The 140,635-nt window shown below is 45.9% G+C and overlaps 2 protein-coding genes across 2 annotated transcripts in view; both read left to right on the top strand.

Annotated features, from left to right (window-relative positions):
• Window positions 1-486: 486 nt before the first annotated feature.
• Window positions 487-86,191, top strand: LOC142777132 (synaptic vesicular amine transporter-like). The gene is made up of 5 exons (XM_075881466.1): window positions 487-553; window positions 604-699; window positions 13,516-13,594; window positions 54,942-54,993; window positions 86,078-86,191. Exons 1-5 carry the CDS (start codon window positions 487-489, stop codon window positions 86,189-86,191), a joined length of 408 nt encoding a protein of 135 aa, XP_075737581.1.
• An 18,382-nt stretch (window positions 86,192-104,573) lies between these two features.
• The window catches only part of LOC142776781 (synaptic vesicular amine transporter-like), a 159,184-nt gene continuing 123,122 nt past the window's right edge, over window positions 104,574-140,635 (top strand). Inside the window, exon 1 of the mRNA XM_075881140.1 lies at window positions 104,574-104,688. Within this exon, the coding sequence (XP_075737255.1) occupies window positions 104,589-104,688 (100 nt within the window). The 5' untranslated portion in view covers window positions 104,574-104,588. The remainder of the gene's footprint in view (window positions 104,689-140,635) is intronic.

The raw sequence follows: 140,635 nt of genomic DNA on the forward strand, positions 1-140,635 counted from the left end.
AGCGTTTCAAGTGAAGGGCTGTTTGTGAATAGGAAAACGCCACTTAAGGAGCGTTTCGAGTGAAGGGTCGAGTGGAGGAGCGTTTGTGAATACGGGGGTAAAGCGCGCATTCATATATTACATAAAGAAGATAAGATGACTTGTTTAAAAGAAAACACACAAAACCAAAAGTCAAAAGAGACTGCAATAAATCACGCCCTCACCTCGGACTCCCACTTGTCGAATTTAAATATGCAAGTTCTTTTTCAGATAAAACTGTTACAGATAATTTGCTGATGGAGCTTCCTCGAGTGATTGCTGCTTCGATTATAGGTCTTGTGCATTCGTTAGGATGGGACGCGAGAACTTATTGCGCTGAGAAGTTTAATAATGCATTACCGTCTAGCCCAGTCGCACACTTTACTTGAGTATTCTTCTGTATCTGAATAAATGTTTGATAATTTGGTCTATTGGAGTGAGATGAAATGAGGTCTTTCTGCTGCTCAGATGGCGTCCGGTCAGCCAAGCCTGCTGCTTGCCCTCCTGAGGGACCCATACGTGCTGCTGGCATCGGGTAGGCAAGCGCAGGCTGCGCGGTCGAATTCTCGGGACTTTACGATGCAGGCGTCGTTGGCTTGTGTGCGGCCACCATTGCTGTGCTCGAGGCCTGTCTGCCTGCCTGGCTCCTGAAGGCACTGCGGCCATCGCGCTCGCAACTTGGTAAGCTCGTCGGCGGGTAAGCATACATATCACACAGAATCCATGGTATGCGAAGCATGGAAGGTGACTATGACGTTTTTTCTGCGATAGCATTTATATAGACACTCTAGGCTAGACTTTGCCGCCAGAATCGGCGTCATTCACCGTATATGTATACGTATATATATATATATATGTATATGGAAACACGAGAAGCCCCGCCGTGGTGGTCTATAGTGGCTAAGGTACTCGGCTGCTGACCCGCAGGTCGCGGGATCAAATCCCGGCTGCGGCGGCTGCATTTCCGATGGAGGCGGAAATGTAGGCCCGTGTGCTCAGATTTGGGTGCATGTTAAAGAACCCCAGGTAGTCAAAATTTCCGGATCCCTCCACTATGGCGTCTCTCATAATCATATGGTGGTTTTGGGACGTTAAACCCCACATATCAATCATGGAAACGCAAGAAAGTAATATAATCCAGAAAAAGACTGCGGCACGCGAAATTGAAGCTCCAACCTCTGAAGTGTGAGGCGTTAGCTGCTGAGCTGTGAAGGAGCACCTTCTTTAATGTTCAAACGACAAGCTATTTATATCTACTACTTCCCGCTGGTGATGGGCATCTCGGAGGAACTACTATCATCTTTGCAGCATTACCAGTGAGACAGCGCAATGAGCCCGCGTTGCCAGATTGTCAAGACGTGGCGGCACACGCTCTCATTTCCCACGCGTACTTTGCCTCACGGAGAGGGGACGCTCTCGCTTATCTCGCGCTAGGGACAATCGTATGCTTGAGGCTTTCACCGGTACGGTTCCGTTGTAGTTACCGGTCGCACAATGGTCCCTGCACTCGTTCCACAGCCTCCGTTGGCGAGAACGGCGCGCTTTTCAGACAAAACGAAGTAACAACTGAGACCCTGATTCACGTTCATCTGTTCTTGTGAGGACGTTTCGTGCGTCACTAGTGCGTGAAAAACGCAGGTCACGTCTCGATCTGCTTGCCATTTTTCACTTCGCGTGACCTTCCAATTTGTTGCCATCGCGTTCACTGCGTCACCTTTGCGGCCAATCTGTGACTCTTTTAATTGAGCGAAACGTTACAAATGCACGCACAGACATGCGTTAAACAACCGGGCATGTTTTATATCAGAAACACCAGAAGCGGTAAGGTTATATAAAGCGCTGGTGCTCGCGAGGATGGTATGGCAGGCCTGGACACTGCTACATCAATCAACTTGAATGGATGGGACCTCATAGAAGAATAATGTTAGGCCGACGTGAGGGCAGTATCATAGAAGTACATATATAATGATTATCAAACTAGATATTAAGTACTCAAACCACGTTGTTTCGCCTAAAAAAATGGTCCTAAAATCTTGCATGCCTCTCAATTCTATTATAGACGTGCTTCCGCCACTTTCACTCACGAATGGCAAGCATGTTATCTGCCCAAGGCAAAAATTTTTTTTTGTTTGATAGAAGAGTGACGAGCGCCGAGAATTGAAGAAACGGAACGGAACGCAAGCCAGCAACAAAGAAGCCGATGGAAGATATCTCTGTCGTTGCTATGGCAACTACATGCAGCCACACTTTGTCGCGTTTCCGCGTCCGCTTGCCTACCGTTTCACTGTCTGTTTCGCGCACATTGGTCCGCGCTACCGTCGCGGTTGACTTCCGCCAGTCAGTGAGGGAAAAGGGGGGGGGGGGGGGTATTTGTACGTATGGTATTTATGCTCGTGCGTTCATTTGTATATGTGCTTCTGTACGCATACAAAGCTTTCAAATTTCGAAAGAAGTGTGAACACCGCCTCCTCCGCCTACGCCAATGCCAGCTAATGAGGAATACATCACAGCAACGCGCCTTCTCTGGCGCCTCAAAGCGGCAAATCTACGTGTATGTACACCATGGCTGCCACCGTTTTCTAGCAGTCGAAGTCACCGTAGGTCGTCCGTTTTGGCCATTAATGTTATCATGTGTTTTCTGTCTTACGTGCGCATACGCGACTGCCTTTTTTGGTACCCTTGCTGAGTACAGCAAAGGTGGAAGCGAAGTAAGCCTGTTCGCCGAGGCAGCTGGTATTGCAGTGAACCTAAACACCCCTGCTTCACATCCATTATTCTAATGAATTTTCCCTAACTAAGCTCTACTTCGTATAAATGCTGCTTTTATACCTGCAAGTAAGCAATTTTCTCAATTCCGTCATGAGCGTGGATACATGGAAATAAAAGTATTAGAGTAAGTTCTTCCAGACTGACCGCAAGGGCAAGAAATTTTTGGCCATACATCAGTGGCGCCCGCTTTTCATCCCTCTTCTGTCCTGATGTGATTGAATGTGTTGACACTGTCGTGACACCATATCCAATCACAGAACGGAGAAGCACGGCGCAGACATTTATAAATATAATATGTGACTTTTTTTTGACGATGCGCACTGCGGCTGGAATACCGAAGACAACAGCGTTCGTCCTCAATGTGTCCTATGTTATAATTAGAATTTCGTGCCTTCGTATAAATAAACAAATGAATAAACTCACGCCTGTAAATTGTTTCACCATGCTGTTGCATCCATCAACTCACATTTTAAAGCAATAGCGTTAAGGAACCCGTTTCGCAGAAATTACGGCAGGCTCCGCGCCCTGGGGTGTGAGCAAAAAAATCGTCATATGCGTCACCAAAATATCGATAAAGATGCAAATAGAATAAATAACAAAAACTTTTGGGTCAGAGTAGGGATTGAACACTAGTTGTTTGGCTCCAAGTGGAAATAGAAACCGCGTCATTTCAGTCTCAAGTGGATGTTTTACCAAACAGCCAAGCCCTGCTTGATAATAGATTGAAAATAACTTTTTCTGCTTGGAAATGCTTTACAAACACACGCGTCCTGTATACATTCTTCACAATGCAACATAAAATATATCAGTAATAATGCGTGGTACAAGCGCCCATGGGAATCAGGCGTCAGAAAATGGGATTATCACATTGACTTTGTGGTTTAAAGCCGGTAACCCACTACAAAACGCGCCCACGCTACTGCGCCTATTTCGCTCAGACTATGTAAATGATGCATAGCTGGTTCGAAAAGGTTTCATGCATTGAGCTTCAAGCCCGCACCAGGAACAGAAGATCGCTATCGCTTTGAACTCCTAAAACTGAAGCTTTAGGGTCACCTAATATTTAACGACTATCAAAACCTTGTTCCACTTTGATCAAATGAGCATGATCTAAGCCGCTATTGACGTGTCGACGGCAAAGGCATAGGCAGATTTTTTTTTGGAAGGGGGGGGGGGGAGTGGGCACCCTTTTGATATGGGTCTTTTGCGTCGTGTATACCATAGCGAAAAAAAAAATTCTGGAAGGCGAGGGGGGTGGGGGCACGGACCTGGCATGTTGCCGCACGCGACATGGCTACGCCATGGGTAGACCCGTTTGGCTAATATAAACTCCACCTTAGTTTTGCTGTGATTTTACGGCATGTGGCTGATGGATCTCTTAGAATCTTTCCAATGAAGTGTCCAGTGGTAAACGATGCCAAGTGACTGAATAACTATACCAGAAATATAAAAAAAAACTATAGAAACGGCAAGATTGAAGTTTGCGATGAACAATCCGCAAACAGGTATTGTGTCTTCCTCAAGGCTATAACAGAACTGATTCTTTTAGCACTAGCATGTCTACGCTTCGTACCCTCATCTTAATACGTAAATAACATTAAGATATTGCAAAAGACATACCCTTCTATAGAAGGGTCGGCAGATCCTTCTATCAAAAGCTGCGCCATTTTAATCACCATCGACGAGTCGCCGGAGCTTCGCGGATGACAGGCAGTGACAGTTTTACAGCAAAAGCTGCTATGAGATCGCTACTCGGGTCACGCACCACCTTAGTTGTCCGCCGCCGGCGCTGCTGCCGCCGCCACCGGTGTCCGTAACCACATCACGCGAAATTAGAAAATAAAAATTGCGCCAATGACACAGTGGGGCTCGAACCCGTGTCCGCTAGGTGCCAGACCCGCATTCTACCAGAGAGCTTTGCCGGTGCTTCGGACTTGATGGCAAACTGGCCTTAGGTAGGCTTGATATCGGGAAATCAATCCTGTTAATACGACGTTTAAAGCGTTTTAAAACAGCAAAAGAAAAACATGTCTTCGCACAGTTCGAATAGCGTAACGACTGTGTAGTCCAATGCCCAAACCCATTACAAAGGCTTGTTCTCACTGTTCAGCTATTAACTGTGGCGCATACCCACTTCAGGCATAATTCCTCGTCGTCATCTGCCACTGCATGAAACATTGGCACAAAATTACTTGAAAGTGTTTAGCGGATACCACAATGCAGACTTTGTGCCTATTTTTTGAAGCAGAATTTTTAGGAATAAGTTTAGCGCTCCGTTAAATAATGGCAGCAGTAATTTCGGCAATAATTTTGACGGATTCACTGTCAATACGTACCTCCCTTACCGCAAATGATAACTCCCAGGCTCAGAGTGCTTTCAAAGCATTAGTTCTCTCGTGTCCCAATTTCATCAAATCGGTCTAAGTTCCAGGGCATAAGGGCCTATTTATGAACAAAATGGCAGATTCGCTGGCAAAGTCATTTTTAGATGGCCCTGTTATTGAGGTATTCCTGGCATCCAATTCTCGATAAGTGCTAGATGAGGAAGTAAATTGCTGTTAAAGGAATTTTTTGCTCCTTCACCGATGGGCACATCAGAATTCAAGGACGTCATGCACCATAGGAATAGTAAAATATGTCAAACAAGAGGAATGGAAGTCGCAATCGCTAGACTGCGTTATGAAATTCCGCAGCAAAATTTATATTTACGTGGATCTGTTCCGGCCCCCTCCCCTCATTGTTTTTTTTTGTGTGGTGTAGATGAGTCAACGGAACATTAGCTGATTTCGTGTAATAGATACTCTTCCTTGCGCAAAACACTTTGGGTGCCGTTTGCCGCCTCCTCAGAATAGACTTAAATGCGCAAAATTTGCTTTCTTTTGGGGCTTTGTCTTTTGGTCACCGCGACGGGAAGGTTGTTGATGCAGTGCAGGAGTTCATCAAATGTTCAAAGAGATTTAATTGTTGAAATCATTCTCCGGTAGATATAAGTAGTTTTCCAAATTCATTTTTGTTTCCATTGCACCGCTTGTTTGCATTACACTACAGTTTATTTACTATTGTACTCTATAACTCGTCCTGTTTTATATTTATTTACTGGATCGCAAGTATATCTATCGTAACCTGTAATTAACAAGTCTTGGCCAATCCCCCGGCGTGAGTACGCGCCACATCTTAAAGGAATTTGACTGACTCTGAATGCCGGCCTTATACCAAAAAAAAAAAGTAAGAAATAATGCCGTAGTGGGTATCAAGCAAGTGTGCGCGCAGCAGTTACCCAATGAGTGTTTAGAAAAGGCTCTGAAAGGACGCTTTTCTAGCTTTTGCTGTGACTGTGCTGCGCCTTACGTTCAGGCCTGTCATTTTTTGCAATGCAACCATATGTGACGAGGAGCTCCATAGGCGCAAGACACCATGATATACTAACGAATGGTTCAGCAGAACAGCAAAATATCACTTATTATGTTGATACACCCCCTTCTTAAGAGGCCGGGAATCACCTCTCGAAAGGAGTGATTTTCCATCACTGACAACAACCTTGTAAAATATCTGTGCATTGATTAGAAATATCTGCGTATATTACCACAAGCTTCAGGACAGTTATACAGACAAAGTTTTGTATTCAACTATTTCAACTTAATTGTGATTGTGTTTGCGTGCCTTCCTGACAGTTATACTTCATGTGTCTGATATTCTCGTCTTTATATAGCACTGAATCTGATTTTGAAGCAATATGGGTTAACTGAGAAAGCAGACGCCACTTTTTCACGTAATTGGGGAATAATAATATATAAACTGCGATAAGGTGCATATTTTTCCTAAAAAGTAATAATAAACTCCGAAAACCACCATGCGAGTTTATGAAATGAGCAACTTAAAGAACATATATTATGAAAAGATGCACCCAAAATGGCGATATTTCGTAGCCCTCATAAGAACTTTTCTCGTTCATAAAAAGCTATTAGTCTGTTAAGGGGGTGCCTCAATGCCTGGTAGCTCAGAGTTGGAGCCGCTCTCATCAGTTTAACCTTCACCCAGTTGTAATATTGTAATTTTTTCCTTTGACAGACGTTGATTACGTGATTTGTGGAGCTTGTTGCAAAGACATAGTCGCTATACTGTCAGTGGTCACAAAAGATATGTGCAATGGTTTCTTCTTTGTCACAGTAGTCACAGGCTGCGGTATCAGCCATCTCAATGTGGAAAACGTAGGACAGCCGGCTATACTTTCGAGCATAGATATATGAATATGCGCTTTTAAGCAAGAAAGAAAAGAAGAAATGGAGCAAATAAAACATACAAAAATTGTAGAAAGAATCATACAAGTCCACAAATTTTAAAGCGTGATAAAAGTGCATCAGCACAGGTTCCCTTGCTCTTTCGAGCAACGAAGTACGTTCTGTCAATGGCGGTTTGTTGCTTTCTGTGACAGCACTAGTCTCTGGAACTTTCTGAAAGCTTTGATCTACATACGACTTATCACACAGACCTATACAATTCAGCGCACAGAGCTTTATGATGGTCAAGAAAGAAGGCATGCGGGTCATTTTCTGTTCACGCAGCACTTGAGGTATGACAACCCATAAAAAGATATTCTAGTTTCACCGCCAGGTTGATGTAATGAGTGTGGTAGCGACAAATCAGGTAAGGCTAAAATTTTGCATCCAGTGTTACATAAGTCTAAAAAACGCTGCTGCAACAGAAAACAGCCGCTCGCGCTAGGAAAGGGCAATCCGCACAGTCCCTTCTCGTTGTGAGCGAAGAACGTAGAAGGCTATACAAGCCGTCCGCAGATGTCTGTCAATATAGCACTCGCCACCACGTCCTCATAGTGAACGTTCACAGTTGCTGCTCGAACGCTCCTCCACCATCCCCACCTTCACCTACGCGTCTTTTCATGCGCCTTCAAAGCAAGCAGGGTGTTTGAGCTTTGCTTAAGCATCATTTGATGGCATGTTCACCCGCGGGTTAATCTTATCGCATGCGCCATCTGATCGATGGAGATTTTATTTATTCAATACTGCAGACTCGAGGTCCAAGCAGGGTGGTAATAAATATACAATTATAAATAAAATAATTGCGAAACGAAACAATAAAGGGCGAAGAAGGTTGTTTGGTAGGTTAGTTCATTCATCACATGTATTAGTAGGACATTTACATTCACATATGGTTCTTGGAAAGTACGAATACTTCAGTAGGTCTGTGCGAGCAAAATATGGGATCAAGGCTTTTGGGTGGTGGTGTCGGGTGGGCCGGCTATACTAAGGGGTGTCAAATACGGGGATGGGTCTAGAGCTATTTTTTGTTCAAAAGTTGATCAAGGAATTCTAATCTAGCTTTTTGTCTTCGCATCTGCAGTAAGGGAATGTTGTTGGCTAGCATTAAATCTCAGGGTGAGTCTAACTTGGAGTACTTTTTGAATATAAATCTAACAGCTTTTCTTTGAATACGCTCAAGAGTGTATATATTACGTTTTGTATAAGGGTCTCCTATTATGCTCGCGTACTCTAGTTTTGGTCGCACAAGAGCTGTGTAACAAAGTAGTTTGATATTCATGGGAGAACTTTGAAGATTATGTTTAAGAAGACATAGTTTGCGAAAGGCAGATGAACAAACATTATCAATTTGGAGATTCCCAAACAAGTTAGAAGTGAGTGTCACACCAAGGTATTTGTAGGAGTTTACTTGTTGCAGCAGCGAAGACCCTAATAGGTATGTATACGATTGTGGATTCTTTTGGCGAGCCACTGGAAGGCACATACGTTTGTTCACGTTGAGACATATACCCCATTTGTAGCACCATTAATATATATTGCAAAGACTAGTGCTCAGGTCGTTGAAATCGTTAGCGGAACGCATTTCTTTGAACAAAACACAATCATCTGCAAACAATCTTATTTCCACACTAGGGTGAATAACATCAACAATATAATTGATATACAATAGAAAAAGCAAAGGGCCGAACACACTGCCCTGTGGTACGCCCGATGTGACCGGAAGACAGTCCGAATATTGGCCCCCTACATCAACGTACTGTTCGCGATTATTTAGATACGCAGAAATCCAACAAACGAATATTTTGGGTATACCTATTGTTCTAAATTTGGAAATGAGTTTACTATGGGGAATTTTATCGAATGCTTTGCAGAAATCTAAGAATAGCATATCTGTCCTACCGTGTCTATCGATGTTTAATGCAAGAGAGTGACACAGTGTGACGAGTTGAGTTACGGTAGATAATCCTTTCTGAAAACCATGTTGATACATGGTTAATATAGAGCGTTCTTCAATAAGCTTGTTTATACTAGTAGCTATGATGTGTTCAATAATTTTACAACATTGTGAGGTTAGTGAAATTGGACGGTATTTTCCTAGTTCTAAGCGGTCCCCCTTTTTAAAGAAGGGTACAACGCGGGCTGTCCTCCCAGTCACTGGGCACCTGGGAAGACAACAGAAAACAGTGAAAAATAATTAGCAAAAACTTTGCTAGAGATAAAGCATACCGTCGTAGAAATACGTTCGGTATGTTATCAGGACCACAGGATGCCTTAGTTTTTAAATTTATCAACATACACATCATGCCTGGATAAGAAATAAACAGTGCTTCAGCATAAGGAATAGCTGTAGCATTAGATATACAGTTCAAATCAGAAGTGTTGAACACACTCTGGAAATATTGATTAAAATGCCGGGCAATGTCTCTCTGATTGGGGACGCTGGTTCCATCAATTGATATTTGTGATACAGGTTTTTTCTTTTCACTGATAAAATTCCAGAATTTACTGGGGTCATTTGCAATTAAGTTGGGTAATGAGGTTTTAAAGTAATACTCTCTAGAGCTGCGCACAGTTTGAGCAAGACTGTTGTGCGCATCGTGTATTAAATCAGCTGCTGCCCGCCTTTTTTTTTCAGTCGCTTAAGTTTGCGCTTCATATGAATGATGCTGCGATTTATCCATGGTGTTTGTTTGTTAACTTTTTGTGGTTGGAAGGCACAAAATTATCTAAAGAAAAATGCCACATTTGTTTTAATCGTGTCCAAAGTGCGCTAACATTTACGTTATAAAAATTTGTAAGACATGTTTCTAGGTGTTCAATTATATCTGCATCATTAGCCCTGGAAAAGTCTTTAAAGCAGCGATAGATATACCGGGTTTTTATGGCCAGTTAGTGGATCAAGAGGAAAGGAAGTGAAGGCATAGCTATGATCAGAAAGATCCTGCCCTACCTCTACTGTATATTCGGAGAAATTGCGGTTCAGAAACACAAGATCTAATATTGAGGTGGAATCCCTCCGTACGCGCAGGTACCTGAACTACCGGCAGTAGATCATGTATAAGCATGATGTCAAACACTATGTCAACATGTTTAGAAGTGTTAATGCCGGTGTTAAGGCGCTCCCTGTCTACTCCTGGTAGGTTCAGGTCACCAATCAGTGAGAGCTTTTTATTTTCAAATTTGGCCATATGATTTTTCAGTGTGCTAAGGTATTTTGGAGTAACGTCTGGGGGTCTGTACAACCAAATTACAATGAGACTATGACCCCAGCATGTAACCCTAATACATAAGCATTCTATGTCAGCAAGATCATCCAACAAAACAGCATCGATACAATGTTTGACCAATATAGCCATCTCTACTCCCCTAGTGCGCCTGCCTTTACGAAAAACTGTGTAGGATGGGGGGAAGACGTCGTACTTAGGCAAATGCTCGTATAGCCAAGTCTCGGTAACAACCGTAATATGTGGATCATGTTGCAGCAGAAGCACTTTGAACGCTTCATTTTTATTCACAATGCTTCGGGTAATAATATTTAGTAGCCTTATCTGTTTGTTACATAGTGCTGGAATAGGTCATGAGTGCGGCTTGTAAGATTGATGGTCTCCTGCTTTTACTCGCCTGTTTTGCAATTCATCCCAATAAAATGTATCTTTATCTACTATAAGCCTGTCGTGTACTAAGAATACTTTTTTTCCTTGTCGCTTTTCGTTCTTAGCACTGTCCCACAGCAATTTTCATTTCTTAAGTGTCAACTGCGAATAATCATTCTGAATAGATACCGTTGATCCTTTCAGTTTTTTGGAATTTTCTAATATTACTTTCTTTTCATTAAAATTTTGAACGTGGAGGATGATAGGTCTTTTACCAGTTTGTTTTCCTAGTCGGTGTATGCGTCCGGTGGAATCACTATTCACACCATGCTTTTCTGTGAATAATTCCTTAACCACTTTTTCCCTCAGGGTTGCATCATTTTCATTAGGGTACTCGGGAATACCGTGAATAATCAAATTCGACCGTCTAGAACGGTCTTCAAGGTCGGTAAGCTTTTTGTTTTGAAAGTTTACAATGTGTTCCAGTGATTGTAGCGTATTTACGACCTTTTCACTGAGAATGGTGCGTTCTTGGGAATCCTTTTGTGCCGTATTGAAATCATGTACCATATTTTTCAAATCAATAAACTGTTTCTTTAGTTCAAGCACTTCATCGTGAATTTTCGCTTGACCGTTGAGCACTTCTTCATATAGTTCTTTCTGGGTGGGGCCAGGGTTTGTTTCCACGTCACCGCATAAAATCAACCGACAATCATGAAAACACTCATATGCTATATTCCGACAACGCCGAGGGCACGGCAATACCAAGATACAGCGATAATCACTACGAAACGAGCCCACGTTGGAACTAACCTGCATAAGGCAGAACATAAACGTAAGTGCCATGGTCGCGCCTGGTCCGCCGTGCCCACGAGGGTCGAAGGCTTGCGGTGATCCTTTTATAGCGATGTCCAGTGACGAAGTTGGATCAATACATTTAATCAGTTGTGTTCGTCTCGCCGTTCACGCGCTTTTATCTGCGCGTAGATCATACAATACAAAGGGGAATGACGTCCATGGGGACTTTTTACGAAACATTATGACGATGGTGACGTCGACGGCAAGAACCTATTGATGGTGCTCATATAGTTAATATTGCAATAACACGGTGGAGATAAAACACGAAATTATGTTTACTGGTATGCAACTTTTTTTGCTTCTCCGAGGAAGCCCTACAGATTGACATACGTTCCAACCCCATGGACAGGAGGAACTTTTCGTTATATTTTAAGTGGCAGATGCCATGTAACTTGGGTACCAATGTAATGCGAAGCATGCAGAAATATTGTGGATGTGGACTTTTTTAATTAAGTCATACCTTACGAAATCATGCTCAATACATGTACAAATCTCGTCGCTCAGACATATGTTGAACAGTCGCGTATACTTTATATAACCACACGCTTACAGTTGTGCAACGATCCTAACAGCAACATGGATTACCAACACAGAGGAAGAAAGCGGATATGTAGCGATTGTGCTTGCGATGATGGTAACCCTGGTTAGTGGTGCGTAGAACAACTTCAGTGGATGTCGATGAAGTGTATATCTGACGCTAAGCCGACGTGATTCCTGTCTCATATGAGCACATATGTGATGTTTACAAATTTGAATGGTCCGCAATGAAACCACAATCATCGTTTGGTCAGCAATAGGGTGTTTTTTCAAAGCAGTCTCGAGACCTAACGCGATGCTGTGGTCAGCATTCCGCGTGGCAATACTCTATTGCCACACAGAACGCTTGGTTTCAATTCCTCCTGAAACCCTATATTCAACTTTTCATTCATCGGGTCAATGCTGCCGGTGTAAGTTTTCCTTGGCGCTCTCGCACTTAAATTACGAATGTTTGTTCCCGCCGCTCCAGGGTCAACGAACTGTCAATCACCTATATCCTATGCCCGCATACCACCACATAATGTATGTGGGTATGTGCTATATATGTGTGGATGGAAATGTTTGACGACGTAATTACACAACGGCATTTGCAAGTTAATCGTGTCATGACACGTGAAACTTATTGGAAAAGCTTTCTTACCCTTAATACTAATTTTGGTTTACCCCAAGATAACGAGGTGATATACGTAGTATATAATGCGGTATATGATATACGGCAATATGTACTACGTATATAGCCTCTTTACCTAGTAGACAAAAATTAGTAGAGAATACACGGCCATATACACTACGTATATCACCTCTTTACCTAGTAGACAAAAATTAGTATGGGATATATGGCGATATATACACACGTGGGCCGTAAGATAGATAGATAGATAGATAGATAGATAGATAGATAGATAGATAGATAGATAGATAGATAGATAGATAGATAGATAGATAGATAGATAGATAGATAGATAGATAGATAGATAGATAGATAGATAGATAGATAGATAGATAGATAGATAGATAGATAGATAGATAGATAGATACTACGCAAAGAAACGCTTCGCGTTCAAAAAGCAACGGAAAAACGTATAATTTCGCCATATACTTTGCCTTGCTTGTCTACTCTTAGTTCCTGTTGTTTAGATCGGGGAACTCAAGGACCTGAGAAGAGCATAACAAAATCATGAAAACGGGAAGTAAGTTTACACCACAATACGCATACGACAAAACGAAAGAGCTTTGTTCACCTAACTTGATCAAGCATTTTTTCTTTGGGTTGTTCAAAAGAATAAATTAAGAATCACAAGTGTACATCTTAAGACTGTGATAATCATGCAGTATTGTAAAATGCACTTCTTTATCTACTTCGCCTTTGTGTCCTGATGCACTTTGAATTCCATCGTAAATCTTGGACATATGTTTATAGACATGTTTCTTATACGCCTTGGTATTATGATCATTCTTTGTAGGAACTGTTTTCTTGCCAGACAGTGTGGGCTACCTTTTGGGCACCACGGTGTTCGGACGCTTTGCTGAAGAAGCCACGAGGTAAGAGACGACCCCCATGCTCTTTGTGTAAAGAAAAAAAGTGCAGTTACGAGTTGCCAAAAATTAGACTGTTCTGTAACTCAAACATTATAAGGAAACGCATGCATTTAGTCAAACTACAGGATAAAGGAGACTAGTTTCGTGCTACAGTCATTCTTTTTCGCACAATTAGTAGTTCTGCCGACTCACTAATTTGTAGGATAAGATATATTAACCCATGATATAGTTAGGAGAGACTGGAGGGCTTTGCAAATTTTGACCATCTGCCATTCTTTAACGTGCGATGACGGGCCTCGAGCCTCAATCGACCAGAGGAAGCTAGTACCTTCGGGTCAGCAGCCGAGCACCATTGCACTACCGCTGCAGACTGCTAAGTGTCCTTGTTGCATTAGGCTTCCTGAAGGCCCCCGTGCGTTTGACACTTGATTGTAAGGCTGTGGTTATCTTTTTTATGTCCGTCCACCGTGGAAGCGTAGGAGGCGAACTGTTAAGCTCCGGCTATGGTGGCAACAAATCACTGCGGGCGAAATATACCCGCGTACACAAATTTAGACATGCATGTAAAAAAACTCAATGATTTATGTATTTATTTATGTTTTACTGGAATGGTCGCAATTAAATAATATATGAGGGATAGGCTTTAGAAATCATCAACAAGAACAAAAAGAGGGCAATCATCAAGAATTCACGAAAAAGGTAACAAAGATTTGTTGAAAGTACAGCAGCCAAAAAATTGGTCTAGATCAAATGTACCTGAACAGATAATGGAGCAAATAAAGAATGTCATTCATGCTTTTTTTTTACTGAAGAAGCCATATTTACTGGAATTCAGAAAAAGTGGAACACACGCGTACCGTTTCGCTGTGTAACGAGTTGTGCCGCCTCATCGCACCAATCGACTTTTCACGTAGAGCACTGTCACTTCGAAAGCCCGAATAGCAAACTATCTGCTTCTTGTGTGAGTGGTTTGTGCCGACCACAAAGCAACACCAAGTACCATCCGTCGCACGCTGATCTGCAGGGGACAGAAAATCACGTGCCAAAGCGCCGGCCAAGCACCACGGAGGAAGGCAAGAAGCTTCCACGTACCAAACACCACCGCCGTCACAATTTAGCCGGCATCGTAAGCGCTGTAGCGGCCAAAGTTAGCAATACGACCAGCTGCGTGACTTCCATTGACTTGCCAAGCATGACGTTACCGGGACATGAAGCGTAGAAACTTGGGAACGTTGGTAGAACAAAACTGAATGTATGAACAGCGCAACCTAGCAGTTGCAGCGTAACTACGGAAGCGACAAAACAAGGATAGAAAAAAGCGCTGACTTGCAACAGTGTTTTATAGTGGAGTGGTTTAAGTAAGTGAAAAAAGAGTATGGGCATGCGTAGAAGACTGCAGTTAAAAACCACCGTGATACAATGTCAGCAAAGTAAGGTCTCTCGTTGATTGAGCTGGAAACAAATACACTGCTTCCGTAGTTACGCTGTAACAACTTATAAGTTGCACTATTCGTACATCCAGTCGAGTCCTACCAGCTTGCGCAAGTTTCCGTGCTTCAAATCTCATTTTCTAGTACAACGGGTTCTTTTACTTGTTATTTTGCCTCGCCCAGTGTTTTATTAAGTCGTATTGCTCTCGCTGTTTGAAAAGCTGGGTCATTTGCCCACTGTATAAAAGTCAAGATCTTGCTTGCGGAGGTGGCATTCCTTTGTGCTGGCTTCACTCCCTTGGTTGAACACGGTGCTCGCATTCGCAAGGTTTTACCGGAGTCCTTCGATACTTTTGAAAACGATAGTCCTTCTTGGGATACTTCAACGCAAAATTTTTGGTCTGTCTGTCTGTCTGTCTGTCTGTCTGTCTGTCTGTCTGTCTGTCTGTCTGTCTGTCTGTCTGTCTGTCTGTCTGTCTGTCTGTTATAGTTCGCTGAAACGATACTCAAAATGGCCTAAATCTAACCCCATCCGCCGTGCCCACTAATATTACTGAAGCTTCAGTGTGGATACTTGTACAATAGGATATTAAAAAGCCGTTATGACGCAAATATGAGGCACAAAAAAACACGTCAATATTCTGTGTCTGGTGGGTCTCTTTATACAAGATAAGGCATACATCCGTAATTATAAGGACCGTAGCGTTTATTACGCTGAGCTGACAATGAAACGCCAGGCAAAAAAAAAAAGGCAAGTGCGTCCAACGCTTTGCTAAGACGACACGGTGGTGGCACCTACCTGTCGCTTTGCGTTCTACAACTTATCGCCTCCGAGATGGGTGCCCAAGCCGCGCGCTGTTGATATCCGAGCCCATCCTTTGTTTTCAAAGATAACAGCCACATAGCGCTCATGTCTGACGTGTCTCGATGCGCTCGCTCGCCTCCACTGCACGCACCGAGGCACTCTAACGCATCGCCTCCAGAACACCATTCACCAATTTTTTTCGCGCAGAAGATCGCATAAACGTTTTTCCCCCTCTTTAGACGCAAGACTATCGTCTTTCGACGACATTTACAGTGAAACATAGAGACACGGGGCCAATTTTTATTGGTCATGAAGCTTCGGCGAAAGTTTGGTATAGAGACAGGAGCAACCGCTAGGGGCGCCTTCGCCCATGGCGGGGCATCGGAGCTGCCGCGGCGCAGCAATTGTGCAGCATGGGCCGGAGCTGCGAAACGTTATTAAGTGTAGCTGGGAAGGCTGAATACATCTCAGAGTGATGTTAGCTCCAATAAAACTCGGGAAAACTCCAATACAGAAAAATATAGCGTTCGATGACGCCTTCAAGCTAGAGATTTGATTGCATGCTGATTCCACTGTAATATGTGATACCACTGTAAAAGCATACTTATTTTTTTCCTGAAGCACCTAGTGAAAATTTGTTGAAAATGCACAGTTATTCGACGACTCTCGTGGTTTTTAACGCGTCGGGGAACTTCAATGGTTGCAACTTTTAACAGCGGATGTCCAAACTTTCAGGCTATACAGGGTATTCCAGGTAACTTGAGCCAGTTTCAAAATATGCCGGCACACGGAATTTCGACGCGACTAAACGCATGTTGCTCACCGTTTACTGGGGTTAGTCAGACTATTTTTGGGGTTCTCAATTATTGTTTAATTAGATATGTTTAACTAACCAACGAACTTTTCAAGAAACGAAGATAGATAAAAATTTTGATGAGAAAATTTTACATCGGTTTGCAAAACGTCTCATTAGACAGTTTTGAACATTATCTTTGTTGGGTATTGGTGTTTTCTGCTAATTACAAGTGCCCACGAAATACAAAAAGTACCACGTGACAAACCCGCTCGTGTGCCAATGCGCACAATGATTATAGTGCTCCCTAGCGTTTCGTGTACGAACGACCAAAGTATTTGCCCTATTGTGCTGTCTTGGCAGGGCTGCAGCGATGGTGTTGGCTTTACAATGAACACGTTTTGCTACCGGCCAAAAAAACATTACCGCTGTGACGGCTTATCGCTGGAGGGAAGCGTGTATCGTTCGTACGCGGAACGTTAGGGAGCACTAAAATCATCGTGCGCATTGGCACACGAGCGGGTTTGTCATGTGGCATTTTTTGTATTTCGCGGGCATTTTTAATTAGCAGAAAAACACTAATACTTCAAAGATTTAAAGTTCAAAACTATCTATTTGGACGCTTTGCAAACCGATCTATAACTTTTTCATTGAAGTTTTTGATCCGTCTTCGTTCCTTCAAAAGGTAGGTAAGTAAACAGATATAATTAAACAATATTTGAGAACACAAAAATAATCTGACTAACTCCAGGCAACGGTGAGCAACATGCATTGGGTCGCGTCGTAATTACGTGTTCTGGCATATTTTTAAACTCTGGCTAAAGTTACGTGGGCGCCTTGTATATACATTCGGTGTTGCTATGCAAATATATATATATCTCAATATTTAGCAAGTATTTATTAAATCAAGAGCCACTCTGAAAGAATCAGTGGTTGCAATTTAGAAAGTGATAAGTATCAAGCAATACTTAATACGACTTTTGCCTTAAGCGTGTTTTGCTTTTCACTGATTTATGACTACGCTGCTGTAGCGCGTTCCAAGCTCGGTTGGCCAAGCAATGTACTTTCCCAGCCCTTTACTCTGCTTTTAAGCTTACTCATGGTATGCTTTCCCAGTTTTTATAGTTTTTTTTCTGTGAAGTTGAAAGCGTTACATGCCTCGTCAAGCGTGAGACTATACCGACTGCTTCCCGGGCCGGCAGCGTCAACGTGTAGCGCAAAAAGCTATCTTCTCGCGCTTATGACGCATTCATATCGAAAATTAACTTTTTCCGCTTTTGTAGCTTGTGCAATATCTGTACAGCGTTTCGGTGTCACCGCTCGCGCCCTCACCATAGCAAATATCTATTGGTAGCGTTGAAGTGTCTCATATAAGCAACGGACGTGGGCTCAGAGGTTTCCCACCTGTGAGCAGCTGCATGTAGCTCCGCCTGTTTGGCATATCACCGCTACATTTTGGTCATCTCAGGGCCTGTAAAAAAATGAAACGGGAAACATTTCACTCAATGAGCATCTGTATTACCTACTGGCATGAAACGAAGAAGGGCCCCCTAGTATGCTCCCCTTCAATTGTCAAAAAGGCTCATGCACAGTGTCGATGCAGCCTCAGAAGCCCCCAGCTCAGCTGATGGTTCCCGGCTACGCTTCGTAGGTGGGAGTTGAAAATAAAATAAACGCTTTCCAGCCAGTGAAGGCAAAGAAGAAGAAGAAGATCACGTTCTATCATGGTATCAAGAAGAAGATATCACTAGAAATACCGTTACGAATCCTTGGATTAGCTTTGACAACGTCAAACTTGCTATCCCTAGGTCAGCGCCTCCTCTATTTTTAAGTGCTCGGGTGAAGCAGCAGATTTCAAGGGGAAGCGGCCGTTGGTGCTAGTGCGGCGTTTCACCGCCAGGCGCCGCAGCTGGAGTAGAGATGCCGCCACGTCGTATCTCGCGCAAACGAATACCACGGCTGCATTCTCAGCTGCTTTTCTGCTCTATTTAGCATTGTTTAGGGAGTAGTGAAAACTTGGAAGCAAGAATTGTGAAGAACTTGTTGTTCTGAACACCCAGATCATTTCAAAGGCATATGCCGTTCGCGACTACTAGATTGAGGTGCTCGCGCGTCGTTTGCTAGGCCGATACGAAATAGCTCATGCGAGTAATCCGTGGAAGATCGTTTTGTCACCGTAGCGTTCGCTTGACTGAGAGTTGCTTTTTTGACTAACATAAAGTATATTTTTGAGAGAAGCCTTTGCCAGGAGCTAATAACAAAAGCTTGGCTTCCTAATGTTTCCCGATGCTTGCTACTCTCTAGTGGCGTAGCAAATTATGCGGAAGCGTAAAGTTCATGCACTAAAGAGCACAAAATGCCACTACACTGCCTCCAGGGATACAGGTCATCATCCATTTCTTTCGGAAAGCAATACATGTGTTGCCACCGAGAAAAATACAGTGTCAGAAAATGAGGAACTATGTAGGTGATTTCACCATTTGAGAGCTTAAACAATGAAATCATTGTGAAATAAACAAGAACAGCTCCATATGTGTTGCGATCATTGCCTATGTTTTGAACCGGCACCGTTAAAATCTGATGTCTAATGCCGACTCTCAACTTCAGCCAAGGTGACGGGCATGAAAAATGTGGCCTGTGGTCAGTTGCTTGGACTTGTCTGTGTATTCTTAGACGGATTGATGTAGCCTTAATATCCGCCTGCTCATCTCTGCTTGTTTAGTCTTGCTTCTGGCCACTTAAAACGGCAGTGAGCAGAGTAGAGACCGAATGGCTGTATGGTGCCCATGGGCTCCCATTCAGCTTCCGGGTGTAATGTAAGTGTTTCACACGGCAGTGATCGCGAGGCAGCGTTGTTACTGATAGACTCATTTGTTGACTGTTCCGATGCAGCCCACTTCCGTTTATTGATACCAATAGCCATGTTACCAAGCGTGAAGGGGGGGTCATCAGCCGCCACTACTTATAATCTATGAAGTAATCCGGTTGTAAATGACGGCTACATGTATAAAGCATCAAAATTTATTAGGAGACCAATTGTTCTGCCTGATTACTGCAAACAAGCTCCCCCGAACACCAGCGGAAGCCGTGATTTCATGGAGCTGCATCCATACAATGCATTAAAGCGATAGCTTTAAATGCCTCATGAAAAGCGAAGAGGATCACCGGTGGCATTTGGCGTCTTTTCGCGTCGGCGGCGTGAGCACGAGTGATAAAAGAAATCATCGATATCTGAAAACGTCATCGTAAGACGTCCCATATCATAAATATTTGTGACGTATCGGAAAGTGACATAACTTGACGGCATGACATAACATCTTCGCTTTGTTTAAATGGGCCAATCATGAGGGCAGGGTATAACCAGCTGAGGGGCAGAAAGCTAGTTTTGTCTCCAATCCTTGAGGCAGCAAGAAAGCCATGTTGGGTGCAATAATGTCCCGGAGGGAAGTAGAAAAAACTCAGTGCATTGAATCGGAAAAAAAGATACTTAAAAAAAATAAAAATTGCTGTAATTCTTTTTTACTAATAATGAAATACATAACTTGTTTTATTGTTAATCTACCCGATGGTTGGCCAATCCCTCAGAATGAGTGTGAGCCAAAAAATTACGATCTACACCCACATCTCAATCTTCTGGCTCAGCTATTCCCCACTGGTTATCGTTGTAGCGTCCACACATTATTCATAACAACGTAAATGCAGCGCGAAAAAATACTTGCCCATCTTTTTTCGTGCTGCATGTACATTGTTATGAATCAGTACCAACCCGCTCGCCTCTCCGCTTTGCTTCACATAATTTTGGTGCTGAAAACCCACGTGCGTAGAAGCCTTCCTTCTACGCACGACACACTGGGCCTCTATTTTCGCTTCACACCGCGGATGGTGAGAACTCGACTGGTGGTTACGAGGATCGGCGTTGGGCGGCGTCATCCAACAGCAGTGATCTCAGAATGAATCAACTCAAAGGCAAGTGATCCGCGCCACGCGCGCAGAACACAAAGATTATTCAGGAAGCGCCAATTTTACTTGACTCCGCGAGCATCGACATCGCGAAGCTCAAAGCCGTAAAGCAACGACTCTCCGCTAGCAATGGTGAGCTGTCGCAGGCTAACGAGAATATGATCAGTATATCCCAACCAAACAGATCGAAGAGTAGTCCACCGCTATCGCGGAATACCAAGATGAAGCGGTGAGCATGCTCGCCGAGATAGGGTGCAGACTTTCACGAATCAAACGAGCACAGGGCATTCAACTTCTAAGTCTTAGACAGCTGCCTATCCCAGTTGATTGCTAGTTTCTGTTTTTGAGAAGCCGCTCATACAGTCAAGGGTAGGTAACGATGCGGGTGCTTCCTAAGAAACAAGTCTCAAGAGGGTGGCAGTGATACCATTTCTGATTGCTATTTCACATAAATTACAAAAATAGGCAAAAAAGCGGGCGTGTTAATGATTCTTTCCGCAGCAAATAGATTGTCTCAGTTATGTGTCCAAACAAGCCCCGCAGGAAATACCGCGAGGAATTGCAAGAATAAGCACCGTAAACAATTGGCCCCGTATCTTCAAGTTGCACTGCAAATATCGTCGAACAACGATACTCTTGCGTCTGGAGAGAGTGCAGAAAACGTTTATTTGATGTTCTGCGCAAGAAAATCAGTGAATGGTATTCTGGAGGTGCTGCATTAGAGTGCCTCGAGCATGCAGCGGAGGCGAACGTGTGCATCAAGCCATGTCACGCGTGAGACTTGAGCCCTATCTTGCAGTTCACCTGGGAAACGAAGCGCTCGGCCTGCGTGCTTGTCTCTGAGGTGATTAGGTGTAGAACGCAAAACGATGGGTAGGTGTCACCACCATGTGGTTTTAAAAAAAGCGTTGAAACAGTTGCCTTTTCGTGCAAGCGTCGCATAGTCAGCACAGCGTCATAAACGCTACGGTCCTTATAATTACTTATGTTTGCCTTTTCTAGTAAAAAGACACACATACAGAATATTGACTTGTTGCTATGGTGCCTCAGATATGCGCAATAATTGTTTTTTAATTGACAATCGCACAAGTATGAACGCAGAATCTTGAGCTATATTGGTGGGCGCTGCGGATGGACTCTGCCGTTTGGAGTACCATTTGGTCAGTTTGGTGCCGCTTAGGGTATCGTTAAGGGTGGACAAGCAGGCAAGTCAGGCTTTTTATCACTGGTTTCCACACCGCCAGAACCTAAGGTTCCTCAAGCAAGTGCCAGCGCAAGGGCGGCACGCGGGTAGTCGCCACCCAAGGAACATTTTTTAATGTTCACAATCCGCCGGGGACGCCGGTGGATGAGGTAATCGATGCAATGAAAGCGCTGGTCGGCATCCATGAAATCTACAGTGTTAAGTGCCACAGAGGATTTGACTTCCAGGTCGGCGTCAGCTCGACGCGAGCAGTTGAAGTCTTTTAAGAAACTGGTGGTCTCCGCCTTGGAACCAGAACAGCCCCACTTGTCCCGGAGGCACGACAGGTAGCCAGCATCACGTGCCTGTACCTGCTTTGTTGTGGGCCCGACAACGAGGTCGCAATCTGCTTGAAGTCCCTACGGAACCACGTTAAGAATTCAAGAGGCGCGGTATAAAAACCGCCCGGTTTTTATACGGGAACCAGGTATCTCAAAATGAACATGCGTCTGGAGAACCTGCTCCCAACTTTTGTGCGAGTGGGAGGCCATAAAGTGAACTTCGAGTACCGCGGCGTGAAACGTCTTTTACACCGTTGCGACCAAGAAGGCCACATCAAGGCCTAATGTGACACCCCACATTCCGCCAGCTGCGGAGTCTTCGGGCACCGCACAGACACTTGCACCGAGCCGTGCTGACGCTGTGGTGGAGCTCACGCCAGCGTCGACTGCACCGCGAAAAAATGGTATAGTTTGGCAGCAGCGATAGACGAGTTCCCGATACTTGGCACGGCACCTGCCACAGGCCAAACGCAAAGGCGAATGACAACCTTGCGCCCGGCAAAGTGTCTGAAGCCGAGTGACGCCAAAGAATGGCCCTAACCGACTGTTATCCCAGAGAGAACGCCGGCGCAGGCCATTACGGCACCGCAGGCGCAACAAGCAGGCAGTCAAGCAGACGTACAGAGGCCAGTGAGCATGTGCTGCGGCAAGAGGATGAAGGAGGAAGGCAGTCATGCAGAACCTAGCCAAGCTACCGTCACCGAGTTATGGTGCGTTCACACTTGTGAGTTGAAGAAAAGCAAAATGCCAGAGCAGCCGCGAAACCCCGACCACAGCAGATGTTCACATTCGTTCTGCCCCATCGCACCGCCGCTGCCGTCGATACCTTGAGAAATAATTCGATTTCCCCTGCTTTCTGAGAACTGAACTTCATACTGAATTCTAGATATTCACGCAAAGTAGTGAAAAGAAACAGCTCGCAACTTTTGAAACATTGTTTTGGGAGATAAGACAGCAGAAACGACACGAGCGAACGCTCCAGCAGCGGCGGTGGCGCATTCAGCTGGCTGCACACAAACGCGAGACAAGTTGGGGCATGCCGACTCGTGCCAGCTACACCGTCTATTTCCAGAGTTCTCGGCGATCGTAATCCAAGGCAGGCTCTCGATGAGCGCGTCCTCGTTGAGGCCATCAAGCTTCGTCGTGCTGCACGGGTAGTTGTCGATTTGAGCTGATACGAGCCACCGCCGACGCCTGTGCCGCTATGTTGAATCTGCAGCCGGCTGGTTAGGCCACGTGGTTTGATCTAGAGCAGCCAAGGTTGTGAAGCGGAAACCGGATCTGTTTTCGCATGGCGGGAAAATTGCGCTCGGGCCGATTTTTGCGCGCCAGCCGTGCGCGTGGTTTTCCGGCCGTTTGGGCGGTGAAACAAGCCTGTTTCCAGAGAGTTTCGCCGGTTTCGCGCTCTTCAAGGCCAAGTGTGAACGCACCTTTAGAGAGCGGTGAGGGAGGTGAACACGGTGAAAACGGCGCAAGAAGGCCGAGCGGTGATGACGAAGAGGAGGACGACACCCCTAGAGCAGTGAGTTGGGCGACGCGGTCGGTGTGGAGAGTGGCCCCGAGGAAATATCAGGTGACGAAAAGGATGACCCCCCGCCCCACCCCGCGGCGTTCAAATGGTCGCAAGTAGACCACACGGGCAAATCAGCGCCTGGAAAAAGCACCTGCGGGTGAAGAACGTAGTGGGAGAAGAAAGGAGACGACGGGCCGCACGGCCGCGAAGTCCTGCAGACTGCGTACGCAAGCACCTCAGCAGCTCAGCCAAGCAAGAATAGTCAGCGAAGGCGCTAGAAGAAGACACGCCGAAACACGCCGAACCGTTCACTCCCAACAGACAGCAATCGCTGCCTGAGCTAGTGCAGCAACATGGCGGCGCCTCGCAGCAGCGCGCCGGGGAGGGAGCTCAACATGGCGACCAACATGGCCAAGCGGGAGGAAAGCCGAGCCGGGAAGACAAGATGGCGACAGTTGCTGTGGAAACCCAGAAATCAACAACACCGTCGTCAGACGAGCATGAGCCCGGCGAGTTTGTTATTGACGAGCCTGTACCGACATCACCAGACATCACCAGCACACCCAGCAGCAAAAGTTCACGATGCGAGCAGGCGTCGGTTAAGGGCGGAACAGCCGAAGCCGCAACACCGACGCTGACCACGATGGAATGCTCTCCAAGTCACCCAGGCTCTCGGGCCCGGGCGTGCACAAGGCTGCCTGGGTGTGCCCAAGAGGCCGCACGTCGGGCAGCGAACACGAAGGGGCGCCGTCAAAACATCCGGCCCGGAAGCCAGTAGCAGATGACATAGACACAGACAGCGACTTTGTTTAATAGGCGCATGCTTTCCTTGCTCTAACGCCGTCATGTGTTTCCACGGCCAGCCACCCATATCAGCGAGGCGCCGAGGGCTAAACATTTCGAGACTGACGGTAGCACTCAAGCCCCAGTGACTCTACAATAATTGTCACGTGGTTATTTGGGAGGCTCAGAGCGCTCAGTCGTGTGAAAGTTATGTGTGAATAATTTGAGGAAATAGTCCAAAACTGAGCCCCTATATCTTAGTGCTCTGAAAGAGTCAAGCATACATGGCTGTGTGTGAACATGCTGAACCCCCGCCCCCTTTTTTTATTTTTCTTCGGTTTTTTTAGTGTTTTTAAGAAGTGTTCCTAGCGGTAAACACGACGTATAGATGTACTTTGATTTTCGCGCCATGAGTGTGTTGTTGCTTCGTGTGTTTCATACCAGCAAAGAGTTGGTGTGCGTGATGTTTTTTAAACTTGTCTCAAAGTGTGGAACGTATTTATTGCATTATGGTGCTTATTTTAATTGCAAATGCTTATATCTAATTATCTGGGAGCATGAAGAGCTTCATGCACCCAACCTTCTGTAAAGTGTGTGCTGTGAATGCACAGCTGAGCAATGCCGCCACTAAGTTATCTGTCAGAATTGGCACGACTATTCTGCCACAATACCAAGTTACTAGGAGCTTGTGTCATACGAAGGTTTTTGTTACTTATTTTTAAATGATATATATGTCCCAGACAGGTCCTTGCTCAGCCTCGCACCAAGAACAATTTAATGAGCCAATTCCTGTGCCATGGGAAAGCGCTAATGCCATGTGTATCCGAAGTCCTATGTGCCGGAGCGGTCACCTGCTCTTTAGGTGGTGCCGTGAGGCAGTTGGCCGAGTCTGTTCGCACAAGTTCAGTGTTCATTTGCCTGAAAAAGCTTCATTTTGATTATTCCACTGCCCCATCATATGATTAGCGTCGTGGCAGCAGTGGTAGAGTGGATGAGTTTGCAACACTTAGCATGTGATGCAGGTGTTTTTATGTGCTCGACAACGAGGTCGCAATCGGCCTGAAATCCTACGGAACTATGCTAAGAATTGAAGAGGTGCAGTATAAAGTTTTTCTTCTTTTTCTTGCCTCGAGGGAGGCAAGCGATGGTGATGTGGGAGCGCACTTATGTCTTTATGTTCATAGTCCTCGTAGTGCAGCGGCACACATGCCCATACACACGAGTGCCCTATGTGTTATGTCTTCCTATTTTTTTTTGTTCCTGAGAATAGGATGTTCTCGCCTGTATATAAGTACGCTACATGACGGGCCCACAAGGGTCATGTCGGGACCCGCCCTCTCAAGTGTTGACGAGGGCCTATTGTAAACCGTGAACATGCCAATTGCCGTTTCCGGCATTTCGCTTCTCTGTGTTCGACACACATTTCAGCCGTTTCAATTGTTCCTTTATAGGTTAGCGCAGACTATGAAAATCGGCGACGTGGTTGTGTTTACTTGGTTTCTAGAATAGAATGGTCATGTAAACCAGGGGCTGCAAAGGAAAAAAAACGCCATGCTCTTCCCTGTTGTTTAGTAAATGTCTCCTAAAATAATTACATAGAATGTCTGGGGCCTAAGTACCCCACAGATACAAAAGCTAGTCTCTAGAACAGCAAGAAAACTGCAGTGCGACATTTTATGCCTGTAGGAAACAAACATAAATTCGTTGCACAAAGCTAGGGGACCGGTAAAGCAGTCCTCTGCCTATAGATTTTTCTCATTCACCACACACCATGCGTGTGGCAGCCATAATTGTGTTTAACTGGTATCTTCTCAACGGAGGCAACTTCACGTCCCACTCAGATGGTCGAATGGTAGTGTTTGACTTTGAGTTTCAAGAGTAGCAATTTAGGCTAATCTTTGTATATGTGACGGTTCACGGGTGAATGGGGGCAAAGAAGATTAGGAAGAGGAAGAGTTGGAATAAAGTGGTGTTCTGACTGACGCCATGTCTCATTCGTTAAAGTAAATCGACAGGATCTACCACAGCAATATCAAGAGCCCACCAAAGAAGATGATCAGCCTGCCGGAATACACCGGAGCTGAAGACGGCGTCCCTGTGGACAAGTGGTTGCACCTCTTTGAAACGAATGCGAGCAACGTTAGCTGGTCCGAACGAGATCGCATCGACTGCATCAGCGAGTACTCGGAAGGTGAGGCATTCCGCTGTTACCTCACCGAGATTTTCTACGCAGAAGATACGTGGGTAGGCATCAAAACAAGCATGATAGCACGATTTTCTGCACCTGTCAGCGACCCTTTCCGCCAATTCATACACTGCAGGCTCATAAGACAACAGCGCATCAGGCACTACTACGAATAGAAGACGCGCCTTGGTCGCCTCGCAGACTTGAAGGACGTTCACATAGTATCAGGATTGACTGATGGTGTACCTGGGGAGATCGAAAGGCGCCCCGCTGGATTGATGCTCACCACACCGGCCAAGTGGCTTGCGGCTGCGCTTCAAGCGGAAGACGCTGTCTACAGAGATGCTTCCAAGCACTCGTCAAAGTGGCAGCTCACGCATCGAGAGCCTCATTCCACGTGACGATGGCTCCCTGCAGGATCGATGCGCACCCCTCACAGTGAGGGCCGACATTACGCATCTGCTGGTTAACCGAATCAGTTTCCTTGGCACAATGAGTGCCCTCGTCGTGAAAGTCGTGAAATGGTGTCTGCTCTAACTGACGACCAGAGAAACGAAGAGGGCGGCCCAAAGCTTTATTAATACTCAGAAGTGTGGCAGCTTGGGCTAGTTGGTATGGCATGAAGATAGTTATAGCGCGAGAGCAGAACGACGACACATAGACGTGTGGTTCGTGTCCTTGCCTCTGTGTCATCATTCTGTTCTCGCGCTATGCCTATCGTGACTTCATTATTACGTTTTGGTGCACTTGTGAACGAACACATAATGAACGCAACTCTGGATACTGGAGTGACCATTACCTGTATCAATGAAGTTGGGTTCAAAAAACTCAAACTGCAGTTGCTCAAGCATCCGGGCATTAGTGTCCAACAAGTCACCTCCACCACAAAAACTTTGGGTTGCGTACAAGTACAGTTAAAAATCTGAAAGATAAAGCGCGCAGTCCACGCACACGTTCTGCCAGGCATGAATACTGAATTCTTGCTTGGCCTGGACAACGCCTTCTTTTTCAACCTTTCACTGGACTTTAACACTATGACTTTGCTTGAAGACTACAAAGCTCTGCAGAATTCCTTTGAAACTTATAAGTGTGTCTTCAGCACCGATACAAACCCACTTCAAGGCATTCATTTCACGTGCCTTCCAACATCGCAAGAAGCTACTTTGAGAGATGTGCTTAACAGTTACGAGGACATTTTCTCAAAGTCTCATACCAGTGTCATAGCGGCACTTTTAATCGCGCTCAGGGCGTGCCGGATCAGTTTTCTTGATCTCGATTAACTTTATGAGCACTGCCACATGGCCCAAGCTAATCCGGTTCAAGCTTGGGTCAAATTAAATGCCCAAGGTGGAGTTTGCGTGCCGTAAAACAAGCAACTGACAAAACTCGACGCATGGTATATCTATAGAGGCCTTTATCAGCAATGTTATTCGTACAAGAACCGCTCGAACGTCAAAAACTTTGCATGCCACTATACGATAGTAATTTTATAAATCCATCCCTTGATAAAGTTTTCCTAGCACTTACCTGTATTGCTGCGTGAGATTCTTTACCTTCACTTTTATTTCTAATGGCCCCCACTCGTAGCCGTGCAGTCGCAGTGAAGCGTCTTCCTCGTTTTACGCGCCATAGCGCCTCAAGCGTGTTCCAGTCGCTCCTGCTAGCGGTCAATTACAGTAAAGATCTCTTGATTCGACCAAGAAGTGCGCGTACGTTGCAACGTAGTCGAAAGGCTTGCGATACTCATAATCAGTTTGCTTTCAGGAGCTCCAACATCTCCGACGAAGTGAGAGTTGAACTAAGCGCTGAGGGCAACATTCGACTGATAGTCATCTGCTTGGCGTCTGCTTCTCCCGTCTCTCCATGCGGTCAATGCCAATCTTAAAATATGCAATAATTTAGATATTGTTTCAACTGAACCAATTTAGAATTAGTTTTTCATGAAACTCTAGCTGTTTTAAAGCGTTTTTTATTGAAGTATGCTCAAATTCTTGTTTATTGTGTTTTCAACAAGTTCAGCAAGGGGGTGCAGACGACTGCAAAATCGCAATCTCTCAGGCAGATCGCGATGCGCGGATCACGATAGTCTTGATCCCGATCACGCCTGATCGTGATTAAAAGTGACCATGTAGCAGCACCTAATCTGAATCGTGGTTAATTCGGATCGATGCTGATCATGACAAAAAGTGCCCGTGTGACACAGGTATCAGATAAACTTAGGATGTATCGCGGATGAACGACATTGCATTGCCCTCAGCAACAACTTCCCTATCCACAGACCATTTTATCGACGCTCCCCGGCAGACAAAGAGGAAATTGTCAGGCAAGTGGACTTACTTCTCAAGCAAGGTGTAGTGCGTCCATCTTTTTCACCATACGCGGCTATCGTCATTCTTGCAGAGAAAAAAATTACGGCATATTCACGGGGTGAATGATGATGAATGGGCGAAGCTCCGGAGGGATTCATCGGTAAACTGTGAATCTTCCGTGTAATTCACCCAGTCGATCATCATGTAAAGACGTGAGAAACGCTGTGTGTGTATATACACAAATCAACTTTTATTTGTTCTTAGACGATGGATGGCTTGCGATGTCCCTTGCCTCGCGCGCTCGCACATCGAGATTCTGTCTGCGAGCGCGCGCTGCTGCCGCCTTGCGCTCTCTCCGCTGTGCAGCCTTATCCATCCGGCGACTCCGAGCGCGCGCCAACAGCGAACGGATTTTATTACAACGCTCCCCCTAGCGTACGTCGCCGCACTAAATCGAACGACTGCCTTCAACCCATGACACGCGCCTTATGTGACATCATTCCTATTTTATAAGATCTCGCGTCTTTCATCAACTACAAGTACCGCTTTCTAGTTTATAACATCTTGCATCTTTTCATCATCAGCTACAAGTACCACCATCTAGTAAACACTACAAAAACTAAACGAGAGGTGGCTACATGGATGGATGGATGGATGGATGTGACTGTACCCTTTAGATCGGGTGGCGGCTAACGCCACCTAGCCGTAATACTTAGTGAACTAACCATTACATTTATCTTTTTTTAATGAAGTTGAGGATTCGTACTTCGCAGTGAAGGGTTTAATTTTCACTCGTGCCTTGACTTTAGCCACCAATCAGATAACCTCCTTCTAGTTAAGTCCACCCGCTTAAAGTCTATCTTGCCCTCGCTGTCCCTAAATCCCAGTGCTTTGAAAAACTCTGCGCCATCATCCGGAACTATAGGGTGAAGCCCTTTACAGAACATTATCAAGTGTTCGGCAGTTTCTTCTTCCTCTCCACAAGCACTGCATACTGTGTCGACCCCTTCGTATTTGGCCCGGTATGTCTTGGTTCGCAGTACTCCCGTCCTGGCCTCAAACAGTAGAGAACTACCCCGAGTATTATCATAGATCCTTTCCTTGGCAATTTCCTGCTTAAAAGTTCGATAGATCTCTAGTGCGGACTTCTTAATCATGCCTATTCTCCACACGTCAGTCTCCGTTTCCTTCACTTTTTTCTTAACCAATAGTTCTTTTTGGTTTGGCCACCTTCTGTTTTCTAAGTATTTACCAGTCAACTTCCTGGTTCGCTTCCTCCATTTTGTATCGACATTCTTCATGTACAAGTAGCTGAAAACCTTCCTAGCCCAACGCTCTTCCCCCATTTCTCTCAATCGCTTCTCAAATTTTATCTTGCTGCTAGCTTCCCGGCCCTCAAATGATGTCCATCCCATATCACCTTGTACTCCCTGATTTGGTGTATTCCCGTGAGCTCCTAAAGCAAGCCTACCTATTCCACGTTGCTTAATTTCTAATCTTGCTTGAACTTCTGATCTCATGCACAAGACCGCATTGCTGAACGTCAGCCCAGGAACCTTTCCTTTATAGATCATGCTCATCCTGCTAAGTTTCCATCCATCGGGAACTTCACCATCGATTATTATTGTACTCACTGCCTCTCTCAAAGCCTGCTTAGACTTCGGACCTAATGTTTTTATCAGCCTAATTGGAATGCCACCTGGGCCCGTTGATGTACTACTAGGAATCCTTTTCTCAGCCCTTTCCCACTCTTGTTGTGAAAATGGAGCCATTGCACCACTTGATTCGTCTTTGTCTATTGTGGTGCATAAAGTACTTCTTTGTTGAAATTTTTTTGTCACCCTTGTTCTTATATATTCAATAGCTTCGTCCCCTTCTAGCCTAGCACCTTGGGCTGTAGTTATAAAGTTCTGCTCTAGGCTCGTCTCATTTCTTAGGGAGTTTAGATGGTTCCAAAATTTCGCAGCTGCCTTTCTATCTTTTTTATGTACTTCTGCCAGCCACTGAGCTCCCTTCCTTCTAATCTTTTCATTGATCAGAAGCGATGCATCCCTTCTACAGCTTAGAAAGGTTGCCCATTTTCTTTCCACATCATCTGTCGGTTCACCCCGCTGCTTAGCATGTCTGTGTTCCCTAGAGGCTTCCTGACGTTTTGCTATGGCTCTCTTAACTTCCTCATCCCACCAACTTTTGGGTTTGTGTCCTCTTTTCCGGGGTGACTTGTCACGCGTCTTAGCAAGCTCTAGCTGAAAGAGTCTAATTAGATTCGTGTATGTCCACACTGTCTTATTATCCTCCATGATTACTTTCTCAATTTGTTTAGTGGCTATTTCAATTTGCCTTTCTGGATAAAAATTTTCCTGTAGTTGCTCATCTTGTCTCCTTCCCACTTTCACTGCTCTTCCAAAACTTAGCTTGATACGTTTGTGATCGCTACCCAGACTTCTGGAGCCACCTTCATCTATGTGCATTTCCCTGAGCATATCATACATCCTATGTGACATCAGTGCATAATCTATCGTCGACTGAAGCCTTCCTACCTCCCATGTTATTTGCCCTTCACACTTCTCGGTACTGTTGCAAATGATCAAATCAAGCCTTTCACACATATCCATGATCATTTTGCCTGTCGGGTCGGTATACCCATCTATATCTTCTATGTGCGCATTCATGTCTCCTAGTATAATTATCTCGCACTCTCTTCCTAACTCCTGAATGTCCTTTGATATACACTCTACCATTGCCTGGTTTGCATCTCTGGCCTTTGCTCCCGTCCACAAGTACACGAAACCAAGGAGTGTCATTTGACCTGCCACTTTCCCTTTTAGCCCATACAGGAGACGGTACCGCCATCTAGTGAACACTGCAAGAACTAAACTAGAGGTGGCTACATACAGGGGACGGTACCGCCATCTAGTGAACACTGCAAGAACTAAACTAGAGGTGGCTACATACAGGCTACAGGGGACGCAAAGCCCACGCCCTAAGGAGCTTCGCTCCTAAAAAGGCGAAGGATGTACGCGTTTATGCATTGGTTATCGAAAGCTTAACTCTGTCACTGTGCCTGACTACCAACTTATTCTGCGTATATGCGATGTTCCAGACTACCTGGGAAAATTGAAATATTTTTCGGTATAGGATATCACATCAGGCCACTGGCGTGTCAAAATGAATCGAGGAGACATTCTGAAAACAGCTTTCGTCACGCCGAATGGCCATTATGAGCGGCTTGTTATGCCTTTCGGTTCGAGAAATGCTCCTGCTACGTTCAAAAGAGCTGTGAAATCTATAACCAGAAAACATAACTTGAAGAATGTGGTTAATAATTTTGATGATATTGTAGTCTTCTCCGACACATTTACTGAGCACCTACAGCACGTACAAGCTCTACTGGATGCCCCAAAATGAAGAATATAAAACCTAAACTGAAGAAGTGCCATTTTGCCAAAAATTCTATTGAATATCTGGGTCACAGAGTGTCGCACAGTACAGTATCGCCTATACAAAGCAGTATAGAAGCTGTGTTGCGATTCCCAAGACCGAAATCCCCGAAAGAGCTTCAGCGTCTTTTAGGCACCATCAACGTTTACCGCCAGTTGATACCGCACTTCAGTGACATAGTTTTTCCACTTACAGTGCTGCTGAAGAAGGACACACCATGGCGATGGGATTCCTCATGTGAACAAGCTTTTGAGAAAATGAAACACTGTCTGACCAAAGAACCAATTTTATCAATTTTTCTTGCGAGAAACCATGAATTCTTTATTGTGCCGCATCTAACGTAGGCATAGGTGCACTTCTGAAGCACCGAGATTATGATGGTAAAGAACACCCCGTTGCCTATCATTCGCACAAGCTATTCACGTACGAATTAAATTATGTCATTACAGAGCTCGAATGCCTCGCTATATTTGACGCTGTTGACAAGTGGCACTGCTATCTCCATGGACGAATATTCACTGTTGTTACCAATCATGCTGCTTTACATAAACATAAAAAACATAAAAAATCCCCACGGCTAGCTCTTTCTATGGCCTCTGAAGCTGTCGATGTATGACGTTAACATTCGACATCAACAAGGAAGCGAGAACATCGAGGCGGACGCATTTTTGCAAAGCCCTATGGGTAAACGCCTTTCGTTATTGGAAATTCAAACTTACCAGGATGACCACCCTCGCTGCAAGTACTAAACCAAAAATGGGGTCACTATCGTGACACGTAAAGGAATTCGCAAAGCGCACGTTCCCCTCATGCTTCGACTGGGCCTCCTGCAGAAAGCACACTGTCAGTGCGCTTTCTGCAGAAAACACACTGTCAAACTCGGGGCTTGTTGTCATCATCCTATCATTCGCCGGAAATCGTCGCAGACGTTTCATCCTGCGTCCACCACTGTGACATATGTCAGCGTCGCAAGAAGCCGAAAACAAAGAGACTGGGAACTCTCGAGTCACTACCCCCTGCAGAACAACCCTTTCATCTTTTAGAATTGAAGACTATAGGTGGCTTTTCTGGATACAGCTCGACAAAAAAGTTTATTCACTTGGCGATCGACCTCGCTACGCGGTATGTATAGGCGTTTCCCCACAATAATGAAACTTGTGACGCGTAGATTTTGTGCATCACCACTATCTTTGCTACAGGAAAGCCCGAGAAATTCTATCTGGTCGTGGGCCAGCTTTCACAGCTAGAAAATTCAAGCAGTTCCTAATACGCAACGATGTCCACCAATGGTTCACGTCCTCCAAACACCCTCAATGTAATGGCATGGACGAACGTACGAATCAGACTATTGTAACCCGTCTAAAGTGCAAAATGAATGAGCAGCCGCAGAAGTCTTGGGGTAAACATCCTTCGGATGTCGTTGATGAATACAACAAAACCCCACATGGAGTAACGCGATATCCACCGTCGTACCTCATGTATGGAATCCCTTCATACGACACAATTTTAGACGCACCAATGGTGAGTGTGCAAGAAGAAAGGAAAAGTGCAGTCAAGAACACGCTTGCCTATCATGAGAACAGCAAGATCATCTATGACAAAAATTTCTGCCACAAGATCCCCAACCAGGCGAATTGGTCCTCTACGAAGTACCTTGGCACCCGAACAAAGGAAAGCTCAGTTCGGTCATGGAAGGACCTTACACAATTCTTCGCAGAATCTCTCCTTTCAACTATGAGATCGACTGATGCGTGGCACCGTTAACTAGAGCTACTGACATTGTGCACCTCAGCAAACTGCACCGCTACTATTGTCCCAATAAGTCGATGCTCTCTTGGGGGGAGGGGAAAATGTGTGACGATTCACGGGTGAATGGAGGAACGGAAGATGAGGAAGAGGAAGAGTTAGAATAAACTGGCATTCTGACTGACGCCGTGTCTCATTCGTTACATATACGTGCCGGTAAAAAGTTAAACAATGGCAAGCTTTTGCTGGCAATTAAACCCAATGCTGTTAAAAAAAGCACCTGGCAGGCTTTTACTGGCAATTAAACCCGATGCTGTTAGAAAAGAAGCACCTAATTTTAACAGATGACTTTCATTGTGTTTTGAATAATTTAAACAATAGAATAAGCCCAGGCTGGGAGAAAAGAGACATTTACAATTCAGAATTTAAAAAAAAATGTAGAACAATTCAACCTATTAGACCCGTACACACTTTGTGATGTAAAAATTTTCAACACACCTGGTCGCGTAACAACTTGCAGGCTCGCTTAGACCGAGTGTATGTGACTCCATCTCTGCAGTCAAAGGTAGTAGACTGTCGGACAGTTTACCCTCCCTCGAACGCTTTGGGTATTTCCGGCCACAGGCCCGTGGTAGTGTCCTTTGAGGTTAACGACAGGTTGTCTTACCGCCACCGTGGCGAGTAGACAATACTGTATTGAATGATCAGAGGGCAAGGGTCAGTTTGCGCAACCGTTTGACAGCCTCTATAGGCAACCATAGTTGGGACGTTCTCAAGCAGGCGTGGCAAAAAAGCTGTAGCGACGAGAGTAAAAAGTTAAAACACCGGTATTCTGGTCTGGTGAGAGCAACGCTCAAGCGCATCCGGATAGTGGAAAGAGAGAGAACCAGCTCTCTTCTTATGAAGACCTATCCTAATGACTTGAAATCAAGATTAGCATGGCTAAGAACGCTGACGTCCACCTCGGATAGCTCCTACTAAGCCATATTCGCTTCTAGTTTCTATCCGTAGGTCCTGAATCACATCAACAGCACTGGACTCGGGCAGATGGAAAACCGCGGAAGCTAGAGCCGACGGGACATCGTTATGTTTTGCGCGCATTTTGGAAACATAGGCACACATGTACTACAGCTTGACTTGTAATCGCTTCTTAATCATTCATTTTAAGCAATCTCCCACAACTCTGCGACAAGTTATATTGCAGTTTAGTCGTTCCCACAACCCTATAAGAACTCACAATGGCAATGCGTCACCTCCATAGAGGTTCTGCACCGGGAAGCGATGGCTTATTTATTTATTTATTTAAGACATACTGCAGTCCGAAGACCAAGCAGGTGGGCAGGGATTAGAAAACACAATTCTGAAAACAGTCCAACAAGTGTGAAGAAACAAAAAAAGAAAAAAAAAAGATAGCAGTACACAAAAAAACATAGCGGTACAGTAAATGTTCAAAATATTGCAGAAAGTACACGCTTTTCAAAATACGACACATCACGCGCCGAAAACACATCAACCGGCAATCTATTCCACTGCTCGATTGTGCGGGGAAAGAAGGAGTGCTTAAAAAGATTAGTGCGTGCAAAAATTGGAGTTAGATTGTGCTCATGGGTGCTTCGAGTTGAACGAGATAAGCGGGGCTGAATATAAAGTCCTGGATTAATATTGAATTGTTGGGAATTAAGCAAAAACAGAAATCTTAGACGCGCAACCTGCCTCCTGTGTTCCAGGGTCATTATATTGTTGTTTTCCATGAGAAGCGATGGAGAAGCTCGGCTATGATAGCTGTTAAAGATGAACCGGACTGCCTTCCTTTGCACCATTTCTAATTTGTGAATGTCTTTTTTAAGGAATGGGTCCCATGCTGCGCTTGCGTACTCAAGTTGCGGCCTAACAACGGAATTATAAGCTAGCAATTTAACATGTGGAGGAGCAGCTTTTAGTTTGTGTCTGAGGAACCCGAGTTTTCTGGAGGCCGATGTGCAAATTTTGTTAATGTGACTGGACCAAGTTAGTTGGCTTGTTATAGTAACTCCTAAATATTTATATTCGTCTACTTGTTTCAGCGTGTGGTTATTGAGCCTGTAGGAGTACGTGAATGCATTTTTTTTGTTAGTTACCTGGAGCAATACAGATTTGTCACAGTTCAGTTCCATGGACCATTTTTCACACCATTCAGAGACAGCATCAAGGTTACATTGCAGGTTACTTTGGTCACTTGAGGATGAAATTCGTTTAAAGAGTACACAGTCGTCCGCAAACAACTTTAAACCAATCGACGATGCGTCGATAACGTCAGACATATCATTGATATAAATTAAAAAGAGTACGGGTCCCAGCACGCTGCCCTGAGGAACACCAGAAGTTACAGGGAGAGTATCGGAAAAACAGCTACTGATTTTAACAAACTGCTTGCGGTTAGACAGATAGCACTGGATCCATTTTATGAGTGTTATTGGTAAGCCAATTTTTTGAAGCTTTAGGATTAGTTTACTGTGAGGAACGCGGTCGAATGCTTTGCTGAAATCTAAAAAAATGACGTCGATTTGTTCAGCCTTATCGAGTGAAGACGCAAGTTCATGAATTGTGGTTACTAACTTGGTAAGCGTAGATAAGCGTCTTCTGAACCCGTGCTGAGAAGGCGTTAGAATATTGTTGGCATCTAAAAACGAGACAATAAAATCTGATACTACATGTTTGAAGAGTTTACAGATGCTAGAAGTCAGGGAGATAGGGCGGTAATTGTTTGCAAAGAGGCGGTCCCATTTTTTGAAGATTGGTACGACACAGGCCATGCGCCAGTCGTCAGGAATTTCGGTACAGTCAAATGATAACCTAAAAAGGTGAGTAAGAATATGCCCTAGCGGCTCAGCGTATCGGTGCAAGAAGGCATTGGGTATGTTGTCGGGGCCAACGGAAGATCTAATGTTTAGGTTGAGTAACATGTTAATAACACCCTCAACGATTATAAATTCTGAGGACAGATTTGGGAGAGGCATGTTGTACGGTGTACTATCTTGGATTGGAGTGAAAACGGAGTGAAAATATTGGTTAAAATGGTTAGCAATAGCAACCGAGTCACCGGTAACAGAACCGCTAATTGATATCTGTTGGACGTCTTTAGGACGATCACCTAAGTAACGCCAGAACTTTTCTGGACAGCTTTTTATAAAACTTGGAAGGGTTTGCGAGAAATATTTAGCCTTTGCATCAGAAAGCTTGGAGGCAAGAAGAGTTTTCAATGCGGTTAACTTGCTGGGAGGGGAGTGGCGCCGTTTGGCACGCTTAAGCCTGCGATGAAGGTGAATGATTTCTCTTGATATCCATGGGTTGTTTTGGTTAGTACGGACACTCCTGGTAGGAATATATCTGTCAATGCAAAAGTGAACGGTAGACTTCAGGGTATTCCACAATGTTTCAACGGAACTAGGCAGGCTGTCACAAAGATTCCAAAGTGTGTCTGAGATTGATTGATCATCGGCATTAGAATAATTTTTCACTACCTTATTGACTTGTTTTCGGTGTTTCTTAACGCCCCCTAAACAAAAAGACAACAAGACACTCATGTGGTCAGAGATACCACTATTGATAGAGACACTATATTCAGGTGTGCTTGAATTAACAAAAACAAGGTCTAATATTGAACGGGCATTTCCGGCAACTCTTGTGTACTCGAGAACTGTCTGAACTAAGTCACACATGAGCATAACATCAAGAAGAGGGTTAGTAACAGCATCAAACACTGATTTCGTGTTAAGCCAATTAATTTGGGGAAGATTAAAGTCACCAGATAGAATGAGCCGGTTGTCTTTATACATATATAATTCATCGTGAAGTACTTGCAAATAGCTGGACGGAGCATTTGGAGGCCTATACACCGCACATATTGTGAATTTATAACCCCAACAGTTTACATTCAAAAATAGGCTCTCGTGGTCTGGTATCTCCGGTAAGATCACATGCGGAATGGAATTTTTTAAGACAATAGCTACACCGCCCCCACGAGAAGGGCGGTCGCGGCGTATGATTTGATAGGATGCAGGAACTACAATAGAATCGGGGATGTCATTATGCAACCATGTTTCTGTTATAACTGTTATGTGTGGGTTATGTTCTAAAAGCAAATATTCAAGTTTATCAGTTTTGTTGACAAGGCTTTGAGCGTTGAGGTTTAATATTCGTAGTTCTTTGTCGGCGCTCCTTAATTCCCGTCAATCTGCCGTGGTGCTGTTTGATGCATTTTGTGCCGCTGCTGCAGTTGCCACTGCTGCAGTTTCTGGTGAACGCTGGCTTTTCTGTGCTGATGAGGCAGGCTGTGAGGGCAGCAGAACTCTACGATTCTTTTCGTTGTCCCAGATGTACACTTCTCCATCGATTTTAAGCTTATCGTGAACTAGCAGGACGCGTTTTTTACTATCACGCTCGGGTTTCGCGCTTTCCCAGAGAAGCTTGCGTTTGTGCAAAGTGCTTTGGCTGTAATCGTTCTGTACAAAAATATTCGTTCCCTTCAGTTTATGCGCATTTTTCAACACAGCCTGTTTTTCTACAAAATCCTGAAAGTAGGCAATAACTGGTCTCTGACCTTCTTTTCGCCCAAGGCGGTGGATGCGAGCAATAGATTTGCACTCAACGCCGAGTTTTTTCTTAAAAACATTGCTTATAACCTTTGTTTTCAGCGACTCTTCCTCTTCACAAGCTGATTCCGCGATGTCATGTACAACAAGGTTGGACCGTCGGCTGCGGTCCTCCAAGTCTACTAGCTTGCTGTTCTGCCACGCCATCATGGTCTGTAGAGAAGCAGTCGAAGTTTCGAGAGATGTAACGGCAGGTACCTTCAAGTTAAGTTCCTGTAAGATCTTGTTTATAGACTGAATTTGCGAGCCGTAATCCCGCAATACTCGTTCAGTGTCGTTGAGACGCGTTTTCATTTCCGAGAGTTCATCCCGTATCGTAGCCTGACCACACAAGAGTTTTTCACACATTTCCTCAACAGTTGGACCAGGATTTTCCTCGATGTCGCCGCAAAGCAACAATTTGCATACAGCATAACAATCATAACATATACAAGCAAGTGTGCGTGGGCAGGGCACAACCAAAAGGAAAATTTCACTTTTCGTTCTGATATTACAGTTGTAATAACTAACCTGTGCAGTGAAGAAGAATTCCGTGGTAAGCGACATGGTCCAAGCCGTTTCGCCGTGCCCACTGCCGATATAAGTGGTTATATCAGAAGAAAAGAAAAGAAAGGTGCCGACCCGTAACTGTCTCTCCTTACGAGGACACCTCAACAGGTCAGCAGAGGAATGGGATATGGGGAATAAAAGATATAGGGAAAAAGAAGGAGGGATAAAAAGAATAGAAGGAAAAGACGGAGAAGAAGCCATCCAGCCAACGAGAGGAAAAAAGAAGGAGATAGGAAAGTGGGGATCCGGTCGAAGCAGTCCAAGGGCGGGGTGCGACAATGCGAGAGCTGCACGGCTTCAGGAGACCGCGGAGGGCGAACCAGTCGGCGGGAGCTACGCTGAAGTCGGAGATCGCGAGCGCACAACCGTCCAGCTTGAAATCCTGCGAGCGAATCGTGCCCACTGCCGAAGCTGCCGAAGAAGCACTGGAGCGAGTCCTTTATAGGGTTGACGATTGGTGACGTCACTAACATGCGCAGACCATGCAGAGGGGTGGTGGTGAACTTGTCGGGGAACGATAGCGGTGCAGACGGACACGTGTCGAAGGAGGCGTTGATAGCTGCTGGTCCTCGGCACGCATCGCTTACGGTTGATGATCCGGCGATCACTGTCAGGAGGACCTGTGCAGTGAAGAAGAATTTCGTGGTAAGCGACATGGTCCAAGCCGTTTCGCCGTGCCCACTGCCGAAGAAGCACTGGAGCGAGTCCTTTATAGGGTTGACGATTGGTGACGTCACTAACATGCGCAGACCATGCAGAGGGGTGGTGGTGAACTTGTCGGGGAACGATAGCGGTGCAGACGGACACGTGTCGAAGGAGGCGTTGATAGCTGCTGGTCCTCGGCACGCATCGCTTACGGTTGATGATCCGGCGATCACTGTCAGGAGGACCTGTGCAGTGAAGAAGAATTTCGTGGTAAGCGACATGGTCCAAGCCGTTTCGCCGTGCCCACTCGGCTTAACTGTGCAATTTTACAATGAATTCTGGGAGTCCATAGGACCTATCTTGTGTGAGGCGCTAAACATATTTACGAGCAGACACACGCTCCAACCGTCGTTTGAGAACGGTACGATGATCCTGCTTCTGAAGACGCAATACCACCTCGAAGACCCATGTTATTGGCGCCGCGATTACGTTATTGGGAACAGACTACAAAATCTTAACCACTGTCCTATCCCTGCGTCTACAGGGAGTCATGCTCTTGCTTGTCACATCTTGGCAGTCATGTTCAGTGGTGGGCCGTAGCGTCCAAACCTTGAATATGCTCAGCAGGGATATTATAGTAAACATGACACAGAGACGAGCGAGGGGATGGCTCACTTCCCTGGGCGAGGCACAAGCATTCGACAGAGTAAAGCATAAGTACATATTTGCCACTCTGCTGGCGTTTCGTTTCCCTAGACAGTTTTTGTACCTAATAATGGAAATATACAATGGCATTAACAGCGACCTCACAATAAACATCGAAATCGTAGCTTCTTTTCCAGTAACGAGAGGCGTGAGACAAGAACGCCCCCCCCCCCCCCCTGTTATTCGCGTTAACGATAAAACCTTTCTTCATTCAGATTGAAAAACACCAGAGTGTCCTCGGGTTGCAAACCCCCGGTAGTGGTACCGTTAAAGTAGCTGCTCACGCAGATAACATACCAATATATCGTAAGAACGAGGAAGGCCTCGCGGCTCTTGTGAATATTTTTTCAGTATACGCTTAGCTCTCTGGAGCGAAACTTGATCTACACAAGTGTAAATCTTGTCTTCACGCGTCACCCTTAACATGCCTGCATGGCATTTCAGTCATAGATAAAAAATGCATTCTAGGAGTGAGCTATCAGGCCAGCGGAGCGACCAGGAAGAGCTGGGAGTAGGAGGTGAGAAGCTGAAACTTTAGATCAACAGGGCCCTAGAGTTCAAATTCCTGTACTATATACGCCGTTATTACTCATGAGCGTCTTTACTTGTCGCCTCTGGTTTTTGTCCAATACCCTAGTGATACCCTATCAGGTTGCACGCAAGGTCAAAGCCCAGCTTATCAGATTTGTTTTTGGAATGCAAAAGCCTCCCTTGTCATTTATGAACAGTTAGGCCTGCCTCGCGCGAAGGGCGGCTGGAACATTCCTTCGGCCGTCGTTTTGGCAGATACTTTTCCGTTGAAAACAATCCTCAGGGCGTTAGAGCTACCAGAACAACACCCCGCCAAAAAACTGGGGATGTATTTTCTATGGGTGCAAAGTCACCTGTTTTTTGCAGACGCAGCCCCCGGAGCCTAAGCCGCAGAATCCGATGCCCTTCTATAGGCATGCATTAGGTATCAATAGGAGAATAGCCGCGCTAAACTTGGATACTCCGCTTCTGCAGATTCGCAACACAGAGTTGGCGCAGGAGGTACTGGTGAATTCTGGCTGCGAGTCTAAGAACCCCGGGTTTCCATGGGTCCCGCTGACCCCTAGCTGGCTACCAGGCAGTATTCAGATGTGATGTGAGGCTTTGCGTGGTCCGTCTTTTCTACCTTGGACCGGATGTACAGACGGCATCTCGTCCGTTCGGAGCAGTGCGTGCACTGCAGAGAGCACGAGAATAACGAACACGCATTGCTAACTTGCCGTGTAGTCAAGACATTCTGGTCCCTCATGGGTGTAGCGTACTGCTCGTTACGTATAGAGCGGTTATTAAAAAGGGGCGGGTGCCCGAATGGTGCACTGGCATGTGTAGTGCTGGCGGCCTCAATGTTTTCCTTGTGGGAAAACAGATGTATAGCAGTAAGCCAATGAAGGGCCCGCAAGAGCCAGTAGCCCATGATAGGGTGAATGTACAGCATTGTAACCATTAATTTGGAAACTGAATTATTCCTCCTAGGTGAGGAAGAATTCCTCAAGAGTTGTTCCTTTGCCCTTAATAAAATCATCAACAACTGGGTTGTGCTTGCCTGTTCTCCAACACAGGGATTACAAACCACATAAGACCCACCCTAATAATTTGCGGTGTGTGTTCTCAAAATACTGCAGGTAATAATGTGAAATATTTGTGTGAATCTGGTGTGGTACCTGTGTCGCTGTAATTGATGGGCATTTGAACACGGAACCGTATTGTGTGTGGTACCTGTGCCATGTTATTTTGGTGAACAATAATGTTTTTACAAACTGACAAATGTACAGACCGACAGACAGATAGACAGACCAAATTTTTCGCGTCGAAGGTCCCCAAGAAAAACTATTGTCTTCGAAAGTTTGTTGAGTATGCAACAGGGACAAGAGTACGTAGGTCAGACAGGCAGGTGTCCGAATGTGACACTTCAGGTACAATGCCAGAAACTAAGAAGAGTAGGATGGGATGGATTTTAGGCCTCTCATTGTCCTCAATATGGTTGCCAGCCATTGTTTGAAAAGTCAGCGGTCCTCAAGTTTCACCCTAACGAATGATCTAGACTCATAATTGAAGCGGCAACAATCCTTGAAGCAGCTGCATCAGTAAATTTTCAATAACTTTATCACACAAAAAAATTGGCGTATTTCGCTTCTTCAGCACGTGCCGTTTGGGGTGATCACGTGGTTTCATGTAGTCTCGCTGCTTTTGTGGTTTCTTTTACCTGCGTTCTTGCATAAGCATGTATCTTATGTTCATTGGTAAACTATATATATGTAATTCTTAGTAGTACTAGTTAGTTGAAAGTCAGCGCTTGTCTGCGTCGCTTGTGTTCGTTGTCTAAAACTTTTTGCGCTGAGCAGTTTAATAATGGAATGCAAACTTGTTCAATCACACAGTTTGCTTCATGACATATGACGTTGTCAGACTGCATGTACTAGCGGTATCAGTGAAATAAAACTGTCGTAGTGCTGTGGTGCCTCAAGTGTGTGTGTTTCTTTATATGCGATGCATTTCCTAGAGAACGCCGGCTGCTTTTCGCGTATCTATCTATCTATCTATCTATCTATCTATCTATCTATCTATCTATCTATCTATCTATCTATCTATCTATCTATCTATCTATCTATCTATCTATCTATCTATCTATCTATCTATCTATCTATCTATCTATCTATCTATCTATCTATCTATCTATCTATCTATCTATCTATCTATCTATCTATCTATCTATCTATCTATCTATCTATCTATCTATCTATCTATCTATCTAGCCACCTACCAGTTTAGCCCTTCCTGGCCACTTCGCTAATGTTGTCGATACTAAAATTGGTATTGCATAACATGATTGTGTGACAAGCATAGGTTACTAGTCAAAACGTGAAAATTGTGAAGAGTGTGTCATGAATGTCATGAATTACATTTCGTGGTCTTAATGCTCTTGTGGTGGTTTTATTCACATGACATTTCGCAAAACTGGTATGTCATGACATGACTGCATGACAAACATAAGTGCCACTCTAATGTGGAAATCATAACATCCATGTCATGAAAGTCATGACTACACGCCACGCTCATGGTGCGCTCGCGGTCGTTTTAACAGCTTCACATATACCAAATTTATATTACGGTACTTTAATAGATGACTAAACATGATAATAATGATATGCGTGTCATGTGACAACATGACTGCATGTCACGCTCACAGCATGCTCGTGGACGCTAACTAGCTCTACATATAAGCCACCTTCCTTGAAGTACTTTGCCATATTGTAGGGTAGTTTCTTATTGCTGTGATTTCTTGTTGTGTTTCTTGATGCATATGCCAATATGTCAACCAATGTGTCAACCAAGTCGCTGCATTTATTTTCTTCTGACAACTTCTCTTTACACTAATGTTTTATGCCTTCTTTGATCTGAAATTGTTAAATGATCCGATTCTGTTAGTTTCATTCTGTACTTTATCGCGATGTATGTCTTTATTGTGTACCTATTCAAATTTTTATGTTCACGCCCTTCCTGCTAAAATCCCTGATGGGATTGGCAGTATGTCGAAATAAATAAAATAAATAAATATTGCATAACGTGAATGAACGACGAAAAAAAATAACACGTCCAAACACGATAATTATGATATGCGTGTTATGTAAAACATGACTGCATGCTTCGTTCAAAGCGCGCTCGCAGCTGTTTCGCAAGTTTTACATATATACGAAATTTGGTATCACGTGACGTAAATAGACGAAGAAGGTAAACGACTTGTGCAAGCACGATAATCATGACATGCGTGTCAAACATGACTACATGCTACGCTCATAGCGTGCTCGCCACCGTTTCGATAGCTTCACGTATACCAATTTTGATATCACGTGACTTCAATAGACTACGAAGGTAAATGAGGCGTCTAAACATAATAATCAGGACGTGAAAGTCAGGTACAGCATAATTTACGTCCGCCTTGTAGCGTTGCGCTGATTTTAGAGTCACATATACCAACCTTCCTCATTCGTGCTTCGCATATCATCTGTTCCCACTAGACGTTGGATCTGCAATTTTTTTTTGTTAAATATGGCCCGTACCTGCCTTACGTACGAGAGGTTTTCGTCGAACCCGGCTGTGCATTTACAAAGGCGAATGTATAAGCCACCCATAATGCAGTGCGCCAGATGCTGCCACGGGACTATTGGAGGATGCACGCGCATTGGATTTTACGTTATTTCAACAGAAATTACGGCAGTGCCCATGACGGTGCTACAGGCAGATGCCAGACACGAAAATCAGAACCAATGAAGGTGCCCTTGTCAATTTATAGTCTCCATTTTCATGTGAGGTAAATGAGAGCTTTGTTAGTCGAATATCCTTGTTAAAACCGACACTGTTTTTGATGAAATAGAATACATTTTGTAATGTACTTGGACAGTCGAACATATGTTAGTTTCGCCATTACTTTGCTGAAAATGAGCAGAATAGATATTGTACTGTTCTTATAAACAAAGGATCTGCTACCTTTTAAATACTGGAATATTCTTACTCACCCTTTACTCTCGGAGAAATGCACTAGATTGAAAAGAAAGGTTGATTATGTAGGTGAGCGCATCTGTAATTACATCAGCAATTATTCTTTACGATTAGCCAAAATATTATCGATACTTATGCTATAGAACTTTATTCTGTTTGCTGTGCTTCTTAATTCATCTGGGGTAGTAGGAAAAAGGAAAAGTAAAAAAAAAAGAATTACCACAGTGATCAAGTTCTTCATACACACTGAGTGGGACAGGTACAGGATAGGAGAAGTAGTCACTAAATACGTTGGCAATGTATAGTGGCTTTGATATAACTCGACCTTTATACGTAATGTTAGCAGTTGGTTGGTTAATAGTTGTATCGAGAAAAAAATAGATCAAGCGCCGTTGCTTTTTTATGTCTGAGCCAGTACGATTCATATCGCTTTCATAATAGCGCTTTTTTGTTTACTTCAATACCGCAGTCAATGTGTTACAATATTGCCTGCAATAATGGTTATACTAAGGATGGTTAAATTTTTGTTTTTTGATACATGTTATCCTTTTACCAAAGGGCATTAGGTAATACTTTGGTTAACCACAGTTTCTTGCATCAGAACTACGTTTTTGGCATTGAAAACAAGTTGTCGGTGAAGACACACAGTTGGATATCATAAGTATGAATGTGGCATATGCCGATTCATCAATTTTAGTTTAAGTGACATGAGACCAGTCAGAGTTAGATACCATCTCTACAATTTTTTTTTTTTGCGGTAAAACTTATTCGTAATGAAGTTCACGTTATTTGTACTAGTAGTATTGCTGAACAAAAGTGCCAGGGGGAAATAATATGTAATATTACTTTTAAAATGAACACGGAAGGAGTATGAGGAAGGCTCAAAAGAGCGTGATCAATGAGTATTTCTAAATTATTATTCACGCAAAGAGAGGAAAGGAAAATTAAAGATTCGAGACCGTAGCATTGGATACAAGTGACAAATTAAGCTATATAAGCGGAAGAAACATGAAGTGAAATAATATCGATGTCACTATGATGATAAAAGGACTCTTTTTTTCTTTTCTGAGAGTGTCATGAGAATAATGTCAAGTGCTTCAAGAAAAGTGGGAACAGATGTTTGCGGTGAACGATAGACGTTGCGAAAGGCAATATTATTACCAGTGCCTATCATATAGCTGCCTACTTCTATCCACACAGTCTCACAATCGCAAATATTTGGATGCAGACCAAGCCTAGGCTTGTATCGAATGTCAGAGGGAATTAACATAGCAGAGCCACCGTGTTGTGATGAATTGCGATTGCATTATTCTGACCTGCATGATGGAAAATCTTAACGATTCTTATCTATCTAGATGGTTAAACCTAGCGTCCTCACACTTTTTGAGATGTTCAAAGTGTTATTACTTTTGATCTATACTGTACCAGTTAGACGCCGCCTTTCTGCTGTTTATTTTTTTCTTTTAGTGCAATGTGCTAAATGTTAAGCCTTTACTTATACATTTTCGCCCCTCCTGCTAGGGCCGAAGACGGGCCTGCAGTGTCTGCAAAATAAGTAAGAAAATAAAATAAAGATCACTCGGACACGTTTAGGAAACGTTTTGATCGAAAAAGAAGGAAAAAGGAAGACAGAATCATTTGGTAATCGTGAAAACGTTTTTTAAGAATACTCCCAGCCTCACCCAAAACTCAACCGGGCCCACTCCGTTCAATGGCGGCAGTTACAAAAAAAGCACCCACCTAATCCTGTAATTACGGAACACATTTACCCCAATTTGTATATGACAAACTAGTACAAGTATTGCCACACTAGCACTCTTGGAGTGCCCAGCACTGATTAGTACAATGAGAGACACGGCTTCCAAGGAGGACCTTCAGGAGCGTTGGTGGACCACGCTGCCCCGCTCAGGCTTACTCTGGGTAATCTAGCAGGCCATGGAAGCACGGTGAACACCTGCAAAAACTGCGTAAAGTTGTTTATTCACTGACTACGTGAGATGAATTATATATATTTAAAAAAACAGGACTGAATTCTGCTAATGAAAATGTACGACATTACATGAAAGTAAAAGAATAGAAGGACGAGAGAGCCCATGCACACCTGATGCGAAAAAAACCACTGCGGGTCGTTACTTTTTGTCTTTCTTAAGTTGCGAAGAATGAGTTCTTGTTGAGAAGAGTGAGGTGGACGTTGGTAAAAACAGCTGTGCCTCGTGATTTCATGAATTCAATGCAGTGTTAAGGCGTGCTATTCGGGCTTTGTCTATAAAGTCAGTTTTCAAGGCCCGAGGGTGAAATCGGATCAGCAAGGGCTTTGTATTAGACGCAGATGAAACACGATGCACTATTTCAATATCCTTGGCAGAAACATGGCAATCTAGTTTAGAGGCAATAACTCGAAAGATAGTTATTCTGTTTTTAGCCTGAGTAAACGGAATGCTTTTTAATTCCAGTCTGCTTTTTCGTGAGTCCTGTTTAAAGACACCGATTTGGCCATTGAAAGATACGTTACGTTCAATAAGGGGTTTGCTCATCGCAGTTAGTTCTTACTTTTCAGATCTGAGGGACTTATTAGTTTGTTTAAAAAATCCACACTGGCTGTCAATCCCTCAATCTTTTTTTTAACCGTAAAATAATCAAGGCAAGCTGAGACTCTTGCTTGGACACAACAGTCGTCGTTACCTTGCCAAGAAAAATATCAAGTTGACCTTTAAGAGTGTTTGAAAAATATTCCTCGCGCTTAGAAAATTCGGCACCAGTTGGCATGTTTAAATGATAACACTGCTTGTAGCAACAGCGACGGTGCCACTAAAATAAAAAAAATTCATGCAAAAAAACAGCTATAATTGTGTGCACGAATCTGTGAAGCCGAGACGGAAGAGTCAAGCATGCATAGACGGTCACGCTGTCATCGCTGCTGCGGCTGTTGAATAAATGTACGTCGTTGGTAAGACGTTTACATAGCCAAGCTGCCCGCAATCAGGCACAGGCGCAGATGTAAGGGTGCTGGTGTGCTTTCTGAATCACGCCAATAGCCCGTCGATGCACGCCACTGGCAATTAGGCCGGTTACTTGCAAGCACAGGGAAGCTAGTACACAACGTGAGGCATTGTGCTGGCAATCCGATAGCCCTAGCGAACCAGTGAAGCCGAAACTGAAGAGTCAAGTATGCATGCACTGTCGCACTGTCGTCGCTGCTGGTTATGAATAAACAAGATTTAGCCTGAAATTTTAATTTCGAGTTCGGTTGGAGACCATTAGTGAGGTTACCGGGCAATATTGAGCTTTCGGAGCGCTAGAGCGCAAGTTGTACTCTATCTCCTACGTTCCCTTCAGCACTTCCGAGCCTGCAAGGTTGCAGATACGTGCCGAGAATGATGGATTCTTATATCATCACAGAATTGATATGCATCACGCGTTTTTTGCTGTTGCATAGGCGCCCTATGGGTGAGCAGTGAGCGATTTTTTATGAGTGCAATAAAAATATGAAAACTAAAGATCCGTGGCACTTTTCTATAGTGGAAAACTCAAGGTGCCAAGAGAGCATTTTTTAAGCTATAAGTCGCCGATCAGCCTCTACGCATGTATTCACCCGTGTCGCGTCGTCTGCTCGGTAACTCCATCACCGGCGTCTGTTCGAACACGTAGACCAGATCAGGCAATTCTGTGCAGCCGCAGGACGACAGAGAACGGATGCAAAACCATGGAGTGTCACCTGGAGAAACTAAAGTTTAAGTAAAAAAAAATGACAGCCACATGGATTTATTTTGTTTGTCATTTACTGTTTAAGTGGTGCTTCACCAGGGCACATGAAAAATTTGAGCTTGATACTGCAAGTTGTTGAGCGCGCCATGAAGAGCTTTGTTCCACAAGAATTTTTAGTTGGTTTGTTAGACCTGCGACAGCATGATGCGAAGAGGTGAGCTTAAAATCTTTGCCACTCACCCAGTGTAGACTTCGCTAGTGAAACTGTTTCCGTGGCCTGTTCGGCATTGGCGCAACTCAGAGACAGAAGATCACACAACACAGATGCATCAAGACGTCATGCGCAAACGACGTTATATTCGCATGACACGCCAAAGCCAGGTCGTGCAAGCAAGCGCTGTTGCGTGGCCTCAGTGTTCTTTGTACTGCATCGGCTGTTTCTGTGGAATGCATCCCTCTATTCGCACACGTTAAGAGAGGTTGGCATGGATCACGTATCTTCACCACGTTACACGATACACCGCGTCGCACCTCTGCAACTGCACTAACGAACGATGCACCAAAAATGTGCCAAACTTTTTTGATAATAATAATAATAATAATAATAATAATAATAATAATAATAATAATAATAATAATAATAATAATAATAATAATAATAATAATAATAATAATAATAATAATATGGTGTTTTACAAACCACTATGAGATTATCAGACGCCGTAGTGAAGGGTTCCGAAAATTTCGACCACCTGGGGCACTTCAACGTGCACCTACATATAAATGTACGGTCCTCAAACATTTGGACCCCCATCGAAAATTCCGTCGCTGCAGCCGACATTCGCAGTCTAGCGCTAAGGCCAGTAGACCAGCGCAGCGGCGCAAGAGGTACCAATACGAGGCGAGCACACCAACGTAAACGAAATGGAGGCAGCTTAGTCTCGCATCTTTGTCCATAAGAAGTTCAAAAAAGAAAGATATAGTGCGCAAATATTCTGTTTGTATGTTTAATATTTCTACCAACTTTCATACTTGTGTTTCTTTCAAGGAACAGATTGCAGAAATTGCACATGTCACTTCGAATGATTCTCGCAGTCACGTACTACTTTGAGGTATGCAGGAATATTATTTATTGTACACGGCACTTCCCCCATGGTGGGGCGCATGCCCGTGCGATGAAGGTGAAGTATCGTTCAGTCAGACAGTTCACCTCTTCCCGGAGAATGTATCATTGCAAATCTTGGCAGACCAGATTGTGAGCACCCAGCGCATGCATTACACTAACCATCTCCAAATGTTCAAACCTGGTGAAGGGCCCTTTGATGTGTTGGCAGACCGAAAAAAAAAATTGACCATGTGCGGTTAGACCCCATTATTACGAGGCTAAAAGACTGGCCAGCTCTCGTCAGCCACGCCGAAAAAAAAGAGACAAAGGAGCGTGTTTGTTCGACGGTGGACACTTAACATGCTGAAGGAGAGACCATGTTCGGCGAACTCTGCGGGAGAACTACATGGCTATGCCAAACTATTGGTGCTTTTGTAACATCATAAACTAAAGCATTTCTTTTCATGTCCGAGTCCCGCATGTACTCTTTTAAAAAAATAGGTTTTGGTAAAATTTTATTGGGCTTGTATATTTTTATTATTCATAAATCAATCATAAATTTGCTACAGAGTACACAGTGACATTTAAAGAACAGAGTAGCCAAAAAGGCAAAAACTGCCTGACAGGGTGCCGTCACTTGTCCCAGTGAATAAGGCATGCAAGGAGCAGTAATATACATACGCTAAAGCCCTATAAACTAAACAAGTAGCAACAGTTTCACACTGTTCATGAGTGTTCATAAAACATCGTTAGCAAAATACAGATGCTTCGAGACCTGTCTGTAAGACCTAATTTGTAGCAAAGGTGTAGTGTAATATTTGTTCTTGAGACAATAAACAAATAATGTGAATTCTTAAATAACAACATGTAACTACAACTCATTGAATTCCAATGCAACAGATATTTATACACGTCCATTATAACCAAAAAGGGTTGAACAATTTTGATGACCTACACTGTTCTGCCTGCCTAATTTGGGTGCCTGAAACACTTTTGTTGGGCCGATAAATCCGGCCTCTTTTGATCACACGCATGTCATCTTCAGGCATGTTGCTCAACGATTACGTGACATTATAGAAGCTGTTCGCTTTAAGAACCGTAATCTCTGCATTTACAGTCCATATATCTGTCTTGGTGATTCCGATTTTAACCTACTCGAAAAAAGTGACGAGCATCTGAAATCTGTTGATGCGCGCTCAGTCGGGCTCTAGGCATTCAAACCCAAGAGTTGTTAGTTCAGCGCCGATACTTCATGTCCGGGTCCCGCCGTGGTGGTCTAGTGTCTAAAGTACTCGGCTACCGACCCGCAGGTTGTGGGACTGAATCCCGGCGGTGGTGGCTGCATTTGCGATGAAGCCAGAAATGCTGTAGGCCCTTGTGCTCAGATTTGGGTGCACGTCAAAGAATCCCAAGTGATTGAAATTTTCCCAGCCCTCCACTACGGCGTCTCTGATATTTATGTAGTGGTTTTAGGACGTTAAACCCCTCATATTAATCAAAATTCCATCTCATGTCTTCGGCGCTCTCTTTGCGCTGCTTTACTGTTTAGCGTGGGATCACCACAACGACCATGGGCATGAGCTAAGTACAGCGCGGTGCAGTTATGTTCGGTCGGTGGAATAACGGGATCCCGAATGTTGGCAATGGCGTTGAGCAGGTCAAGTCACCTATCGATCTTCAATAGTCGTTATTATTCTAGATATAACGCCTGGCACAAAAGCGATCAAGTGGGTTGTCTGCATTGAAGAACTGAGTTCGTACAACTGCTGTCCCTCCCACGCTGTGAATGAACGGAAAAAGTTCCTCATCGGCGCACTGTAATGTACTCGCTGCTGATGTAAAGCTAACAGCTGCTTACGCGAACTATAGTCATCCACATACACAGTTCCAAACAGCGGAGAGATTCATCGTTAGTATTTCAAATAGGGGCTCAAAATCCTCTAAGATGTAGTCGGGCTTTAATTTATAAATTAAGAATAACAGTGCGAACACAGAACACGCCCCACAGAGAAAAAACAATGACACACACAAGTGCTGACTGCCAACTAAGCGTCTAAAAAACGTTTGCAATGTTAATTTTATTTAGGAAATACGGCCGGAATGAAGTTTTAATAGGTTTAGTCCTACCCGCCACGGTGGTATAGAGGGTATAGTGCTCGACTACTAAGCCGTAGGTCGGGGTGTATCCTGGCGGCGGCTGCCGCTTTTTCCATGGACGAGGCTCATGACGCTCAAGAGACCATGTAGTGAAAATATTGCGCGTCTCTCGTAATCATATCGCCCATTTGGGACGTTAAACCGCACTTATTATTATTACTTTTCTTATTAGGAAGATGCCAAGGACTTCATATACTTCATACATTTGGACGCACGTTAAAGAGCCTTAGGTGGTAGAAATTTCCCTAACCCTTCACTATGGTGTCTCTCTTAATCATATGGTCACGTTGGGACGTTAAACCACACATATAAATCAATACCTGAACTATATTACGCCTAAAGTCAATCAACAAGTCCGAACAGGAGAGCAGACAATAAAATGGAGCTGTTTGTATCACACTCACTCAGTTCCATACAAAACTTCAAGGGGTTGCGAATGCGCAGTATTGCATTAAAACCTAACACAAAAAACTCACATATAAGGATGAAAAGAAATGCGACAACAGCTGTTGTGTATAACAAAGTACCAGTGACAGCTTTGCAAGTGAAAAGAAGCCCTGCAGCAGTCACTTTCGCCTTGTTACACTGCAGCAGGTATCGCATAATCATTTTCAATATTTTGTTTTATGTTTCAATTGCGGTGTTGTGCAGGCGCAACGCCTTAAAATTTGTATCTAAACTCAGTGGGTGGGACTCAAACAGATAGTTTTTTAGTAGCGCCAGCCTGCTATATGCCCTGCGTTTTGTTCGTAGAAATTTTTAGCGCTTATTATTTTAGTGTTAGTTGATAGTCCAAGAGCCTGTATATTTCCAGTACAAAGTATGTCAAAACATTGTTGCACATCGATCGCAGGAAGTATTTCCGTCTCTCTTAGCCACCCAATATGGGGGCCACTAATTTTTCTCATTAGTAGAAGAGCTGTTTTGACTTTTTGTGTGTGCACTGTTGAGGGCATACAGCTTTTTGCGACAACTGCGACTTAGAGCACCTGCTGCCCAGCATTCCCTGACAAAAATAGTTAGGCGTTGAAATAATAAATGAGGTCGTTCTCGGAAAAATATTGATTACACGGCTTGGCTTACATCTAGTGCTCAGCGGGAGACAGATAGCCTATTGAAAAAAAAAGTACTGAAAACGATAGTGAAAAAAAAACGCATTGTAAATGTAATAGATAGTTACATAGCCCCTTCACGTGAATGATATTCCTCACGACATAAGAACTGTCAAGTTGCTTGCAGATGATTGCCTAATATATCAAGAAATAATAACCACATTGATCAGACGTCCCTTAAGCAAGCTCTTAAAGCTGTTGAAGGATAGGCCAATGAATAGCGAATGAAAATAAATTAATCGAAATCAGTAATGCCCAGAGTTAGCGACCGAAAAACTACAAAATCAGATGTCATTATGAGATAAATTCTAAAATTTCAAACGAAGCTGACTCGATAAAACGCCTAGGCTTAACTGAATGAAACAGCGCTACCTATAAGTAGTTACTGTGGAACTACGGAAGCGAAATAAAAAAAGCAAGGACAGAAAAGAGCGATTTGAGCGCTGTTTTGTATTCTTACTTTTTGCACCTCTGTAGTTGCGCATTAACTACTTCTAGGTTGCGCTGTTCCTACGTTCAGCTATGCCCTACCAACTTGTCTAAGTTTCCACGCCTAGGCTTAATAATTTTAAAGTACTTAAGTTGGAGCCATAGTTAAAATCAAGAAGAAGAATTGGACATGGGCTGGGCATAAAGCGCGTAGGCAGGATAACCGCCGGTAAATAAGGGTAACTGACTGGATTCGAAGAGGAGGCAAGCGGGTTAGGGGGAGAGAGAGGGTTAGCTGGCAGATGAGATCAAGAAGTTTGCGGGTATAAAGTGGCAGCAGTAAGCACAGGACCAAGTTGACAGGTAGAACATGGGAGAGGCTTTTGTCCTACTGTGGGCGTAGTCAGGCTGATGATGATGATGACTTAGGTTGGAAACCACACGCGAACATCTTTTGTGCAGCTGCCGAAAAAAAGTTATGGTTCATTCACCGTAGTCTGAAACTGGCAACTCATCTGTTAAGTTGATCGCATACATAACCCACACAAGGCCAACGTTAGGATATGTCAGTGCAGTATGAGATTCGTTGCAGGCGCGGTTGATAAATTGACAAAATACACAGAAAAGCTGCAGGCAAAATTTATCGCGCTATTCTTGAAATATTTTCCCTTTTTTCTGAAAAAAATATGCGTTTGATAGTTTTGTCTTCATTGAAATATGTTGGACTTCTTTTGGTTTTATGTTAACATTTACTTTGCTCGTTCTGTTAAAGGTATGACGGCCAACAGTATTTAGAAATAAATAAAAGAATCCAAGAAGTATGGGCTAGTTTCGCTGGACATTGGTCTGCTCGGAACGAACACTGCATATGGAGTAGACGTGTGCAGGTATTTTACATTTCTGTATTCTCGCCATAGGCAGAGTACTTTACAATGGCGTAGAACGTTCCACCCCGCCGATCGCATGAGTTTGAAAGAAAACAAACGTGGCACCTAATAGAATCAAAAATCAAAATAAAAAACTCCTAGCTTTTCAGAATGGGTATTCTTTGCTCCCCAGGCTCAAGTGGATATCGAACAGTACTTGGAATGCCGCCGTTCTTTTAAAATGTGAAAACAGTGCCCATTAAGAAAAAATACGACACAGCTTTGTCGGAGTAATGTGGCTGAATGTGCGCCCCCTTAAATGGCTAGGAGAAACGAAGGCAGTTTTCACTCCTGTGATCAACCCACAATAAATGAAATGAAATTTTCTGAGTATTCAAACACGCACCAACCAGGACAACATTTGTTTCAGGTGGCGCATGGTACTGATTGCAACAAGTCTCGTCAGCATCTCCGTGGTCATGGTATGCCTGAGATGTTTTGCAAATTTGCGTCGATGTGCAAGGCATGCTAGCATCCCACTCTCGCAGGCAAAATGCCTATTGAAATCAGTTAAATAGTTGGGTTTGCTTTACAGTAGCGCAATATATATATATATATATATATATATATATATATATATATATATATATATATATATATATATATATATATATATATATATATATATATTTATATATATATATATATATATATATATACAAATGCATGCTTGGAAGCCAAGGCACGCATTAAACGCCCCGCCGCGGGGGTCTAGTGGCCTAGGTACTCGCTGCTGACGGGATAGAATCCCGGCTGCGGCGGCTGCATTTCCGATGGAAGTGCGAATGCTGTAGGACCGTGCACTCAGATTTGGGTGCACATTAAAGAACCCCAGGTGGTAGAAATTTCCGGAGCGCTCCACTACGGCGTATCTCATAAACGTAAGGTGGCTTTGGGACGCATTAAACGGATAATGGTTAGTGCGATGCAATACATAAGTGCGCAAAATCAAAGGCCCCCATCTGTCGGACAACATTCTAATCACAACCTGCGATGCAAGTTTCTGGCTACTAAAAGAACAGTGAAGTGCCAATAGTGCATATTGAACGTGTTGCTTTTATGTGAAAAGCTGAACAGTTCTCTAGCAGGGGGTGTTCCTGCTTTTCCCCATAAGCGAAACTTTTTTTTCAGTTATGGCTCACATTTGTGGGAATCGAATTGGGCCGGTAAATGTGCCCTACCTTTTAATGACAGCTCGGGTTTTCGCGCACAGTCATTTACACACCTTCCGGTCTGGCCGACATACATCGTGATGAGTAAAGGAGAGGCACGGGCCCAATGCGTAAGCGCGGCGACGGTGCAGGAGGAGTGAAGAATCACACGATTGCACGCGCACCAGCCACCTAGAAGCCGCATATTGGTCGGAGAAAGGCTTCCGGCACGCGACTTGATCCGAGGAGAATAATCCCAGAAAATGAGTTGGCTATGTGCGTTGGGGCTTCTAACAGCGAAGACGTAAGGTCAGCGCCGCTACACCGACGGAAGCAGTATGGCCGCTCGGTTCTGAGGCTGTCAGCGAAGAGGTTCAGGGAGGGGCCATCGATATAGGAAGAACCGAGTGAAGCTGCCCGGACTTGCCGCAACCTGCCACAGCAGGTTGCGGCAAGTCCTTCTGGGTGGACTAGAGCTCCTACACTTTGAAAATGAACGTATGCTGCCCGCACCACAGTCAAGACGCTGCCGATGAGTTAGGCGGAGCCTTACTGAGCACGTGAATACGACGAGGGCCGGGATATCAGCGATGACGACGTGTGGTTCATGCGACAGGAGCAAACGATGGCGACTGTAAAGAAGTAGAGCACCCGTCAACGACGGAGGACTGGACAAAAAGTCGACACAGCAAGGGGAACAAGTCGTGTCACGGCAAGCTGTATAAGGCCATTCCACTGCAGATGTTATATTGGCTTAGATATAGCGGCTAGGGCTCACAATGAATTGGACTTGAGATACGACCAGCTTGATTGTGCCCATAGTACGCGGATTGTTGTTGAGAATTATTGAGGTATTGTTATTAGACGTTTTGTACCGCCGCAACTTACACCCCGACGGCGCGGAACGTTTACTCGTCGTACCGCCTCACCTCAGAAAGAATGTTCTGCGACAATTCCACGACGCTCCAACTTCTGGACATCTAGGAGTCTCCAGAACTTACGACCGCATTCGACGACGAGTATTCTGGAAGGGCCTCTACCGCTCTGTTCGCCGTTACGTCGCATCATGCGACCTCTGCCAGCGCCGAAAGAAGCCTACGACTCCCCCGGCCGGTCTTCTTCAACCTATTGAAGTTCCAGCCGAGCCATTTTATCGAGTGGGGTTGGACTTGCTACGTTCCTTTCCTACTTCTACAACTGGAAATAAATGGATTGCAGTGGCCACAGTATGCCACTCGGTATGCAATCACTCGAGCGCTACCAACCAGCTGCGCAACCGACGTTGCCGACTCCTTGCTGTACGACATTATTCTCCAGCATGGCGCTCCGTCTCACCTGCTCACAGACCGTGGTCGCTACTTTCTATCTCGTGTGGTTGATGATCTACTCCGTTCTTGTGCTACCCGTCACAACTTCACCACATCTTACCACCCTCAGACTAACGGCCTTACGGAGCGCCTAAACCACACATTGACAGACATGCTTGCCATGTACGTATCTACCGACCACACTGATTGGGACATAGCTCTTCCGTTTGTAACCTTCGCCTATAACTCGTCACGTCATGAAATAGCGGGCTGCTCCCCTTTTTATCTACTCTTCGGACGTCATCCCTTACTGCCCTTCGACAAACTGTTTTCATCAGACCACTCATCCTCCACTTCATACGCTCAGGATGCGATCACCCGGGCCCTGACGGTACGCGCGGTACCGCGCGCTGTTATAGTCGTCGTAGACAGCACAGAAGTCCCTTTATGACCGTCGACATAGAGATGCCGTTTTTTCTGCGGGATCTCTTGTTTTCCTGTGGCTCCCATCTCGACGTGTTGGCCTCTGCGAGAAACTACTATCGCGATACGCTGGGCCCTACCGAGTCATTCGTCAGGTCACACCTGTGACCTACGACCTCTGCCAGGATGCAGAGGTCGTAGGGCAGATACGCGCGGGCCCCCGTGGCGGGACCAGTTATGCAAGTACTCCCAAGTCAACGTCGACCAGCTCGCCTACTCTAGGGACTAAGCAGATTTGCCCGCGCAAGCTGATAGTACCCTTTGACAACCGAAGAGACGATTTAGATGCTTGTTTTCATCGATTCGAGAAAGTAACGATCGGGCTGAGGGAAGAGCGAGCGGGCCAGTGCCTTTAGATTTGGCGTCAATCTGTTTCTTTCCTCGCCTTCTTTTTTCCTTTTTTCCGTATTGTTTGCGCCAAAGAAGTTAACTTCTTTTTTGTGCTGTGACCTACGAGATTGCCGCTACCACAAACTCATCAGCTGCTGCACCCAGAACGGAAGTAGTCCACGTTTCTCGTCTCAAGCCCTACAAAGCCGACTCGCTCATTTAACAGGCACCGAGACGGTGTCTTACGGGCCGGGGTGATGATACGTGTATAGAACTGTCGCCCCGACACAGCTGAATTGGCACCCAAATGAAGAAGACGACAACGTGGTTGTTGTGGGTTGGACTCTCGACCTTCTCCCGTTGGCCTGCTTGACTGTGCGCTCTCTAAGCCGTTAGAAAGACCAGCTCCCGGTGAATAAATCTTCCCCGGAACAATATTTATGGTTTTTCAGTGTTATTGAGTGCTTCAACGCGCGTTTTGCGCATTTGCGCGTCATGCTTCCTTTGCATAAAGCATTTGTTGTGACATGCCCATCTCTCATCTGTCTAAAATCCATCCTTCGTAAGCGTTCCCGAGATACGTTCGCAACATAAATTGGCGAGCTTCTGCCAGGATTTTTCTCTTGTGGAGCCTAGTCATTTAATCCTCGGGCTTTGCAGGATGGGTTACGAGTAGTGGCAAAAGACGTGGGGATGACCAAGGAGGAGACGCTGAAATTCTTCGAAAACGCATAGAAAGAACACGAACGGGAGTACAAGGAATGCGAGAGAAAGAGAACAAGACAGAGTGCGCGAAGCACATGAGCAGATGCTCAACAGTCGGAGTGTGAGATAGACTCGAGCGCGAGGAGGAATGTTTCGAGCACAAGTTGAAGCTAGGGCAGATACGCGCGGGCCCCCGTGGCGGGACCAGTTATGCAAGTACTCCCAAGTCAACGTCGACCAGCTCGCCTACTCTAGGGACTAAGCAGATTTGCCCGCGCAAGCTGATAGTACCCTTTGACAACCGAAGAGACGATTTAGATGCTTGTTTTCATCGATTCGAGAAAGTAACGATCGGGCTGAGGGAAGAGCGAGCGGGCCAGTGCCTTTAGATTGTCTCTAGCAGGAGAGTCTGTGAGTCTGTTTGACTACACGCCAGCGCAAGACTTGTTAGACTATGACCTGGCGAAGAAAACTTTATTGTAAAGATTCCTGCTCACTACCGAAGGTTTTCGAGAAAAAGTCTGGTCGTGCAAGCTTGAAAACTCGGACACTGACAAGCACTTTGTCTGACGCCTGGCTAACTATTTTGATCGATGGATTGAGCTGTCAAAGACAGAAAAAACATATGAAGGGGTCTGCGACAGGATATGAGCCGAACAGCCCCTCAACTGTTGTAGCAGCAAGTTAGTTGTTTTTCTGAAAGAGAAGAAGCTGCACACGGTAGAGAAGATGGCCAAGCAGGTGGATCAGTTTTTCGAGGCCCAGGGGCTGAGGAATTTTGAGAAAGGGACTATCAATAACCCCGAGAAAAAAAATCACATAACAGAGGGTCCAAGAAATAAGGCAAGACCGCAGCAGCAGTGTTTCCTATGCAGTCGACTAGGCCAAATAGACATGAATAGCCGAACAAGTGGCAGTAGACAGAAAACAGCTGTAGTTTCCCAGCTATGCGAAAGAAGGAGGTACATGTCAATGAATGCAGGTCTCAATTGGGCGAACGGTGTGCATGTGCGTTATGATCAGAAGAAAAGCCCAAGATGGGGAGCATAGTGGTGAGCCCCAAAATAGGCAGGGGCTGTGATATACCACCAGTAAAATTAAAAGTGAACGGTAAACGAGTGTCGGTGTTGAGAGATTCCGGGGCTGATACGGCAATAGTAAGAAAAAGCATAGTTAAGAAGGGAGACTTCACCGGAAGAGTGTAAACTGGGATCTTTGTAGGCGGACACGCGAAAAGGTTGCCAGAGGCCAAGATGCGGTTAGATACTCCCTATTTCGTAGGTGAAATTATGGCCAAGTGCATAAAATACCCACTGTGCGACGTCATCCTAGGAAATAGTCCACGAGTGAGAAGGGTTGACGACCCGAGGCGAAATAATTTTAATGCCAGGAGAGTGGAACAGGGCACGACAGATGAGAAGGAAACGGAGAGCACAGATAGCTTGGAGAATAGAGAGGGAAGTGAGGGAATTTATAAGCAGGCAGAGAGGAAGGTGCCAATATTTGGGCGTTTGGGTGTATTCTCAGAAGAGCTCCCAAAAGAGAAAAGATAAAGCGCTGTGATACACAATAAACAGGACTGGAGGCAGGCCAAGGAGAGAAGGATTCAGACATGAAGTATCCTATGAATTGAATAGAGAGGTGATATTCCAGGAGTTTTGGGTAAACGGAACATTAGTCAGTCATATGATGGTACCACCATGTTATAGGCAGGCCATCTTAAAACACTGCTTTGTGAATGGCAGTAGCAGTCGTACCACCCTACGCATAGAACTCACTAGAGATCTGTTTTTGCCGGTAATTTACTAAGATGTAAGCCAGTTTGTAAAAAGACGTGCGAAAAGGTATAGTGAAGTTCCGCGTACTGTTGCGAAATCGTAAAAATATAACGAACTAATACGTACTCTACAAGAAAGAACAGGGATACCTAATGTGTATTTGTGCATGCATGGGTGAATTGTGTGGGGCTGTAATGGTGCGACAAGCGTGCAACGATAGAAGGTGACATACCAGGTAGTGCACAAGTGATGTCACGTGAAGCCCCTAGCAAGGGAACAGAACAATACATACTGTAGGAGAGCAGGAGTAGTTTTTTAGAAAAAAAATTTGAAGGGGGCCTATTGTGATGAGTAAAGAATAGGCACGAAGCACATGCCGAATGCGTAAGTGCGGCGATTATGCACGAGAGGAGAGTCCCCCGAGTGCACGCGCACCAGCCACGTAGCAGCCGCAGATTCGCCGGAGAAAGGCTTGTGGCACGCGACCCGAACCGAGAAGAAAAATCCCAGAAGATGAGTTGGCACTGTGCGTTGGGGCTTCTAACTGCGAAGACGGTAGGTTAGCGCCACTACACTGACAGGAGCAATAGAGCCACCCGATTCTGAAGCTGTCAGGGAAGAGGTTCAGGGAGGGGCCGTCGATATAGGAAGGACCGAATGGGTCTGTCCGGACTTGCCGCAACGTGCCACAGTAGTTCCTGGGTGGACTACAGCTCCTCTGTTTTGAGAAAGAACGTATGTGGCCTGCACCACAGTCAAGACGCCGCTGACGAGTTAGGTGCAGCCTAACTGAGCACGTGAATACGACGAGGCCCGGGATACGGGTGACAAAGATGAATGGTTCGTGCGGCGGGAGCAGCCGATGGTGACCGTAAAGAAGTAAAGCAGCCCGTCCACGATGGAGGGCTCGACAAAACGTGTACACAAGAAAGATTAACAAGTCACGATGCTACAAGCTGTAAGGATTTCCCACTGTTGATTCTATATTGGCTTAGGGCTAGCGGCTACGGGAAGCAGTGGAATGGAACTGAGGTACGGCCAGTCCATGTACGCGGATCGTTGTTTGGGATTATGGAGGTATCGGTATTAATATATTTATAGTTTTTGAGTGTTACTGAGTGCTTTAACGCGAGTTTTGCGTATTTGCATCATCTTCTCTTTGTATGAAGTGTGTTTCACCACGTGTGCCTCCCGTCTGTCGAAAATCCGCCCTTCGGAAGCGCTCTCAAGATGAGTTCGTGACACACGTTTTGGCGCAAGATAGTGGAAGTTCGTATTGCGCGCCAATGGTTGTTTTCAGCACAACGGACTTATCTCAGCTTTCTCCAATACTGAATGATGGGAACAAAAAATGAAATGCGCCAGTGGTGTCGTCTACTAAATTTCGCTATCGTGCGACAAGGCGTATAGGGAATGTGGGGAAGTGAGTGCGTGCGGGAACACGAGCTGCCGCTAAAAGGTGAATATTGATTCATTTTCTATCCCGGAAGGTACGATACTTGAGTATTGCAAAAGGGTGGGTTTAAATAATGTAAAAAAGTTATGGTGAGAGAAATGCAGACACTTTTTTTGTGAACTAAAATTAGGTGATGGAAGGCCATTCTAATCTACAGCTAGACGAGAGAACAGATAAGATTGAAAAGTGACATAGCGCACTTTGTAATGAAAAAGACTTAAAAAATGACTTGTGTCATGTGCTACTCGGGCTGGTGGTGAGATGTATGGTGCGAGGGCAAGGGAACTGCAAAAAAAAAAATCTGCGAACTTATGATAAGCTGGAAATAGGGCATATTAAGACTGTTTTTAATGACGATGCGCTGACGTCGTATGGATATGCGGAGCAAATGAACCTGGTGGTCCGATTCCGAACGAATTTCGGGGCACTGGTAGTGAAAGTTTCATGTGCACAGCATATAGAAGAAGTGTATTCGAGTTTAGGGCCGACGAATGATGTGTATGGTAAAAGATTTACGTGGGAGGCGGGGAACATTTAGAAACCTGTGGCTTTGTGTTAGCAGATGCTATGAAGTTGCTAATATTTAAAAGCAAAGAAGGTCGCTGGATATAGTGATGCTTAGATATTTGAATAATTTGACTGATGGGACGGGTTCATCATGTATTATAAAAAATGAGATAAAGGTAGTGTGGCCCCAGGTTAACGACAGAATCTTGCATTTTAACATATAGTGTAGGAACGTAAATTCGACGGGAACACAGAGGGTGTGTCGTGTTTTCTTGTCCTCTTGACCAATTAGCCCAGCTCTCAACCCTACATGACCTCTCACTTTAAAGAATATAGTAACATTATTCAGTCATCATACGAGTACTCTTGAGGTACTTTGAGTCATCATACGAATATTTTGAGGTACTTTTGGTGACACAAAGGAGTAATTCATTATTATATATTAGGAAAAGGAGGGGACCTAAGAAAGAGCCTTGGAAACGCCTCATGTCACTGGAAGTGGGTTAGAAGAGTTAATTTTTATTTGCACTAATCGCGAGTGGTTAGTCTGAAATTGCTTTATTCATCTCAGAACGTTACGATGAAGGTTGAGATGTGAAAGTTTAAGCAGTAGCCACCGATGAGCTACCTTGTCAAATGCCTTAGCGAAGGTGAGGAAAATTAGCCTGCGTATTAATGTCGAGGTTTATATGCATATCATGAACGGAGATGGCTAATGGAGCTCCATATCATATTACTGTTTGGAACCAGTGCTATGAACAACAAAAAAAGTTATTAAAGTGAAGAAAATTCATAATTAGAAAAACTATAACATGTTCCATGAGCTTGCAAAGGATGCTTGTTATGGAAATTGGGTGGTAGTTTGGTGTAATTCTTTATTACCTCTTGTACTGCGGGACGACTTTCCCGAGCTGCCAATCTGTTGGCAGGTTAACTGAGGTGAAAGACTAGGAAAACGCGTCTCTCATAAACATATGGCGGTTTTGAGACGTTAAATTCCACATTCAAATCAATCAATCAATCAATCAATCAACCAATCAATCAATCAATCAATCAATTAACGACTGGGAAAACAGTGGACGTAAAAAATTGACAGAATATCCGCGGACTGAATTATGATAAGTTGGGCGAAGCGTCCATTCATCCGTTCGTGCATCCGTCCATTCGTCACACCGTGAACAATCTGTCCATCCGTGCGTCTGTCTGTCTGTCTGTCTGCATGTCCGTCCATATAGTGAACATTCCAAGTACCACCATCTCGCATCTTTTCATTATATATTGGGTGGATGGATGGACGGATGGATGAATGGATGGATGGATGGATGGATGGCTGTATGTTTGTTTCTTTGTATGTATGTATGTATGTATGTATGTATGTATGTATGTATGTATGTATGTATGTATGTATGTATGTATGTATGTATGTATGTATGTATGTATGTATGTATGTATGTATGCATGCATGCATGCATGTATGTATGTATGCATGTATGCATGTATGTATATATGTATGGATGTATGTATGTTTGTTTGTTTGTATGTATGTATGTATGTATGTATGTATGTATGTATGTATGTATGTATGTATGTATGTATGTATGTATGTATGTATGTATGTATGTATGTATGTATATGTATGTATGTATGTATGTATGTATGCATGTATGTATGTATGTATGTATGTATGTATGTATGTATGTATGTATGTATGTATGTATGTATGTATGTATTATGAAGTCTTGGTTTGGAAGACCTTTATTAGGCCCGAGGAACCGGCAGCCGACAGCTGAGATGAACGAACCAAGATGATGATGCTACGTGACAACGATGAGGATGCATGAGCAACACATGATAATGATGATAATGTACAGATGAAGAGGATTGATATGCTAAATGCCCACACTAATTCCCCCCACGTGAAAGCGGCCAACCTGGCCGCGGCAAGTCAAGGGGACAAAGAACGTCGCATGAAGGGTTTCATACGGGAGACATGGACAACCTCAGTAGTTCGATAACGGCGATCTGCTGGGGCTACAAGTGGCGTCACGCCATAATTCACTGGTGAAGTATCTTCAACAACTGTGTACGGCCCGATAAACCGTGGCTGGAATTTGTCGCACAAACCAGGTGTGCGAATAGGCGTCAAAAGGAGCACTTCATCTCCAGGTTGAAAGGATACAGCGCGATGCGATTCATCATAAACCAGCTTTCTGTCTTGCTGTCGGGCTTCAGTGTTTATACGAGCACGTTGGCGGCTCTCTGTGAGCCGTAAAACGTACCCCTCTGAAGAGGATGGAGATGAATTCGCATGGCAGGTAAAGAAAGAGACGTCCAGGAAAGAAGTAGGGGAGCGTCCATAAACTAGGTAAAATGGTGAGTAGCCGGTTGTCCGCTGAATAGCCGTATTGTAGGCGAAAGTGACGAATGGTAGAACTACATCCCAGTTCTTGTGGTCTGGTTGAATGTAGGCGGCCATCATGTCAGCAAGAGTGCGGTGGAATCGCTCAGTGAGGCCGTTAGTTTGGGGATGATAACTAGAGCCAGTCTTGTGAGTTGTGCCAGAGGCGCGAAGAAGTTCGTTCATCGGCGCTCATCTTGCTGGCGCTTGCGGCAAAAGCGTGAAATGTGACCACGATAGCCGCAATAATAGCACGTAGGGCGAGTTGATCGATAAGGCGGGTAGTAGCTTGTGTTAGGTGCACCGGGAGAGAGAGCAGTGAGAGGGACAGATGATGGCTCAGGCGGTGGTGATGGAAAGCTCGTGGGAAAGCTTTTGGGAGGTGCGGCAGCAACCGACGCGTACGTTGGTGGCGGCGACGTCGAGCTGACGGTGCCTGATGGTGCGGCGACGGCATGCGAGAACGATGGGAGAGTACGAGCGACAGTGGGCTGCAGGTGGGCCATGTGGGTCATGGACGCGAGCTCCTCCCTGATGACATCCCGCAATGACGTTGAAGAAGACTGAATGGGAACCACTGAAGGTAGTGTGAATCCAATTGATTCCAATTCTTCGCGTGTAATCACCCTTATTGTGTCTCGTAGGTTTGGATCCGCCGTAATACGGGCCGCGTCACTCTCCGGTTGTAGGCGCATAGACTCGAGTTCTTCGAGGTGCTGACAGGTTGTCGCAACGTCAGCAACGGTAGCCGGATTCTGGATTGCAAGGGCATTGAATGCAACGGGTGCAATCTGCTTAAGAAGCTGGCGTACTTTGTCTGACTCTGTCATTGGGGTTTCAACCCGGCGGCAAAGTGAAAGGACATGCTCGATGTAGGATGTATACGACTCCCCGATGTGCTGTTTCCGAGCCGCGAGAGCTTTCTTTGCGAGAGCCGAACGAACAGTCGGTGTGCCAAAGACATGGCGAAGCTGATCTTTGAAGGCTGACCAGTCGGGGATGTCGATGAAGTGGTTGAGGAACCACGTCTTCGCGACACCCGTGAGGTAGAATGACACGTAAGCGAGTTTGTAGGTGTTATCCCACCGGTTAGCAGCGCCGACACGTTCGAAATCGTCCAGCCATTCCTCCACATCTTCCCCGCGCATACCAGCGAAGGGATGGGGCTCACGCTGGAGGCTGTTAATGACGTGAAAAGGCGCGGCACGCGGTGGCGGAGTGGGAACGGTTGCAGCACCGACCTCTTCTTGGTGCGACATATTTCCGGACACCTGGCCCAAGCGGCGACCTCAACGTAGCTCCAGGGGGTAGAGTGGCCGAAAGGATGACGAGGCATCTAACAGCACCTCCACCCCGTATGAAGTCTTGCTTTGCAAGACCTTTATTAGGCCCGAGGAACCGGCAGCTGACAGTTGAGATGAACGAACCAAGATGATGATGCTACGTGACAACGATGAGGATGCATGAGCAACACATGATGATGATAATGTACGGATGAAGAACATTGGTATACTAAATGCCCACAGTATGTATGTATGTATGTATGTATGTATGTATGTATGTATGTATGTATGTATGTATGTATGTATGTATGTATGTATGTATGTATGTATGTATGTATGTATGTATGTATGTATGTATGTATGTATGTATGTATGTATGTATGTATGCGGCTACGTCCTCAGATTTGGTGGTGGCTCCCGCCACCTAGCCCTAAAGTGGAGTACTATCACTATGTGTTTAAGGATAGAATTTCACTCGCGCCTCGACTGTAGCCACCAATTAGTGAGCCTCCTTCTGGGTATTTCTACCCGTTTAAAGTCTATTTTGCCGTCACTGTCCCTAAACCCCCAATCTTTGAAAACTTCGGCGCCAGTATCTTCGACTAAAGAGTGGAGGCCTTTACAGAACATTACCAAATGTTCAGCCGTTTCCTCTTCCTCTCCACACGCACTAAATACCGTGTCTGTGCCTTCGTATTTTGCTCGGTACGTCTTGGTCCGCAATACTCCCGTTCGAGCCTCGAAGAACAGAAAACAACTTCGCGAATTATTGTAGATCTTTTCCCTTGAAATGTCCTGCTTAAAAGTTTGGTAGGTCTCCAGTGAATATTTCGTAAGAATTCCCATCTTCCACATGTCCTTATCTATTTCCGTCACCTTATTCTTAACCAATGTTTTCTTTTGGCTTGGTATTCTGCTGTTGTCTAAATACTTGCTTGATAATTTTCGAGTTCGCATCCTCTATTAGTAATCAATATTCTTCATGTACAAGTAGCTGAAAACTTTTCTAGCCCAACGCTCTTCTCTCATTTTTCTCAATCGCTCCTCAAATTCTATCTTGTTGCTAGCTTCCCTGCACTCAAAAGATGTCCATCCTATGTCACTCTGTGCTCCTTGATTTGGGGTATTCCAGTGTACTCCCAAAGCAAGCCTACTTATGCTAAGTTGTTTAATTTTCATTCTCGCTTGAACCTCCGATTTTATGCACAAGATCGCATTGCCGAATGTCCAACCCGGGACCATGACACCTTTCCAAATTCTTCTCACAACTTCATAGCTATTGTAGTTACACAGTGTACTAGTTTTCATGGCAGCTAAGGTCCTGTAACTTTTAATCATTACGTATCGTTCATGCTCCCTTAGGTACTCAGCCCCGTTATTTATTATCCATACACCCAAATATTTGTATTTATCCACTATTTATAGCGTCACTTCCTATATATTGTAACGCACGGTTCAATGAACACTTTTATTAGACTAACGTAGGCAAGGCGAACTTGTGCCCGAGAATAACAACACAGCTAGAACGAAAACTCATAGTTGTCCCGAGGATTCACTTCTGCCTCTTCCTCCGTGTTCTTTTTTTTTTTTCCAACGCGGGTCGCGCGCCGCTGGGCCCCGCTAGCTCGAGCGTCGCAAATCATCTGGAGGGCACAAGTATCGGCTAGTGCACGTAACTCTAAGTAACATTGTGTCAATAATATGCTCACTGCCTTTGTTACCATTAAAAATTATGATTGCCAATTTTCGCAAGCCGAACTTGAAATTTACCCTATCTCCCTCATTACCACAGATGTCTGTCATTCCCTGCAGATCTTTCTTGTTGTCTGCTATTAGAATTATGTCATCTGCATACATAAATGCTAGTACTGATTGTTCAATGTGCTTTCTTTGCTTGGCAAAAGAGGCTGAAGCTGAGTCGACTTCCCTCTAGTTTGGTTTCTAGTCCCTGTACATGCAGCATTAATAACAAAGCTGACAAGGGAAATCTCAGCCGAAGCTCGTGTCATATCTCCATAGGTTCAGATAACTCTTCTTTCCATTTGATAACTACATATTACTTTTATAGATATCGTTTAAGGATTAGTTATTCGATCTTCCACATCTACTTGGTCCAGTATTCCCCACAAGTCGTCTTGAATCACACTATCATAAGCTCCCTTGATGTTTATAAATGCTAGCCACAAAGGCTTGTGTTCTGTTTTTGCTATTTCAAAACACTGCATCAATGAAAACAGCTGGTCCTCCAACCTCCTTCATTTACGGAACCCATTTTGTAGTTCTACCCGCACCCCCTTATTCTCCACCCACATGTGTAGTCTTTCCTTTACTATCTGCATCACCAGCTTGTAAACTACTGATGTCACTGTTATAGGATGGTAGTTGTTTTTACCTGCTTGCTTTGTCCCCCTTTTCTTTATCGATCATGCTCATCCTGCTAAGTTTCCACCCATTGGGAGCTTCACCATCCAGTATTGCTTTGCTCTCCGCCTCTCTTACCGTTCGCTTAGAGTTTGGTCCTAGTCTCTTTATTAGGACGCTATTTATTGGGACGCCATCAGGGCCTGTTGATGTGATATTAGGAACCCTTTTCTCAGCTCTTTCCCACTTTCGTTGTCCTAGTGTAGCCACAGAGCTAACTGTTACATCCTTATCTGGTACGGTGATTGCAGCGCTTTCTTTGTGTTTAAAATCTTCTGTCAACATTGTTTTTATACATTCCATTGCCTCACCCTCTTATGAACTGACCCATTGAACTGTAGTTTTAAACCTCTGTTCCATGGTTGTCTTACTACTCACAAAATAAAGATGGTTCCAAAACTTTGCAGCTGCCTTTCTATGCTTTTTGTTTGCTTCCGCAATCCATTTGGCCCCCTTTCTTCTAAACTTTTCACTAATCAAATGGGACGCTTTCCTTCTGCAGCTCAAAAAGTTATTTTATTTTCTTTTGACGTCATCTTCCCGTTCACCCTTTGTTTAGCATACCTGTGTTCCCTGGAGGCTTCCTGGCGTCTTACTATGGCTCTCTTCCTCATCTCACCAGCTCTTGGGTTTGTGCCTACTTTTCCCGGTTGCTTTGACTCGTACCTTAGCAAGCTCTAACTCACACATTCAAGTTAGATTTGTGTAGGTCCACTCTGTCTTCGTATACTCGGTGATTGTTATCTTAATCTTCTTAGTTGATACTTATATTTGCCTTTCTGAATAAATGAACATTTTTCTTTCCATTAATTTCTGAATAAATATTACTGTGTGGTTGCTCGTAATGCCGCCTTTCCAGCTTTATTTCTCTTCCAAAACTCAGCTTGATACGTTTGTGATCACTACCTAAGCTTCTGGACCTATATTCATCTATGTTCTGATACTGATTCTAATTCTTTATTTCAGCATTCAGTTACAACAAATGCTAGGACAGGAGCAAAAATTCGCTATCATAGCGGCTTGACGAAGACCCCTGACCCTGCAGAATTTGGCAGGAGACAACACACGTACTCAAAAACTGAAATGCATCGATATACAGATTATCTTTCCAGAAAAGAAAAAAAATAATCAAACTAATAAAACACTGAAATGTGTGTTGCAAATTGACAGCACAACAAAATGTTCCCCTTTTTGCTTACACAGAAGACACTTTTTTAGTGAACAGTTTACAACGTTTACAAACACAGTCGTAGAACATATGCATCATGGTGAAACCACACCGATTTTCAAGTACATAAGAGCATGTAGGAAGACTTTCACACACACCACAAAAATAAAAGATATACCGTACCTAAGAAACAAGAAAGGAAAAGCAAGCACATATGTGGCATGAAATTACTCACATTAAGCCCCCCTTAGCCTATCGTACATACTATGTGACATTATTGCGTAATCTATTGTCGACTGCAGCCTTCCCACCTTCCATATCATCTGCCCTTCACATATCTCGGTGCTGTTGCGAATGATTAAATCATGCTTTTCACACATATCCGTTAGCATTTTGCCTGTTGGGTCCGTATATCCATCTATATCTTCCATGTGCGCATTCATATCTTGTGGGTATCTGAAGCACACCTGCAACCATTCCGTGGGCATTCCGCCGTAGGGCAGCTCCTTTTCCTTTCCCGTGCGCATGGCGATAGATTGCGCCTGGCATGGGCACAGCGCGTGTTCTCGGGGGCTGCAAGAATAAGCGAGGCCGAGTCACGTGCGTAACGGAAAGGGTCTCTATTCAGTTGACCAGTGCCCGGTAAGCACGTGGTTTTTCTTCGTCCACTTCCCCATTGGAAATCGCTAAACTGTAGTCGCCCTTGGTGCCTAGGTATCTCCGGCGGGCGTGTTTACCAGAGGGTTAGCTTCGGTACCATACGCTGAACCAACAGCGGTGCGCAGTGCTTGAAGTGGTCGCGCCAAGCCAAGCCGCACTCACCGTAGGCCTACGCGCACGAGGATTGCCCTAGCTCTCGCGACCAGGCCCAGTGAACATTGTGAGAGTGCGCAGCATAGCCGCGAGGGACGTTTTTCCGACCAGCGTGTCAAAGCTCGCCATTGCCAGCTGTGACGTGCTCGCAGCTGGCAATTGCGAGCTTTGACACGCCTTATCGGGAACGTCCGCGAGGGAAAGCCTTTGCTTTCCGCGTCCCAGGAGCGCACATTGTACTGTTGTTCGCTGTGCCACGAAAGGAAATAAAGTGTTTGTGTATTGCTGTTAATCGAAAACTGTCTGCTTTGCCACGCCGCGCTAAACGCTTTGTTAGTTTATAGTTTAGCACGCTCAGAGCGGTGCGCTACACGCGAGTAAGTGACGGAGACGCGGCCCTGCGGCTCGCTAAGCCGGAAGCCGCGGTGATCATCCGCTACAGTGAGTAGCGAGGTCACCACACTGGCGCCCAACGTGGTATTAGAGGCTCATTAGGCCTTTGATAAGACTTAGCTGAGTCTGCTCGCATTTGCGAATTAGCCTCGCCGTGTTATCCGCGTTATCTCCGATACGCGCGAGTTTTGTCCGCTGACGCTTTTAGCAGATACCGCAGGGCTCTAGATCAGGGCCAGTGCACCCCTTGAGCATCACAATTCAGCACCCTCACATGTCACAAGCCCCAGACGGAATGACACGAGGCGCGACGTCACAGCTCCCACTGGAAAGGTGTTTTGGGTCCGGAGCCAAAGCCCAACCTGAAAAGTGCACATGAGCAAATCGGACTGCTACTGCTCCTTTTGGAATGCATGGCAGTTCTGTGTCACAGCACTCCGAAGCGACTCTCAGTGGAGCTTCCGGGGCGCAGATCGGAAACGCGGCCTCCACCGTTGCTGAATTTTGCCTGCTGGCTGCTAGGTAACCTAGCAGCCAGGCTCACTTCGAGCACGCGCCTGTACCGCTAGCCGCAAGCTGCAAAGCAATGTCATGTGAAGTTGCCGCAAGAGGCAGCTGTGAACAAGAGGCGCTCCCCGATGGCGCGACAACCGGTATCCATTTTGAAACCACGCCGCTTATCTAGCTCCGAGACAGTTCCCTATCGCTCGCCCGCGCCGCTATTGCGCCGACAGCTTCATTCGAAGCGGACGCACATACGCTGCTGCAAAATGCCGGCCAAAGTATTCAAGCACTCGCGTGAGCCGCCCAAATGCTTTCGGCTGTTCCGAACGTCCTCATCCCATTGTCATGTTGGCCGTTTTGACCTACACCGGGTACGGATATCTGAAAACTGCAAGAGACTGTCTAGACTCCACCAGAGAGCCTTGGGTCTCGACGACCAGGAAGTGCTCGGATGCGTCGTCCCGGCTGCACTGACTGACATGGCGGCTAGGTGGTATCAACTTTCAGCCACCGAGCAGCCACCCTCGATGAGTTTAGTGCGGCCTTACTGTGCAAACTCTTACCCGCTGACCACGAGAGTAGGATGCAGCGCCAGCTCGAGCTCCGCACACAAGCTCCCGATGAGTTGCTTCAGGAGTACGTACGTGCGATGGAAGACCTTTTCTTTATCGCTGAGCCCAGAGCTTCGAATGAGGAGCGCGTTGAACGGGTGATCAGGCAGCCACACCGGACCTTTTCGGCGTACATGCGTGGTGGTCGCTTCCGTGATCTGGAGGGGTTGGCAGTCGAGGCAAAGCGCATTCCAGGCGACATTCCCGCCGCGCGTGCCTATCAGTTGCCACTGCCAGCCAGTGAGGCCCTTGAGCTGCACCGCGCGTGGGGAGGGGTCATAACCCTTCCCCGACGGCAACAGCTTACCGCTGCCTTCCACGGCTACCACTACAGGTTGGCGCGCTTGGAGATGAGCGATCGGGCTTTAGATCCCTACACGTATGGGAAGCGCACAGCGCCTCGGCCCCTGCTGCATCGCAACTCAACACGCGTGAGCAGGGACGAAATCCAACCCAGCTCATCACTGGTGGTGACCTCCATCAGAGTGGTTCCCCTGATCACGCGGTGTATCGACCCCTGCAGCTTGAAGCTGCTTCATCTCGCGTAAAGGACCGCGAGGGAGTGCGCTGCTTCCGCTGCCGTCAACGAAGGCACATAGCGAGGGAATGCTCCGCGTTTGTGCATCCTTGGAGGCAGGGAAACGGGAGCGCAAGCTGTTCGAGAAGGTACCAGTGGCCGAACATTTGCTTCTCGCCTCTGCTACCGGGCAAGCAGTCTTGCTGGTGCACACACGCCGTATATTAACGCGAGAACGTTAAAGAGCTCATGTCGCAGAAAACCCACCGCTGGCGTCAGATCCGTTGGTTGTGAGCGAAAAATTATTTTCGCGTCTGTGACTGAAAAGTCAAGTTACCGAGATAGCCACGGGAGGCTGCTAATTGTCCACGCGTGCACACGCGATCACAGAGAAAAAGCCGCGCATTGGAAGGAAAAAAAGTGCTTAAGGTCACGAGGCGCGGTAGTGTCGTTGCCCTGCCACCCTTCCCTTCTTAGCTTGCTGCGCTTTCGTTGGGATGAGAGGAGAAATATTGCAACGGCAGCAAGCGATAAACCTTTGTGACTCCACTCGCACTGGACGAATTGTCAAAAATTTGACGGCGCTGAATTTGTGAGGCAATAAGCTATTCCAGTGGATTCATTTCACGGTTACTTGAAAAGTGTTTCAGGGCCCCTTTAACGCATTTTGCTCTACAGGTGTCCTGACGAAAGCGAGCCCATTCGGCAATAATAGCGTGCGCTGTTACAACCTACTGTGTGCGTGTTTGTGTGGGTGCGTGTGTATGAAACAAAACGTATGCACTTAGCGGTTGAAGGGTGCACTCGGGGCCGGATTTCGCTATTTCGGTTACCATTGTCGGCTGCTAATGTTCGGCGTCGCTGAACACGGGTGCAAGCGCTTCTTTGTTTGGCAAACAGGTGTTGTCCCGATCGCGGAAGCACTCGGTGCGCTTGTGGGCCAGCCGAAGGACATTCACCCTCGTGAAAGGCGTGGCCCAGTTGGCAGGCGCCACGAGGTTGACTGTGAGGATGATAGTTATAGCACGAGAACAGAACGACGACACAAAAAAGGACACGAAGGACACGATCGTGTCCTTCGTGTCCTTGTCTCTGTGTCGAAATTCTGTTCTCGCATTATAAATATTGTCATGTCATACCAATCAGCTCAAGCTGCCACACTTCTAAGTTTACTGTCAGATAGGGAGGCTGAATAAAACGAGCGCGTTTTGTTCATCTTCCAGGGCTTAGTTTTCCTGTGATCATTGGTTTGGACTTTATCCTAAAAACCAAGGTAATAGTGGACATTGCGAAGGAGGCTATCGTGACGGACCTTTTTTTCGAGCTGAAGTCATTCATCAACCCACTGGCGTTTTTGATTGCTTTGCAGTAGAGACGTCAAAACCGTGTCACGTCCAAACTTCGGCGGAAGGCCCCTGCGCTATGCCCTCGATGGCTCAAAATCCCCATCGGGATCGAGCGGCATGACACGAAGAGGCTCCATATCCTTTGATATCCTGTGTGACTCAAACGGATGATACACAGAAGGCTCGTCTGTTGGCACTATTATGCGAATACGATGAGCTCTTCACCGATCAACATGGCTGTACCGATTTGGTGAGCCATTTGATCGAAACTGGTGACGTGCTTCCTTTGAAGTGTAACCCCAATCTCGTAAGCCAGGGCAAGAGGCAGGTAATGGATGGCTTGCTGAAGACGTTTTCTCAGCTGCCATTGTCCGCCGTTCGTTCAGCGCCTGGGCCTCACCAATTATGTTGGTGCCTGAAAAAGATGGCAGTCATCGCCTGTGCTTAGACTACCGCCGTCTGAACGGAGTGACTCGTAAGGATGCCTATACGCTCCCCACGATTAGCTCCATCGTAGGAAACTTCGGTACTACAGGGTAATTTACCACAGTTGATGCCTCCAAGGGTTTCCTACATGTCCGCATGGATGAGCATGACCGGTGCAAGACCACGTTCACGTCCCACAGAGCCTTATTTGAGTTCACTCGTATGGCCTTTGGTCATTGAAATACTCCTGCGACTTTTCAGAGACTCACGGACCGCGTCCTCGGGAAAGCGAAGCAAAGTGGTCTTACTGCATGTGCTACCTCGATGACATCGTGATTTATTCAGGAACCTTCGAAGAACACTTGGCCACAGTGCCGATGTGCTCGAGAGAGTGAGAGCCGCCGAGATGATGTTCAATCCCGCAAAGGCGTAACTAGCACAAATCCAAGTAACTAGTTCAGTTAGTTGAATTTGCGCTGGGCGAAGGCTCTATTAAGCCAGATCGGGAGAAATTTCAGTCAATCTTCGATTTCCCCATGGCCAAGGACGTACGCAGCCTGCACCACTTTCTCGGAATGGCCAATTTTTGCGGGTCGTTTATTTCGTCCTGTGCCCAAGTGCAGGCGTCCTGGAACAAGCTGTTGTGTAAGTCAGCTGAGTGGCCACGGATACCTGAGCAGCGAGAGGCGTTTTACCATCTCTCTAGTGCCATTGCGGAGACAGCGCAGGTCTAGCTCCCCGACCTGACCAGACCGTTTGTTGTCCAGACTGACGCATGTGATACCCTACAGCAGTTCTCCTACAGGAATACGATGGTGCGTTGTAGCCGTTGGCGTTTGGCATCCGTTCGTTGATATCCGCTGAAAAGAATTATTCCATTACCGAGAGAGAGTGTCTCGCACTGAGGAAGTTTGATGTCTACATTGATGGGACGAAATTTGTGGTGCAAACAGATCATAGCGCACTTAGCTGGCTAATGCGGCTCCCTGAGCCTGCAGGCAGGCTAGCGCGCTGGGCTCTTCTAATATAGCACTATGACTTTTCAGTGCAGTATCGGAAGGGGAGCACCAACGGGGTAGCTGACGCGCTATCTCATGCCCCAGTGTCTACCGGGAGCCTGGATCCCGGTGCACCAACCGCTAGTGGTGCCTTAGGGCAAGCGAGAGATGCGGGGGTAATGGCAGCGGAGCTGAGGAGGGGAGAAAAGGGTGAGTGCACCGACGAGCAAACGCTTTCCGCGGGCCAGGCAGGCAGCGCGCCGCGAAGTGAGCGAGAGGGGGAGCGAAAATAAAGCTAACCCATGACAACAATGCGAGCGGATGCGATGGCTGTAGTCCTGAGTGGAAACGATATACCAGAGTTCCCTTTGGGATAATGGGAATCATTTTCGGCAGACAAGAGTTACTGAAGGCCCAGCAAGTTCATCCGGTTTGTCCTGAGTTGAGCAACGGTCTCAAGGAGATGGACTGCCGAGACGTTGCTGCTAGTGCGGCTGGCGCAGGGGGACGGGAACCAGCGTGTGTCGTTGGGTTGCCCGCAGATAAATACTTGCTGGACCATGATAGACTCCTGCTGAAGTACATAGCCACCGATCAGGAGTCCGTGGACCCATTTAAGCTGGTTACCAAAAGTCTGAGAGTCGTACTGTTGCGAGTCTCTCACGACCAGCCCATGTCCGGTCACCTGAGTGACTCCAAAGTTTTTGCAAATCTGAGCAAGGTTGTGACTTCGCTTGGCATGAAGCGGGACATTTTTCACTATTGCCGTTCCTTCCACATCTGTCAACAGATGAAATCAGGGGGTGGCAAGCCGCGCGGCTTGATGAAACCGACTGTCAGTGAGCGTAAGTTGCAAGTAGCCACCTGCAAACTAATGGGGTAGTTTGCCAGGAGTAAGCAGAGGGTCGTACATCTGGTGGTAGTCGTTATCATTTTTCCAAATAGATGGAGTTGCCGCTACGGAAACTGACAGCGCGAGTGGAGCTAAAGAGGCTACAGCAAGTGTTTTCTTGGTAAAGCTTTCCGAAAAGATTTATGACAGAAAACGTGTCATATTTCACCACTAGGGTGTTTGGTGATACGTGCCGTTTCCTAGGAATTGATCACTGCACCACTTCGCCCTGCCACCGCCAGTGTAATTTGACGAAGCGAACCAATCCTAAGCTTAAACCGATCTTGGAGACCTTTGCCGAAAGTGAAATAGACTGGGCAGACAATTTGAGTGAACTCGAATTTGCAATCTGAACCTCCGAATGTCACTCTACTGGTTTCTCTGCTGCTTTCCTTAACTTCGGAAGGGAGTTGGCAAATCTGCTTACCAGTGTCATGCAATGCCAGCTCGGGGACGAGGAAGAACTGGCAGACTGTTCTGCTTATGCTCCAACACTTCGGGACAGGCTTTGTCGAGCTTTCAGTAGAGCAAAGCAGAGTTGGAACTCAGCCAGGGCCAAGTAAAACGCCCTGTACGACCGAAAACATCGCCACCTTTCATCTAAGGTAGGTGACCTTGTCCTGAAGCACAACCACGTTCTTAGCGACGCGAGCAAGGGTTTCTCAGCTTCGCTCGCTCCTAAGTGGCTTGGTCCATGCCGAGTGGAGAAAGCTTGGACTCCACTAGCGTACTTGCTGAAAGACCCGCTTTCGGGAAAACTCAGCCATGCCCAAATCGCAGACTTGAGAGATTTTTCGTCGAGGTCTGACGAGCCTGCGCCAGCACCCAGTGGCTCTTCCCGCAAGCAACGGCGCGCACCCGGTGCGGCAGACCGCGTTTGGACTACGCACCGATTAATCTGAGGAAGTGGTCACTATAGCGATTTAGCACCGGACGGCGGGTTTATTTTCGACACCGAAGGCCCTCATTTTTACTGCCTGGTCTCAGTTAGCTAACTTCTTTCCAGCCACTGCTTGCAAGGAAGTCAGCCCCGCCCATTGCTGTTGTCGATTTTTATTTTGGTGTTCAAGTTTACTTGAATTTGTCTTTTTGCGTGTTTTCTTTTTTTCTCCTCGCTGATGGAGGGGGTCGCAAATTGATGAATTGGTGCTTTAGCATAGGGAGAGGGACAAATGACACGCTGCACCTTCCTACGGGGGGCGCGTTTGAAGGGACCCGATCATTGGAGCTGTGCGTGCGTGTGTACGTGTGTGGTTCTTCTGTGCGTGGTGGCGATGACAACTAAGGAAGTCACCGACCCCTACACCACCTTGGACTCTCAAGGTGTTCGGAGATCCTCGGTCATCAGGCAGCCCGGCTGTGTCCTGCTTCCGGCTGTCGCTGAGAAGCTCTGCTGACCTTTATATCACGGCTTCTGCACGAAGTAAGCTGTCGCATACGCTGTGCACTACTCTCTACCAACGCCAGGACGCCTCGAAGTTAATTAGTTCGGCGACTATGATTCTAGCAGAAGGGCCAAATAGCGCAGCGAGGTCCATTCGAATCACCACTGAAGCGGCGTTAGTTCAACTCACGGCCCTATCGTCAACATCGACGAGACTAAGGGGAGCCCGTTTCTTGCATGAGGGCCTCAACCAGTCGTCTCGCCTTGCACTCTCGCATCCACCCGGTCACCCAACCCAAACATTACGTGACGATTCTTCTCTGCGCCATGGACGCTCTCTTTTGGGAGCATTATGATTTCCCGTTGTCCCTATTCCGCGGCGTCATTATTTTTAAGGAGTATTGTTTGTGGCTCCATTTTATTTCACTCAGCAGCAGTGGCAGGGCTAGGATAAGGCTAGCTGTTGCCAATTGCATGACGTCTATGCATGCATACGTGATGACCGACTGCCTTTGTAGACCGGTATGTAGGCTGAATTAAGCATAATAGAATTGCGAATATGAGGCGCACCCGCGACCATTTCGCGGGAATTCTGCCATATGGCCGCTGCTTTTTCTTTTACGTGCTCTGGTTACGGCACGTTGCGATAGATAGTGTCACGCGCGGGCGCGGCGCGTGTTCTCAGCGGCTACGAAAATTAGCGAGGTTGAGTCACATGCGTACCGGAAAAGGTCTCTCCTCTGTTTGCCAGCGCCCGGTAAGCACGTGGTTTTCCTTCGTCTGCGTCCCCTTTGGGAAACGCTGGACTGTAACCTGCCTGGGTGCCTAGGCATCCCTGGCAGGCCTGTTTACCTGAGTGTTAGCTTCAGTACTGTACGCTAAGCCAGCAGCAGAACCTAGTGCTTGAAGTGATCGCTCCATGCCAAGCCGCATGGTTTGGCTCCCAGCTGTTTTCTAAGTATTTACCCGCCAATTTTGTCGTTCGCTTCCTTCATTTTGTATTGACATTATTCATGCACAAGTAGCTGAAAACCTTCCTACCCCATTTCTCTCAAACGCTTCTCAAATTTTATCTTGCTGCTAGCTTCCCTGCCCTCAATTTATATCCATTCCATATCACCTTGTCCTCCCTGATTTGATGTATTCCCGTGAGCTCCTAAGGCAAGTCTACATATTCCACGTCACGTAATTATTAACATAACTTCAACTTCTCATCTCATGCACAAGACCGCATTGCCGAACGTCAGACCAGGAACCAAGGCCCCTTTCTATATATTCCTCTCACAACATCATATTTATTGTAATTCCACAATGCCCTATTTCTCATCACTGCTGCATTCCTGTTACTTTTTGTCGCTACGTATATTACGTTAGCTTTTCAGTACTCGGTCCCGTTGCTTATTCATATGCCCAGATATTTGTATTTAACTGTTATCTCTTGCGTGACCTCCTGTAGTATAGGCTAACTATTTTCATTATAATTAAAAATCATGACTGCTGGCTTTTTCTTTATGAATCTGAAATGTAACCTATCTCCATCATTAGCGCAGATGTCAATCAATCTCTGCAAATCTTCCTTCTTGCCTTCCATATCATCTGCCTACATCAATGCTGGTAGTGCCTGTTTATTGAGTTTTCCTTGTTTGACAAAAAAGAGAGTGAAGCCAAGTCCACTTGCTTCTAATTTGGCCTCTAATCCTTGTAAGTACATCAAGAATAACGAGGGTGACAGAGGACACCTCTGCCTAAGCCCCCGTTTTACCTATATGGGCTTCGATACCTGTTTTTCCACTTTATAACTACCTTGTTACTTTTACAGATATCCTTTAAAAGATTAGTGACCCCATCTTCCACACCTAGTGTGTCCAGTATTCCTCACAAGGCCTCCTGAACCACGCTATCGTACACTCTCTTGATATCGAAAAATGCTAGGCATGGGGGCCTGTGTTCCTTGTCTGTTATTTCGATGCACTGCGTCAGTGAAAACAGATTGTCTTCCAACCACCTGTGTTATGAGCATAATTGGAATACCATCTGGGACTGTTGATGTACTACTAGGGACCCTCTTCTCAGCCCTTTCCCACTTTCGTTGTGCAAATTGAGCCATTGCGCCACTTGATTCATTGATTCATCCTTGTTTATGTGGTGCATAAGGCACTTCTCTGTCGAAAGTTTTCTGTCACCCTTGCTCTTATATATTCAATAGCTTTGACCCCTTCTAACCTAGCACCTTGAGCGTTAACTATAAACCTCTGCTCTAGGCTCGTCTGATTTCTTAGGGAGTATAGATAGTTCCGAAATTTAGCAGCTGCCTTTCTAATCTTTCTACGTACTTCTGCCAGTCACCCATCGCCCTTTCTTGTAATTTTTTTCATGGATCAGAAGTGACGCTTCCCTTCTACAGCTTAGGAAGATGTCCCAATTTTTTCAACATCATCTGTCCGTTCACCCCGCTGCTTAGGATGCCTGTGTTTCCTAGAGGCTTCCTAACGTTTTGCTATGGCTCTATTACCTTCCTCATCCCACCAACTCTTGAATTTGTGTCTTCTTTCCCGGGGTGACTTGTCACGTGCCTTAGCAAGTGCTAGCTCTAACAGTCTAATTAGATTCGTGTATGTCCACGCTGTTTCATTATCCTCAGGGATCACGTTCTCAATATGTTTAGTAGCTATTCCTATTTGCCTTTCTGAATAAACATTTTCCTGTAGTTGCTCATCTTGTCTCCTTCCCACTTTCGCTGCTATTCTAAAGCTTAGCTTGATACGTTTCTGATCACTACCCAGACTTTTAGAGCCACCGTCATTTATGTGCATTCACCTGAGCCTATCATACATGCTATGTGACATCAGTGCGTAATCTATTTGCGACTACAGCCTTCCTACCTCTCATGTTAATTGCCCTTCACACTTCTCAGTACTGTATGCCTTCCACACATATCTATAATAATTTTGCCTGTTGGGTCCGTATACACATCCATATCTTCTGTGTGCGCATTCATATCTCCTAGTGTAATTATCTCGCACCCTCTTCCTAATTTCTCGATGCCCTTGGATATACACTCCACCATTGCCTGATTTTCCTCTCTGGCCTTTGCTACCGTCCACAAGTACACAAAACGAAGGAGTGTCATTTGCCCTGCCACTTTCCCTTTTAGCCATAAATGTTCCTTTCACTCCTTAATGACCCTTTTTACAGTCTGTACTCTTATGAATAAATGCCCCAATGCCACCCCCTTTCTACTGCCTTCGGTTATATTACAATATAATACGCGTAGTCCAAATTGTTAGGAGGTTGTTCTATATCTAAGTTGGGTTTCTATGGACGTTAAACCCCACATATAAATAAAAAAGATGAGTTTCTACAAAACTGTATACTATCAGCCTCCCTTCCCTTATTTGCTCTTCTATCTCTTCCCACTTCAGCCTCTTTCTGCCACCCTGCATGTTTATACATCCTACGTCTGAATTGGCTCGGCCCTAGTGGCTGCGTCTAATTCTGCCCCAGACTCTACCTGTCTTAGATATTGGTGCCACTTTGGAATCGTATCTGTCCGTACCACCGATCAAAGAGTCTCCCTGGTTGTTTTCCTCATTACTAGCTATCCTGCACCCCGAAGGGAACGCATGTCCCCCATAAAAGCTACTCCATGTCCTGCAAGTCGCCAACCCACCTTATGACCTAGCCGCCACGAAGTAACTTCTGTCTTGTGGAAAACCACCCCACTTATGCACCTCTCTGTTTATTTCCACAACCTCAAAAACTTTCTTTCGACTCATCCACCATATCTCTTGGTTTGCGTTTACAACCGCTTTTTGCAGGTTGCCGTCACACACCGGGGCCTCCGGTATCATGCATATCACTACCTGTACCTGAGGAGAAGTGGCGCGCATGTCACCTACCCATTTCGCCAGTGTGGTCACTAGTCCTGCAGCATCTTCATTTAAGACACCGTTTAAACCGCCTGAAATTATCATTAGGTTTCGTCCATCAGCTGTAGTTCTGAGTTTTGCTCTCACTTGCCTCATGACTGCTTCCAGCTTGCGTCCTGGGAACATCCCTACTGCAACCCTCTTGTCACCTCTTACCCTCTCTTTGATTGCTTCTGCACATCGATTTAAATTCAATTCTCCAGCAATTATCACGTGCTGTGACTTTTCAGCTTGAGCGTCCTGCACCTGGGGGTTACTTGCATTTGTGATGCCGGCTGCTTTGTCTTCTCCCAGCTCCACCAGTACTTCGCTGAAGTTGGGTCTTGCGACCATTAAACAGGCTTAACCTGTTTTTTCCAAACTTGCTTGCTCTTTCTTCTCTGCCGTTCTGGTTACCGGTGCCCTACTGTTCTCTCTTTCGGCCACTTCCTGTTCACCTTCGTTAGTGCTGTCTTATTGCCGTCCTTTTCTCTTGCTAAGTTGCCAACGCAGTCTCCAGCTCGGTTATTCTCATCAGCAGTTTACTCTGGCAACCGGCAACCATCATTTTCTTCATTTTTTCCTCGACCTCACATTGCCTACACTTGGCGTCAGCCTCATCTCCATTCTCTTCTGTCCTTGGGTTCATTTTCAAACCCAACCCGCATTTTGAACACTTTAGAGTCTTTTCAACCATGTCTTTATGACACCAATTGTACTTATGAATTTTCCCACTCGAAAACTACAAACACGAAATACGACCAACCCTGCACTACGAAAAAGAAAAAGGCTAAGCTCTACTACAAAAAATTGCGTGTTCCATGTACGTGCACCTCCCCTACAGTGTGGCAATAGAGAAAAAACACAAAGAAACAAAGATACACACAAATGAGTAAATCCCTGGTGACTGACCCTCGAAAAATTCGTACAATGTAATGAGTGCTTCAAAGGTGTTAAGTGCTACCTCATTAAATATAAGGGCAAGCTGGAAACATGCAAAACCACTTATCTGCGCAGTCGATTGGGAGCGCTCAAAAAATGCGTCCATCTGCCGTGCCAGTCTGAACAGAATATTGGATGGATGGATGGATGGATGGATGGATGGATGGATGGATGGATGGATGGATGGATGGATGGATGGATGGATGGATGGATGGATGGATTGATATGGCTGTACCCTATATTTCGGGGGCGCCTAACGCCACCAAGCTGTAATACTTAGAGAACCAAAAACTAGATTTATTTTTTCGTTTATCTAGTGAGGTTGAGGGCTCGTAATTTGCAGTGAAGGGTTTATTTTCACTCATGTCTTGACTTTAGCCACATATCAGATAAGCTCCTCCTAGTTAATTCTAACTGCTTAAAGTCTATCTTGCCCTCCCTGTACCTAAACCCAAGTGCAGTGAAGAACTCTGCGCCATCATCCTGAACTATTGAGTGAAGCCCTTTGCAGAACATTATCAAGTGTTCGGCAGTTTCCCCTACCTCTCCACACGCGCTGCATACCGTGTCTACGCCTTCGTATTTGGCTCTATATGTCTTGGTTCACAATACTCCCGTCCTGGCCTCAAACAGCAGAGAACTACCCCGAGGATTATCATGAATCCTTTCCTTAGCAATTTCCTGCGTAAAAGTTTGATAGATCTCTAGTGCGGACTTCCTAATCATGCCGATTCTCCTCATATCGGTCTAAGCTTCCTTCATCTTCTTCTTAACCGATAATTTTTTTTGGTGTGGCCTCCTGCTGTTTTCCAAGTATTTACCAGTCAATTTCCCGATTCGCTTTTTCCATTTCGTATCGAGATTCTTCATGTACAAGTAGCTGAACACCTTAGCCCAGCGCTCCTCCACCATTTCTCTCAATCGCTTCACAAATTTTATCTTGCTGCTATCTTTCCTGCTCTAAAATGATGTCCATCCCATATCACCTTGTACTGCCTGATTTGGTGTATTCCCGTGAGCTCCTAAGGCAAGCCTCTCTATTCTATATTGCTTAATTTGTAATCTTGCTTGAACTTCTGATCTCATTCACAAGACCGCGTTCCCGAACGTCATACCAAGAACCATGACCCCTTTTCATACTCCTCTCACAACGTCATACCTATTGTAACTCTATGGGGCCCTGTTTTTTATCACCGCTGCATTCCTGTTACCTTTAGTCGTCACGTATATTTCATGTTCCCTTAGGTACTCGGCCCCATTGCTTATCCATACGCCCAGATATTTGTGAATGTTTTTTATTTCTAACGTGACATCCTGTATTCTAAGCTCACTACCTGATTATATACAAGCTGATTATATACAAGCAAGTTCATTATATACAAGCACCGCCAGCTAGCAGACATTCCAATAACTAAACTCCTCCTTGGCACATACCTGAGAGAGGTGGATATTACAGAGAACATTTGGGTGGCGCCTTAAGGAGCTCCGCTCCTGAAAGGAAACAGAGATGATTTGGGTATTTTGGAGCAGTATTGATGTGATTTTGTCAGGGCTGTTGGATGATGACCTTTTAAGCTCGTTAGTTAGGAAATAAATGTTGTCTACGGGAAAAGAAACGTTGGACATCTTTGGTACGACTTATGTGGAGAAACCTGAAATGGAAGTGTTGGATTCCAGGCTTATCACTGAAGAAAAGATTTGGTTTACGATACTAGCATACTCTAAGTTTTGTAAGCCTGACCGTGGTAGTCTAGCGGCTAAGGTACTCGACTGCTGACTCGCAGGTCGCGGGATCAAATCCCGGCTGTGGTGGTATGCATTTTCGATGGAGGCGAAATGCTGTAGACCCGTGTGCTCAAATTGGAGTGTGCGTTAAGAACCCAAGGTGATCAACATTTTGGGAGCCCTTCATTACGGCGTTTCACATATTCATGCGGTGGTTTTAATATGTGAAACGCCACGTACCAATCAAATCATCATTGAAGTCAGGTAAGGAATTGCTTGTTTCGTTAGGAAAAATGACTGTTCGGCACGACTGAGAATTGATGGTTTGCCAATCTTTTTGGGTGTTATCTGACTTTATGCGATGTAGGTCATTATGATAGACGGAGTGCTTAGTTGTGCGAATGGCTTTCAAGTATGTGCGTTCTGCTTCATAGTATTTGCGCCATGCACCCGGTTTCCCTTTCATTTTTGTGGACAGAAATAAAGTGTAGTTTTGCTGACGAGTTTATAAAGGGATTTATTATGCGATAGCTGATGTCGGTTTATTGAAAGAATGCATGTTGTTGTATACTTATTTGCGAGACTGTTAAGTTCATCTTTCAAGAAAGACCACATATTATCTACTAACGGTAAATGAAAGCGTGATTGAAAAGTTTCAAAACCTTGATGCAGTTTGCGGGATATTCCGTAATCACCGTTTCATACCAATGACTCGTCTTTTTGTATGAACGACACATTTGCCGGCCCGCATTAGTTCCCACAAGTGTGAGCCATAATTGAATAAAATCCAGATTTTGTGGACAAACAAAGAAACCACTACTGCAAAACTGTCAGAAGCTTTTCACATATGATCATGATGATACGTGGGGTTTAATGTCCCAAAGCGACCATATCAATTTGAGAGACTCCTAGTGGAGGGCTTCGGAAATTTTGACCACCTGGGGTTCTCTACGTGCACCTAAATCTGAGCACATGGTCCTATAGTACTTTCGCTTCCACTGAGAATGCAGCAGCCACAGCCACGATTCGATCACGCGACCTGCGGGTCAGCAGCCGAGTACCTTAGCCACTACACCACTGGGGCGGGGTAGCGTTTGACGTATAAACTCGAGGTTCATTAACCATTATTGAGACCTGATTTCTCCTTTCGCGGACAGAGATTTCGATCGCAAGTTGTGATGCTATCCGATCGATGTGGATTTTCCCTTTTACTTGTGCACTGTGTTGCACTAAGCGTTATCTGTTATATGTGTGCCTTGCTTTCCGCTGCGTATATATTGCACTATAGTGATTTTGGAAAAAAAGCAGTCGGGATATTACTCTCCCTTAGCCTTTCCGTCGTTGTTTTTTCGTACGAAAGATCCAAAACTGTGCGTTATAATTGACTGAGAGACCAGCTCAACAACCTGTACTTCTGTGTTCTTAACGAGGGCGTGGTGCTGTAGGCATCAAAACAGTGCGCGTAGATGTTTATCTAGACGTCCAGGCTGGTGATTGGCACGTCACCAAGGTACAAAAACACAGTAAGGTGGTCCCAGAGGTTGAACGATGGAAGACTTGAACTACATTTTGGAGTTCATAAGGCATCCGTCATAATCAAAGGAGCCAAAACATTTTGGAATAGCCTTTTTGGGTATGTCGGTGGGCTTGATATATTGATTGATATGTGGGGTTTAACGTCCCAAAACCACTATATGATTATGAGAGACGCCGTAGTGGAGGGCTCCGGAAATTTAGACCACCTGGGGTTCTTTAACGTGCACACAAATCTGAGCACACGGGCCTACAACATTTCCGCCTCCATCGGAAATGCAGCCGCCGCAGCCGGGATTCGAACCCGCGCCCTGCGGGTCAGCAGCCGAGTACCATAGCCACTAGACCACCGCGGCGGGGCATGTGGGCTTGATATAAACTTGGTGGTACACCTCAAAGAGAGACTTTCAACATTTTTTTTGCAGGTGAGCTTACCTTGCCGAAGAAATATCCTTTATATAATGATAACTCTGAGCTCGCTTGAAATTCCGATGAAAGCATACACAAGCTTGTTTTATGCACCGCAGATTCCTGAGGCAAGAAGCGTAATGTTCTTGGTTGGTCCGCACTTCGTACTAGGCCTAGGAATCGGTAAGCTCCTTTTCTCCTTCGACATGTTCTGGACTTGTTACAGCATCTAATTGCGTGTGTTTTTTTCCCACTTAAAACTGCATTTGAGGCCTAGCTATTTCAAATTCTCCGAAGAGCAATAACAAATGATTCCTTAAGACAGCTTCTGATTTCGAAAAAATGTATAAGCCTCAGAAAGTCTCTAGCGGAGTGGAACGTTTACTCCGTACCTTTTTGTTTGCAATTAGTCGATACAAGAGCACCCCATACGAAAAAGACAAAGGTTGCCTAAATATTTGTATACCATATGTGGCACTGCAGCGATGTCATGAACCAGCGTTACGCTCTTGTATATAGCTTTAGGATTAGTTATCCTAACTGCAAAACGTGCAGCTAATAAATTTGCGTAAAATTCCGCAGATAGTGTGCTCTTTGAAAAGATACATGAACACTCCTTTGGTGCTCTTTTAGGCATTTCTTCGATTGCTGTGATTTTCACAAATTCTCTCTGCGAGGACAATTGTGCGGCGCTGTATAAAAGCGCTAACATCTCCTGAACAACATATAACTAAAAAACAAAAGATACCAAGAGCGAAGCGGCTAGTGCGAATGCTTGCAGCATGCCGCCTGGCACGCGTTGTTCACTTTTCGAAAGGCCGTTGACTCCGCATGAGTGACGTAGGGGAGGAGACGAAGGAGAAACGAGAGTAGAGGAGGAGAGTGTCCCTACTTTGCAAAGTTCTAGGCGTTTAATGATGCCCACGTGGGAAGTGGGCTCGAACGTTGTGAGTGGTAGAAAGAGACACGTCACGTGCGGCGAAGACACATCACGTCGGTTGAAGTGTGAGACACGTCACGTGCGGCGAGCGCGTGGCAGGCGAGAGAAGGAGACGCCACCGTGCACTGATAGGAGGCGTGAACTACTTGACAACGTTCCAACACCAATGGCGAAGGGTGTGGTGCGGACGGAAAGACAGCGTTACACCGGCTAGTCAAAGAGCTGCTTCACTTCTAAAACAGTCAATGTGCACATGCCACTTATCCCCCATCAAAAGCGGAGTCATCCTCGACTTCTGAAACAAACTTCGCCCTCAGAGGACGACGTGTCAATAAGGTAGTCAAACCCCTTGTACACGTATGTAACATAGTGACATGTTTTTATTGTTTTGTATGTTATTCAAAAGGTTGTTACCACGCAAGTGTCGTTCGCTTTGCACCTTCTGGGACGATTTCTGTGACGACACTGGCTGCATATAAAGGACGTGTGACATCAGTTGTCGGTGCCGTGCATGCCCTCTCTTCATCTCGTCCTTTGCATTCGTTGCTGCCGCACTTCTCACTTGATTATGACGCCAAACCAACTCACCCACCTCCCTGTGAGTGTTCCAAACTTCTTGATTTTGTGTGAAACACCGTGGAGACCAGGTATGACCATATGACCGCCATCCTTCCCCTGTCACATATATCTGCGTGGTGTTTCTCCCAAAATTGAGGTGTTCCTTTTGAGCTGTGGCTGCTTCTACGTAGGACAAGCGGAGTGCTGTGTGAACCAAAGATTAATAAATGCGGAGCATTGCATAGTGCTGGCACTTTGAGTATCTATCTATCTATCTATCTATCTATCTATCTATCTATCTATCTATCTATCTATCTATCTATCTATCTATCTATCTATCTATCTATCTATCTATCTATCTATCTATCTATCTATCTATCTATCTATCTATCTATCTATCTATCTATCTATCTATCTATCTATCTATCTATCTATCTATCTATCTATCTATCTGTCTGTCTGTCTGTCTGTCTGTCTGTCTGTCTGTCTGTCTGTCTGTCTGTCTGTCTGTCTGTCTGTCTGTCTGTCTGTCTGTCTGTCTGTCTGTCTGTCTGTCTGTCTGTCTGTCTGTCTGTCTGTCTGTCTGTCTGTCTGTCTATCTATCTATCTATCTATCTATCTATCTATCTATATATCTATCTATCTATCTATCTAGTCACGTACATCTGGGTGCTCTCGTGATTACTTTCCTAATTTGGGATGAACGGAAATTAGTATGGGAGTGTAAATTGACGAATACGATTTGGTGGTCATGACAGGGATCACGTATGCCATGAAATCGGGAAATTATTCAACACTTTCCATCAGAGTGTGGCATCTTCCCGAAGGTGAATATGTGCCACAGATATGCGGGTATGTGCCACAGGCACGTGATTAACATTTCATTTGTACCCAGGAACGGCTAGAACACACATGAGTAAGTTTAACGCATGTGCGTTAAGAAAAGGCTATCATCGGCAGCGTTGACTCGATGAATGCAAAGAATAAATGTCTGTGACCCATCTGGAATCAAACCTTAGCAGTCTGCGTTGCAATCAAGTATTATACCACAGAACTACGCCGTGTGGCGGAACTACTTTTCAAATAAGTCCTAATATTTGTGAACATGAATTTCTATCCAGCTTTATAAGAATTGATTGATATGTGGGGTTTAACGTCCCAAAACCACCATATGATTATGAGAGACGCCGTAGTGGAGGGCTCCGGAAATTTCGACCACCCGGGGTTCTTTAACGTGCACCCAAATCTGAGTACATGGGCCTACAACATTTCCGCCTCCATCGGAAATGCAGCCGCGCTTTATAAGAATTACATATGTACTCTCGAGATATAGCCGTCACGTTGGGTTAACGTCATTTGTAGCTTGCTACCATCCACTGAGGTTGATTTCGGAGCGGTGTCCAGGGCAACCATATTCGCGAGCACTTAGAGCTTCATATCGGCTAACCGCTTCCGACGTTGCTAATATATATGTTGTTGTTGGCATCGTTAAGCAATCGTGAACAACTAGTTATACAAAACATATGCGGCTGTTTAACGTATGTCTCTGCATGCTCTTGAAAATTTATTTAGCGCCACTTCGGGGCGTCTGACTCAGTAAAAAAATGCAACACAGTTACCTTCCATGCTTCGCATAACATTGATTCCCAAGGTACGAGGAATGTGCCGAATTTTGGTGCATAAAAGACCGCAAAGGAAGTTTAACGGAAGTTACGCGGTTAACAGGGTCACATTTAGATGGAAACAATGTCACTGGGCGCGCGTACTGTGGGATATCAGTGCACGGTAAATATTCGCCGATGATCCAAATTCTAGAAGTCCTCCAATAGCTACGGCGTGTCTTATAATGATATAGTGGTTTCGGGGTCTGAAACCACAGATAATAATATTCCTTCAAAAAGTTCAAGTACAAGCCGAACTTCGATGAACGCGTTGAATAAATGAACGAAAATACGCCTCGAAATAATGAGGCACGAAATATTGAAAATAGTGGCAACACATGTCAACCGTTGATTATATTGCACAATCAAATGCTCACACATTACCATGCATTCATGCCAGATTGATAAGTTCTGAAAGAACGTTTCGTGTGTGAGTTGGTGCTTTCACAACTTAGGTACCACTTTACTGTGGCGCAAATTACATTTTGTCAAATAATAAGCAGCAAAAGTACAGAAGGGGAAGCGCATGCAGAGACAAATTTCCGTGCATTATGTCTTGTGCACGCCTTTCCCATCGATAACTGGCAGTTGCGGTGTCTTCAAATTTTTTTTTGTGTACGTGCTTGCATGCCCTGTCTTTTAGAATGCGCACTTATTATCTCGCTCAGCTTTCTGTCACGCTAACAGTAATCTCTTCTCGAATCAGTAAATTGTTTAGTGATAAGCCATTTTGGGCGGCGTACCTGATTGATTGATATGTGGGGTTTAACGTCCCAAAACCACCATAAGATTATGAGACGCCGTAGTGGAGGGCTCCGAAAATTTCGACCACCTGGGGTTCTTTAACGTGCACCCAAATCTGAGCACACGGGCCTACAACATTTCCACCTCCATCGGAAATGCAGCCGCCGCAGCCGGGATTCGAACCCGCGACCTGCGGGTCAGCAGCCGAGTACCTTAGCCACTATACCACCGCGGCGGGGCTGGGCGGCGTACCTAAATACTGTCAAATGGTTCGCGACAGTACTACAATATCGAGCCCATTGCGCCTGTCACCTCTGCCTAAAAATTGGAACATATTTTATGTGCCATCTCTACATCCTTCTGAAGAATAAAATAATTACACGTGAGTACAGACTGCTCTGGGACTATCGTAGTTGAAGTGTAATGTAATTCTGTCCTTATGAGGTTAGTAAAGTATCGTCCGCAAAAAAAGGTAAATCCCACGTACAGTGGGAATTTACGATATGCGAAGCACGAAAGAAGGTTGAATTGTCACGCGGAAAACCAGCACAATGTAACGAGGCGGACTTAAATTGTGCCGTACTTGACTTCCATGTCAAGATTATCATATTTGCACCTGGTGTTCGTGCTCGTCGTCCATTCACGTCACGTTATATGCGGAGCTGGCAAACCGGCCGCGAGCGCGCTTTGAGCGTAGCATGCAGCCATGTTTTACATGATATGCATACTGTAGCGATGCTGAGGCAGACAGGCTAAAAAACAAGCAACTTTATTAGGGCGAACTTGTGCCCACAAGTCTAATGACTATGGTCGTCGAGTCCGAGTAGCCGAGAGGCACAGATTCAACTAACTTCCTCGTTCTCGTTGTTGGAGCACACGAACGCGTGGCGCATGCCAGCCGGGTCTTTCTGGTGCTCTTGCCATGATGATTGCGGCGGGCTACTTGGACGTGGCCAACCTGTCGCGGCATTATCCCCCTCCTCAGATGCATCGTCCCGATGCTTGAGAGAGTGAAATGATACATGCGCCCTCTCACTCGTTTTCCGACGATCTGTCATGATAGGGCTTCATGCGGACTACGTGTACCACTTCCGTGGTATTGCGGCGTCTTGAGCCCACGTGTCCCGCGGATCTGACCTCATAAGTGACGTCGCTAATACGGTTGAGTACTTCATAAGGGCCGAAGTATCGACAAAGAAGCTTTTCAGAGAGTCCGCGGCGGCGCACTGAGATCCATATCCACACTTTGTCACCGGGATGATAGAGTGCGTCACTGCGTCGCTTGTTGTACCAACTAGAGTCGATGTGCTGTTGACGGCGTATTCGGTATCTTGCCATTTGTCGTGCTTCTTCGGCTCTTCGCAAGAACTCATCTAAGTCAGGTGGATAGCTGTTTTCGTCCTGTAGTGGTAACATGGCATCCAGTGGGGTGGTCACTCTTCGGCCGAATACTAGTTCGAAAGGGGCAACGTGGGTTGTTTCTTGAACGGCCGTATTATATGCGAATGTTACGTAGGGTAATATTTGATCTCACTGTTTATGCTCAACATCGACATACATTGATAGCATGTCGGTCAGAGTTCGGTTGAGGCGTTCTGTTAAGCCGTTTGACTGAGGGTGATACGCCGTTGTTCTTCTGTGATCGGTATTTGTCATGCGCATCAGACATTGCATAAGGTCTGCAGTAAATGCGGTGCCCCGATCCGTAATAACGACGATGGGCGCACCATGTCTGAGCACTATGTTGTTCACAAAGAACTTGGCGACTTCGGCAGCTGTCGCACTGTACAGAGCGTCAGTCTCAGCATAACGGGTCAGATAGTCTGTAGCTACGACAATCCATTTCTTGCCTGCACATGATGTCGGGAAAGGTCCTAGGAAGTCCATGCCGACTTGTTGGAATGGGGCATCCGGAGGCTCTATTGGATGGAGAAAGCCGGCTGGTTTTACGGCTGGAGTTTTGCGTCGTTGACATTGACGACAAGTTTTCACGTAGCGCTGCACTGATGCGAGCAACTTAGGCCAATAGTACTTCAGGCGAATCCTGGCGAATGTTCGGCTCACACCCATGTGGCCAGATGTTGGCTCGTCATGGCATGCATGCAGAATTTCCTGGCGCATGGCTGTGGGCACGACTAGTAAAAACGTTTCGCCATTAGGTTCAAAGTTCCTCCTGTAAAGGACACTTCCTCGAAGGCAGAACGTGGAGAGCCCTCTGGAGAATATGCGAGGAACTTGAACGTCGAGACCCTGCAGGTGTTGTATAAGCGCCAGCAAATCCGGGTCATCTCGTTGTTGTTGAGCGATTTCGGATGCGTCGACAACGCCTAGAAACGGGAAGTCTTCCTCTTCAGGTACACTTGGATCGACGGGAGAGCGTGACAGGCAGTCGGCATCACTGCGTTTCCATCCGGATTTGTATACGACCGTAATGTCATACTCCTGCAGCCTAAGGCTCCATCTGGCTAGTCGACCTGACGGATCCTTGAGATTTGCTAGCCAGCATAGAGCATGGTGGTCACTGACAGCTCTGAACGGTCTACCATAAAGGTAGGGTCGAAACTTATTTATTGCCCAGATTACTGCGAGGCACTCTTTTTCAGTAGCAGAGTAGTTTGCCTCAGCTTTTGATAGTTTGCGGCTGGCATAGGCTAACACTTTCTCTTGACCATTTTGCCACTGGACCAGGATGGCGCCGAGGCCAACATTGCTGGCATCGGTATGGACTTCAGTGTCGGCTGTCTCATTAAAATGGGCAAGTATTGGTGAACCCTGTAGCCGTTTTCTTAATTCATCAAAAGCTTTCTGTTGTTCGCTTTCCCATGTGAAGGGCACGTCGTCTTTCGTTAGTTTTGTAAGAGGTTCCGCAACCTTTGAGAAGTTTTCCACAAATCGCCTATAGTAGGCACATAAACCCAAAAATTGACGCACTGACTTTTTGTCTTTGAGTGTAGGGAACCTCTGAACAGCGGCTGTTTTTTCGGGATCAGGACGAACACCGTCAGAACTAATGACATGTCCAAGGAATCTCAGCTCTTCGAAGCAGAAGTGGCATTTTTTGGGTTTGATTGTCAAGTTTGCTGACCGGATGGCTTGTAATACAGTGCGCAGTCGCTCTAGGTGTTTGTCGAACGTTGCGGAGAATACCACCACGTCATCCAAATACACTAGGCATGACTGCCATTTCAATCCCGTGAGGACAGTGTCCATCATTCGCTGGAACGTCGCTGGCGCGGAACAGAGGTCGAATGGAAGCGCTCTGAATTCGTAGAGGCCATCTGGTGTTACGAATGGCGTTTTTTCACGGTCCTGCTCGTCTACCTCTATTTGCCAATATCCGCTTTTCAGATCCAAGGAGGAGAAAAACTTTGCGGATCGCAGCCGATCTAGTGTATCGTCAATACGTGGCAAGGGGTAGACATCTCGTTTAGTTACACTGTTGAGTTTTCGGTAGTCGACACAGAATCTAAGCGTATTGTCTTTCTTCTTAACGAGCACTACGGGGGACGCCTATGGACTATTCGAAGGCTGGATGACATCATCCGAAAGCATTTCCTCCACTTGCTTCTTAATGATTTCCCGTTCTTTCTGTGACACTCGATATGGATGCTGGCATATAGGCCGCGTGTCGTCTTGCGTTATAATTCTGTGTTTCGTAATTGACGTGTGCTGGACCTTTGAGGCAATCGAAAAGCAATCAGAGAATTCTTTTACTAAGGCGTAAATCTGTTTCTTTTGACTGTCCGGAAGGCTCTGATTGACGGTCACGGATGTGTCGATGTTGCAGGCCACTGGTCGAGTGGTTGATGTCGTTAAGCTGCATAGTTCAGTCGCCGTACAGAAGTCGTGTAAGTAGGCAATAGCCGTGCCTTGAGCTATGTGTTGAAGTTCATTGGAGAAATTTGTGAGTAGGACATCTGCACGGCCTTTTGTCAAGTGAACAAGACCCCTAGCTACGCAGACACCTTTGTTCAAAAACAGCCCTACATTTGTATCCGCTATGCCTTCGCGGTTGTAAAATGCGTCATTCTCTACGAGCACCATTATACTGCAGCGTGGCGGCACAGTTACGTCATCATGAACAACGCGTAGAGCAGTTAGGCGTCGCTCCTCAGATTCCTCTACAGGTATAGCTCGTTCAGTCGAAAGTGACACGCTGGACCTACGCAGGTTAATTACGGCACCATTAGCTCGCAAAAAATCCATTCCTATAATGAGGTCTCTTGAACATTCTGGTAGCACAATGAAATCGGCAACGTAAATAAAGCCCCGTATTTCAAGTCTTGCGGTGCATCTGCCAAGGGGCGTAATAATGTGACCACCTGCCGTGCGTATCTGCGATCCACTCCACTGTGTCACAACTTTGTTTAACTTCTTCACCATCTTGTGACTTATCACTGAATAATCAGCACCGGTGTCGACTAAGGCATTCAGCTCCCATCCTTCCATTCTCAACCGCAAATCTGAAGTAACGCTTTCGTGGCTGCACCCATTTACCGGAAATACACCGTCGTCTCCCTCAAGCCATATTGGAGGATCTTCGTAATTGATGTTATCAGCGGCCTCACCTCCACAGGTCGCTTGCTTCAGTTTTCCGGGAGTGGACTTGGAGAGCGATGACCAGGCTGCCTTGAAGGTGCACGTGGGCTGGATGACCGGTAGCACATAGGCGATGGTGACCGCGACCGACGTTGGCGTAGAGGTGGCAAGTTCTGGCGCGTGGACAAGTACTCCTCAATCTCTGCTGGTCGTTCGCCGTTTCGGGGGCACGGTGCATACGACGGGAAGCCTCTTAATCCGGCCTGTCGGTAAGGGCAGAATCTGTACAAATGACCCGCTTCGCCACAACGAAAACAAAGAGGCCTGCGCTCGTGATCACGCCAGACGTCACTTTTCCTGGGCCTAGGCTCCACATAGCGATGCGTGCTACGTGCTCCTGGGGGCAGATAGGTAGCCGTTGGTTCCCGTGGACGAGTTGCGCTGCGTGCTGTAGATGGGAGAGGAGTCGCCGCCATCGCAACTGCTGCATTGTTGTGTACTGTGGGTTGTCGGAGAACTTCAGAGTACGTTCGGATAGGTCGAACCAGCTGCAGCTCACGCTCTGGTTCTCGTATGACCTGCCTCAGTTCGTCACGAACAACGTCTGTAAGAGATAATGCAGTTGGAGTCTGGTGCATTTGCAGTCTGCTCAGTTCTTCCCTAATCTAATGAGCTCTCGCAGGGCTTCAACGTCGTTTCGCACGCCTCCAGAGAATACCTGTGCAGATGCGCAGTTAAGATTCCGGTTGTACTGCCGAGCGCGTTGTTCTAGTGTTTTTTCGATGGCCGTCGCTTCCGAATAAAACTCAGCAACAGTGCTTGGAGGGTTGCGGACGAGAACGGCGAACAGCTCTTGCTTCACTCCGCGCATTAGATGGCGCACCTGCTTATCCTCAGCCATGTTATAATCCGCACGCTTGAACTGAACATGTCCTCAATGTACATGGCAGCACTCTCGTTTGTGAGCTGGTTCCTGGATTGAAGAGCAGCTTCCGCTTTTTCTTTTCGGTCCATGTTCGCGAACGTAGCCACCGCTAGTCGTCGAAATGCCTCCCAGGTAGACAACGAGGTTTCATGGTTCTCAAACAATGTCTTTGCGAAGTCTTCCAGGGCGAAGTATACGCGACGGAGCTTCTCTCTTTCGTCCCATCCATTCAAGCTCACCACTCTCTCGAACAGGTCCCGCCAATCTTCAACATCCTCGTACGAGTCGCCGTGGAATACTGGCGGCTGGTGCGGTTGGCTAATGAACACTTGTGCCGGTGATACCTGGGTAGTCATAGTGGTGGCATCCATAGTTTGAATTCGCCTTGGTATGAAGTGAAGAGGACCGAACTCAGGTGAGTCACCTCGAAGACGGCGACTTGCCCTCTGGTGTACAGGTGTCACTTCCACGGGGTTGATACGCTGGTCGTCGGGGCTACGCTGTCTTGGGCTCGCGGGGCTTCGATTCATAACCCAGCACCTCCACCAGAAATGTAGCGATGCTGAGGCAGACAGGCTAAAAAACAAGCAACTTTATTAGGGCGAACTTGTGCCCACAAGTCTAATGACTATGGTCGTCGAGTCCGAGTAGCCGAGAGGCACAGATTCAACTAACTTCCTCTTTCTCGTTGTTGGAGCGCACGAACGCGTGGCGCATGCCAGCCGGGTCTTTCTGGTGCTCTTGTCATGATGATTGCGGCGGGCTACTTGGACGTGGCCAACCTGTCGCGGCAATATTGCCACATTAAATAAGCAGCGCCAAGAGAACAACGAAGAACACGCGCAGCGGGAGAAGAAGACGAGGTTCTCTTGCGATCAGTTTGCCAGTGTTCTGGTACAATTAAAGTGAGTTTCCTGGATTCGACTGCTGCTGTTTCTGCATTGTGACACTGGTGGAGGTGCTGGGTACATGTTCGGGACGCCTGACAACAGCCCCGCATCTGGTCAAGAAAGACTTCCGCGCATTGACACCCCCGTTCACCGCAGCAGCCGGCACCTGTTAGGCCTCAGCCCGGTGTTTGGTCCATTGCCGGAAAGCGTGACTGTGCCAGAAAGCATGACGGCGCCTGGAAGCACTGGCCCGAACATGTCCAGCCCCAGCACTACACAGGTGACTGTTTTGAACCCTCGACTTCCGGTTGACTTCCACGGAAACGCATATGAAGATGCACATGACTGGCTCGAGGAATTCGAGCACACAGCGAATGTTAACGGTTGGAACACCACACAGAAATTGGGCTACGTTTATTTTCCACTTCAAGACGGAGCCCGAACGTGGTTCACGAATCGCGTGTGGTCGTCTTGGGACGAGTTCCGTCAGAAGTTTCTCGACACGTTCGCGAGCACTGAAAGACGAGAAATTGCACAGCGTCTCCTCGAGTCACGGATTCAGAAACCAAATGAATCCGTTACGATGTTCGTTGAGGACATGGCGCGGCTATTTCGTCGAGCAGATCCTAATATGCCCGAAGCCAAAAAGGTTAGCCACCTCATGCGGGGCATTAAGGAGCAGCTGTTCGCTGGCCTCGTACGAAACCCGCCTACAAGTGTGGATGAATTCTCCAAGGAGGCGACATCCATCGAACGCGCACTGCATCTACGTTATCGCCAGTATGACCGCCCAACCCACAGTGCACCGATCAGCGTGGCAGCCACTACCACAGCAACAACACCCGACGAAGGTTCTTTGCGCCAACTAATAGGAGAAATCGTACAAGAAGAGGTCAAGAAACTCGTCGCCAAACCGAACGACTGCGCGATCGCCTCAGTAACGGAAGTTGTACGCCAGGAGATCAGGCAAGCGCTTTCGCTTCCTGAGCCGAACATGAGCACTCCCAGGGCAAGCTATGCAGACGTAGTCCGCCGACAGCCAGCGAACGTGCCGACACCACATCAGTACCACCAGCAACATCCACCGACAACGCCTTGGTACTACAGAGAAACTTCGATGCCGAGGCGGCCACCACTTCGCAAAACAGACATCTGGCGTACCCCTGACCATAGGCCCCTGTGCTTTCACTGTGGGGAAGCAGGCCACATCGTTCGGTATTGCCCGTATCGCGCCGCAGGGTACCAAGGGTTTCCTTCTACGGTTCCTCGGCGCCATTTCAACGGAACACCTGACGTCGACACGAATGTCATGACCCCGCGGGATGTTCCTCCTGGGTTTCGGTCACGCTCACCCTCTCCTGGGCGTTATTCTCCATCTTCTAGACGGAGCACCACTGACATGCCAAGAGGGAGATCTCCTAGTCCACGCCGGGGAAACTAAAAGCAGCGACCTCGGGGGGGAAGGTTGCGAATCGTCGAAGTGCTGAAAATCCCCCATTACTGCCGAGCGAAGAGAGACACATTTTCAATGAATCGACGAAGGATGGGGTTGTTACTGCCGAAGTTGCAATTACGATTGACGGACATGACGTCATGGCATTGGTCGACACTGGCGCGGACTTCTCCATAATGAGTGAGAGTCTGGCAGACACGCTCAGGAAGGTTAGAATGGAATGTACAGGACCGCATATTAGAGGAGCTGGAGGGCAGCTACTCACACCTACCGGAAAGTGCACCGCAAGAATGAAGATAGGGAATGCATCCTTCGTCGCAACTTTTGTTATCCTTTCTGAGTGTTGCAAACAGGCAATCTTGGGGATGGATTTCTTGCGGAAATATGGTGCCATCATAAATATTCCGGACGGTGTACTGACCTTTTCAGCGGATCAAAGCGCAGCGCTACACCGAAAATCCCTACGAGTCATTGACGATGTGACCGTACCTCCGTTATCGTGCCGCCTTGTTTCAGTCACGTGCAGCGAGCAGAATACTGGAGAAGGAATCGCTGAACAAGTATTGACGCTCCTACTCTCTCGTGGTGTTGCAATTGCCAGAAGTATCGTCAATGTTGTGTGCGGTGAAGCAGAGGTTCTGTTGACGAATTTTACCAACGAGCGACGACACATTACACAAGGCACTACAGTTGCCTACTTCGACGAGATCACCGAAAGCCGCGAGTGCTGTGTAGTACAACAGGACGAGCCGCAAGCCACGTCAGCCCCACCACCTATTGACGTAAGCTCGGATTTGTCACCAGCGCAGAGACAGCGTCTATTAGATATTCTGCACCAGTTCAAAGACTGTTTTTCATCGACCTCGAGGGTCAGTCAAACGCCACTGACGAAACATCGGATAATAACGGAGGAGACGGCAAGGCCAATACGACAGAATCCATACCACGTAGCACCGAAAGAGCGTGAAGCAATCCAAGAACAAGTGAAGAAAATGCTCGATGATGACGTCATCCAGCCGTCAAGAAGTCCTTGGGCGTCGCCGGTAGTGCTGGTTAAAAAGAAAGATGGAAGCTTGCGATTTTGTGTCGACTACCGCAAGCTGAACCGTGTGACAAAGAAAGACGTATACCCATTACCGCGCATCGATGATTCACTCGACAGGCTGAGGTATGCACGCTACTTTTCGTCAATGGACCTCAAAAGTGGGTATTGGCAAATTGAGGTCGACGAACGAGATAGAGAAAAAACGGCTTTTGTAACGCCTGACGGGCTTTATGAATTTAAAGTCTTGCCATTTGGATTGTGCTCAGCCCCCGCAACATTTCAGAGACTGATGGATACCGTTCTGTCAGGCCTTAAGTGGCAGACATGTCTGGTCTATCTGGACGACGTCATTGTTTTTTCAAAAACATTTGAGGAACACCTGAGCAGGCTGCTATCGGTATTCAGGGCAATAAGATCTGCCGGCCTGACACTGAAACCCGAGAAGTGTCACTTCGGTTTCAAGGAGCTTCAATTTTTAGGTCATGTGGTGAGCCATGAAGGTGTTCGACCTGATCCCGATAAGATTGCGGCCGTCAGAAAATTTCCGGTACCAAAAGACAAGAAAGCAGTCAGGCGTTTCCTTGGCCTATGCGCATACTACCGAAGGTTTATTGCCAATTTCTCCCACATAGCCTCGCCGTTAACACGACTCACAAGAGAAGACGTTTCGTTCACATGGGGCGACGATCAACAGGTGGCATTTGACGATCTCCGACAACGCCTGCAGACTCCCCCTGTGCTTGCTCACTTTGATGAGGATGCTCCTACCATGGTCCATACAGATGCCAGCAACGTGGGTTTAGGCGCTGTACTCGTCCAGTGGCAAGACTCAGCCGAGCGTGTGATCGCATATGCTAGTAGGACGCTTTTCCGCGCCGAGTCCAATTACTCTACAACGGAAAAAGAGTGTCTTGCTGTCGTATGGGCGGTTATGAAGTTTCGTCCGTACCTCTATGGTCGTTCCTTCCACGTAGTCAGCGACCATCATTCCCTCTGCTGGCTGACCAACTTGAAAGACCCGTCTGGTCGGCTCGCACGGTGGAGCTTACGCCTTCAAGAGTTTGATATGACGGTCGTGTATAAGTCCGGACGGCAGCACGCCGACGCCGATTGCTTATCAAGGTCACCGATAAAGCGCGATGATGACACAGACGATGAGAGCATGGCGTTTGTAGGAGTCGTTGACACCACTACGATTTCGTGCAAGCAGAAAGAAGACAGTGAGTTGCTTCCTCTTATTGAATTTTTGAATGGCCGGACAACAACCGTCCCTAGAAGATTTGCAAGGAGCCTGCCGTCATTCTGCTTACGTAGTGGTGTTCTCTATAAGAAGAACTTTTCCCCCAGAGGAAGCACCCACCTACTTGTCGTTCCGACGTCACTTCGTGAGGAGATACTTTGTGCTTGCCACGATGAGCCAACGTCTGGTCATCTCGGATACACACGCACATTGGCAAGAATCCAACAGAAATACTACTGGCGAAGACTTCCAGCTATTGTGAAGCATTACGTGCGCACGTGCCTCAATTGCCAACGACGAAAATCGCCACCGTTAAAACCAGCTGGACTATTACAACCAATTCAAGTGCCCACGGTACCTTTTGCCCAAATTGGAATGGATCTCCTTGGACCATATCCGACTTCCCATGCTGGCAACAAGTGGGTAATAGTCGCCACTTATTATCTTACGCGCTATGCGGAAACAAAGGCTTTGTCAAGTGGCACAGCCGTTGAAACCGCACGATTCTTTGTAGAAAATATCGTCCTGAGGCACGGTGCTCCAACAATCATAATAACGGATCGAGGTGCCGCTTTCACGGCCGCGCTCCTGAAGACAGTGCTTGAGCTCAGTGGAACAGCCCATCGGAAAACCACTTCCTATCATCCACAAACCAACGGCTTAACAGAACTTAGAAGAGTGAAACTTTGGGCTAGTTGGTATTGCATGATGAAGAACGTACAGCGCGAACACAAGACGGGAATACTAAAGAAGGGACACAGACAAGCGCTGACTAGCAACTGAATTTTTTATTAACACAGAAGCGGAAAATATATACGGAAAAAACAACAGAAACAAGAAAACTGAAAGAATTTACAGCATGACAAAGATTCTTCCATGTTATTGTCACATGCGCTCTTCTAGAAAAGATAATTCTTTGGCCGATAACCCGATGGAAGCCATGCTGATGCATCGCGAGCCTTCTTTTGCGATATGAGCGGCTTCAATGATTTCACGAGTACGCATGTCCTGATGTCTGCCGATGATTGTTGTTTCTTCAAACAGGGGTGTGCAACCACAGGAACTGCAATGAATGGCCAAAAAACCTTCTTTGGCGTTGCGCACATTATTTTTGTGCTCTCGGAGGCGGTCATTTAGACACCTTCCAGTTTGGCCTATATAGCAACACCCGCATGAAAGTGGAATGCGATAAATGACATTATGTGAACAATCTAGAAATTTCTTACGATGCTTGGTAGTGCACTGGCGTTTCCTTTTTTTGACAGGACAGGTGACACGTGAAAGATATGACAATTTGTGAGGTGCTGAAAAAACCACTCGAACGCCGCACTGTTGCCCTATTTTCCTGAGACGATGTGAAATATTATGCATGTATGGTATGACCGAAATCTTCTTGCCTCGACCGGTTTCCATGCTTGCCTGCTGAACATTTTCCTGGCAGCTTTTCTTCTTTTTTCTGTAAATTACTTCCGCTGTAATTCAGCGCTTGTCTGTGTCCCTTCTTTAGTATTCCCGTCTTGTGTTCGCGCTGTACGTTCTTCATCATGCTTAACAGAACGCCTCAACAAGACTCTTGCGGACATGTTGAGTATGTACGTGGACGTGGATCACAAGAACTGGGACGACATTCTACCGTACATCACGTTCGCCTATAATACAGCGCAGCAAGAAACTACACGAAGAACGCCGTTCAGTCTCCTTCATGGCCGTGAAGTGACGACGATGCTTGACGCCATGTTACTGCACGACTGCAATGACATCGATTTGGACGCTGCATCTTTTACCCAACGAGCAGAAGAAGCGAGGCCGCTTGCGCGCGTCCGAATCACCCAGCAGCAAAATTATGACGCCCAACGTTATAATCTGCGACACCGACATGTCGTCTATCGGGCCGGCGACAAAGTCTGGGTATGGAGTCCTGTCCGCCGCCGGGGACTGTCCGAAAAATTGCTGAAGAAGTATTTTGGCCCCTACAGAGTTTTACAACGCCTGAGCGACGTTAATTACGTGGTCGTTCCGGACAACCCCTCGACAACTCGCCAGCAAAAACCAGAAATCGTGCACGTTGTGCGAATGAAGCCCTACTTTTCGGACTGATTTACACCATGCATCTACTCCACCGTCTTTTGTAGAAGAGCATCGGGACGCTGCTCTCTGGAGGGGGGGCAAATGCCACATTAAATAAGCAGCGCCAAGAGAACAACGAAGAACACGCGCAGCGGGAGAAGAAGACGAGGTTCTCTTCCGATCAGTTTGCCAGTGTTCTGGTACAATTAAAGTGAGTTTCCTGGATTCGACTGCTGCTGTTTCTGCATTGTGACAATATTATGATTCTCATGTTTGGACGTGTTATTTTCTCTTCGTCATCCATTCACGCTATGTCGTACCAACATTTGTATATGTGGAGCATGCTAAATGGCCACGAACACGCTATGAACGAGGTATGTAGTTATGTTTTTACATTAAACGCATGTCCTAATTATCATGTATGCACCAGTCACATACTTTCGTCATCTATTCACGTCACTTAATACCAAATTTGGTATATGTGAAGCTAGCGAAATGGCCACGAGCGCACTATGAGCGTAGCATGTAGTCATGTTTTACATGACGCGCATGTAGTGATTATAATTTATGCACCAGTCTTTTATCTTTGTCGTACATTCACGTCACGTAATACCAAGTTTGGTATATGTGAAGCTGATGAAACGACCGTAAGTGCATCATGAGGGTGGCACGTAGTCATGTTTTTGCATGACACGCATATGATGATTATCGTGTTCGCACAAGCATACCTTCATGTTCCATTCGCCTCGCGTAATACCAAATTTGGTGAATGTGAAGCAAGTGAAACTAGCGTGAGTGCATCATGAGCGTGGTATGTATTCATGTTCTTACACGACACACATGTCATTACTTTCACGTGATGACCTGTCACTTATGTTCGCCATGCAGTCTTGTCATACCATACCAGTTTTGCGATATGTCATGCGAATGAAACTACCACAGAAGCAGCAAGACCACAACAAGTAAATCATAACATTCATGACATAAACTAAATATATTTCATGTTATAGCTAGTCCCTTACAATCGTCATACAGTCATAGTATGCCATAGCAATTTCGGTATAGATCCCGTTATCCAAATGACCAGGAAAGCTAAAAGTCGTAGGTGGATAGATAGATAGATAGATAGATAGATAGATAGATAGATAGATAGATAGATAGATAGATAGATAGATAGATAGATAGATAGATAGATAGATAGATAGATAGATATTCGCTAAGAAATGCTTCACAATTAAAAGCATCATGCATCATGTAATTATTTCCGGTGCCCCGACACCCTTTTTGTGCCCATCTCTTTTAGAATGCTATTTCATATCCCAAGGGTCATACGAGGTACGCACAGAGACATGGACATGGAATGTTCCGCAGTTTAACACCTGGGACGCTGGGTTTGTAATAAGCTGCCGCATTTACTAAATTGTTATAATAAACAAATTCACGTTCGCGATTTAAACTTATATGGTTTGTACGGTTTCTTCCTAACCTAAACTTTTTGCTTAAAATTGTTTGTTTTTACTCAAGTAAATGGTAACTAAAAATACACTAATGCAGTTCTTGGTGGTGGCTAAGTGTTCGTCTTGTTCATCACGTTGATTTGAATATTCATGAGCGGGGTTCTGTGTGGCGTCGCAAACGAAAATGTGAATTTCGTCAAGGTACCTAATCTACATGGGCTTAAAATGCTTTATCACAAGGTGTACGTATCAACATGCTTGTAGCTTTGCCCCACCGGCGGTGAAGGACTCACTCAAAACATCCTTAATTGCCTTTAGCCACCGATCGCGTATGTTGTGATAAACAATGGAAATCAAATCAAACGATTACTGAACGAGTGGAGCGTTTTGGCCATTCATAACTTGAGAATGACTGCGCAAGGAAAAACACGGCCAACAACTGTAATAAGTAGATCTGGGGTTTTCTTCCCGAAACCACCTTATTATTATGAGATTCCGTAGAGGGCGCTTCGGAAACTTTGACCCCCTGATGTTTTTTAACGTCCACTAACATCGCACATTAAACGGTCCTCTGCCGTTTCGCCTTCACTAAAAATGTGAACGCTGAGGTTGGAATTGATCCCGGAGCTTCGCGTCAGCAGCCGTGCACTGTATAGCAACTGTTGCACCGAGACGAACGAGGCCAAACCCAGCGCAGGGTTCTGTTCGTGCTTTATCATTGCGAAGTCGTTCTGAAGTTATCAAATGAAGTGAAATGAGGTTATCTAATTGAGCTATCATTGCAAATGTTTATTTTTATCAGAAGTTGAATGTTTTTACGACGGCGTAGTTCAGAAGGCGCCTTGCAACTGCTGAGTTTTTGTTTAGAGCTCTTTTATACGCGTGTGGCGTTTAGAAAAAAAAGAAAAATAAGAAGGTAGTCTTCTTGGCGGATAAGTACTGTTGCAGATCTATATGGTTCAAAAAAAACTTGTATGTACTCTTTCTACCAAAAGCCTACATCTTAGAGTGGTTGGCGCTATAAAGAAGCTGTGATTTCATTGCCAATAATGAGGCGGTGAGATGAGGGTTGCATTTCGTGGGATGCGCAGGTGTCACCGACGTCTGTCTGATGCCGCTGCTTGCCCTCCGCCTGGACAGCAGACAACGTGGCTCGTATGGTGCCGTGTATGCTGTTGCTGAGACAGCGGTCAGCTTAGCATACTGCCTAGGTATGAAATCCCCCATTGCCGTATTGTCTTTATAATAGCTCAAAAAGAACACAGATTCACTCATTCGCCACTTTTAAGGAATATACCGGGTGTTCAAAATTAAGCTTTATGATTTTTTTAAAATTAGGCGCTCGAAGGCACGTGAGAACCACTTGTGCAAATAAGTTAAGCGGCCAGGGGGACAGAAAGTTAGATGATAATTATCGCTGTCAGCAGCCCAATTAACTAAAATTTAATAATTAACTTTTTACTGGCTGCGGTAAGTTGGCATGTTTATATTGAAAAAATGTAGGCAGTGGTGTTTGTACACAGTTTCAGTTGGAAGATTTTTTCTAGCACGCCTGTGTTCCGAGATATCCGGCTCCAAAGTTTAATTGTCTTTCGCACGATTACGCATGCAAGAGGGTGAGGGTCCGCGCAAAGCTCCTCCCTAAAGTGACGCATCTGTTGCGTGTGGTGTTTAGTGTGTGAAGAGGGTGGAAGCGTAGGCATAGGTGATAGCAATTACCCTTGCCCTCTTCGGCCGTCGAAATCAAAAATCGAAGAACGCTTGCAACCAGTGTCGTAACACGCAACTGCAGAGCCTCTAACGATAGTGGCAGATACCATGCCGAGATAATGGTGCGAGCGGAGAATCTGGATGCCAGTGCGCGTGCGTAATAATCACTAGAGAAGCATGCGTGGTCGTTGCCTGGGCTACGCGAATAGCGTGACTGCTGATGTCCGAGTACTGTAACTTTTATTGAAACAAGAGCAACAACTCCACCAATAATAACTGAAACAGTTTTATCCTTGCTAACGCATATTTCCTGCTGCTACATAAGCATATTTCGGTCATGCACAAATCTCATCGAAACTCTTCACCTCTCAAGACGTCAATGCCCCAAAAAGTGTTCAAAATGCCTGCCTTCGGCAGCAACGCAAAGCATGAACCGCTGTCGCGTCGACTCGATGACTCGGCGCAGTACTTCTGCAGGAATACTCGCACAGGCAGATGTTATCCTGTCCTTCATGTCATTAACATCGCTGGGCTCTGTTACGTAAACTCGATCTTTAACGTAGCCCCAAAGGAAAAAGTCGAGCGGAGAAAGGTCAGGTGATCTTGGTGGCCAAAACATCGCTCCTGCGCGCCCAATCCACTGTTGTGGAAAACGTCTGTCCAACCAGTTCTTCGCCCTGGTAGAAAAATGTGGTGGTGCTCCATCGTGCTGAAACCATACTTGGCGCAGGTCATTCAGGGAAAGACTGCAGACAAGATCATCAATGACAACACCTAATATTTCTTCTGTGTACATCTTTCCGTTCAAGTTGTCCTCAAAAAAGTGAGGTCCGATGATCCTGTCCCCGAGTATGCCGCACCACACATTCACACTCCAGCGAACTTGATGCTTGTGCTGCCTCAGCCAGTGTGGGTTTTCTTGTGCCCAATAATGGGCGTTGTGAAGATTAACACTTCCATTTCGGCAAAACCGAGCTTCATCAGTCCAAATTATTCTGTGCAAAAAGTCATTTTCTTGATCAGTTTTGATGAGGCCCCAATTGCAGAAGTCAACTCGCCTTTCAAAGTCCGCCTCATTTAGGTCCTGATGAAGGTAAACGTGATATGGATGGAACTTGTGCTTTCTTAAAACATTTGTGACTGTTCCGATGCTGCGACCGCACTGATCGGCAATCTGTCGGATGCTGAGCTCTGGCATCGAGGTTACGCACGCGACAACGTCGATTTCAAAGTCTTCATCGACGATTGCCTTCCTGGTCCGTCTCGGAAGGTGGACAGAGCCTGTTGTGCAGAAGCGTCGAAACAGGTTTGTGAAAGTGGGCCTTGTTGGAAGGGGACGGTGTGGGTGGCGAGACGCGTAAAGCTCCATTGCTAACGAAGCGTTGCCATTCATTTCAGCCATTGCAAGCACCACGTCTACTTTTACTTTGGTAGAATACCTCACGCCAGAAGCAGCCATATTAGCTCGAAAGGACTCCACGTGGATTTCCTTGGTAGACCTTCAATGCAGAGACGCTGTGCTCTAACCGGAGGCACCCTAGTGCAGGACGGTCCTGCTAACGCGTTCACAAGAAGATGTCTCAGTGTGATCTAAAGTCACGAAAAAACGTCGCGAAAAATGGTCTCCTGTTATCGCGTTCATCAGGATCATGCGTAAGGCTCATGGCGCACCGCGCTGTCACATTTTGATTTCGCCGGCCGAAGAGGGCAAGGGTAATTGCTATCACCTATGCCTACGCTTCCACCCTCTTCACACACTAAACACCACACGCAACAGATGCGTCACTTTAGGGAGGAGCTTTGCGCGGACCCTCACCCTCTTGCATGCGTAATCGTGCGAAAGACAATTAAACTTTGGAGCCGGATATCTCGGAACACAGGCGTGCTAGAAAAAATCTTCCAACTGAAACTGTGTACAAACACCACTGCCTACATTTTTTCAATATAAACATGCCAACTTACCGCAGCCAGTAAAAAGTTAATTATTAAATTTTAGTTAATTGGGCTGCTGACAGCGATAATTATCATCTAACTTTCTGTCCCCCTGGCCGCTTAACTTATTTGCACAAGTGGTTCTCACGTGCCTTCGAGCGCCTAATTTTAAAAAAATCATAAAGCTTAATTTTGAACACCCGGTATACTCACAAAAAATTTAAGTTTTCTTTTTCTGCTTCGAGTGAATGGTCAAGCCCTCAAGAGACTAAAAAAGTGTACTGATAAGCATGAATGCACCCTGAAAAAGTAATTATTGTACAGTACAAAACCAGGCCCCTAAAGCCTCCTGTAAAAGCGCGGCGAATAGCATTGGACAGATCATGTCTCTCCGCATTACACCCTTCTTTATTGGGATTCTGTCGCTTTTTTTAGGAAGAACTATGGTGGCTGTGAATCCTGTACATTTCTTTGTTTGATTGATTGTTTGCGTAGGGTTCGTCGATGCCCTGATTCTGTAGCTCATGCATTACTGCTGATGTCTTGACTGAGTCAAACGCCTTCTCGTAATCTATGAAAGCTATGTATAGGGGTTGGTTGTATTCCGCGCATTTCCCTACTAACTATTTTGATAGTATGAATATGGTTTATTGTGGAGTAGACTACGAAATTCTTCTGGGAACTTTAATGTCGCCTCGGTTCTATTAGCTATTATTTTTGTTAACAGTTTGTGAAGAACAGACAGGAAGCTGATTGGCCTGTAGTTTTTCAAGACGCCTCCTTGCGTACAGATTAACCTGATGTTGGCGTTTTTCAAAGATTCTGGTACGCTTGCCCTCAAGAGAAATGTCATATAAAAGGTGGCCACTTTCTTAACACAAATTTTCAGCTATTTTTAGCAGGTCCATTGCCTTAGATCACCAACGGCTTCGCATCTTTGGATTCCTTCTAAAGCTTTCCTTACTTTTCCTGCCATTAATGGTGGAATGTCAAACTCTTGTGGGCTATTATTGCTTCTTACTATATCATCTAGGTTGTTTTTGCTTCTGTACAGCTCTCTGTAGAACTTCTGCACCACCTCGACTATCTTATTCATATTGGTTATCAAATTGCCTTCCTTGTCTCTTAGGCATACAACTGATTTTCGCATATGCAGGAGGTTGCTATCGCAGCTTTTAGGATATTGTCGTTGCTTAAAACCTGCTCAATTCTCTAAATGTTATACCTATTGACGTCACCTACGTTACGCCTATTATTAACTTCGAAAGCTCTACTAGGTCTAATTTGTCGGCTGCATTTGAGGCTTTCATGACTTGTCATCTACTTATGAGATTTTTCGTCTCGTAGGATAGTTTTCCAGTGTCCAGTCGTGTGACTATATCTCCGACTTCTATTGCACACTCTTTGATTATACTAGCTAGAGTATCGTTCATTGGGGCAACGCTAACATCCGTTATCTCATTTAGTGCCTGAAATCTATTCTTAAGCGGAACTCTGAATTCCTGTATTTTTCCTCTCACTGCCAGTTCATTAATTGGCTTCTTGCGTATCAGTTTTTGTCTTTCCTTCTTTAAGTCTATTTGAATACAAGCGCTTACCATTCTATGGTCACTGCATCTAATCTTGCCAACTACTTCAACATCCTGTACAATGTTTGGTTGTGCACGCAGAATGAAATCTATTTCATGTTTAGTTTCGTCATCAAAAATTAACGACATCCATTTACGGTTACCCGCTTTTTGTAGAAGGCATCAACGTTCGTAAAATATATGTTCAGCAAACTCAACTAATAACTTCGTTCTGGCATTTCTAGAGCCATTGCATGGACCTTATATTGGGAAGAGGCAGGGATTAGATTTAAAAGAGAGTATCTTAGCAAGCTGCTATTCGCTGATAACACTGCCTTGATGAGCAACTCAGGGGAAAAATTGCAGCTGATTATTGCTGAACTGGACACGGAAAGCAGAAGAGTAAATCTGAAAATAATGTGCATAAAAACAAAGTAATTTGCAACAGTATCGGTAGAAAACAGCACTTCGTGATAAGTGCAGGCACGCTGCAAGTTGTAAAGGAATGTGCACGTTTAGGACAGGTAGTCACCATGGAGGCGAACTATGAGTGGAAAACAACTAGAATAATAAGGTTGGATAACATTTTACCACTCACCACCAACTAATCTACCACTCACCCTCAAGAGCAAGGTATATAACAGCAGCATCTTGCCGGCACTAACCTACAGAACAGAAGCCTTGACACCTACAAAGGGTGTTCTGCTTAAATTGAGGACGACGCACGAAAATGGTAGGTGTAACTTTAAAAGACAAGAAGAGGGCAGAGTGGATCGGTGAAGAAACCGGGATTAAGAATATCATAGTTGAAATCAAGAGGCAGAAATAGGCATGGGCCGGGAACATAGCACGTAGGCAGTACAACCACTGGTCATTAAGGTTAACTGACTAGGTTCCCAGAAAATAGAAACGCACGAGGCGGAGACAGAAAGTTAGGTGGGCCGATGACATTTCGCAGGTATAACACGACAGCGAAAAGGACAAGGCCCGGCTGATTAGCGTTTGCCCTGCCGTGGGCGTAGTCAGTTTGGTGATGATGACTGAACCAAGGCTTGACGCTGTCTGTCTTCGTGAAGACAGCGAGGGGACCTGATTACCGCGCATGTCTTTATTAATGCATTCGAATTTCACTTGTTAGCTACACCCGACACAGACCACGCCATCGTGCTTGAGAAGTTTCATGACTGTCGGAAATCATTCTATACAAAATACACACAGGACGTGAACGGTTTAGTTTCTTCAAGGCTTATTGCTTGTAGACTCTGGGGGCTCTGACGGAGTGTTCTGGCACTTTGCTATGATGCGATGTCTAGCGACTGGTGTTTGCCGAATTCTCGATGACGATACAAAGCAGTCATTGTATTGTAGGAGCAGGGTTTTCAGCTGTTCTTGCGTTTGCTTAGGAAGAGTGGGGTTTACGTTCGAAAGGTGGCCGAGGCGCTTCGTTAATCGCAGTATGCTTCAAAGAATGAATGAGGGGGAAAGCACTTCGCACAAGTTCCCCAACTTCTTCGATGTAGGTGGCCATCTATCTCTGCAGATGCGCTAATACTCATTGCAGAAATTCATGGACATTACTTTGGGAGGGTGCTATGACCAGCTGCGGACTCGATCAACAATTATGTGCAGTCCAATGGGCCTGCGAAGCAGCAGAGAGGCTTGATCTTTTGTCTCCGACGTGGGAGCAGTCCGCAACGTGGTAAAGCGCGTTCCGAAGGACCCAATAAAGTTCATTCATCCATTCATCACTCTTGCTTTCTCTCCACGAACTCGGCGATTTCTCTTGTGACGCGAATCTTCTGGTTAATCAACTGGTGCTTGTCACTTTCAAGGAACTCCTGCTGATTGCTGAGTGAAGACAGAAAGGATGGTGAAGCGAGGTGCAATGGTGACATGGGCTTTCAGCACACTCAAGGCGTTCTTTTCTGGTGACGCGTACGGCGGGATTGCTGTTTCGGGGAATAGCGTTATCGACTTAGATGTCAAGTCGATGGCTGAGGCCTAAAGTGTTCGTTAACATCACGGGATCGTGGCGTATTCGGCCTGACTTGTGGCCGGTGAACAGAAAGTCAGGTTACAACGATCCACACTGCCACTGATAGCAGCGAACTGAGCGTTGGCTGTCGATGATGGGAAAAGCGGTGAAGTGCGTCGCCATTTATACATGTGCCGCAATACTTAAGCCTTATCACATTGTCGTTGCCCAAGCTACAGAATAAGCTCTTTGCTTCTTACACGTAATCTCAATGAAATGATCTACAATAATCCTGAACCTTCTAAAACATTGAGGAGCAGGTTGCGCTGAGCATCGCTGACAGGATTGGTGGGCGAACACCGAATGAAACAAAAGTGAAAATAAGAAACGCGAGCTGCAATACCAAGCATTGCATTTATCAAACAAATATGTAGCGCTACGAATATCACGGAATAAGTGCAGTGTTGAAGAAGACTTTCGCTGTGCAGTCACCGCTGGCGCAACCTGGTAACCTCAAGCTGTCCTAATTTTGGATCTTTCACTGGTGGTTTTTACTTTCTTCCACATCGTGGTGAACGATGGTCCCACTCATGGCAGGATAAGCACGTTGAGGCCACTAATTTATAGTCTTGCGCTACGTTTTGGTCACGGCATGAGATCAAGGTTACTTCAACTGGTTCGACTACTTCTACTTGCAGTCGTCAAGTCTTCTTCTGGTCGCCCAGCTTCACCTTCAGGGTTCTGTGCGGGTTGCGTTGTGTTCTTAAGACTTCATCAGTAGCAGTGAATCAGCTTCAGCAAACTTTCAACCACCACTTTATTGGTTGATGCCCTTAGTTTTTCGGATAAGGGATTATGGTTCGGCCCGAGTATATATGGCCGCTGTACTGGTAGCGCTGTGGTTAGACATAGTGGCCTAGTGAAAACAAGCGAGGAGGTCATTGGGATGTTCAATGTACTCCCGAGAGTTAGTTTGCAACGACACGTGCTTGTTTACCTAGCTGTAGACATGGCGCGTTGGTGGCAAAGGCACGCAGTTTCATCTGTAGCTATTGACCGTGGTGGTAGGTGTGCCCAGCTTCTCCACAATGTCGGCAGAGTGGGTTGTCGTCAGGGGTACGCCAAACGTCGGTCCTTTTTTTATTTTTTTATTTGATACCCACAGCGCCATAAGGCATCACAGTGGGGGGAATACAACATGATTACAAGACAGAACACAAGCTCAATTTGCGGCCCCACCGCGGTGGTCTAGTGGTTAAGGTACTCGGCTGCTGACCCGCAGGTCGCGGGATCGAATCCCGGCTGCGGCGGCTGCATTTCCGATGGAGGCGAAAATGTTGTAGGCCCGTGTGCTCAGATTTGGGTGACGTTAAAAGAACCCCAGGTGGTCGAAATTTCCGGAGCCCTCCACTACGGCGTCTCTCATAATCATATGGTAGTTTTGGGACGTTAAACCCCACATATCAATCAATCAAGCTCAATTTGCGGCAAGTACAGTACAGCCTATCCAGATAGTAAAAAGTACACTGAATACACAATGTAACGGAGATTGACAAAAATGTACAAAAAATACCAGCGGGTAACATACAGAAAACAAATACAATATGTATAGCGCGCAGAGTGTAGCGCTGGTTCAGCGGTATGAAGTAGAAGACGCTGGCGGTGGTGTTCCGGGGTCTTAATATGGGTGCCAAAGGGGAATTTCATGTCTCACTAGAGCAGCACTCAAAGCTTTTGATTGTTGCTGTGATGGTTCGGCAACGTACAGTTTCCTACCATTCATCATGCACAATGCTAGCGATTGACTATTTATTTCAGGCTGCGGTTCAGGATACAGCTTTCGCACCTACTCACACACGGTTGTTTGAATACTAATCCACAGTGCCCATTTTTATGAAAGGGGACATGGGAGCGCGTGGCCTGCGCACTCCGGCGGCTGCTGGCAGCGCGTTCAAACGGGAACGAGGGCAACCACAACCTCTTTTCGCGTCATCTCGCGTTGAGCAAAACAACCATTCGTTGCTGATATGGAATCAACGAAGAGCGAGGGGGTTGCAATTTCGGTTTTCAGTTAATTATCTGTCCGGCTATAAACACAACCCATGTTATATTACAGTAAACTGTAAAACGATAGAGAAGTGCCATTGTATGCCTATGGCTTTGAGTGTCAGAATTAACTAGAAAAAATGTGTGTTAGAGTGCTGCCAAACAACTTATGTGGTACCAAGTGTGGCAGAGAAGCAGAACAAAAATTGACAGGTGAAATAGCAGGTAACACCAGCAGCACTAATTTATGCAACTTTCTTTTTCGATCACCTCAGCAACGCAAGTTCAAGTTTCTATCTTAATAGAAGGGAAATCAGACCACCGACAGCTGAATTTGTCAGCGCGCTGGTACCCTGCATGAAATCACATCACACTATTACCAACCAGCGCACGCTTGTTGCTAGCTTGACAACGAACGAAAACAATGTGCGCCGAAACAAACGAATGTTGGAGCTTAGTACAATCCGCAAATACACTTATGTAAATATGTACGTTTTCATACCACCGAAATGTGTTGGCTTGTGCGAGGTTCGCTTTCAGCGATACAGAATTCCGATGCTGAAGACAAACATAGTGCGGATCAAAACTCCTCCGTAGGCACTATACGATGTTTCGGGCGTCATTTATAGTGTCTACATTGCGACGGTAACTACCACCATTTTTTTCAGCCAATGTTCTTCGCTTGAGCTCGTTCATACAAACTCGACGATAGAGGCTTACGCTGAACGCAGACGACAGCGCTCTGATTTTACTTTGCAGTAGGTGAGGGCTTCCTCTAAAGCTTCAAACCTCTGAAGCCTGTTTCCACTCGTTTTTAGCAAAGAAAATGACAGATCGAAGCACAGGAACACCGACGCGCTCCAGTACTCCGTACGATGTTTTCACTTGGCCGATGATTGCACTCAGGACCGGCGCAAGGACAGCCGGCCGGCATTCGCTGAATTTGTCGGCATCACTCGAACAGGGAACGAAACCACGTCACGCTGGTAGCCCTCACAGTTGTTCCTCATTTCGTTGTCATTCTACATGACGAAGTGGTCATTCAGGAACATTTGGAGTAGTTTCCGTGCTTGTACTGAGCGCTCGACTGTGCCTTCGAAGCGGCGGCCATTAGGTACAGCATTCGAAGGGATCACCGCCTTTTGTTGGATGGCGCCGCTGTACGTGTAGTCCCTAGACCCTCGTCGCGCATGTCCCTCCGACCCTGACACCACGAGGCTTATTTAACGTTTTTGACGCGCAGCCCGAGCATGCGCGTGCCAGTGGTTGGTACTTTACTGTTTCCTAACTCCGACATACGGTATCAGCTTCTGGTCACGTACTCGCACAAGACAGCATGACATTTCCAAGTCCGAACTCCGACCCTGACTACTTTATTGGCGCAGAAGCAGCATACTGGAAATTTTGGTACTTGCCACATTCACAGCTAGCCACACTGCTGCGCCAAGTCCACGAAATAAGTACTGTACCTTGACGGGCTGCTAGTGTTATGTTGGTTGGAGAGTCATAAGCTTTTTGAATTGATTATACAAACACAATATTCCGGCGTTGCAAAGCTTCACGCTTGCTAAATAGCGCCGCCGCCCTCCGGGTTCACAGCGCCAATGAAGCAACCTTGCGCATTTAGTCCCTTAGCGCTTCGCCGGCCGCGCGCAGGACGAAGTTGCGCGTGTCACGAAATGGGGGGCCGCAGTATCCCACTGCTACGGCAATGTGACCGTTGTTGGTTCTCGTCCAAGAGCTGAAAAAGAGGCGAATGCTTTGCAAACAAAATGTGCAGAAATGTTTATCGCAGTTATAGGAGGTTGTAGCAAGAGAGCCTACCAGCACGAGTAAGTCGGCTGGGGCGAGTTCTCTAACAACAAACCAGCACGGTCTTAACAGTGGCATGCGGGTGAAATTCGGTGCGCAATTCTATGCAGGTTTTTTTATTTATTTATTTATTTATTTATTTCAAATACCCTCAGGGTACAAACGTACATTGAAGAGGGGAGGGGCAAAGAAGAAAGTTAACACGTAATAATAACTTAAATAAAAACTTGGTTATAGTTTTAAAAATACAGAAATGAATTATCACGATGACGCTTTAAACAAATATCAGTTACAAGAACAAAGGCCAATGAACCAAAATGAATAACACAGCAATCAAAACACTGGACTGTCCTGGAAGAATTACAAGATTTTATCATTGGATGCACTGCCAAAAGAGATATAATGAAAAAAAAAAAATAATGTACAAAAAGTAGCCACTCGCAAAACTAGAATACGAGAAGCATAAAAAAAAAAAAAAAAAAAAAATTAAAGGTATGAAAACAAACACTGAACGATGTTAACTCGAAATGAAACTTTGAAGTGCGATTTTGAAATTATTGGTGTTAGTTATGCTTGTGAGTGATGCAGGCAGATTGTTCCAGTCTCTGGTCGTTGTGGGGAGAAATGAGTGTGAAAAGCCGACGGTGTTGCTGTGTGGAATGTTTACCTTTTGGCGATGGTCGATGCGGGATGAAATGTACGGCGGTGGCTGAAGAAGCATAGAATGTAAATATGAATTGTGGTAGTAGATTTTATGGAAAAGATAGAGTCGAGATAGTTTTCGGCGATGTGATAGCAATGGAAGGTGTAGAATGTCTTTCATGTTAGTAACACTCGCAGTTCTTTGGTAATTGTTTAAAATGAAGCGGACTGAGCGATTTTGTATTTTTTCTAGTAATTTTATGTGGTTCTGATATCCGGTGTCCCATACTGACGATGCATACTCAAGCTTCGGACGAATGAAAGTTGTGTACAGTAGTAGTTTTAATGAAGATGGCGCTTGAGGAAACTTCCGGCGAAAATATCCTAATGTGCTAGTGGCCTTGGTGGCTATGTAATCAATATGAGTTTTCCATGAAAGGTTATTGGTAATATGGACACCCAAGTATTTGTACGATGTTACGCATTCTAGTGGGATGTTATTAAGTGTGTAAGTAGGGGAAGTCACTTCAGCACTGGAAATCCTCATACTTTTGCATTTTCTAACGTTTAATTCCATACGCCATAATTGACACCATTTAGTTATGTTATTAAGATCTTCCTGGATTAGTGAAATGTCTGCGGCATCCGTCACCTTTCTATACAAGACGCAGTCATCTGCAAACAGGCATATTTTCGAAGAGACGTTAGTAGGCAAATCATTAATATAGATTAGGAATAGTAAGGGACCAAGCACAGACCCTTGCGGGACACCAGAATCAACAGGAATCAATGAGGAGTTAACGTCGTTAGCGGCTACAAACTGAACACGTGATGTTAGAAAGGCGCGAATCCAATTAATTACAGCTGTGTCGATGTTTAGAACGCTTAGTTTATGAAGTAGCATAGGTTAGTGGGTGACGCGCTACCATAGGTCGGCCAACTCACTCATGAGTTGACTCACTCAGAGTCTGATTGCGGCGCGAGTCTTAGTATGAGTGCATCCGGCTCTGGGTGAGTCTGAATCCGAGTGAGTCTGGCAAAGTTATCTCTTTGGTGGAATTGAGATTCCGGCTGCGGCGGCTGCATTTCCGATGGAGGCGGATATGTTGTAGGCCCGTGTGCTCAGATTTGGGTGCACGTTAAAGAACCCCAGGTGGTCTAAATTTCCGGAGCCCTCCACTACGGCGTCTCTCATAATCATATAGTGGTTTTGGGACGTTAAACCCCACATATCAATCAATCAATTGGTGGAATTGAGTCCGAGTGTGTCCCGCTAAATTATATTTTGGTGAGTGTGAGTCCGAGTGAGTCCACTTTAAAAAAAATTTGGTGAGTATGTGTCCGAGGTAGTTTGTTTGAGAAACATTTTCAGATTGAGTCTAAGTGAGTTTGGTTGAGCAAGACGTCGGTGAGCTTAAGTCCACATGGCTTTGGATGAAAAGAAATTTCCTCAGTCCGAGGGAGTCCTAAGAAAAAAAATGGCCCCCTACCTGCGTGTAATCTGCAATTGTTGTCGAAAGACGATAGTCTTGCGTGTGGAGAGAGCGAAGGAAACATTTATTTGATGTTCTGCGCAAGAAAATCGGTGAATGGTATTCCGGAGGTGCTGCGTTAGAGTGCCTCGTGCGTACAGTGGAGGTGAACGAGCGCATCAAGTCACGGTACACGTGAGACATGAACGCCATCTGACAGTTTTTTTTTGGAAAACAAAGCGCGTGGCCCTGAAATGGGCGTGCGCACCCGTATCAAAGGTGATCAGGTGTAGAACGCAAGGCGATGGGTAGGTGTCACAACCATGTCGTCTTAGCAAAGCGTTGCAAACACTTGCCGTTTCGTGCAAGTGTTGCATGGTAAGCGCAACGTGTTAAGCGCTACGTTCCTTAGAATTACCTACGTATGCCTTTTCTAGTAAAAGACGAACATGCAGAATATATACGTGTTGTTAGGTGCCTCAGATATGCGCAATAATTGCTTTTTTAATTGACAATTGCACACGTATGAACGCTGATCCTTGAGTAATATTGGTGGGCGCTGCGGATGGGGTCAGCCGTTCGGGGTATCGGCTGGTGCTCTTTAAAGTAATCGGTTCGCGGTAACGGTGGACAAACAGACAAACGTACAGATAGAGAGACCAAAGTTTCTGCGTTGAAAGTCCCCAAGAAAGACTATTGTCTTTAAAGAACCGCATTCAGTGAGTTCGAATAATTTGGCCGTGCTATGTGCGCAACCCATTGCAGGTGGGGAGGTGACGTAGTGAGCGCGAGGCAGATGGGTCCTTGACTGGTCACAGATGCTTGACCCCAATGGGACAGGGAGTTCCTGTCCAATAGCATGCAGGTGACATGCACAACTTCAGGCAGGCGGACCATTCACTGGTCGCACGTGTCTGACCCCGAGAGAGAGCGGAGCTCTGGCTCAAAAGTAAGAACACTAACAGTACGTTATGTTGGGCTAGTTGGTACATATTGTTACGGGGAATAAAGTATACACTGGTGAGCAAATTCGTACTGGCGAATATACTGGCGAGCTAATGCGTACGACGCTGCTGCAGTCCGAGCACGTTCCCGTTCAGCAGTTCATCGTCGTCATCCTCAGGCATCTACTTAGCCCGTGACATTACCCGCCGGCGGCAGAAGCACCGTCCCGGTGCGATCAATTCTCGTGGCGTGAGAAGTATGGCTTAAGCCGTGAGACGTGCACTATATCGCTCGGGACTGAAGCTGGTACTGACGAGGTATGGAGTGGAGCTATCTCATAGGTCACGCTGGTGACCTTGCGTATGACGCGGTAGGGGCCAACGTAACGGGACATTAGTTTTTCGCTCAGACCAACACGACGTGATGGTAACCACAGCAAGACGAGTGATCTCGGAGAGTACTGTACGTCGCGGTGCCGGCGATCGTAAGCACTCTTTTGGTTAAGCTGCGAGGCACATAAACGATCCCGGGCGACTTGGCGGGCGATGTCATCTCGGGCCAGGGCATCACGAGCATAAGCAGTCGATGAGGGGGCGTCAGATTGGAGCATGGTGTCCATGGGCAAAGGCGGGTCATAACCGAACAGTAGGTAAAAAGGGGAAAATCCAGCTGTATCATGACGTGAACTATTGTACGCGAAGGTAACTAAAGGTAAGTGGATGTCCCAATCTTTGTGATCCTTAAAGACGTACATCGCTAACATATTCGTCAAGGTACGGTTGAGGCGTTCCGTGAGGCCGTTGGTTTGCGGATGGTACGCTGTAGTGAACTTGTGGTGGGTAGAGCAGGATCGCAGGAGCTCGTCGACTACTTTAGATAGAAAACAGCTGCCGCGGTCGGTGATCAACTGACGAGGAGCACCATGACGCAGAATGATGTCATGAAGAAGGAAATCGGCTACATCAGTAGCACAGCTGGTGGGGAGGGCGCGTGTAACGGCATACCGCGTTGCGTAGTCGCTAGCAATAGCAATCTACTTAATACCGGTGGCCGACACGGAAAGGGTCCTAGAAGATCGAGGCCGACTCGGGAAAATGGCTCTTCTGGTACTTCAATGGGCTGGAGGGTACCAGCAGGTCTCAGAGCAGGTGTCTTGCGGCGCTGGCAGAGGTCGCATGCCGCAACGTACTGTCGCACAGAACGGTAGAGGCCAGGCCAAAAGAATCGGCGGCGAATGCGGTCATACGTGCGTGACACCCCTAGGTGTCCAGCGGAGGGGGCGTCATGCAGCTGGGCCAAAACGTCTGAGCGAAGATGCACAGGAACAACGAGTAAAAGCTCAGCACCATCAGGGCGGGTGTTGTAGCGGTGCAAGATGTCGTTGTAAAGAACGAACAGTTGTAAGGAGTGGTCAGGGTGGGGAGAGTGCAGACCATTGATAATAGCACGCAAAGAGGGGTCGCGGCGTTGTTCAGCAGCTATGTCGGTGAAGTCGGTAATTGAAAGAACGAGGGCCCTTTGCTCATCTTCCCTCGTGCCTCGTGTCAGGAGGATCGACTGGGTAACGGGACAAGCAGTCGGCATCCTTGTGAAGTTGTCCGGATTTATAGGATACGGAAAAAGTGTACTCTTGTAAGCGCAGCGCCCAGCGAACAAGGCGTCCCGTAGGGTCCTTGAGTGAGGAGAGCCAGCAAAGCGCATGGTGGTCGGTAATAACTGAGAATGGTCGGCCATACACGTACGGTCGGAATTTCGCAATGGCCCAGACGAGAGCTAAGCACTCGTGTTCTGTGATGGAATAATTTTGTTCCGAGTGCGACAACAGTCGGCTTGCATACGCGACGACGCGGTGCATGCCTTGTTGCCGCTGCGCGAGCACTGCGCCTATGCCGTGGCCACTGGCGTCAGTACGAAGCTCCGTGGCGGCATATGGGTCGAAGTGTGCTAGGACTGGTGGATTGGTGAGAATGTCAACGAGCGACGAGAAGGCGTTTGCTTGCTGTTGGCCCCAGGTGAATGCGACATCCGTTTTGAGGAGGCAGGTTAGAGGACGGGCTACTTCAGCAAACTTCTCGACAAAACGACGGAAATAGGAGCACAGTCCCAGAAAACTTCGGACGTCCTTGGCTGAGCGGGGTGTGGGGAAGTCGCGAACTGCCCGGACTTTCACAGGGTCTGGTTGAACGCCCGCAGCGTTAACAAGATGGCCGAGTACGCAGATTTGGCGTTGCCCAAAGCGGCATTTGGACGAGTTAAGTTGCAAGTTGGCACGTCGAAAAACATCAAGCACTGCGGACAGACGGGTAAGATGGTTGTCGAAAGTAGTCGAAAAACAATAACGTCGTCAAGATAGCAGAGGCAGATGGTCCACTTCATGCCTCGAAGGAGAGAGTCCATCATGCGCTCAAATGTTGCGGGGGCATTGCATAATCCAAAAGGCATCATCTTGAACTGATAAAGTCTATCAGGAGTCACGAAGGCTGTCTTCTCTCTGTCTTTGTCGTCCACAGCGTTCTGCCAGTAGCCTGAGCGAAGGTCTATTGAAGATAAATATTTGGCACCGTGCAAGCAATCGAGTGCATCATCTATGCGCGGTAAGGGATAGACATCTTTCTTGGTAATATGGTCGAGATGGTGGTAATCAACACAGAATCTCCAGCTATTGTCCTTCTTTTTAACAAGTACAACGGGTGAGGACCAGGGACAAGATGAGGGTTCGATTATGCCCTTATCAAGCATTCTATCGACTTCTCGCTGTATAATAGCACGCTCCGGGGCTGACACACGGTAGGGTTGTCGGCGAATGGGTCGAGCGTCACCGGTGTCAATGCGATGGGTTACCACAGATGTCTGGCCCAAATTACGGTCGCCGAAGTCAAAGATGTCCTGATAAGAAGCAAGCACACGGCAGAAAGCCGAGACTTGTTCAGAGGTGAGCGTGTCAGATAGCATTGGCTTGAAAAGGTCGGAACGGGAACGTGACGAGAACGACGTTGATGAAAAATCGGGTGGCGAATCGGTGGTTAGAGCCGAAACTGTGTGGTCGACCAGTGGTGTAAGATGCGCAAGTGACATGCCGCGAGGAATAACTTGCGCTTAGAGGCCGAAATTGAGGACGGGAAACGAAGTTCGGTTGTCCTTAACGGTAACCACCGTGTTGGGGAGTGCAACATTGCGTGTCATGGCGACGACAGAAATTGGGGCAGCAACATAATCACCATCCGGTACTGCAGGATATGGCGAGAGTTGGACTTGGACTGCGGCTTGCGGCGGAAGTCTAAGGAAATCGACAGAGCGTAGACGAGGTGGGCTGGTAGAGACGGTCTCCGAAAAAGATGGTAGTTCGAGCCGAAGAAGACCTTTGGAACAGTCAATGAGCGCAGCGTGTGAAGTCAGAAAGTCGAGTCCAAGGATGAGGTCATGAGGGCAATTTTCTAGTACAGCGAACATAACTGAAGTTTGATGCTCAGAAATTGTTAATCGCGCAGTGCACATTCCAAGCACAGCAGGAGTACTCCCATCCGCTGTACGAACGGTAGGTGCAATCACAGGCGTCAGAACTTTTTGGAGGCGGCGGCGGAGGTCTGAGCTCATCACAGATATTTGTGCACCGGTATCAATAAGAGCAGTTATAGGTAAACCATCAACAAGAATTGTAAGGAGGTTGCACCGCTGGTCGGGAGTAATCAGAGAATTTGCAGTCCGAGTCGTGTATGCAGCGTCACCTCCGGGGGCTGCACCGGCTAGTTTTCCGAGCGACGGTCGTAGGGAGACCGAGAACGGCGGGGTTGGGGTGAGCGTGACTGACGACGCACGGGCGATGGTGAGCGGTTCGTCCGACGTTCTGGATTATGCTCTGCACCTGTCTCAGCACGGTAGGACGGGGCATAAAGTGCACGTTCAGAGCGAGGCCGCCAGTCATAGAAGTTCGGTCGAGGTGATGAGGTCCAACGACTGCGGCAATGGCGACCGATGTGTCCTATCCGATGGCACGTGAAACATATGGGCCGATCATCATGAGTGCGCCATTCAGCTGGGTTTCGTCGTGGCGCGAACGTGCGGTTCGGAGTGGCAGCCGCAACGACTGGAGCCGAGCTGTAAGTAGCAGGGGCAATTTGATGAGGTGGCGAAATGCCCATATTCGCGATCTCTTGGCGAACCACGGCCTGTATCATTGAAACAGCATCGAGGTTGTGTCCTGGCACGCTGACGCTAGACATAGCGGGAGCCATAGCCTCGAGTTGCCGACGGACTATTCTGGTGACGTTTTCTGGCGCTGGTGGTTGGTGTAGTGTGGGCAAATCTTCGCAAGAGGACGTAGCCGCCGTGTTGGGAAGGCGGTCAAATCGGTGAACTATGCGCCTACTTTTTGCCTGTTCCAAGCAACGACATGCTTCGATGACCGACTACACCGTCGAGCAGTCCTTGCACAGCAGAAAATTGAAGGCGTCATCCGCAATTCCTTTCAGGATGTGTCCGACTTTGTCCTCGTCGAGCATGTCCTTGTCGACCTTGCGGCACAAAGCCAACACGTCCTGGATGTACGCGATGTACGACTCTGTGGATGTCTGGGCACGAGTCGCAAGCTCTTTCTTTGCGGCCACTTGACGTCCGATGGGTTTCCCAAATAGATAGCGCAATTTCTGCTTACAGACGTCCCAGCTAGTCAACTCTTCTTGATGTGTCTCGTACCAGAGTTTTGCCGTGCCATGCAAGTAGAAGATGATGTTCGCCAACATAAGCGTCGGACCCCATGGTTGCTGCTGCTGACGCGCTCATATTGAACCAGCCAGTCATCGACGTCTATGCCACTTGTGCCGTTGAATGGACCTGGGTCACGAGGTTGCACTACAACGATCAGCTGCGGGGCTGACGAATCTTGTTGACATTGAGTAGCCTGGTCAGTCATCGTGGTAGCTGCAATGCGCCGTCCGCTGCGAAGATCCAGCTCGTTGGGCTGTATAGCGAGTGGTACCCCACACCTTCCACCAGTGATGTTACGGGGAATAAAGTATACACTGGTGAGCAAATTCGTACGGGCGAATATACTGGCGAGCTAATGCGTACGACGCTGCTGCAGTCCGAGCACGTTCCCGTTCAGCACTTCGTCGTCGTCATCCTCAGGCATCTACTTAGCCCGTTACAATATTAGGCTGAAATACGTGGCGAAAGGTAGACAAAGAGAAAAAAAAAGACGAGACAAAAAGAGCGCCAACTCACAACAGTAAACGTGCCCCATTTACTGTTTTTGCGGCCAGAAACGAATGAAAAACGTTGAAGATTACTTAGGATGTTTGCATCTCGGTGGCCATTTTTACGCTGCTAACAACGTGCACTGTGAGGAGGAGCACAACTTCGACGCAAAAATTTCGGTCTGTCGGTCGTCTTGTCTTGCGTCATGGTCTTGCTGCTCTTTCGGTGGTTTCGTTCTCATGATATATTGCAAAACTGGTATGGTATGACATGACTGGATGGCGAACATTAGTGGCATGCCCTAACGGCAACAGAACAGAACAGAACAGAACAGAAGGTTTTATTGTGCTAAATAAAAAAGAATACATGTACGTGATATACAGAAAGAGGTCCCATAGTCAGAGACTGCAAGGGGACCTCTTGTACAATGTAGAATTGAGAATGATTGTGATGTGCATATCAGGGAGACAGAGCTACAGTAAAATGCAATGGAAACAAATAAAGTAAGAATATACCTTTGTAATCTCACAGAAACAATTTAAAAGAAAGAGTAACGTGCTAACTTCAATGACAAGTGATTACAGAACGCAACTCACAATGAACAGGAATCAATTAAGAAACAGCAAAACAGGCTAGTTAGTTGACATGATATGATTTTTAACTTTGATTTAATTACCTTCAGGGAACGGCATACTTTAATGTCAGAAGGTAAAAAATTCCTAAAAGAAATTCCGGAAAAATGAATGGTTTGTTTGCCATAATTGGTGCGAACTTTTGGCAGTAGAAAGTTATTGTTAAGGGCAAACCTTGTGACATTGTTATTTGAGAGAATGGTAGTAAAGTAAGGAAGTTGGTTATTTATAGTTCTATACATGTAAATACCAAGGTTATATTTAACTAGAGATACAGTTATTATATTGTTTTCGTGAAGTAGTGACTTAGCGTTAGAGAGATATGGGCTTGACGTGAGAATGAGAATTCTTATCGCTTGGTTTTGAATTGTCTGAACTGAAGTAAGATGAGTGGTGTATGTGTTACCCCATGAAGTAATACGGTAAGAAATGTGCGAATGAACAAAAGAAAAATACAGTGACATAAGTATTGATGGATTGAAAAAAAAAACGAGATTTAATCAGTATTCGAACGCCTTACGTCATTTTTTTCCTAATATATGCAACATGTCGGTGGTATTTCAAGATACTGTCGAGTTCAACGCCTAGGAATCTACAGCAGTCGCTCACAGGGATGTCATTGCGCGCAATTATAACAGGAGGGATAGGAGGTAAGGGTTTTTGTGGTGAAGAGAAGACAACAAATTTTGTCTTAGACGTGTTAATTTCTAACATGTTATTACTGCACCACCGAACGAGTTGTGCCAGATCAAAGTTTAGTTTTCCAGTTAAGGATGTAACGCTGCTATCGGAGTTAAAAATTGCGGTGTCGTCGGCGTATAATATACAACTGGATGAAGAAAGGCATTTCGGCAAATTGTTAATGTAGAGTAAAAACAAAAGGGGCCCCAGAATGGACCCCTGGGGTACACCAATATTAGTTAAATTGGTTGACGAATATGCATTAGAAATTACCACCTTCTGTGTCCTGTTGCAGAGATAGCTACACAATAATAGTAATGTTGGGCCAGTTATACCAAATGCTTCAAGTTTATTGAAAAGAATGTGATGATTGATCGAATCAAAAGCTTTAGTTAGGTCGATGAAAACGCTGCCCGCATAGTAACCGTTGTCAATAGCCTTTTTAATTGGTCAGTAAGTGAGATTAGCGCAAGGTCACTGGAGTAGCCAAAACGGAAGCCAAATTGACAAGGCGATAGTATATTAAATTTGTTCAGGTAATTTGTGAGACGTGTGCAGATCAGTTTTTCAATTACTTTACTCAAAAAGGGTAAGATGCAAATGGGGCGGTAGTTATTCAATAACGAAGCATCTCCTTTTTTATGTATGGGGATTATTTTACCCTACTTCAGTTCATGCGGGAAAACACCTGTTATAAACATTAAATCACAATTGAAGAGAATACATTTGATATAAGGTGAGCTACCATTTTTATATGGGAGGGTTAAATGCCGTCAAGGCCAGTACTCGTCATTTTTAGGGTACCTATAACGCTGATTATTTCATCTGGAGTTGTGGGAAACAGAAAGAACGAATGGGGTAGGCGATCTAAGGCCATTTCATTTAATAAAGGTAGGGTGTGCTCGACGTTAAAGAAGAAGTTTGCAAACTGATCGGCGATGTCATCTGGGTCACTATAAGTGACATCATTATGAAGAACTGTAGGTATTTCATTCGAACGTGGGTTCCTACTTAAAAAAGAATTAACGATGTCCCATTTTTTTTTCTCGTACTATTTCCGGCCTCAGTTATCTTTTGCGCATAATACATTCTTTTAGCTTCCTTTAGCTTGGTGTTTATTAGGTTGCAAAATTTTTTATAGCGAGCAAGCAAATTCGTGTTAACTGGTTGCCTTTTTGTTTTTTTGTAGAGGCTGTGACGTTTGCGCATGTCTGTTAGTAATCCCCTCGTCAGCCAGGGATTCGCTGGTGATGCGATTATTTTTTTTGCATTTTGGCTTATCTGTACAAGATTGAACATGTGATAGGAGAAAAGATGAAAAGAGGGTGAAACCTTCTTGTGCATCAGCTTTAAGATAAACTTCAGACCAGTTAGTGTTAGCAACGGTATAAATAAATTGCTGCTTGTCCAATATGTCACGAATAAAGGAAGGTGTATCCCGTTTTGCAGTGGAATCGAAACGCAGAAATATGGGATAGTGGTCAGTAATATTAATTTCTAGCACTCCAGCGTCTGGTGTCGTGAGTAGATTTGAAAATGCATGATCAATGAGGGACCCATTGCTATTGCTGTTTGGTCTAGTTGGAAGACTGATTAAAGATTCATTCCCGAAGCTGTTTAGTGCAGCTAGATAGTTGATTGAATTAGGTGACAAATCGTCTAATAAATTAATGTTGATGTCACCCATGATAATAGCACTTTTATTTTCAAAGAAAATAATATTTAGGGAGCGTTGCAAGTTTGTGCAAAATTCAGTAACTGGGGAAGACGGTGAGCGGTATATACAGCCTAATATGAATCTTTTGTTATCTATATTAAGAAAAGTATGCTCAAACTCAAGCCAGACCGATTCACAGTACATCATGTTTAATTCGAGATCAAACCTTCGTTTACAGGAAGCGTTAGAAGATACGTATGTGGCTGCGCCACCATGATTGCTAGACAACCTGTGACTGTAATATGGCGTGTTGGGAGGGAAACCAAACAGATTTCTATCGTCTTCTTATAACCAAGTTTCTGTAACTGCAATTACTGAGAAGGGTTGGTAAATGTGGAAAGAAGACTTTGAAATTCATCAACATGTTTTCGTAGGCTTCTGGCATTAAGATGAATATAAGAGCGGGAGTTACTCCCTAAAAACGAGTTTAGTTGCACAGGTGACAGAAGAGCCGACGAGGAAGGCATGGCTGGCGCATGCGCATTATGTACAATGGGAGCGAATTAGTTTATTTTAGCCAGATCAGCCTCATTGCGTATCCTGTATACTTTACTGTCGGTTGTCTTGTGAGCTTTGATTTGGCAATTTGATGTCCACAACAACATTCCTTTTTTCTCTTTCTTCAGAGCCATAGCCTTAGAAAAGAGAGCCTTGTTCGCAGGGGTCAAATGCTCATTTACGTACACGGGATTGTCAGGTGTCTGTGTTATGTTGATGTCCCTCAGGCAGAGCTTAGCTTGTCGGGCCTTGCTTATGAATTCAGTCTTCTTATCCCTTGAACAAAATCGTACAAGAAGGTTTTTGTTGCATTCCTTTGCTGTAAGGACACGGTGAACGACGTCAAGGTCAGATGGTGACACCGGGCATCCGATCTTTTCACCCACCGTTTGCAAGATCGCGACACAGTCCTCCCCTTGTGTGCACGGTACACCTCTGATCTCGACGTTGTTGAGCCATGAATATTGTTCTATTTCAGCTAGTTTCTTAGACATCATGCGATTTTCAGACGTCAGTGATTTGTTTTCGGCCATCAAGGCAGCGTTGTCTTGCCTTAATTCCTCAACAATTTTTTCCGTAAATTTCGCGCTAGCAATAAGGTCATAAACTTTTTTCTTCATTTTCACCGCATCGAAACCAGAATCATGCAGCTTTAACAGAATCCTTGCGAACACCGACTCCACTAAAGCCTCGGTTTTCAGCTTCTCCTCGAGTTCTTCTAATCTCTTTGTCAGTTCAGCATTCGTTGGCATTTTGGACACAGTTAGAAGACACTCAGACAAGCTCAAAATGCGGACAACGGCAGCAGCGACAGCAAATGAGAAACGAAAGAATCGCAAATGGCGTGAAAACCAACCTGCAGTAAATTATACGGTAATCTCGGTCAGTTGCTCAGTGCGCTTCCGCTGCTGCCAAAGACATCCCGTCGACAGTGCCGGTCTTTTATAGCGTCGCTTGACGATTCCAGTGCCGCCCAGTGGCGATATCACCGAAAACGCAGCCGTAGGTAGAGCTGCACAGTCTCCGAAGGCGCCACGAGCAAGGTAGTACATGGCAGCAATCAGGGCGTCCGGCGATGAAGCAGCACCTCGGGAAACAAGCTTGGACGATCGGGCATCGGCCGAAGTAACTGCAGTAAATTATACGGTAATCTTGGTCAGTTGCTCAGTGCGCTGCCGCTGCTGCCATTGACATCCCGTCGACAGTGCCGGTCCTTTATAGCGTTGCTTGACGATTCAACAACATAATGATATGCATGTCATGTAAGTCATGACTTTACATCACGCCCATAGTGTGCTCGTGGTCGTTTCGCTGCCTACATATACACCAAATTTATTATTACGGGACGTGAATGAAGGACGAAGATATATGACTGGTGAAAAACATGATAACCATGAGATGCGTGTCATGTAAAAACATGACTACATGCCGTGCTCATGATGTGCTCATGGCCGTTTCGCTAGCTTCACATATACGAAATTCGGTATTACGTGACGTGGACGGACGACGGAGATAAATGACGCATACAGTCTAATCATGACATGCGTGTCATGTAAAACATGACTACATTATAAACTCATAGCATACTCGCGGCCGTTTCGCCAGCTCCACATATACTAAATTTGGTATCACGTGACGGTAATAGACGATGAAAGTAAATGACGCTTTCAAACGTGATAATGATTACATGGAAATCATGTACGACACAATTTACATGCTTTTCGTAGCGTTGTGCTTATTTTAAAGAGACATTTTATCTTTTTTCATTCGTGCTTCACATATCATCGATTCCCACTCCATGTGGGATCTGCCAATTTTTTTTTTTTGGCAAATGTTCGAAATATCGCGTTTAATTGCCAGCCTGGCGCGTTGTCTTGGCGCAATAACTGCCTGGTCACGGCACCAACACCGATACCACTAGCATCTGTATGTAGTTCTGTGAGTGCCTCCGGGTCGAAAGGGCGCAAGAGGGACCTGGAAGTAAGCAAATACTTCAGCTGCTCGAAAGCAGCCTCAAACTCAACGGTCCATCGGAATGGGGCGTTTTTGCGGAGCAACTCTTGGCGTCAAAGCTTCGGCGCGTAATGATTGAACGATGAAAGGGCAAAAGAAGACGCAAAAGGGCGGCGCTGACTTACTGTAGTTTACGCGTTCTCCGAAAGAGTACGGCCACTAGCGTGGGTCTGGTCTTAGCGAGCCGCAGCGCATGCGTTAACCGTCACCGTGGTGCAAACATAGTACTGCTCAAGGTAGCAACACTTTATGGTCTGCGGCAACACCAAAGTCACAGTACAGATCCTGTTGCAAGAGGGGTGGCGCGGAAGCAAATTGGCTTATCCAGCCATGACGAGAAGTACTACGCAGAGTGCCGTGAGCACGTCTCCGTGGGCAAAAGTGATTCTCAGGTGGGCACGGCGGACCATCGAAGAACATGTGGCTCAAACCATTTTGCTACCTCGTGCAGGTTCTTGTTCATGGTCTGCCCGGATCAACGTTTCTGCAACTACCGAAGACTAAAGCAATCGACCAGGCATATCTGCCTGACTTCGCCACGTGCACTTGGTCTCCAACTACGTCACTGATGTCGCGTCACTGCTGGTTCGACGTCTCACCTTCGCTGTTTTGGGACGCACCACTCGTGGCGCTACTTATGTTCCACGTGACGTCGACACACCAGTTAAAAATACACCAGCTCCAGACCTACGCCTTTTGTGGGCACGGCGGACCATCGAATAACATGTGGCTCAAACCGTTTTGCTACCTCGTGCAGGTTCTTGTTCATCGTCTGCCTGGATCAACGTTTCTGCAACTACCGAAGACTAAAGCAATCGACCAGGCATATCTGCCTGACTTCGCCACGTGCACTTGGTCTGCAACTACGTCACTGATGTCGCGTCACTGCTGGTTCGACGCCTCACCTTCGCTGTTTTGGGACGCGCCACTCGTGGCGCCACTTATGTTCCACCTAACGTCGACACACCAGTTAAAAAGATACCAGCTCCAGACCTACGCCTTTTGTGGGCACGGCGGACCATCGAAGAACATGTGGCTCAAACCGTTTTGCTACCTCGTGCAGGTTCTTGTTCATCGTCTGCCTGGATCAACGTTTCTGCAACTACCGAAGACTAAAGCAATCGACCAGGCATATCTGCCTGACTTCGCCACGTGCACTTGGTCTGCAACTACGTCACTGATGTCGCGTCACTGCTGGTTCGACGTCTCACCTTCGCTGTTTTGGGACGCACCACTCGTGGCGCTACTTATGTTCCACGTGACGTCGACACACCAGTTAAAAATACACCAGCTCCAGACCTACGCCTTTTGTGGGCACGGCGGACCATCGAAGAACATGTGGCTCAAACCGTTTTGCTACCTCGTGCAGGTTCTTGTTCATCGTCTGCCTGGATCAACGTTTCTGCAACTACCGAAGACTAAAGCAATCGACCAGGCATATCTGCCTGACTTCGCCACGTGCACTTGGTCTGCAACTACGTCACTGATGTCGCGTCACTGCTGGTTCGACGTCTCACCTTCGCTGTTTTGGGACGCACCACTCGTGGCGCTACTTATGTTCCACGTGACGTCGACACACCAGTTAAAAATACACCAGCTCCAGACCTACGCCTTTTGTGGGCACGGCGGACCATCGAATAACATGTGGCTCAAACCGTTTTGCTACCTCGTGCAGGTTCTTGTTCATCGTCTGCCTGGATCAACGTTTCTGCAACTACCGAAGACTAAAGCAATCGACCAGGCATATCTGCCTGACTTCGCCACGTGCACTTGGTCTCCAACTACGTCACTGATGTCGCGTCACTGCTGGTTCGACGTCTCACCTTCGCTGTTTTGGGACGCACCACTCGTGGCGCTACTTATGTTCCACGTGACGTCGACACACCAGTTAAAAATACACCAGCTCCAGACCTACGCCTTTTGTGGGCACGGCGGACCATCGAAGAACATGTGGCTCAAACCGTTTTGCTACCTCGTGCAGGTTCTTGTTCATCGTCTGCCTGGATCAACGTTTCTGCAACTACCGAAGACTAAAGCAATCGACCAGGCATATCTGCCTGACTTCGCCACGTGCACTTGGTCTGCAACTACGTCACTGATGTCGCGTCACTGCTGGTTCGACGCCTCACCTTCGCTGTTTTGGGACGCACCACTCGTGGCGCTACTTATGTTCCACGTGACGTCGACACACCAGTTAAAAATACACCAGCTCCAGACCTACGCCTTTTGTGGGCACGGCGGACCATCGAAGAACATGTGGCTCAAACCGTTTTGCTACCTCGTGCAGGTTCTTGTTCATCGTCTGCCTGGATCAACGTTTCTGCAACTACCGAAGACTAAAGCAATCGACCAGGCATATCTGCCTGACTTCGCCACGTGCACTTGGTCTGCAACTACGTCACTGATGTCGCGTCACTGCTGGTTCGACGTCTCACCTTCGCTGTTTTGGGACGCACCACTCGTGGCGCTACTTATGTTCCACGTGACGTCGACACACCAGTTAAAAATACACCAGCTCCAGACCTACGCCTTTTGTGGGCACGGCGGACCATCGAATAACATGTGGCTCAAACCGTTTTGCTACCTCGTGCAGGTTCTTGTTCATCGTCTGCCTGGATCAACGTTTCTGCAACTACCGAAGACTAAAGCAATCGACCAGGCATATCTGCCTGACTTCGCCACGTGCACTTGGTCTGCAACTACGTCACTGATGTCGCGTCACTGCTGGTTCGACGCCTCACCTTCGCTGTTTTGGGACGCGCCACTCGTGGCGCCACTTATGTTCCACCTAACGTCGACACACCAGTTAAAAAGACACCAGCTCCAGACCTACGCCTTTTGTGGGCACGGCGGACCATCGAAGAACATGTGGCTCAAACCGTTTTGCTACCTCGTGCAGGTTAGTAACTGCTATAGCATGATTAGGAGTGATTGTCGCGGTCTTTTGGTCTTGCCGTGCCCCCAACGCTGTGCTTCTATTCTTATGATGTTTACTGTGTATGTTTGTTGCTGTTGTGCGGTGACGTCGAGTCAAATCCCGGCCCCACTAACAGTGGTGGTGCTTCTGTCGAGTCGATGTTGAGGGAGCTGCTGTCTGGCCAGAAAAAGTTGACAGCGGATGTAACTGCACTCAGAGAACAACAGAATAACGTTGAAAAAGTTATAGCTGATTGGGGAGCCAGATTCGTCGAATTGGAAAGACGAGCCGCACGCGTGGATGACCTTGAACGTACTGTAAAATTTCTAGAGGCGAAGTTGACTGATCTCGAGGATAGGAGTAGGCGATCCAATTTAGTAGTCTTTGGGATCCCTGAAGATATGGGTGAAACTGAAGCTATTCTTAAAAATAAGGTTCTTGAAGAAGTTTTCTCCAAGAGGCTTTCGGTTAATTGTAAATCTGTCAGCCAAATTCATCGCCTCGGTAACGCGGGTAGTAAACGACCAGTCATTATTTACTTCCAGGATGTCACTGAAAAACAGCATATCTTAAAAAATGCTCATAAACTAAAAAGTACTCGAATATCAGTTCAGAACGATTATTCGCGCAATACGCTAAGGAAACGTAAACTGCTGTGGGATAGCGCTAGAACTGATAGAGAGCAAGGCAAGAAAGTTAGCCTGCGTAACGATAAGCTGCACATTAACAATGAACTTTTCACATGGGATGAGAGCAACAACTTGAGGATCAAAATCGAGGGTCATCAAAACAGTACCAGAAATACTTGACTTTCCTCCGTGGAGGCCTCCCCTGAATTTAAAGAACTTCGAGTTTTAAACATTAATGCCCGCAGTGTCGTTAAAAAATCGGAAAGCCTCGAGGCTACTATTTTAAGTTACAACCCTCATGTAATGTCATAACGGAAACTTGGCTGCATGATAATATTGAAGATGCAGTTGTTTCCTCCGTCGTACAGGGCGTATCGCCGTGACAGAAGTACTAGGGGGGGGGGGGGGCGGTGTGGCTGTTTTGTTAAAGGACACTATAGCCGCTACCCCATTACGACAGGCTGATAACTTAGAAACCATGTCTCTAAAGTTTTCTTGCTGGGATAAATAATTCTTACTTTTTGCTGCTTATCGAGCACCTGACTCTCCCCCCCCCCCCCCCCCGAATTCTTTCACAATCTTTTTACACACACGGCGTCTTTTGCAAACGATAAGGTTCTTCTTATAGGCGATTTTAATCTGCCAGATGTCGATTGGAAAAACGGATTTTTTTGCACCGCGAATAATTCGCATTTACAATATTTGCATGACATCATCCTATCTCACAATCTGGATCAGATAGTTAAACAGCCAACGCGCACCTGTGGTATGTCAGCATCCATACTGGACCTTGTGTTTATTAGTCGTTCATTAGAAAACTTTTCTGTATCGGTTGATCCCGGAATTTCTGATCACAACCTAGTATACTGTTCTTTTTCTTTGAAGGTACCTAACACCAGCAAATGTAAAACGATAACGGTTAAAGATTTCTCTCGTGCCAGAGATGAAAGTGTTTTGAATTAGCTGGAACTATGCCTTGAAAATTTTCAAAGCAACAATACTGCTGTACTTTGGGATGAGTTGAAACAAATTATTGCTTACTGTCTTAGCAACTTTATTTACAACAAAACTAAACAAGAATCGAAAACTACTCCTTGGATAACGAGAGAAATCTTGCACCTCAAAAGGAAAGCAAAGCGCCTAAGGCGACGGTGGGCCTCAGGCGTGATTATTCGCCAAATGCAAGATAAATTAAACCTTGAAGTACAGCTAGCTAAGCGCTGGTATTTCCAGCACACGTTGCCAAACTTCATTCGCACGGCACCCCAAAAATTTTGGTCTTTTATAAGCAGAAAAACAATCTCAATTGACCAAATCGTTCACGAAGGCCTCGTCGTTGTCGATAAACAATATATCGCAGAGCGCTTTAATTATTATTTTCAAAGTGTATTTTCTAGTTCTAATACCATTGTAAACCCTAATCGCTTTTCATGTGACTCGAACACTGATATTGTATCACAACCAGGTGTGGTATCAATGTTACTGAACCTTAAAATTAAATCATCTCCAGGACCACACAACATACCAAATGCCTTTCTGCGCAGATATGCTGAAGCTTTAGCCCCCTTTTTGGTAATCATTTTTAGTTCTTCGTTGTCGTCAGCTATTCTTCCTGCAGAGTGGCTAACTGCGCGTGTCGTTCCCATTCCGAAAAAGGGTGACGCAGCACAAGTAGCCAATTATAGACCCATTCCATTAACGTCCACGTGCTGCAAATTAGTTGAACATATTATTGCTAAAGAAATAACAAAGTTTCTAAATGATAACAATATACTTTCTCCTCATTAGCATGGTTTTCGCAAAGGGTTATCGACTTTAACACAATTAACGACAATTATTCACTACTTTGCTAGTACACTTGACAAGTCGAGCCAAATCGACGTGATATTTCTGGTATTTAAGAAAGCGTTTGACCTTGTTCCTCACAGTAAACTTATTGAAAAACTGCAGTCAATTAACCTTCCCGCATATATAGTTAACTGGATAGCGGCTGATCTGTATAATCGCAGTTTGTATCAATCGGTAATTACTCTTCTAATGAACTTTCAGTAACGTCTGGAGTACCCCAGGGAAGTGTTTTGAGACCTTTACTATTTCTGATATATATAAATGACATCGTTAACGAAACTTTTCCCCCTATTGAAATTAGGCTTTTCGCAGACGATTGTATAGTGTTTAACGAAGTTTGTTCTCTTAATGATCAATTAGTGCTTAATTCTAACCTTCAAAACATCTTGTCGTGGTGCGGGCGATGGGGTATGGAATTGAACAAGGAAAAAAACAGTCTACATGTCTATAACAAAAAAAAATCAATATGATGTCGTTTGCTTATAACCTAGGATCTACACCGCTCACCAAAGTAAACCAATACAAGTATCTTGGAATCACGATAACCAGTGACCTAAGTTGGAATAACCACATTTCCAACATATGTAACTCCTCCTTCAAAAAACTGTGTATCCTCAGGCACAAACTAAAGCACACTCCTCATTTTACTAAAATGCTAGCCTACACTTACCTCATTCGCCCGAAACTAGAATATGCAAGCATCGTATGGGATCCCTACACAAAAACTAACATAAACGCTGTAGAGATGATTCAACGCAGAGCAGTTAGGTTCATTTTTTCTAAATACAGAATAACTGACTCTCCGACTAGCCTAATGAAAGAACATAATATCCAGACACTTCAACTTCGAAGGAAAATACACAGGCTAAAATTTCTCTACCAACTGAAAAACAACTCTTTCTCTCTAAACCCACACGCGTATGTGACACCACTTGCAGCACGTCGAACACGACATCGTCACGAATTTTCTTTAACACCATATAAGACCAGAACTAACCTTTTCAAATATTCTTTCTTTCCGCGCACTATAAACGATTGGAATAATCTGCATTTATCACAACTAATAAGCACAGACTCCATTGAACATATATGTACTTGATGTTCGCCATTGTCATGTTGATTAATCTTTCATTTCTTATTTTTAGTGCTCCTTTTTTGTATTTCAATTCTTTTTTTTTGTATTTCAAGTGTCTTGCGGGGGTATAGGCAAATGTTTATGCGCATGCAATGTGTTCTTACTTCTATTATCTCTTTCTGACGTTGTTTTCATTGGTTATGTTTTTCGTATTCAGTGTACATCTTGTTTAGTTGTGACTTCGAGCAAGGGCAAAAATACGCTCGCGTTGGCTTCCGAGAGGCACCGGCCAGCGTAGTATGCCAACGCACTATAGGACACCGCACCGCTCTTCGGCCTAGCATTCGAACGCGGGGGAGGGGGGGGGGGCGACAAAAGGTAAGCGTTCGCTGTGGGCGCAAGGCGCCGTTGGCGAATTCCCAACAAACCCGAAACAAAAGGAGCCTACGGACGGTAAAGAAATGCGTGCTTACCCCATGGATGTCGTCCAGGAGAGGTTCTGACTCACTCCCAGCGCACACGCACGAAACCTCCCGAGAGACTCTGTGCATGGTGCCACACTCGACATCCGCTATCGAGTGAGAGGGTTAAAGGTTATTCCTCGCTCCCCCAGTGCGACCGACCGTGGAGGAGGGGGTCATGTCGGGACATAAAAACGCAAAAAGAGGCAGCAAAGCCCGCGCAAATGTGGCGGGCTAGCCTCGAGTAACACATCCCCCTCTCCTAAATTTGCCCTTTACAAGTCTGCAAAGGCAGCCAGACGTCACGCATGCAGTTAAAATGAGACTGCTATGAGCAGCCAACCTCAGTCCAGCCCTGTGTCTGCTGCTAAAAATGATGACAAAGGAGAAAACAATATACACAAAATAAACATATATGACTCTGTTAGATGTTTACGAAAAGAACAAAAAGAGCAAAGCAAGCAAGGATCAAGTTCCCGGTGCTGAAGCGGGATAGCGTTCACCGCGCGGAGGGGCTAGGTGGCAGAGCGTGACATCAACCGCTGGGTGCGATGGCCGTGTGCGAGGCGTCACGAAAGGGGGCTCGCTGATGGCTGGTTGATGCACTTCATTTGTCAGCGAGTCCTACGAACACCGCTTGGGTGGTGGTTCGGAGGTACCAAATTTCTGGCTCGAGTACGGAGCTGGTACGTTGCTGGAAAGCCGAGCCTCTCCTGGGATCAGGGAGGCCGAACCGAAATTTGCTGCCAGGTGTCCTGGCGCTGGTAGGCAGCATATTGCTGCTGTTAGCTGGCCTCGCGCAGGAGTCAATGTGGAAGGGGCACCAGGGCTTCTCGGTGACGGCCGAGAGCAGGGCACAGCCGGACTGTCTGACGTCAGTAGGTCAGGGCCCCGAGCACCAACAGTGTCTACATCGATGGGATGAAGCCACGATGGGCGCTCTTCCCGGACGCGCACAGAAGCGCCATGCATGTACACACGCACATAAGCACGCACACACACAACGCCGATTGCTGCGTGAGCAAAGGTGCAAAGCGTCCTTTGTTCCTCTCTCCACGGATAAGCACCAATGTTCGAGTTCACAAATCTCTTTGCCCACAGACGAAAAGAAGTGCTTAACAGAGCAAAAATGACACTCAATAGCTGGCGAAAAGTAAATAAAACATAAAATACAATTGAACACCTATTATTAGACTAAAACATAAAAACATAAAACACACATGAAAACTAAAAAGAAACCTTGGCAGCGAACCGGGTGGGTCGAACTCTGTACCAGAACAGGCCATAAAGAAGCTAACCTTACCGAGGCTAGATTATAAACTGAGTACCTTCGGCTGCGAAAAAGTCCGCCATCTGGCGCGAAATCACGAAGGTGACTGCTTCTTCAGATTATACCGGTGTGGGGTTCGAATGCGGCCCACCGCCCCGGGTGTGCCCTGTTGCTTGACAAAGAATAACGGGGCAAAGAGCTTCATTGATTAATATGTGGGGTTTAACGTCCCAAAACCACCATATGATTATGAGAGACGCCGTAGTGGAGGGCTCCGGAAATTTCGATCACCTGGGGTTCTTGAACGTGCACCGAAATCTGAGCACACGGGCCTACATTTTCGCCTCCATCGGAAATGCAAAGAGCTTCAGGTCTGCGATGTGGGCACGGCGTAGTTTTCCCAACAAGGGGATCTATTAGCAAGTATGGGCCACGGACGCTCACTGACAATCGGCTCATAAGTCTGGGTGGCTTGCCAACCCTTGGTTCCACCGTTTGTCAGACCTGGCAGGCGCGACAATATCGATAAATGCCACGCTTCGTGCCGGGCCAGGACACAACGTTGCTCACTTAGCGAAAACTTTCGAGCCACTCAGGTGACCGACCATGAGTTCGTCGTGAGAGGGTAGCGACAGTGCAGCTCACACTTTTTGGGCATAGCCACCTTCAATGAATCCACAGACTTCTCGCCGGAGGCTATGTACTTCAGCAGGAGCCTTCATGGTCGAGCAAAGTCAATCCGCCGAGGACTCAGCGACACACACTGTTTCTGGCCCCCTATTCGCGCCCGCTGCAGAGCAAGCAGCGTGTACAGCTCTCCCTCTCTTCGAGATGGTTGGTAACGGCGCCCACCGCAGAACAGAACAAGCAGCGCATAACGAGCTCTGTTTCTCCGAGACGCGAAACGGATAACTTTGCTGAGCCTTCACTAGCTCTTCGCTGCTGAAAGCGATACCCATTCTGCCAGAGAGGACAGTCTGGCATCGCGCCCACTGATGACCGCAGCAACCACCACGTGCACGGCGTCACGGGTTCGCTCTCGGCATCGTGGCCTTCGGAAAGCTCCCCCGCTTGGCTGCTGTGCTGTGTGCCGCTTACACAAATAGCAGCTAAGGTCGTCCACATGTGGACTCCCCTATTTGACCGCTGTTTCGCCCCCGACGCTTGCATGTGCTAAAGCGCCGCGAGCGGCAGTCACACCGGGACAATACCACCTAGAAGATTATCATGCCTGCTCACTGCCATTGTGATGTCACTCGTTTTGCCCGAGCGAGCGCCTGTACGGGAGTCTGTGAATTCATTGCCAGAATCGTCTCTCGTTAAAAGATAACGCGCTCGTGGAGAGTTTTAGATGCTTCCCTGCTTTATTCTGCCTTTCGGGTAAAAAAAAGCTAGTGGTTTAGGTAGTGTATTACGCTTTAAAACATTTGGAGACTCACCTGTGAGCCATTTATTGCACGAAAAAGCCAAAGATTGACTCTATTAAAAGCGTGATTAATCTATAAGAGCAATGAACCAACAAATTGACCGAATACGGTAAATTTCATACATTTTTTAATTGCACACACACACACACACACACACACACACACACACACACTACCTAGAGCGTGCAGAGAAACTGTTACTAACTCATTTGCAAAGTTTCTTCAGATTTATTGGTACTCTTTCCAACATCTATCTTCATAGACACGCAAGCACGAAATGCAGTTTTAATAACGTTGGGGGCTTTCCTTCGTCAGCATGACTGTGCTACATTCTACAGGCTCTGTATATGGGTAAGTAGATGTATACACTAAGCGCAGTGCACTACAATCAGTATATGTGAGCATCAAGAACAAAATAGTGGCACATGGTGGAGAGAACACTTTATGGCGAATCAAAGCAGCAATAAGAAGCATTTCCTGTTAGCCAAGAAACCTTTTAATCACGCATGACGCGTCCACGCCCAATTTCAATTGTTCTGAAGAAACATTACAACATGTGGATGCAAAGCGCGCGCCCAAAGAAAGTTTTTCCAGAACCACCCCGTGTCATGTATCGGCGTTTTAGTAATTTGCAGGCATTCTTACTTCCTCTAAAGTTCGTAATATTAATTATGTTCCAACCACTGGTTTTCAATGATGTTGCGAACTTTCGCCCCACCATGATCATCTGGTGGCTAAGGTACTCGGCTGCTTATCCACAGGTCGGTGGATCGAATATGGGCCGCAGCGCCTGCGTTTTCAGTGGAGGCGAAAATGCTGTAAACTCATGTGCTCATATTTGGGTGCACTCTAAAGAGCCCCAGGTGGTCGAAATATGCGGAGCCTTCCACTACGGCGTCTCTCATTGGGATATGTTGGTTTTGGGGCGCTAAACCTCACACAATCTTATTCAATGTTGCAAACTTTTACACAAGACATACAATCGTATGAATGTCACTGCCGCTAAACACACCGGCAATGATTTCAGCTTGAAAATTTCTAGTGACTTTTCTTGTGGGGCAGATAATGTATTTTACATGTTCAAGTGCTTCATTTGGAAGTTGCTGTATATCAGTGAAACCAACCATGCGTTTGGTAATGATTCAATAATCACAACGTGCATGCACACTCTATGCTTCATTAGCCGATATCTAGACCCATTCTGGCCACCGAGCATATACCTTCGAATCATTTAGGACGACATCGAAAGTGGGATTCCCTTCACAATATAAGCACGACCTGCGCGAGTAATTTTTATTTAGCAAGTTGAAAGCGGCTTTTAGGAGCCTAAACGAAAACGCTGGTAAATTGTCCAGCGTGGTTGCATATCATGGCAACGCTTTCTAGTGCTTGACTACGAGTATACAGTGCATGAACAGTTCCATGCTGCCACAGACTACCCCTGTTTGTGTGAACAATGATTTTGTTACACAGGTGTTGTTTTTGTTGTAGTTTTTGTCTCCTTTTGCTCACAGAGTGCTATAATTCGCTATGTACGCCTTGCACGGCGATAATAAATCGGATAAGTGCTGTGTGTCGCAGTATCTCATTGAACAGTGGCGTGGATTTTTATCCAACGGGATGTATTTGTTTCTGTCATTGCGATTCGCACTGCAGTGTTGTGTCCTCCACATGCCTATAACGTGTTTTCGATGCGAATACAGCCTGGTTGCGGTGCACTGCGCCCTATAGTTTACATTTTCCTACATCTACAAGGTGTTTTAGCTGAAATTGCCAAGTAACAAAAAAATAATGCATGGGCACTACATGTCTCCAATCAGCGCAGTATGCTTCTGAGCCATATAGAGCATGTAACAATAATTATCTTCAGTTTGTCAAGCTTGGCACTTCACAAATATTGCTTAATTAAAATTGTATATTAGCGACTCTATTGAGAAAAATCTTCAATCTAAAGTTTGTAGCGCATCAAAAATAATGAAATTGGCATTTCGCGATAAGACAATGGCACTGCTTAATTTTCGCTAGCCTTGGTTTAAAGTTCGTGAAATGGAAACATGATCACATCACTGCCGCTCAATGCGCTGCGTTTTCAGTGTCCTCAAATGAAGGTTCAAGGAATCGTCAAAGACTGCAGTCTTTGACGACCTTCCTTCGTGAACATGTTCACGAAGGAAGGTCGCTTCAACAAGCTACCGCTGACTATATTTAACTTTTAGCGAACCCTATCGCAATACATGCCGTGGCACGGCACCAGCGCGATACCTGATTACTGGAACAGTGTAGCGCTGCACACTGGGACACTGGCACGCTGCACGAGGCACTCTGGCGCGCTGCACACGGGGCCACTCATTATCGGCAGAAATCGGGATTTTAAATTGATTTTATTTATTTTATTTATTTTATTTATTTATACAATATGGCAGACCAATTTAATGGTCCAAGCAGGACGGGCAGAAAAAAAGAATGTTCACGCACATACAATGCAATGCAAAAAAACAATGAAGCAACAAAACGCAGAATTCACTTAGAACTACAAAATAAACATGCCACGGTGAAACCGACTTTTCGCACAAACATAGCAGGGTTTCCAATACAAATAAAACTAGAAAATCACGCACAATTTCAAGAAACATTGCTAAAAACCCGATCGTCAGTAATTAAAAGTTTCTAAAATGATCGTGTAGGGCTGTCATAA

This window comes from Rhipicephalus microplus, chromosome X (genome assembly GCF_043290135.1).
Source record: "Rhipicephalus microplus isolate Deutch F79 chromosome X, USDA_Rmic, whole genome shotgun sequence".
Lineage (NCBI taxonomy): Eukaryota > Metazoa > Arthropoda > Arachnida > Ixodida > Ixodidae > Rhipicephalus > Rhipicephalus microplus.

Coding starts and splice junctions, on each gene's coding strand:
- LOC142777132 (XM_075881466.1), top strand. CDS start 487: ATGGCGTCCGGTCAGCCAAGCCTGCTGCTTGCCCTCCTGAGGGACCCA. Junction 700..13,515: donor GCCATCGCGCTCGCAACTTG/GTAAGCTCGTCG, acceptor CATTCTTTGTAG/GAACTGTTTTCTTGCCAGAC. Junction 54,994..86,077: donor TCAGCATCTCCGTGGTCATG/GTATGCCTGAGA, acceptor TATGCACCGCAG/ATTCCTGAGGCAAGAAGCGT.